Source organism: Oryctolagus cuniculus, chromosome 17 (assembly GCF_964237555.1).
Source record: "Oryctolagus cuniculus chromosome 17, mOryCun1.1, whole genome shotgun sequence".
NCBI lineage: Eukaryota > Metazoa > Chordata > Mammalia > Lagomorpha > Leporidae > Oryctolagus > Oryctolagus cuniculus.
This window is the reverse complement of record NC_091448.1, coordinates 64,380,078-64,523,770: the sequence shown is the minus strand read 5'-3', so window position 1 is coordinate 64,523,770 and position 143,693 is coordinate 64,380,078. Positions and strand designations below refer to the sequence as shown.

The 143,693-nt window shown below is 48.2% G+C and overlaps 3 long non-coding RNA genes and 1 pseudogene across 3 annotated transcripts in view; 1 reads left to right on the top strand and 3 right to left on the bottom strand.

Moving 5' to 3' along the window:
- LOC138846305 (uncharacterized) overlaps positions 1-39,516 on the top strand; it is a 561,128-nt gene extending 521,612 nt beyond the window's left edge. Inside the window, exon 3 of the long non-coding RNA XR_011383774.1 lies at positions 37,096-39,516. This is a non-coding gene — a long non-coding RNA (uncharacterized lncRNA). The remainder of the gene's footprint in view (positions 1-37,095) is intronic.
- LOC138846303 (uncharacterized) overlaps positions 1-54,675 on the bottom strand; it is a 143,740-nt gene extending 89,065 nt beyond the window's left edge. The window contains exons 1-3 of the long non-coding RNA XR_011383764.1: positions 54,383-54,675; positions 52,042-52,095; positions 50,620-50,681 (exon numbers count right to left, since the gene is read on the bottom strand). This is a non-coding gene — a long non-coding RNA (uncharacterized lncRNA). The remainder of the gene's footprint in view (positions 1-50,619; positions 50,682-52,041; positions 52,096-54,382) is intronic.
- Positions 54,676-65,272: 10,597 nt separating this feature from the next.
- LOC138846304 (uncharacterized) lies at positions 65,273-115,491 on the bottom strand. Its single transcript, XR_011383773.1, has 4 exons — positions 114,726-115,491; positions 69,856-69,939; positions 68,040-68,112; positions 65,273-65,783 (listed from the first exon to the last, which is right to left on the bottom strand). It is a non-coding gene; the product is annotated as an uncharacterized lncRNA (long non-coding RNA).
- An 18,870-nt stretch (positions 115,492-134,361) lies between these two features.
- LOC138845932 (adenomatous polyposis coli protein 2-like) lies at positions 134,362-137,215 on the bottom strand (annotated as a pseudogene).
- Between the last annotated feature and the right edge of the window lie 6,478 nt (positions 137,216-143,693).

Genomic DNA, 143,693 nt, shown 5'->3' with positions numbered 1-143,693 from the left:
GGGACCGCGGCTGGGGACGGCGGAGACCCGGGCGGGCAGACTGGACGCCCCGTCCGCCGCCGCGCTTTCCGTGCAAGATGGAGTTCCTCCTGGGGAATCCGTTCAGCACGCCGGTGGGACAGTGCCTCGGTAAGGCCCCGTGAGCGGGGAGCGGCGAGCGCCGGGGTGGGCGACGGCGGCGGCTGTCGAGGCTGGTGCGGACCGCGCCGGCCGCTACCGGCTGAGGGTCCCCCGCCTCCAGCCCCGCAGCATCTGTTGGCGTCGCGCCTGGGCCGGGCAGCGGGGCCAGCTCACGAGACGGGTCCGGCATCCTGGTCGCCAGGCCTCCGCTGGGCAGCGGGATGCCCTGCCAGGAGGCGCCCCTGGGGCCCAGCTCGTACTCTTGCGAGACTTCCAGCGTCCCTAGCCATCCGGGCCGGCCCTCCCTGTCCCCTCGAGGTGGTGCTACGCTGAGCGCCCGCTTCCACCCTGCCAGCCTCGCGGCCCTGCCCCCCACCCCGCCAGGACCCGCTCACCCGGCCGTCCCGGACGCCTGTCCCTCCCCGTCAGTTCCAGCAGCCCTCAGACTGGGCGTCTCCCCAGAAAATGCCCCGGGTTGCAAGACTCGCTCTTGGCGAGGCGACTCAGCCGAGCTGTAGAGGGGGTCGTGGTGGGGCGGGATGCCGGGGGGTGGCGGGGCGCTGTAGGGGTGGGGTGCCCTGTGCAGCCGGCTCATGTTCCCTGCAAGATAGGCACTGCTGAGGTCTCCCCGTTTTTTTTTTTTTTTTAAGATTTATTTATTTGACAGGCACAGTTACAGACAGAGAGAGAGAGGAGAGAGAGATCCTTCATCTACTGGTTCACTTCCCAAATGGCCACAACAGCCAGCGCTGGGCCAGGCCAAAGCCAGGAGTCTGGACTCCATCCGGGTCTCCCACGTGGGTGGCAGGGGCCCAAGCGTGGGCGTGGGATTCGGCAGCCCTTAGGACACCGCTGGGCACCCACAAAATCTCTCGTGCTGGGGTGCCGGGGTTCGAGTCCCGGGAGCTCCTGGCTCCCGCTTCCTGCTAACAATGCACACCTGGGAAGGGGCGGGTGCCGGCTCAAGTGCTCGCGGCCCCACCGCCCACGCGGGAGACCTGGGCTTTTGAGGTTATCTCGAGAGCACACCAGTGGACCGACCTCTCTCCCCACTGTCCGCCCCGGGTCTCCTCTCCTCTCGTCTCAGGCGCCAGCTTCCAGGCTGGGTCCGCGTAGCAACAGCGTCCCCCGGTTGCTAGGGAACCAAGCGCCGCCCGCTCGGTCGCTAAGGGGAAGTTAAGAGGTAGACATCCTGGGTGAAAGTGGACGCATCACGTGATCGGTTCTTGGGGCGGGGAAATCCTACCACACCAACCAGGCTTAGAGCAAACAACCGTTTACCCAATCAGCACTTTTTGTGGGCGGGGATATTCGTGGATGCACCGCCTCTCCTTGCCCCGGTTTGAGTGATTGACTCGTCCTTCATCCAATAATACTAAGGATTCTCTAGCTTGACGGACATATGGGCGAATCAACACGCAAAGCCTCTCTTTCGGAGGCGGGCCAGAGGAGGAGCCGCTACGCCTGACGGGGACTCCAGAGATCAAGCTCGCTCTCTGGCCAATCGGACGCCGCGGGGTGGGTGGGAGCTTCGCTGAGGTAGAGGCGAAGGCCAATCGGATGAGGGCTCTGTAGGCGTTGCCCAATTGAGACGTACCAAGGGGGCGTGGCCAAGGGCCCGGGGCTCGGCGTTCCTGAGGGTGGGGCGGGGGCGAGTGTCAGTCAGGTCGGGACCGCGGCTGGGGACGGCGGAGACCCGGGCGGGCAGACTGGACGCCCCGTCCGCCGCCGCGCTTTCCGTGCAAGATGGAGTTCCTCCTGGGGAATCCGTTCAGCACGCCGGTGGGACAGTGCCTCGGTAAGGCCCCGTGAGCGGGGAGCGGCGAGCGCCGGGGTGGGCGACGGCGGCGGCTGTCGAGGCTGGTGCGGACCGCGCCGGCCGCTACCGGCTGAGGGTCCCCCGCCTCCAGCCCCGCAGCATCTGTTGGCGTCGCGCCTGGGCCGGGCAGCGGGGCCAGCTCACGAGACGGGTCCGGCATCCTGGTCGCCAGGCCTCCGCTGGGCAGCGGGATGCCCTGCCAGGAGGCGCCCCTGGGGCCCAGCTCGTACTCTTGCGAGACTTCCAGCGTCCCTAGCCATCCGGGCCGGCCCTCCCTGTCCCCTCGAGGTGGTGCTACGCTGAGCGCCCGCTTCCACCCTGCCAGCCTCGCGGCCCTGCCCCCCACCCCGCCAGGACCCGCTCACCCGGCCGTCCCGGACGCCTGTCCCTCCCCGTCAGTTCCAGCAGCCCTCAGACTGGGCGTCTCCCCAGAAAATGCCCCGGGTTGCAAGACTCGCTCTTGGCGAGGCGACTCAGCCGAGCTGTAGAGGGGGTCGTGGTGGGGCGGGATGCCGGGGGGTGGCGGGGCGCTGTAGGGGTGGGGTGCCCTGTGCAGCCGGCTCATGTTCCCTGCAAGATAGGCACTGCTGAGGTCTCCCCGTTTTTTTTTTTTTTTTAAGATTTATTTATTTGACAGGCACAGTTACAGACAGAGAGAGAGAGGAGAGAGAGATCCTTCATCTACTGGTTCACTTCCCAAATGGCCACAACAGCCAGCGCTGGGCCAGGCCAAAGCCAGGAGTCTGGACTCCATCCGGGTCTCCCACGTGGGTGGCAGGGGCCCAAGCGTGGGCGTGGGATTCGGCAGCCCTTAGGACACCGCTGGGCACCCACAAAATCTCTCGTGCTGGGGTGCCGGGGTTCGAGTCCCGGGAGCTCCTGGCTCCCGCTTCCTGCTAACAATGCACACCTGGGAAGGGGCGGGTGCCGGCTCAAGTGCTCGCGGCCCCACCGCCCACGCGGGAGACCTGGGCTTTTGAGGTTATCTCGAGAGCACACCAGTGGACCGACCTCTCTCCCCACTGTCCGCCCCGGGTCTCCTCTCCTCTCGTCTCAGGCGCCAGCTTCCAGGCTGGGTCCGCGTAGCAACAGCGTCCCCCGGTTGCTAGGGAACCAAGCGCCGCCCGCTCGGTCGCTAAGGGGAAGTTAAGAGGTAGACATCCTGGGTGAAAGTGGACGCATCACGTGATCGGTTCTTGGGGCGGGGAAATCCTACCACACCAACCAGGCTTAGAGCAAACAACCGTTTACCCAATCAGCACTTTTTGTGGGCGGGGATATTCGTGGATGCACCGCCTCTCCTTGCCCCGGTTTGAGTGATTGACTCGTCCTTCATCCAATAATACTAAGGATTCTCTAGCTTGACGGACATATGGGCGAATCAACACGCAAAGCCTCTCTTTCGGAGGCGGGCCAGAGGAGGAGCCGCTACGCCTGACGGGGACTCCAGAGATCAAGCTCGCTCTCTGGCCAATCGGACGCCGCGGGGTGGGTGGGAGCTTCGCTGAGGTAGAGGCGAAGGCCAATCGGATGAGGGCTCTGTAGGCGTTGCCCAATTGAGACGTACCAAGGGGGCGTGGCCAAGGGCCCGGGGCTCGGCGTTCCTGAGGGTGGGGCGGGGGCGAGTGTCAGTCAGGTCGGGACCGCGGCTGGGGACGGCGGAGACCCGGGCGGGCAGACTGGACGCCCCGTCCGCCGCCGCGCTTTCCGTGCAAGATGGAGTTCCTCCTGGGGAATCCGTTCAGCACGCCGGTGGGACAGTGCCTCGGTAAGGCCCCGTGAGCGGGGAGCGGCGAGCGCCGGGGTGGGCGACGGCGGCGGCTGTCGAGGCTGGTGCGGACCGCGCCGGCCGCTACCGGCTGAGGGTCCCCCGCCTCCAGCCCCGCAGCATCTGTTGGCGTCGCGCCTGGGCCGGGCAGCGGGGCCAGCTCACGAGACGGGTCCGGCATCCTGGTCGCCAGGCCTCCGCTGGGCAGCGGGATGCCCTGCCAGGAGGCGCCCCTGGGGCCCAGCTCGTACTCTTGCGAGACTTCCAGCGTCCCTAGCCATCCGGGCCGGCCCTCCCTGTCCCCTCGAGGTGGTGCTACGCTGAGCGCCCGCTTCCACCCTGCCAGCCTCGCGGCCCTGCCCCCCACCCCGCCAGGACCCGCTCACCCGGCCGTCCCGGACGCCTGTCCCTCCCCGTCAGTTCCAGCAGCCCTCAGACTGGGCGTCTCCCCAGAAAATGCCCCGGGTTGCAAGACTCGCTCTTGGCGAGGCGACTCAGCCGAGCTGTAGAGGGGGTCGTGGTGGGGCGGGATGCCGGGGGGTGGCGGGGCGCTGTAGGGGTGGGGTGCCCTGTGCAGCCGGCTCATGTTCCCTGCAAGATAGGCACTGCTGAGGTCTCCCCGTTTGTTTTTTTTTTTTAAGATTTATTTATTTGACAGGCACAGTTACAGACAGAGAGAGAGAGGAGAGAGAGATCCTTCATCTACTGGTTCACTTCCCAAATGGCCACAACAGCCAGCGCTGGGCCAGGCCAAAGCCAGGAGTCTGGACTCCATCCGGGTCTCCCACGTGGGTGGCAGGGGCCCAAGCGTGGGCGTGGGATTCGGCAGCCCTTAGGACACCGCTGGGCACCCACAAAATCTCTCGTGCTGGGGTGCCGGGGTTCGAGTCCCGGGAGCTCCTGGCTCCCGCTTCCTGCTAACAATGCACACCTGGGAAGGGGCGGGTGCCGGCTCAAGTGCTCGCGGCCCCACCGCCCACGCGGGAGACCTGGGCTTTTGAGGTTATCTCGAGAGCACACCAGTGGACCGACCTCTCTCCCCACTGTCCGCCCCGGGTCTCCTCTCCTCTCGTCTCAGGCGCCAGCTTCCAGGCTGGGTCCGCGTAGCAACAGCGTCCCCCGGTTGCTAGGGAACCAAGCGCCGCCCGCTCGGTCGCTAAGGGGAAGTTAAGAGGTAGACATCCTGGGTGAAAGTGGACGCATCACGTGATCGGTTCTTGGGGCGGGGAAATCCTACCACACCAACCAGGCTTAGAGCAAACAACCGTTTACCCAATCAGCACTTTTTGTGGGCGGGGATATTCGTGGATGCACCGCCTCTCCTTGCCCCGGTTTGAGTGATTGACTCGTCCTTCATCCAATAATACTAAGGATTCTCTAGCTTGACGGACATATGGGCGAATCAACACGCAAAGCCTCTCTTTCGGAGGCGGGCCAGAGGAGGAGCCGCTACGCCTGACGGGGACTCCAGAGATCAAGCTCGCTCTCTGGCCAATCGGACGCCGCGGGGTGGGTGGGAGCTTCGCTGAGGTAGAGGCGAAGGCCAATCGGATGAGGGCTCTGTAGGCGTTGCCCAATTGAGACGTACCAAGGGGGCGTGGCCAAGGGCCCGGGGCTCGGCGTTCCTGAGGGTGGGGCGGGGGCGAGTGTCAGTCAGGTCGGGACCGCGGCTGGGGACGGCGGAGACCCGGGCGGGCAGACTGGACGCCCCGTCCGCCGCCGCGCTTTCCGTGCAAGATGGAGTTCCTCCTGGGGAATCCGTTCAGCACGCCGGTGGGACAGTGCCTCGGTAAGGCCCCGTGAGCGGGGAGCGGCGAGCGCCGGGGTGGGCGACGGCGGCGGCTGTCGAGGCTGGTGCGGACCGCGCCGGCCGCTACCGGCTGAGGGTCCCCCGCCTCCAGCCCCGCAGCATCTGTTGGCGTCGCGCCTGGGCCGGGCAGCGGGGCCAGCTCACGAGACGGGTCCGGCATCCTGGTCGCCAGGCCTCCGCTGGGCAGCGGGATGCCCTGCCAGGAGGCGCCCCTGGGGCCCAGCTCGTACTCTTGCGAGACTTCCAGCGTCCCTAGCCATCCGGGCCGGCCCTCCCTGTCCCCTCGAGGTGGTGCTACGCTGAGCGCCCGCTTCCACCCTGCCAGCCTCGCGGCCCTGCCCCCCACCCCGCCAGGACCCGCTCACCCGGCCGTCCCGGACGCCTGTCCCTCCCCGTCAGTTCCAGCAGCCCTCAGACTGGGCGTCTCCCCAGAAAATGCCCCGGGTTGCAAGACTCGCTCTTGGCGAGGCGACTCAGCCGAGCTGTAGAGGGGGTCGTGGTGGGGCGGGATGCCGGGGGGTGGCGGGGCGCTGTAGGGGTGGGGTGCCCTGTGCAGCCGGCTCATGTTCCCTGCAAGATAGGCACTGCTGAGGTCTCCCCGTTTTTTTTTTTTTTTTAAGATTTATTTATTTGACAGGCACAGTTACAGACAGAGAGAGAGAGGAGAGAGAGATCCTTCATCTACTGGTTCACTTCCCAAATGGCCACAACAGCCAGCGCTGGGCCAGGCCAAAGCCAGGAGTCTGGACTCCATCCGGGTCTCCCACGTGGGTGGCAGGGGCCCAAGCGTGGGCGTGGGATTCGGCAGCCCTTAGGACACCGCTGGGCACCCACAAAATCTCTCGTGCTGGGGTGCCGGGGTTCGAGTCCCGGGAGCTCCTGGCTCCCGCTTCCTGCTAACAATGCACACCTGGGAAGGGGCGGGTGCCGGCTCAAGTGCTCGCGGCCCCACCGCCCACGCGGGAGACCTGGGCTTTTGAGGTTATCTCGAGAGCACACCAGTGGACCGACCTCTCTCCCCACTGTCCGCCCCGGGTCTCCTCTCCTCTCGTCTCAGGCGCCAGCTTCCAGGCTGGGTCCGCGTAGCAACAGCGTCCCCCGGTTGCTAGGGAACCAAGCGCCGCCCGCTCGGTCGCTAAGGGGAAGTTAAGAGGTAGACATCCTGGGTGAAAGTGGACGCATCACGTGATCGGTTCTTGGGGCGGGGAAATCCTACCACACCAACCAGGCTTAGAGCAAACAACCGTTTACCCAATCAGCACTTTTTGTGGGCGGGGATATTCGTGGATGCACCGCCTCTCCTTGCCCCGGTTTGAGTGATTGACTCGTCCTTCATCCAATAATACTAAGGATTCTCTAGCTTGACGGACATATGGGCGAATCAACACGCAAAGCCTCTCTTTCGGAGGCGGGCCAGAGGAGGAGCCGCTACGCCTGACGGGGACTCCAGAGATCAAGCTCGCTCTCTGGCCAATCGGACGCCGCGGGGTGGGTGGGAGCTTCGCTGAGGTAGAGGCGAAGGCCAATCGGATGAGGGCTCTGTAGGCGTTGCCCAATTGAGACGTACCAAGGGGGCGTGGCCAAGGGCCCGGGGCTCGGCGTTCCTGAGGGTGGGGCGGGGGCGAGTGTCAGTCAGGTCGGGACCGCGGCTGGGGACGGCGGAGACCCGGGCGGGCAGACTGGACGCCCCGTCCGCCGCCGCGCTTTCCGTGCAAGATGGAGTTCCTCCTGGGGAATCCGTTCAGCACGCCGGTGGGACAGTGCCTCGGTAAGGCCCCGTGAGCGGGGAGCGGCGAGCGCCGGGGTGGGCGACGGCGGCGGCTGTCGAGGCTGGTGCGGACCGCGCCGGCCGCTACCGGCTGAGGGTCCCCCGCCTCCAGCCCCGCAGCATCTGTTGGCGTCGCGCCTGGGCCGGGCAGCGGGGCCAGCTCACGAGACGGGTCCGGCATCCTGGTCGCCAGGCCTCCGCTGGGCAGCGGGATGCCCTGCCAGGAGGCGCCCCTGGGGCCCAGCTCGTACTCTTGCGAGACTTCCAGCGTCCCTAGCCATCCGGGCCGGCCCTCCCTGTCCCCTCGAGGTGGTGCTACGCTGAGCGCCCGCTTCCACCCTGCCAGCCTCGCGGCCCTGCCCCCCACCCCGCCAGGACCCGCTCACCCGGCCGTCCCGGACGCCTGTCCCTCCCCGTCAGTTCCAGCAGCCCTCAGACTGGGCGTCTCCCCAGAAAATGCCCCGGGTTGCAAGACTCGCTCTTGGCGAGGCGACTCAGCCGAGCTGTAGAGGGGGTCGTGGTGGGGCGGGATGCCGGGGGGTGGCGGGGCGCTGTAGGGGTGGGGTGCCCTGTGCAGCCGGCTCATGTTCCCTGCAAGATAGGCACTGCTGAGGTCTCCCCGTTTTTTTTTTTTTTTTAAGATTTATTTATTTGACAGGCACAGTTACAGACAGAGAGAGAGAGGAGAGAGAGATCCTTCATCTACTGGTTCACTTCCCAAATGGCCACAACAGCCAGCGCTGGGCCAGGCCAAAGCCAGGAGTCTGGACTCCATCCGGGTCTCCCACGTGGGTGGCAGGGGCCCAAGCGTGGGCGTGGGATTCGGCAGCCCTTAGGACACCGCTGGGCACCCACAAAATCTCTCGTGCTGGGGTGCCGGGGTTCGAGTCCCGGGAGCTCCTGGCTCCCGCTTCCTGCTAACAATGCACACCTGGGAAGGGGCGGGTGCCGGCTCAAGTGCTCGCGGCCCCACCGCCCACGCGGGAGACCTGGGCTTTTGAGGTTATCTCGAGAGCACACCAGTGGACCGACCTCTCTCCCCACTGTCCGCCCCGGGTCTCCTCTCCTCTCGTCTCAGGCGCCAGCTTCCAGGCTGGGTCCGCGTAGCAACAGCGTCCCCCGGTTGCTAGGGAACCAAGCGCCGCCCGCTCGGTCGCTAAGGGGAAGTTAAGAGGTAGACATCCTGGGTGAAAGTGGACGCATCACGTGATCGGTTCTTGGGGCGGGGAAATCCTACCACACCAACCAGGCTTAGAGCAAACAACCGTTTACCCAATCAGCACTTTTTGTGGGCGGGGATATTCGTGGATGCACCGCCTCTCCTTGCCCCGGTTTGAGTGATTGACTCGTCCTTCATCCAATAATACTAAGGATTCTCTAGCTTGACGGACATATGGGCGAATCAACACGCAAAGCCTCTCTTTCGGAGGCGGGCCAGAGGAGGAGCCGCTACGCCTGACGGGGACTCCAGAGATCAAGCTCGCTCTCTGGCCAATCGGACGCCGCGGGGTGGGTGGGAGCTTCGCTGAGGTAGAGGCGAAGGCCAATCGGATGAGGGCTCTGTAGGCGTTGCCCAATTGAGACGTACCAAGGGGGCGTGGCCAAGGGCCCGGGGCTCGGCGTTCCTGAGGGTGGGGCGGGGGCGAGTGTCAGTCAGGTCGGGACCGCGGCTGGGGACGGCGGAGACCCGGGCGGGCAGACTGGACGCCCCGTCCGCCGCCGCGCTTTCCGTGCAAGATGGAGTTCCTCCTGGGGAATCCGTTCAGCACGCCGGTGGGACAGTGCCTCGGTAAGGCCCCGTGAGCGGGGAGCGGCGAGCGCCGGGGTGGGCGACGGCGGCGGCTGTCGAGGCTGGTGCGGACCGCGCCGGCCGCTACCGGCTGAGGGTCCCCCGCCTCCAGCCCCGCAGCATCTGTTGGCGTCGCGCCTGGGCCGGGCAGCGGGGCCAGCTCACGAGACGGGTCCGGCATCCTGGTCGCCAGGCCTCCGCTGGGCAGCGGGATGCCCTGCCAGGAGGCGCCCCTGGGGCCCAGCTCGTACTCTTGCGAGACTTCCAGCGTCCCTAGCCATCCGGGCCGGCCCTCCCTGTCCCCTCGAGGTGGTGCTACGCTGAGCGCCCGCTTCCACCCTGCCAGCCTCGCGGCCCTGCCCCCCACCCCGCCAGGACCCGCTCACCCGGCCGTCCCGGACGCCTGTCCCTCCCCGTCAGTTCCAGCAGCCCTCAGACTGGGCGTCTCCCCAGAAAATGCCCCGGGTTGCAAGACTCGCTCTTGGCGAGGCGACTCAGCCGAGCTGTAGAGGGGGTCGTGGTGGGGCGGGATGCCGGGGGGTGGCGGGGCGCTGTAGGGGTGGGGTGCCCTGTGCAGCCGGCTCATGTTCCCTGCAAGATAGGCACTGCTGAGGTCTCCCCGTTTGTTTTTTTTTTTTAAGATTTATTTATTTGACAGGCACAGTTACAGACAGAGAGAGAGAGGAGAGAGAGATCCTTCATCTACTGGTTCACTTCCCAAATGGCCACAACAGCCAGCGCTGGGCCAGGCCAAAGCCAGGAGTCTGGACTCCATCCGGGTCTCCCACGTGGGTGGCAGGGGCCCAAGCGTGGGCGTGGGATTCGGCAGCCCTTAGGACACCGCTGGGCACCCACAAAATCTCTCGTGCTGGGGTGCCGGGGTTCGAGTCCCGGGAGCTCCTGGCTCCCGCTTCCTGCTAACAATGCACACCTGGGAAGGGGCGGGTGCCGGCTCAAGTGCTCGCGGCCCCACCGCCCACGCGGGAGACCTGGGCTTTTGAGGTTATCTCGAGAGCACACCAGTGGACCGACCTCTCTCCCCACTGTCCGCCCCGGGTCTCCTCTCCTCTCGTCTCAGGCGCCAGCTTCCAGGCTGGGTCCGCGTAGCAACAGCGTCCCCCGGTTGCTAGGGAACCAAGCGCCGCCCGCTCGGTCGCTAAGGGGAAGTTAAGAGGTAGACATCCTGGGTGAAAGTGGACGCATCACGTGATCGGTTCTTGGGGCGGGGAAATCCTACCACACCAACCAGGCTTAGAGCAAACAACCGTTTACCCAATCAGCACTTTTTGTGGGCGGGGATATTCGTGGATGCACCGCCTCTCCTTGCCCCGGTTTGAGTGATTGACTCGTCCTTCATCCAATAATACTAAGGATTCTCTAGCTTGACGGACATATGGGCGAATCAACACGCAAAGCCTCTCTTTCGGAGGCGGGCCAGAGGAGGAGCCGCTACGCCTGACGGGGACTCCAGAGATCAAGCTCGCTCTCTGGCCAATCGGACGCCGCGGGGTGGGTGGGAGCTTCGCTGAGGTAGAGGCGAAGGCCAATCGGATGAGGGCTCTGTAGGCGTTGCCCAATTGAGACGTACCAAGGGGGCGTGGCCAAGGGCCCGGGGCTCGGCGTTCCTGAGGGTGGGGCGGGGGCGAGTGTCAGTCAGGTCGGGACCGCGGCTGGGGACGGCGGAGACCCGGGCGGGCAGACTGGACGCCCCGTCCGCCGCCGCGCTTTCCGTGCAAGATGGAGTTCCTCCTGGGGAATCCGTTCAGCACGCCGGTGGGACAGTGCCTCGGTAAGGCCCCGTGAGCGGGGAGCGGCGAGCGCCGGGGTGGGCGACGGCGGCGGCTGTCGAGGCTGGTGCGGACCGCGCCGGCCGCTACCGGCTGAGGGTCCCCCGCCTCCAGCCCCGCAGCATCTGTTGGCGTCGCGCCTGGGCCGGGCAGCGGGGCCAGCTCACGAGACGGGTCCGGCATCCTGGTCGCCAGGCCTCCGCTGGGCAGCGGGATGCCCTGCCAGGAGGCGCCCCTGGGGCCCAGCTCGTACTCTTGCGAGACTTCCAGCGTCCCTAGCCATCCGGGCCGGCCCTCCCTGTCCCCTCGAGGTGGTGCTACGCTGAGCGCCCGCTTCCACCCTGCCAGCCTCGCGGCCCTGCCCCCCACCCCGCCAGGACCCGCTCACCCGGCCGTCCCGGACGCCTGTCCCTCCCCGTCAGTTCCAGCAGCCCTCAGACTGGGCGTCTCCCCAGAAAATGCCCCGGGTTGCAAGACTCGCTCTTGGCGAGGCGACTCAGCCGAGCTGTAGAGGGGGTCGTGGTGGGGCGGGATGCCGGGGGGTGGCGGGGCGCTGTAGGGGTGGGGTGCCCTGTGCAGCCGGCTCATGTTCCCTGCAAGATAGGCACTGCTGAGGTCTCCCCGTTTTTTTTTTTTTTTTAAGATTTATTTATTTGACAGGCACAGTTACAGACAGAGAGAGAGAGGAGAGAGAGATCCTTCATCTACTGGTTCACTTCCCAAATGGCCACAACAGCCAGCGCTGGGCCAGGCCAAAGCCAGGAGTCTGGACTCCATCCGGGTCTCCCACGTGGGTGGCAGGGGCCCAAGCGTGGGCGTGGGATTCGGCAGCCCTTAGGACACCGCTGGGCACCCACAAAATCTCTCGTGCTGGGGTGCCGGGGTTCGAGTCCCGGGAGCTCCTGGCTCCCGCTTCCTGCTAACAATGCACACCTGGGAAGGGGCGGGTGCCGGCTCAAGTGCTCGCGGCCCCACCGCCCACGCGGGAGACCTGGGCTTTTGAGGTTATCTCGAGAGCACACCAGTGGACCGACCTCTCTCCCCACTGTCCGCCCCGGGTCTCCTCTCCTCTCGTCTCAGGCGCCAGCTTCCAGGCTGGGTCCGCGTAGCAACAGCGTCCCCCGGTTGCTAGGGAACCAAGCGCCGCCCGCTCGGTCGCTAAGGGGAAGTTAAGAGGTAGACATCCTGGGTGAAAGTGGACGCATCACGTGATCGGTTCTTGGGGCGGGGAAATCCTACCACACCAACCAGGCTTAGAGCAAACAACCGTTTACCCAATCAGCACTTTTTGTGGGCGGGGATATTCGTGGATGCACCGCCTCTCCTTGCCCCGGTTTGAGTGATTGACTCGTCCTTCATCCAATAATACTAAGGATTCTCTAGCTTGACGGACATATGGGCGAATCAACACGCAAAGCCTCTCTTTCGGAGGCGGGCCAGAGGAGGAGCCGCTACGCCTGACGGGGACTCCAGAGATCAAGCTCGCTCTCTGGCCAATCGGACGCCGCGGGGTGGGTGGGAGCTTCGCTGAGGTAGAGGCGAAGGCCAATCGGATGAGGGCTCTGTAGGCGTTGCCCAATTGAGACGTACCAAGGGGGCGTGGCCAAGGGCCCGGGGCTCGGCGTTCCTGAGGGTGGGGCGGGGGCGAGTGTCAGTCAGGTCGGGACCGCGGCTGGGGACGGCGGAGACCCGGGCGGGCAGACTGGACGCCCCGTCCGCCGCCGCGCTTTCCGTGCAAGATGGAGTTCCTCCTGGGGAATCCGTTCAGCACGCCGGTGGGACAGTGCCTCGGTAAGGCCCCGTGAGCGGGGAGCGGCGAGCGCCGGGGTGGGCGACGGCGGCGGCTGTCGAGGCTGGTGCGGACCGCGCCGGCCGCTACCGGCTGAGGGTCCCCCGCCTCCAGCCCCGCAGCATCTGTTGGCGTCGCGCCTGGGCCGGGCAGCGGGGCCAGCTCACGAGACGGGTCCGGCATCCTGGTCGCCAGGCCTCCGCTGGGCAGCGGGATGCCCTGCCAGGAGGCGCCCCTGGGGCCCAGCTCGTACTCTTGCGAGACTTCCAGCGTCCCTAGCCATCCGGGCCGGCCCTCCCTGTCCCCTCGAGGTGGTGCTACGCTGAGCGCCCGCTTCCACCCTGCCAGCCTCGCGGCCCTGCCCCCCACCCCGCCAGGACCCGCTCACCCGGCCGTCCCGGACGCCTGTCCCTCCCCGTCAGTTCCAGCAGCCCTCAGACTGGGCGTCTCCCCAGAAAATGCCCCGGGTTGCAAGACTCGCTCTTGGCGAGGCGACTCAGCCGAGCTGTAGAGGGGGTCGTGGTGGGGCGGGATGCCGGGGGGTGGCGGGGCGCTGTAGGGGTGGGGTGCCCTGTGCAGCCGGCTCATGTTCCCTGCAAGATAGGCACTGCTGAGGTCTCCCCGTTTTTTTTTTTTTTTTAAGATTTATTTATTTGACAGGCACAGTTACAGACAGAGAGAGAGAGGAGAGAGAGATCCTTCATCTACTGGTTCACTTCCCAAATGGCCACAACAGCCAGCGCTGGGCCAGGCCAAAGCCAGGAGTCTGGACTCCATCCGGGTCTCCCACGTGGGTGGCAGGGGCCCAAGCGTGGGCGTGGGATTCGGCAGCCCTTAGGACACCGCTGGGCACCCACAAAATCTCTCGTGCTGGGGTGCCGGGGTTCGAGTCCCGGGAGCTCCTGGCTCCCGCTTCCTGCTAACAATGCACACCTGGGAAGGGGCGGGTGCCGGCTCAAGTGCTCGCGGCCCCACCGCCCACGCGGGAGACCTGGGCTTTTGAGGTTATCTCGAGAGCACACCAGTGGACCGACCTCTCTCCCCACTGTCCGCCCCGGGTCTCCTCTCCTCTCGTCTCAGGCGCCAGCTTCCAGGCTGGGTCCGCGTAGCAACAGCGTCCCCCGGTTGCTAGGGAACCAAGCGCCGCCCGCTCGGTCGCTAAGGGGAAGTTAAGAGGTAGACATCCTGGGTGAAAGTGGACGCATCACGTGATCGGTTCTTGGGGCGGGGAAATCCTACCACACCAACCAGGCTTAGAGCAAACAACCGTTTACCCAATCAGCACTTTTTGTGGGCGGGGATATTCGTGGATGCACCGCCTCTCCTTGCCCCGGTTTGAGTGATTGACTCGTCCTTCATCCAATAATACTAAGGATTCTCTAGCTTGACGGACATATGGGCGAATCAACACGCAAAGCCTCTCTTTCGGAGGCGGGCCAGAGGAGGAGCCGCTACGCCTGACGGGGACTCCAGAGATCAAGCTCGCTCTCTGGCCAATCGGACGCCGCGGGGTGGGTGGGAGCTTCGCTGAGGTAGAGGCGAAGGCCAATCGGATGAGGGCTCTGTAGGCGTTGCCCAATTGAGACGTACCAAGGGGGCGTGGCCAAGGGCCCGGGGCTCGGCGTTCCTGAGGGTGGGGCGGGGGCGAGTGTCAGTCAGGTCGGGACCGCGGCTGGGGACGGCGGAGACCCGGGCGGGCAGACTGGACGCCCCGTCCGCCGCCGCGCTTTCCGTGCAAGATGGAGTTCCTCCTGGGGAATCCGTTCAGCACGCCGGTGGGACAGTGCCTCGGTAAGGCCCCGTGAGCGGGGAGCGGCGAGCGCCGGGGTGGGCGACGGCGGCGGCTGTCGAGGCTGGTGCGGACCGCGCCGGCCGCTACCGGCTGAGGGTCCCCCGCCTCCAGCCCCGCAGCATCTGTTGGCGTCGCGCCTGGGCCGGGCAGCGGGGCCAGCTCACGAGACGGGTCCGGCATCCTGGTCGCCAGGCCTCCGCTGGGCAGCGGGATGCCCTGCCAGGAGGCGCCCCTGGGGCCCAGCTCGTACTCTTGCGAGACTTCCAGCGTCCCTAGCCATCCGGGCCGGCCCTCCCTGTCCCCTCGAGGTGGTGCTACGCTGAGCGCCCGCTTCCACCCTGCCAGCCTCGCGGCCCTGCCCCCCACCCCGCCAGGACCCGCTCACCCGGCCGTCCCGGACGCCTGTCCCTCCCCGTCAGTTCCAGCAGCCCTCAGACTGGGCGTCTCCCCAGAAAATGCCCCGGGTTGCAAGACTCGCTCCATCTGTGGTAATGCAGGTTTTTGCACATCAGTATTTCCCATTTATGAATTCTAGAAAGCTAGGTGGAACAGTGCTATGTGTGATATAGTCTGAGTGTGTTGCAAAAATGCTTCTGTGTTGGAAGCTTGGTCCCCATTGCAGCTATTTTAGGAGGAACAGGAAATTTTAAGAGGCAGAGACCAGTGTGAAGTAATTAGGTCACTGTGGGCTGTCATTGAAGGGGATTAATGTAGCTCTCATGGGACCTAGGAAGTTTTCACAAGAAACCTGTCTTAAAGAGAATTGACCTTCATCCTCTCAGGGCTCCTGACTCTATGGTTGGCCACATCACATGTGCTCCCCAATCTGAACATGGCCTTTTAGGCTGTGGTGTGTGTGTGGGGGAGGGGAGAGAGAGAGAGAGGGAGGGAAAGAGAGAGAGACTGTATGTGTGTGTATGTACTAAGTAAGCATCTTAAAATTATTATAGAGGTAGAGTGACAGAGAGATGGAGAAGGGAGAAGGGGAGGGGGACAGATGCAGAGGGTGACAGAGAGGAAGTAGGGAGGAATGGACAGAGACAGCACTCCCACTGATTCACTACAAAATGCCCACAACAGCTTGCACACAGGCCAAAGCTGGGAGCCAGGAACACAATTCAGATCTCTCAGGAGGGTGGCAGTAATATTATTTTTGAGCCATCCCAGTGGACTCCCAAGGCCTGCTCTAGGAGGGTTCTTCAGTCGTGAGACACATGCAGGTAGCAAATGCAGGAACCTCCAATAAGGGACATGGGCATCTCAACCAGCCTCTGAATTCCTTGGCCAAACTTATGCCATGAGCCTCTTTTACATACACTTTTTGAAGTTGTAAAATAGTTGCCCTATTTGTTTGAATGGCCTAGAGACAAGGAGACACAGTCCATCAGACAAGATATAGACAACAATCAAATCATTAGATGTCAGTTTAGCTGGATATACACAGTGTTTTTTTTTTGTACTCTATATATTAACTACAACCAATCAGAGAAAGCACATGTCTTCAGGGGTCTGGCTTCTTTCATTAGCATAATGGTCTCCAGTTGCACCCATTTTGTTGCAAAAGATAGAATTTCATTCTTTTTTATAGATGAGTATGTATATATGTACCATATTTTCTTTAATGAGTCACCAGTTGATGGAAATTTGGGTTGATTCCCTACCTTGGCTATTGTGAATTGAGCTGTTATAAACAGGGGACTACAGATAATTCTTTCATATGCTTATTACATTTCCTTTGGGCATTTTCCCGGAAATGGGATGGGTGGATCATATGATAGATCTATTTTCTGAGGAATCTCTAGACTGGCTTCCACAATGGTTATACTAGCTTACATTCCCACCAGAAGTGTATTTAGGGTACCTTTTTCTCCACATTAGCAGGGTCTAGAGATGGATTTTTATTATCAGAAAATGAAAGTATGGACCTGGCACTGTGGTGTAGCAGATAAAGCTGTTGCCTGAAGTGCTGGCATTCTATATGGGTGCTGGTTGGAGTCCCTACTGCTCCACTTCTGATCTAGCTCTCTGCTATATCCTAGGAAAGCAGTGGAAGATGGCCCAAGTGCTCGGGACCTTGCACCCACATGGGAGAGCAGGAAGAAGCTCAAGTCTCCTGGCTTTGGTTCGGTTCAACTCAGGCTACTGTGGCCAGATGGGGAGTAAAGCAGCAAATGGAAGACCTCTCACTCTCTCTGTGTTTCTCCATCTCTGTCTCTGTCTCTCTCTCCCTGCCTCCTTTCTTCCCTCTCTGTAATTCTGACTTTCAAATAAGTAAATAAAACTTTTTTTTAAAAAAGCCATAAAAGTATAAGAGAAGCTGCTTCTGCATGTGGTAAGAAAATGATAATGGTATTGTAAAAAAAATGAGAGAAAACTCTGAAAATACAGAATAGCAAAGAAAAATAAGTATTTCAAAATGAAATTTAGACTAAATAATCTAAGATTTGAATTACTTGATAGAAAAAATGATAATCAGCTTTAACACTTTTTTAGAGGTTTATTTATTTAAAAGGCAGAGTTACAGAGAGAGAGACACAGAGAAAGAAATCTTCAGTCTGCTGGTTCACTCCCCAAATGGCTGCAACACCCAGGGCTGAGCTAGGCTGAAGCCAGGAGCTTCAACCAAGTCTCTCATGGTACTTGGATCCAGGGATCCTAGGTACTTGGGCCATCTTCCACTGCTTTCTCAGATGCATTGGCAGGCAGCTGGATTGGAAACAGTGCAGCCAGGATTAGAACTAGCAACCCTAGGGATTCTTGCATTGCAGGCCATGGCTCAACCCACTATACCATGTAGCCCCCAAAGGCAACTGATCAATACTTAAAATAACTAAGTTTCTCTCTCAAATATGTGAAGTAACTTGATTTAAACAAATTTACATAGTACTAAATACTAGAAAGTTAAAACGCCCAAACCAATAACATTTCTCTACACCAAATGATGAACTTTCTTAAACAAACAAAAGAATTTAGACCAACTGCACTTAGCAATTACCATAAGAAAATAAATAAATAAATAATAGGTAAGTAAATAATTAGGGATAAATTTAACCAAGGAAGTGAAAGACTTATACCCCCAAAATTATAAACATTAATAAAAGCAACTGAAGAGAGCACAGATAGATGAAAAGATATCCCATGTTCATGGATTACAAGAATATTGCTGAAGTAATATTACTTGAACTAATCTGTTAAACAATATCCATCAAATTTCCAACATCAACTTCCTTTTTGTAAATAATTTTTATTTATATAAGGTGAACAAATTTCATGTGTTGCCTACATATGGATTTAGGAGCACAGTGATATTTTTTACCCTCCCTCTGACCCACACTCCCACACTCATCATTTTTCATATATATAAAAAATCCTAAAATTAATATGGAACAATAAAAACAAATAGTCCAGTGAAATGAATCATAAGCAAAAAGAACAAAGCTAGGACATCGCATTACCTTATTTCAAACTATACTACATGCAATAGTAATTAAAATAACATGGTACTGGCATAAAATTAGACATACTGGTCAGTGCAATAGAACCGAAGGTCAAGAAAAGAACCCATGCAACTATACCAATGGAATTTCGATAAACGTGACAAGAATATACAATGTGAATGGACAGTCTCTTCAATATGTGATGCTAGGAAAACTGTATATTCAATTAAACAACAATGAACTGGGACATTATCTTGCACTAAATATAAAAATTGACTCAAAGTGGATTAAATTAAATGAAATGGTTCAACTACTAAAGCAAATACAGAGGAAAAGCTATGCAGTGTTGGTCTAGGCAGTATTTTTTTTTAGATTTGACAAAATGCAGACAATAGAAACGAAGACAATGAGATTACATCAAAACTAAAAGCTTCTGTATAGCAAAGAAAGCAATTAACAGAGCAAAGAGATAACCTACAGATTGGGACGAAATACTGACAATCCACATATGTGATAGGGTTTAATATATAAAATATATAAGTATTCAAACAACTCAAAAATGGGTCTGAATGAATGGTTCTCAAAAGAAGGATTTGAATAGATGCTTTTCAAAAGAAGACAAACTAAAGGCTAACCTTAAAAGGTTCAACATCACTAATCTTTAGGGATATGCAAATTAAAACATCACACCTGTTAGAGTGCCTCTTCTCAGACAGACAAAGGATAGTCCAGTGTTAGCAAGGATGTGGAGAAAAAGATAACCACCATACACCTTTGGTGGAAACATAAATTAGTACAGCCACCATAAAGTTGAGATAAAATACTAAAACTAAAACCACTATATGATTCATCAATACTGCTTCAAAGTGTCTTACTGGAAAGATTTTAACATAGTATATGGAATAAATGTCTGCCTGCCTATATTCATTTCAACATTTTTCATAATAGCTAAGATATGAAATCAGCCTAAGTGTCCATTAACAGATAAAAAAAAGTGTGTGAAGTGTGTGTGTGTGTGTGTGTGTGTATAAAGAAATAACATTTAGCCTTTTTGTTTTAACATTTAGCCTTTTAAAAAAGGAAGAGATTCTATCATTGAGGGCAACATGGATGAACTGGAAAACATTATACCAAAACAAACCATACACAAAAAGACCAATGATCAAGTTCTCACTAATATGTGGAAGCTAAAATAATGGAAGTCATAGAAGAAGATGGTAGAATGGTAGTTATCAGAGGTTGGGGAATAGGGGAAAGCAGGGAGATGATAATCTGTGGGTACAAAGCTCAGAAAGGCTATTTTAATTTTTGAGGTTTAATATACAGCATGGTGATAGAGGTAATCATTGAGTACTATTTATTTCAACTTCACTAAGAGAATAATTCTCAGATGTTCTCACCACAAGAAATGTCAAATATTTGAGATGATGAATAGGTTAATTAGTTTGATTTAATCTATCTATATGGTAGTCACAAACCACATAACTTTATAACCTATAAATATACATGATTACAATTTATAATTATAATAAAAAGTAGAAAAATACATGATTAAAATATATTGATCAAGTCACTGTTTCTCATAGTGTACAATGTAATACTTTATCCATTTTTGTATTTTTTTGTTCTAGTACTATTGGTTGAACTCTGTAACTAACACACAATTATTCTTAGGTGTTTAAATTTTAACTGAAAAGTGATCCCTGTTAGGAATTTGGAAAACATTATGCTGAGGGAAATAAGCCAGTCCCAAAGGGACAAATATCATATGTTCTCCCTGATTGGTGACAACTAACTGAGCACCAAAAAGGAAACCTGTTGAAGTGAAATGAACACTGTGAGAAATGGTGTCTTGATCAGCCCTTGCCCTGACTGTCGATGAACAACTTAATACGTTATCCCTCTTAGTATTTTTTGTTTGTTCTACTTAATACCTTTGGTTGAATACTGTAATCAATACACAGTTATTCTTAAGTGTTGAAACTTAACTGAAAAGTGATCGCTGTTGAATATAAGAGTGGGAATAAGAGAGGGAAGAGATGTGCAATTTGGGACATGCTCAAGCTGACTTGCCCCAAACGGTAGAGTTAGAAACATACCAGGGGATTCCAATTCAATCCCATCAAGGTGGCATGCACCAATGCTATCTCACTAGTCCAAGTGATCAATTTCTGCTCACAATTGATCATAATGATAGGACTAAGAGCCAAAGGGATCACATAAACAAGTCTAGTACCTGCTAACACTAACTGATAGAATAAAAAAGGGAGAGAACGATCCAACCTGGGAAGCAAGATACACAGCAGACTCATAGAATGGCAGATGTCCTAAACAGCACTCTGGACTCAGAATCAGCCCTTAAGGCATGTGGATCTGGCTGAAAAGCCCATGAGAGTATTTCAGGCATGGAAAGCCAAGACACTCTGGCAAAAAAAAAAAAAAATGACCTAAATGAAAGATCTCCATGAGTGAGATCCCAGTGGAAAGAACAGGTCATCAAAGAAGGAAGTACCTTTCTGTGAAGGGAGGAGAGAACTTCCACTCTGACTACGAGCTTGCCTAAATATGATCAGAGTCGGTGAACTCAAAAGGCTTCCATAGCCTTGGCAACTCATGACAAGAGCCTAGGGTGATTCCTGATGCCATAAACAAGAGTGTCAATTTGTTAAGTGAACAACAGGAGTCACTGTGCACTTACTCCTCATGTAGGATCTCTGTCCTTAATGTGCTGTACATTGTGATTTAATGCTTGAAAAGAAAAATCTGTTTTAATTTATTTAATAAAACATTAAAATAAATCTGGATTTGCATTTATTTTTTTGCAAATGAATATTAAAAGTTAAAGAACAGGGAACTGGGTGGTATACAAATATTTGTATACAAATAGTCTAGCAGCAGGTTTCCTGCCTTTACTGCCTGCATACAATAGAAGAAAAATGCATTTGAATTATTGAATCTAAATTACTAAATCTAAAACTGTCTCAGCATTTCATTCTGTCTTTACTTGCACAGACACAGTATGCTCAATTTATACAGATAATCCTAAAAACTTTCAGTAGAAGTCATTTTAGAAACCAGTCTAAATCCCAATTAATTCATTTTTGGAGAACAAAAGGGGGTACTATTTCAAAGCACTTAAAACATGGCTGCTGATTATCATTACCAGTTTTGATAACCAAAGCTTCTTCCCTTCCAAAGACACTAGCCCAATTTCCTTCTATTTCTCCTTGTTGTCTTGACTTTGTGATTTTAAGCAAAAGAACTGTAAAAAATTCTTCTGATCCTCTATTTATGAAAGGAAAAGAGAGGATGACTAGATGATGGCACTTGATGCAGTAAGAACCTGAAAGCTAATTGCCCCCTCCCTTTCCTGCCCAGCTCAAGAGTTTCTGCAAACATTTTTGGAGAACGTCAAAGTGTTGCTCTGATGTTTGCACCATCCAAAGAAGAAAAGATGGTTATTTTATCATCACCAGTTACTCAGGACTAAGGTGGTTCATCTCATTAGTAAATGTCCTGTGAAAGATAAACATGAATGGACAAATGACTAGGAGCGAAGTCTCTCGGAAAATTCAGTGATCCCCTTCATGGGTAATCTTCCAGGGCATCAGGTCATGTGTTGATCTATTGCAATCACAAACTGTAAATAAATATTTTCTTCTTACCTTCCAGCAAATGCTGCGGAACCTGCTGCTTCTCAGCTGCCCATGAATCCCCTTCTGCCCTTGTTGCCAAGTAATTGTTGTTTACAAGTTGTTCTTCCCATTCTTTCCTACAGGAAAGAAACCAAAGCATGGGAATCCCTTTGTTAGAATTCTTCTGCTTAGAAAGGAATGCTATAGGAAATTAATTTTAAACAAGCCTAAGAAACAAAACTTTTAAATCATGTATATTTAATTGTGTACTGTTTCTGAATGCATGGCTGTCTTTTGGGAGACAGTTCTTCTGTACATTTAATGAATATGTAGATAGCTATAATTATGCCAGTGACTGAAATTCATAAAGTTTAAGGAGGCTATTCTATCTCCACTAAAATGCTGGTAGTGCAGTTCAGTGAATAAACAAAAAAATGAATATTAATATAAACACTTGACTCCAATACATACTTGACTGTCAAAGACATATTTCAAAAAATACACACAGAAAGGTGAATTGTTGATTACACTGATTTATCACATGAGATATTCGTGTAGATAAACCTGTTTCTCTTTAATGTTAGGCTGGGCAGTTAAGTATAGTGAGACTACTTACTTTAGCTGTTATTGCTATTCACTATTGAAATCTGCAATTTCTCTCTACATGATCAGTTCTAAAATTTTAACAGGTATGGGTAAATTTGAAAAAAAAATTAAAAATTAAAAACCCTCACTGTAAAAACTGCTAAAGGCAAGCCTGAATACCTCGCAGTACCTATGGCTGAGTAGATAAACAACTGAAGTACGCCTCCCAGGCATGCAGGCACCAGGGGCCTAACACCTGTGCCTCATTAATATACAAATAAATCTGCTCTTGGGAAACAACTGGAAATTCATTGTCCCAACTCATTTACTGAGTTTGAATAAAGGAATTAGACCCATATTCCCTGCATTTTGTACCAAACCAAACACTAACAATCATTTTTCGGGGCCAGCGCTGTGGTTCAGCGGGTTAACGCCCTTGCCTGAAGTGCCAGCATCCCATATGGGAGCCAGTTCAAGACCCAGCTGCTCCACTTCTAATCCAGCCCTCTGCTATGGCCTGGGAAAACAGTAGAAGATGGCCCAAGTCTTTGGGCACCTGCACCCACATGGGAGACCAGGAAGAATCACCTGGCTCCTGGTTTCAGATCAGCACAGCTCCAGCCACTGGGGCCAATTAGGGAGTGAACCATTGGGTGGAAGACCTTTCTCTCTCTCTGCCTCTCCTCTCTCTCTTTGTAACTCTGACTTCCAAATAAATGAATAAATCTTAAAAAAAAAAAGAATCATTTGTCAACAGTGGAGGCAAGTAAGATTGGCTTTATGAATTTTTCTCAAATTTCGTAATGTCACAAATAAACCTATAATTTAAAATTTATCATCAATGCTGAAACCCTGGTAACAATATCTTGAGAGGCTTGCTGAAAAGAAAGCCACTGGAACCTCTAGTCATCCTATCCACATGTGCTTACAGTCATTACCCACCACACCCTATCATCTGAGGAGAAGACAATCTCACATACTAGGCTAACAGCCATGAATATGACCGACTGAACGCCTGAAGCTCAAAAATCTGACCACAGGAAAGACGCATCTTCCCCAAAGACCTCCAGAAGTGCAACTGAAGTAAAAAGAAATTGCTAAATTTTGTCTTATATAAAAACGTATATATAAGAGTACATCAAAAAGTTCATGGAAAAAAAGTTCAGTGCAAACATTTCAAAATTCATGTATGGTTCTATCTTGAGACACATTTTTTTTTCATGAATACTCACAATAGAGGTATGTGGAGAGAAGGAGTGTGTGGGTAGGAGGGAGGGAAGAAGAGAGAGAGAGAGCACAAATAAATAGCAAAACTCTAACAATGATGTCATCAAAATGTCAAAAATTCTATTTATGAACAAATATTTTACATAAATCTCCTCTAACCTCTGCAATAACCCTCTGGAGAGAGTGTTTTTTATCTTCCTTTCCAAATGAGGAAACTAAGGTTCAGAAAAAAACTAAATAATTGGTGGAGAGAAAAAAGGAATGAGAATTAGAAAACACACCTCCCTGGAATAAGATGGAAGACAAGAGACACTAGAAGGACACATGATACTCCAGATATTATGGGCAAAATTGCTTCTAGCAACAAGGCAAGGTTGAAATCCGTGATTTCTTCCCCAAATGTTTCATTTTTGAGTACCACAATTAAGGACATAGAGATGAGTTTTCACCAGTTTCACTCAGAAGGTAGGTTAACAACAGCTGTTGTGAGTGTTCATAACCTGGGTCATTTAGGTGTACAAAAGCCTTGAATGGAATAGTTTAGAGGCATGGGCATTGAAGGGTTCCTTTTAAAGGCTGGAGTGCCATCTAGTGGTGACTATTCTACCTTGCAGGCACTGGGTCCCTGAAAACAATCAGCACCAAGTTGGGAGAGGCACCCTATGTAGGTTTCATCTCTACACTGATGTTAATGGACCAGAGGCTGTCATGGAACTACTGTGTTGAGGACTCTGAACCTATCCCTCAGAAAGGAACACTGTGCCTGACTAAAAACAACGGCCATCAGTGTCATCATTTCTCAGGGAATCAAACTTTCACAGCAGCAACTGATGCCCTCCCCCTTAAGAATTCCTGCTTAGATAGCGCCTCATCCCGAAATAGTTTTCTCTGACATGGAAATGCACTAGACTATGCAATGAACCCTTATAAATAGTAAGTACATGTAGCTGATGATTACAGAGGAATATCTATTTCTAATTATATTAAGTAATATTTTCCAAAGATATGAACATAAATTTGTATGAGACTAGAATTTTTTTTTTCTGTCACAAAGGCGTTTAGTTTATTCTATCACGGATACTCCGGGGTTCACATTTCCAGACGCCGCTCCTCCTTTACAGAAGTTCAGGGAAGGGACAGCAGCTGGCCGCCTTGGGGGGGGTGGTGCTCCTGGGCTAAGGCACTGCCCTGTCTGGCTCTCCTGGTGGGAAGTTCCCTCCCCCTGCACCCCCCCAGCCTGCCCCCCCCCGCCCAGAAGCCAGGGGCCACCTCCTGGGGTCCCTGAAGACCACTGGGCTCTGCTACCTGGCCCTGGCACTGCAGAGTGCCACCACCGCAGGAAAAGGTGGGGAGGGAGGAGAACCCCAGTTCCAGGGAGCCGGTGTGCCTACTCAGGCCTTGGAGGCCTGGACACACCTGGGCACGCCCACTGTTCTCTGAGGGTCTGGCTGGAGTCCCCCGCCCACCCTCGGCCCCAGCTGCTTGCCAAGAGACCAGGATATTGTGCTTTGGGGTCAGCGCTGGGGCAGGGATGGGGTGGGGACTAAGGAGCTTGTGTTTTAGCAGGGGGTGCCGACCCCCCCATACACACTCGGGGTGGCTGGGGGCTAAGGCACGGGCCAGGCTGAGACTCCCCACCAAAGCAGGCTGGTGGTGATGCTGTTGGAAGGGTATAGTGTGGGGCGACCCCCTTTGGTCCTCCCCACCCCACACCGGAACCTCCCCTAAAATGCTCCACCTGGAAAGCGAGATCTTCGGGCACAAGGTGTACACAGAAGTCAGAGCCAGGGGGCAGAAAGGTTGGTAATGGGGGGGAGAAGGCGAGAGGTGTGGGGGTGGGGAAGAAGCCTCCGTGTGCACGTGTGCGCACACACTTATGCACACACACTCGTGTACACACACACTTGCCCTAGGCGAGAACGAGAGGAATGGTGAGAAGAAACTGCCAGCGGCCCAAGCAGACCCTGCTCTGCCCCTGGGGGAACCAGGCCCACCCAACCAGCCAAGGCCAGGGACCTCCCTTGAAATACAGCAGTGGGGGGGGGGGGCAGAGAAGTTGAGGGAGGGAGGGAAGCAGGTCAGACCCATGGGTCCCGTGTCAGGAACACGCAGCCACACTCCACACACACGCACGCGTGCTCCGCTTGCCTGCCCAGCACATGTCCCCCCCATATCCTGCCTTCTACAGTGCGCCCCCACCCCCACTGGGGACCTGCAGGTGGGCTGGTGGGGTCAGACCCAGTCCAGGTGGTTTGAAAAATAAAAGGAAATCTTATACTAAAATATTTCAGTAGCTAAAAAAATGTTCTGTACACGGGTAGGGGCTGGGTCCTGTCCCGGGTGGGTGGGGGTGGCAGGGCAGGGGCGGGAGTGGGAAGCGGAGGAGAGGACAGCAGCCCCACCCCTCCCAGCCTGCTCCCCGCCCCCCATTCCAACCCCGGTCCACTCTGCCTTTTACCTTCATTCAAGTTGCACGTGTGCATGCACACACACACACACACACACTCACACACAAGAGGCTCCTTGGCTGAGGATCTCCCTCCCTGGGACTCCAGGGAACACGGGAAGGATGGAGGGGTGAGAGCAGGTGCTGGGCCACCCCCAGCCACCTTAGGCTGCTTGTGGCATTGCTCTGAGCCTGTTGGCTCGGCTGTACCACGGGCAGTGCCCACGGCCTCGCCTGCCCCGGCCCCCAGGCGCAGGGACTGAGGAGGAGGCAGGAAGGCGCTTTGGAGGCCTGGAAGCACTGGGGGATGGGTGGGGGTGCGGAGGGGTCCTGAGCGCCCCCCTCCAGTCTTAGTGGAGGCTGAGGAAGGACTTCCACCAGGCAGGCCCCTGCCCGGTGCCCGGACTGGTGTGTGTGTGTGGGGGGGCACAAAGCTTGGGGTGAGGGAAGGGGGGAGCCATGTGTGGAAGAAGGAAACCCGGGCCTGCCCCCCGCCCCTGCCTGTCCGCCCTTGCCGGCCCTGCCCACCCCGGCCAGCAGCTCACACTGGGGAAGGGGCTGGGATGGGGGAGGGGGACCCAGGAACATGCAGCGACCCCCGCGGGGCCTGGGGAGGGACAGACAGTAGCTCCTGATCAAGGTGTGTGTGAGGACATGGGGGTGGGGGAGTGTGACGGTCCCCCCAGGTGGGGTAGGGGAGTGTGACGGACCCCCCCGCGTAGGGTGGGGGGAGTGTGATGGCCCCCCTGGGTGGGGTGGGGGAGTGTGACGCCCCCCCCCGTGGGGTGAGGGGAGTGTGATGGCCCTCCCGGGTGGGGTGAGGGGAGTGTGATGGCCCCCCTGGGTGGGGTGGGGGGGAGTGTGATGGCCCCCCCCTGGATGGGGTGGGGGAGTGTGATGGCCCCCCTGGGTGGGGTGGGGGAGTGTGACGCCCCCCCGGGGTGGGGTGAGGGGAGTGTGATGGCCCCCCTGGGTGGGGTGGGGGGGAGTGTGATGGCCCCCCCTGGATGGGGTGGGGGAGTGTGATGGCCCCCCTGGGTGGGGTGGGGGAGTGTGACGCCCCCCCCGGGTGGGGTGGGGAGTGTGACGGCCCCCCTGGGTGGGGTGAGGGGAGTGTGATGGCCCCCCTGGGTGGGGTGGGGGAGAATGACGTCCCTCCTGGGTGGGGTGGGGGAGTGTAACGGCCCCCCTGGGTAGGGTGGGGAGTGTGATGCCCCCCCCTGGGTGGGGTGCGGGAGTGTGACGGTCCTCCCGGGTGGAGTGGGGAAGTGTGACGGCCCCCCCGGGTGGAGTGGGGGAGTGTGACGGCCCTCCCGGGTGCGGTGTGGGGGCGCGGTTACTGCAGGGCCTCGGCCGAGGGGCCGCCTCGCCCCATAGCTGGCTCGCTGGAAGCTGTACTCCCCGCCCATCACCTCGGGCTCCATCTTGCCGGAGTCGCTGATGCAGGCGGTGTAGGGTCGCCCTCGGGTGAGCAGCTTCAGCTTGGGCATCCAGCTCTGGCGCAGGACCTGGCGCGCATTGGGGCACACGCCGGCCACGATGGCGTTCCTCTCACTCTCTTTCAAGTTCCTGCAGTGGTTCTTGAGGGCGTGGAGGGTGCGGCTGTCCAGTGGTTTGCGGGTGCCACAGCTGGGGGCCAGTGCGTTCTGGTCAAAGGAGGAGGCGAGGAGCGGCAGCGGCAAGACCTGGTGCCGGGTTCCTGAGCTGCGCCCTCGTGTTGCACACCTTGGCACCTGTCACCAGCTCCGGCTTCTCGGCTTCTCGGAGGGGCAGCCCTGGGCGCGCCCCCTGCGCCGGGGCCTCGGCCTCCACCTCCATGGCCTCCATGGCCTCCGCCTTAACAGCAGCGGCAGAGGCATGGCCACTCACTGTTAAATTTAATTGTTTTAAAAAATGATGTACAGCCGGCGCCATGGCTCAGTGGGCTAATCCTCCGCCTGCGGTGCCGGCATCCCAGGTTCTAGTCTGCTACACGGGTCTGGGCGCTGGATTCTGTCCTGGTTGCTCCTCTTCCAGTCCAGCTCTCTGCTGTGGCCTGGGAGTGCTTTTTTCCCTCCATAATGAAACATCAGGGCACATCACTGACACATTTTAAATACATATAAAAACAGAATGCACAATTATCATCAGCCTAACACGAATATCTTCATATGTCTAGATGAAACATGTTCCCATATGAGGAGGCCCCACTGAAACAAAAGCAAAGAACACCTCCCTGCATGAGGACTGACTGCTAGAGTTACGATGATTTTTAGGTTAAGGTTTGGACTGAGAAATCCTGAGATTCCACCTCAATATCCACAAGGACATAAAGAACTGAATTTAAAAAAACCTTATGGACTGTCAGATATAATACCTGATTTTGTACAAAAACATATATTTTTCCTTCAAAACTAAAATTTAGCAGTCTCTAAAGTCACATTAAAGTAGGGAAATTCAATTATTCTTTCATAAAAGCAATCAAGAAAATGTGCATAAGTTTAACTTTATGGAATGTTTTTACCTCATTTTTAATTTCATAAAACTATAATATATAATAGGTAATTCTGTTATTTTTTTAAAACAGGATCAACATTTAGGAATGAGGTGAGGAAGGACACTGTACCAGGAAATCTCTGTGAAATTATCTGAAGTGAATAAATTTTCTATTCTGTGGTCTACTGTGATTTCTTTTGATTTTTTTCTTGATTTACTTGAGAGACAGAGATATAGAGTGAAACAGAGATAGAAAAAGAGATGTCCCATCCACTGGTCCATTCCCCAAATGGCTGCACAGCCAGGCCTGGACCAGCCCAAAGCTGGTAGCCAGGAATTCAATCCACAGCTCCAATATGGGTGGTAGGGACTCAAGTACTTTGGGCATCACCACTGTCTTCCAGGGTCCACCTTGGCTAGAAGCTGAAATCGGGAACTGGAGCTAGGGATCAAATTTAGGTACTCCAATGTGAGATGTAGGCATCTTAACTGATAGGCCAAATACTTGCCCCTAAAGGCATTTCTGATATCATCAATACATAAGGAAAAATTCCCTTCTTTGAGACGTTTCTCTGCATATCTCCCCCACTCTCTTCTTACTGCCATCCTACCTCATTTATGTTGGTATGTAGGATAACTGACATAAGCTTGATGTCTAGCTTTCTATAACAAGGTAAAGAATTGGCCACACAGTTTGTAATGTAAGCAGTACTGAAAAGGAAATACTTATATAGTCAAGAACAAATTTTTTTCCAACAATTTAAAAATAGGCATTTATTTAGTAAAATCCCAAGTCCTAATTAAAAGGTCATTTTACCTCTTTTTTTAAAAAATGGATTTATTTATTTGAAAGGTAGAGTCACAGACAGAGAGGGAGATAGAGAGAGATCCTCTTTCCACCAGCTCACCTCCTAAATGGCCCCAATACCCAGGGCTGAGCAAGGCCAAAGCCAGGAGCTTGGAAATCCATCCATTCTCCCACATGAGTGGCAGGGGTCCAAGTGCTTGGGCCATCCTCCACTGCTTTTTCTTCAGGCATTAGCAGGGAGCTGGATCAGAAGCAGAGCGTCTGGGACTGAAACCTGCCCTTGTACAGGGTGCTGCTGTCAAAGGTGGTGGCTTAACCCATTGCACAATGATGTTGGTCTCCATCTTATCTCTTAAAGCATGTTTTCCAACACTAGATGGACTCATGGAATATTATAAAAATAGAAATAGATGTTTCTGTTAAATATTTTCTTTTTAAAGATGAAAATAAGTTACAATTTAAGTGAATCCATCATTCACTGTACAAGTTCTATACCACCACTATCCAACAAAATTTTCTGAGAACACAGAAATATTCCATAACTAACTGTCCAAAATGGTAACCACTCATCACACATAGTAACTGAGAAGTTGAAATATGGCTAATGCAGTTGAAGAATTACATATTTTATTTTAATTAATTTAAGTCAAAATTTATATGGCTAATGGTTCCCATATTGACAGTGAAGCTCAAAATATTTTAACAATGAAAACACACACACACACAGGTTTTAAAGCAAAACTGTAAAATTTCAAGGAATATAAAGATAAATCTACACATGATACATAATCATTTGTAGTACAACTGGAGAAAGAAAACAAATATTAAAAGTAAAAAGGTTCAGACATTTGACCTGGTGGTTAAAAAGCCAGTTAACATGCCCACATCCCATATCAGTGTCTGATCTGAATCTCAGTTCTACCCCCCATTTCTAGCTTCCTGCTAATGTACATTCTGGGAGGCAGCAGGTGATAGCTCAAGTACTTGGGTCTCTGCCACCCAGGAGGGGACCTGAATTGGTTCTCAGCTCCAGTGTTTGCATGGCCTAACTGCCATTGTGGCATTTGGAGAGCCAACTAGGGGATCTAAGCTTTCTCTCTCTCTCTCTCTCTCTAGCTCTCCAACTAGGGGATCTAAGCTTTCTCTCTCTCTTCTCTCTCTCTCTCTCTCTCTCTCTCTCTCTCTCTCTCCTCTTTCCTCTCACTGAGAGTGTGTGTATTTGTGCATTTCTGTGTAACTAAATACAATTCAATTTAAAAAAAAAACTTTAAGTTAACTAATACATGTGGTCAAATAAATGAAAATAATTCCTTAAAAGAGGCTTTTATACAGTATGTCATAATTCTAAATGCATAGTGGCACTAGTCAGAACTATCAGATAAGCATGTAAGAGTTTCTTTTTCTTTCCTATCCCTCTCATTGCCTTTTCCCATGGTATTTCTGTCACCACCACCACCCTCAGCCACTGTCTCCTCTCACCAAACTCTTGTCACATAAACATGTGAAAGTGAGGAAAGTCCATCTTCAGTGGCAACAGTGTTAGCTCTATTAGGTACCAATGGTGGTACCAGATATGGATATAACCAGACTCAGCAACAGATTGTCTAAAAGAACTAAGAAAGGACAGGTTAAAAAGAAAGTAAATGGGTCATGTGATCAACTTTAGTTGAAGGTCAAATATGAACTTCAAATTTGTTGGGATTAATGTACTTGAATAAACAATTCACAGAGGCTTATGGAGATGTACATCACCACCTAAGCCTCCTAAAAAAACTCACTAAAAATCATTACAAGGTGAACATCCTTATCCAAAATGGTTAGGATTCAGAAGTGCTTCAGATTTTTAAGATTTTGGAAGATCTGCATAGACTTTACTGGCTGCACATCCTTTATCCACCTGCAGCGCTAGGCAGAGTACCAATACATTCCAAAACTTTAAAGTTGTTTTCGCCCATATGTGGTGTACAGTTCAAAAATACATGGCTATGTGTCCCTACATTAAATAATGGCTTTGTCTGTAGACCTCTCCTTTCTATTTTAGAGGCATTTCTCATATGCCCATCAGGGCTATCTGTTACCAGTCCATTTAATGCTCATACAGTAGTCCTCGCTTATGTGCAGTTTCACTTTCTATGGCTTGTTATGCCTGGTCAATGAGGGTCCAAAAATATTAAATGGAAAATTCCAGAAGTAAACAATTTCAGAGTTGTAAACTATACGTGGTAATGAGTGGCGTGATGAAATCTCATGCCATTGTGCTCTGTCTTGCCCAGTGTATCCATGTTGTGCACACTACCACCCATTAGCCACTTGGGAGCCATTTCAAGTCATCAGAGTGGCTGTTAGGGAGTCACAATGCTTATGCTCAAGGAAGCTTTATTCTGTTTAATAATGATTCCAAAGCACAAGAATAGTGATGTGGTAATTCAGGTATCTCACAGAAAAGCAAATTAAAAAGGTAAAACAGTTGGACTTATTAAAGAAAAAATATATACCCTGACGTTGACCTACATTAGGGATGAAACTTTTATCAATGATCTTGTGAGGGGAGAAAAAGAATGTCAGGCTACTTTAGCCTTGTACCTAAAATTACAGAAGTTTCAGCCATAGTGTGTGATAGTAAGGACTTAGTTTGGAGGGCCAAGGCGTGAATTTTCTGTGGTTTCATGCATCTACGGATGTACACAACACTCCTGAGGTCTTAGAATGTACTAGGGAATAAGAGGAGACTACTAGACATTAGCTTTTAGAAATCTCAAATCTATACACCTTTGTCATTTGCTCAGACTTTACACTTATTGCATATTTCAGTCTATTTGACATCATAAACTATCATCTTCTTAAATTTTAAATAAAGGGAGAAATGAGAAATAAGACTAAATGGAAGAAAATAGGATTGATTGGTAAAGCCTTCCTGTGATGAAATATACTTTAATCAGCAGACCTTTCAGCCATTCAATTATTCTCCTCTAAGTTTCTGATTATATTCTGGTTGGTTAGAGTATGCTGGTTCACTCTCCAAGTGACTACATCGGCTGGGGCTGGTCACTGCTAAAGCCAGGATCCAGGAACTTCATCTGGGTCTCCAACATGGGTGCAAGGGCCTGAGCACTTGAGCCATCTTCTACTGCACCATCTTTCCCAGAAACATTAGCTGGAAGCTGGATCAGAGTTGGAGCAGCCAGGATTTGAACTGGTGCCAATATGGGATGCTGGCACTATAGGCAGCAGTTTAACCAGCTGCACCACAGTGCTGGCTCCAGGAGTAGTATTTTTCTTACTAATTTTTCAAAAACAGCTTTTCCAAATCACAATGAAAGATTAACCATTTTCTTTTTATTTCCTTTTCCAAATTAAATTTTCATCAAAACTCTGTTAGCTCTAAGTGACCCTATTACAAAAATTTTAAACTATTTTAAAGTTCAAATACTTTAACAGAACCTAAATCTGGTCCTGATTTTCCCTTTGGTATATTAAATTTGCTATTGTGTTATCTATATTCCTAATAATTTGAATATTCCCCCAACAAATGCCATAAAAATTTAATTATATGACCACAGATATCTTTACTTTTATTTTATTTTTTGACAGGCAGAGTGGACAGTGAGAGAGAGAGAGAAACAGAGAGAAAGGTCTTCCTTTTGCCATTGGTTCACCCTCCAGTGGCCGCTGCGGCCAGCACACTGCAGCTAGTGCACCGCGCTGATCCAAAGTCAGGAGCCAGGTGCTTCTCCTGGTGTCCCATGCGGGTGCAGGGCCCAAACACTTGGGCCATCCTTCACTGCACTCCCAGGCCAAAGAAGAGAGCTGGCCTGGAAGAAGGGCAACTGGGACAGAATCTGGTGCTCCAGCAGGGACTAGAACCTGGGGTAATGGCGCCACAGGTGGAGGATTAGCCAAGTGAGCTGCGGTGCTGGCCCCATAGATATCTTTTTATGAACCAAATAGATGTTTCCAGAAATATTACTGTAAAATTGAGGTTTAACACCCCCCAAAATCTCATTTTTCTATACAGCCTTTATAGTAGTGCCATTAGGTGGTGATGGCAAAGTGACTTGGTCCGTACACACATGCGAGAGACCTAAATTGAGTTAATAGCTCCTGGCTTTGGTTCCAGCCATGACAGTCATTTAGAGAGTGAACCAGTAGATGGGAATTCTCTTTCTGTGTTTGCCTCTGTTTCTTTCTATCTCTGCCTCTGAGTTGAATACATAAAATACTATGATTAGAAATGGCATCTAGTGATATAAAAGCAGGAAAATGGTTGTGACCATGAGAAGCCTTGCTCTTTGTAGCATCAGCTGTTCTCCCATGTTGCTCTGTATTTCTTTGCATCTTATCAGCAGAATAAAACATTTATTTTTCTTGATAATGGAACATGTCACTGTACTCTCTCACAGAGAACCACATTCCAAAGCGATGACCCCACCTCTTGGATGCTAGTTTTGTTTCTAAATCAAAGATGCCACCTAGGGTGATTACTGATGCCATAAACAAGAGTGTCAATTTGTTAAGTCAACAACAGGAGTCACTGTGCACTTACTCCTCATGTAGGATCTCTGTCCTTAATGTGTTGTCCAATGTGAATTAATGCTATAACTAGTACTCAAACAGTATTTTACACTTTGTGTTTCTGTGTGGGTGTAAGCTGTTGAAATCTTTACTTAATATATATTAAATTGATTTTCTGTATATAAAGATAATTGAAAATGAATCTTGATGTGAATGGAATGAGAGAGGGAGCAAGAGATGGGAGGGTTGCAGGCGGGAAGGAAGTAATGGCGGGAGGAGCCACTTAATCCATAAGCTGTACTTTGGAAATTTATATTTGTTAAATAAAAGTTCAAAAAATAAAATAAAATAAACAAGATGCCATTGTATTTTCATTTTTCTTCTATCCTTGAACCTGGTTATAACACTGGGAAAATAAAATATGTTCTGGGATCCATTTCCACCTTCCTCCATAAATTCAGCATCTGGATCCCATCATTCCTCACCATGCTCTTTGTGTTTACGACTGCTCCTAAATTTGTAGGACCAGCAATCTATATTTCTGTGAGAAATAATACCAGCTACAAAGAACAGAATGTATCAGTGCCAGAACCAAACAGACCAGAACATTCGTGAAATTTCCTATTGACAGCTTAGAGAAATCATTAACAACAGTGCTGAAGTCTTAATAGTTTGGAATAATTTGGATAGAAAGAACTTAATATTTGTTTAATGCTTTTGTATTTCAGGTAATAAGTAACAGGCTTTAGATAGCAGTGTTAAATGTTTGGACCTTAGATTAAGACTGCCTAAGCTCTGCCATTTACTACTTGTATGGACTCAAAAAAGCACCCAAATTTCAATCTCCATTTGTTATAAAAGACAACAGTACAATTTACCTTAAAATCATATTATGAGTATGAAATAAGGTAACACCCATGAATCACTACATGTGTTGTCTGGGACATAGCAGATGAGGACTAATTACTGTTATTTTTTCATTATTTGCTCTAAAAACCCAAGAAAAGAAAAATAATGCTCAGTAAAGTAATGGACCTTGCAGAAAGAGCTAGCTACAACTACTAGCCCAGAGACCAAGATCGTTAATTTGCCATCTGTTTTCAAAGACTGTTCTCTTCACTATAAACTATCTAACAAAAACATCACCTGTGCAATGACTCTTGCAGAATACAAGAGGTTTTTCAAAAGTTCGTGGAAAATGTGCGTTATCAAAAACACTGTGCATGGCTTCACACATTTTTGTACCAAGGTAAATCTAGCTTCTTATTCCATTCTTCATAAACTCTTTGCAGTTACTTTGTATCTTTTTTCCATAAACCCCATTCTTAAGTGAATGACCTTGAAAATATGTTCCTAATTCTACCAGCTCCATCAGCCAGAATCAGAAGTGCCAACCAATTCCTATTTTATTTCCCTTTCTGCTACAATCAATTCCTATTTCTCTACATGTGTCCTCCTGAACCTGTTTGTTCCAATGTTCCTTGAATACAGTCGTGATTATATTAAGCACCAGGCATAACCTTATTAAAGGAAAAAGAACCTAGACAGGCGAGGTCTATCTGAACTGTACAGGTTGTGCCTTTAATCACCTGTATTGTGAGAAACCCACAGTCAGGTTCTCAACCTAATTGCTTACCACTCACGTCTTTTGAGTGTGTATTCCTGCTTTTCTGTGTTGTGCTTCTTCTTTTCTCAAATGCAAAGAAAACAGATTCTCCACCATGGACCATTACAGTCATTTCAGAGATAAAATACCCACGTGGAATGTTCCACAGCTCATCACTGATCCTATGATAAATGCTGCGTTCCCTTATCACATTTTATTAGTAAATACCTGCTTATACATCCTATTCTCAACTCAAATCTGCACCAACTTTCTTACCTCAACCCAATTACCACCTTTTGCACATTACTAAAATTGGTGAACATCTATTATCATTGTACATGGAAAGCCTAGCTTTAAAGCTAGGAAGAACTGTCTTCGAACTCTGAAGTTTGAATTTGTAAACCATATGTTCTTAAATTGTGTAAAAATCAATGACTTGCTGTACTAAGCAAGTGAAAATTATATAATGTAAGATACATAAAGTATCTAGTAAGTGCCTCTCATGGAGTCTGTATTTTACAATGCCTTCCACTATTGAAGATAATGCACAACTGTTTTGCTTGGCACATACTCCCTTTTTGGGTCTTTAATTTGGTTAGATATTTTAATAGTGATAGTTACAATTTATTTTGCTTAGCATTATGTGGAAAATTTAGAATCTCTCATGTTGTTGTTGCCTAGAGTTCTGTTTTCTCCTTACTGTGGCATGCCCTCATCCTAACACTTCCTGAGCTAGTGTTAAACTATGACTCAGTAATCTCAAATTGCACTTCCAAACACAATGTATTGCTCACAATACATGATCCTCAGCATACTTTGTGTACGATCCCACAGCTAGATACTTGCCATCTAAGAAGAACACATGGGAACACAGCAGGCGTGTTACACACATAAATAGAGCGAGGCTCACCAGAAATCAGTATTTCCAGAACACTCAGTATTTTCTGATATTCATTTGGAGTTCTTAAAAAGATTTATTTATTTCAAATTCAGAGTTACAGAGAAAGGGAGAGATGTAAAGAGAGAGGTCTTGGGGCTGGAGCTGTGGCTCACTTGGTTGATCTTCCATTGGTAGCACCAGCATACCATGTGGGCACCGGTTCTAGTCCTGGTTGCTCCTCTTCCAGTCTAGCTCTCTGCTGTGGCCCGGGAAGGCAGTGGAGGATGGCCCAGGTGCTTGGGCCCTGCACCCACATGGGAGACCAGGAGGAGGCACCTGGCTCCTGTCTTCGGATTGGCGTAGCACGCTGGCTGTGGCAGCCATTTGGGGGGTGAACCAACAGAAGGAAGACCTCTCTCTCTGTCTCTCTCTCTCTCTCTCTCTCTCACTGTCTAACTCTGCCTGTCAAATTAAAAAAAAACTTGGAAAAAAACACATAAAGATCTTCCAGCTACTGGTTCACTCCTCAGATAGCTGCAACAGCCACAGCTGGGCCAGTCCAAAGGCAGGAGCCAGGAGCTTCTTCCAGGTCTCCCATGTGTTTAGAAGGGGCCCAAACACTTGGGCCATCTTCTGCTGCTTTTCCCACGCCATTAGTAGGGATTTGGATTAGAAGTGGAGCAGACAGGATACAAACTAGTGCCCATAGAGGATGCGAATATTGTAGGTGGCAGCTTTCCCTGTAGCCCCTCAGATACCCATTTCTATTTTTGTGTAATTAAAAACATTCCTCTCACAAAAGCATTCAAAAATATTTACTAAAACTCTTTAACTGTATTGACTAAAATTTCTGCACCAGATTTTCACGTAAAGAACACATTCTGAACATTTCCAGAGGACACTGAATTTTTTAAACCCCTGACCTAAAAGACCATGCTTCCATTGAAACAATAAAGAGATATTTCATATTCCCTCTAAGTGTCTCTACATATTTTGATGTTCTCTTTTAACAAATGTTCTACATTCTTTATATCTGTTACAGGGAGCTGAGTACATTAAAGGAGAACAAAGGCCAAAGGCTTCAGTCTGAAATAATAGATGTCCTATAGACAGACATCAGTATTGTGGACTAAGTTGAAATAACCAGCGGCATGAATAAGCAAACGGTAAAAGGACAAACATTTGAATTGTTCTCAGATTTATATACACTGATTCAAAAACCTCCATTGCAAACTATTTAGATCATCCGTGGATCCTGGTAGGTATAACCACCAATGGGCCACTGGCTCCTTACATCGGATCTTCAGCTATGGCTCAGTCACCTAACCCTTCAGTTCTTAAGAGTGCAATATTACTCTTTCCTCTAGAATCCCACTCCTGAAGTAGGCAAGTTCTATTTATATGAACTAAATCAATTTTCCAACAAAATCATATTTCTTCTCTGATTTTTGCTTAATAAATGAATCAAAATAGATATGCAGATAAAATTTTAAAAAATCTGATCCCACAAATGTATGCTCCCATAAGAATTTACCTATATCTCATGGTGACTATCCTTTCTTCATCTCTTTATTTATATATATGATTTATAGTTAATACTTAGTTCTTGAGAATTTCATCATACTTCATATGATTAAATTGGAATGTCCATAATATTTTGATTATATATGCATATATAATATTCTAAACATTTATTGCTATACAGATTTTTGTAATTACTTTACAGACATTAACTAGTCTATAAGTGATATGAAAAAAGCAGGTAACATTAATTTGTTCAGCAGTAGAGAACAAGTTAAGTGCAGAAGAGTATAGTCCAGTAAGGCAGTTGCCAAAGTAATGACTCAGAAAGCATCACAGGGGTTCAAAGAAGAAATCAGCACTCTACTAGGTTTCAAGGGGTGGGTGGGACTGAAATCTCAAAGAGATAAAACATAAGGGAAGAGTAGCTTTAGCAACCTGTGTAAGCACAGGGGAAATTCAGATTGTTTAGTACAGTTCGCTTTGTCCAAGAGTATCCCTATAACATATTTGAGACTGCTACGGTGGAAAAATCCATAGAGTACTTTGAACAACAGTGAATTTACTTTCTTATTGACAGGGAACATTTCTAAGCAAACTTTAGAAGTCATTATAGAATGTTTCCCATTATTATGTGTATAATGGGTGTGAGGTTGACTGACTATTGGCAGCCAGGATAAGGAAGTGTAAAGAAATGTGGTCTACACATCAGAGTCAGAAGATGACATAAAATATGATGATGAACTAGGTGAACTCTGCTGTCTTACTTCGCTCACATTTTGATCTGTTAATACTTTTAAAATGTAGGGAAAAACCATCTCTTTCACGTCAGTTTTTAAAAGCCAACTTCAGGTCCTGTCATCATCAAGGTTTTTTTTTTTTCTCCTTGCATTTAGCATAGAATGGTCCCTATGGATATCCTTCCTCTATATTCCTACAGAGTTCATTACAATTACACCGAATGTTAATAATCTATTTTATTGATTTGTAAATGTTTGATAAATGTCATTTTCTCATATGGATTTTAGGTTTGTGGGTAGGTGTTTGTGCCTACTAAATCAGATACTACAGCATTAAATGTTTAAACATGCAACAGATTATATCTCTCTGATGAATGCATTGAAGATGGTCGCCTAAGGTTTATGAGAAGTATTTGCAAAAAGGACTCGGTGTCGAAGTTAGTATATTCACCTTGACGTTTTCTTTAAAAATATTCATTTGTTTATTTGGCAAATTAGAGTTAAATAGAGAGAGGGAGACTTGGATAGGATCTTTCACCTGCTGATTCACTCCCCAGATGGCTGTAATAGCTAGGGCTGGCCCAGGAAGAAGCCAGGAGGTTTTTCTGAGTCTCCCTTGTGGGTACAGGGGCTCAAACATTGGCTTTTCCCCAGGCCATCAGCAAGGAGCTGGATTGTAAATGAAGAAGGCAGAACAAGAACCTGCACCCTTATGGGCTGCTGGCATCACAGACAGCGGCTCCACCTGCTACACCACAATGCCAGTCTCTCACCTTGCTTTTTAGGAGGATGAGCAATTAACATATGATTAAAATGCTTTATGTATAATTAGTATATTTAAAATACGTAACTTTAAAATGTCTGACCCCTTTAGTAAAAAATGCTATATTTAGAAACAATACAAAAACATTATCAAACTGAAAACTTGTTTAGTAGGAAACTGGTAAATCTAAAACATATTCTACTCTTAAGATCTTACGAGATGACATGTGAAATCACAGACATACTGATAACAAGTCAAAATCTATTCCTTACATGGATGAATCAATGTTAAACAAATCTTTCAGACAACCTTTCTCTTCTGAAGTTACTTACAGATACACAGTCTATCAAAGGTAAAGGTATTTTTAAATTATCAACTCAATAAAATGAGTAAAGAGGGTTACTACAGTCACTTGAAAAAAATCTAATTCTCTCCATGTCTCCACAACCTAATTGTATTATTTTATATAAACAATAAAAATGGCCAACTGAGATTCACCAACACATTTGTAGAAACAGTCTGTATTTATGAAGATTCAATATTTTGATGTTTTGAAACCAAATAACAATGTATCTGCAAAAATTGATTCCAGAAAGTGTAGCAATGACTTAATTTTCTTAAATGTCACTTTTCATAATTTAAGGATACTCAATGTCCCCTAATCCTATTTGATTAATAAAGGGTACTATTAAAAACATATATCACAGGTATAGTTTTGAGTTTTATAGCAGTTTAAAGCTGACTTTAACATTTGTCATAGATGAAAATGAAGTATTTCATCAGTTGTCAGTAAAAATCGTATTTCATGTATATTAAAATATGAATTGTTCCCTACTGTGAAAGTTTTACAGTTCTACAGTAATATTAACAAGAGTTTATGATCATATATAATGTGTTGATGTGAAGTATCACTTAGATCTGTCCTTTCCTGCTTCCCTGGGTTATCAAATTCCCTTTCCCATTTGAGTACTAAATGGGAAGTGCTGGACTTTTAGTTCACCCACTTGAGGAAAATGTGGGCTATTTTTTAAAATCTTAAATCAAAAACACCTATGCAAAGGGCAGTCTTTCTTAATCTTCACCCAGACTACTGAAGAGGACAAAAGGCTTCCTTCACAGAAAAGGAAAGAAAAGGAGGAAGAGAAAAGCAAAAGGCCAGGCAAATGGGGTGCCAAGGATAGACATCTAGGGAGCCTTAATTGGGGACTCTGAACTTGTTCTTGACAACTCCCCACAATATATAGGAATAACCCGAAGTAACAGAGACTGGTACCACGATCCCTACATGGAATCCTCCAACCAACAGAATCTCCAGACACATTCTAATGTCTTAGAACTGTTAGAAAATACCAGAGAGAGGGTAACAGAGATTGGCCTAGCAAGGGGTGGACATAGAGGATGCCTTATTCTTGTGGAACTGAGACTGCCTAGGAAGGAATTCCTTCTCTGAGCTTCTCAGAGACCCAGAAACCATGGAAAGATGCTAGGGCTTTCACTAGCTTGCCTCTCCATGCTGTCACTCCAGTCAGTTCTCCAGAAGAGGAAAAATCCTGGTCAAGTTTGGAGATGATCATGTATTGAAGATCTAGGGGAAAGTAGTCATTTCTCTGTAGAATTCCTGACTTCATGAGACTGGAGTCGATGACCAGTGTGACTTGGAATGAGCCATACAGCAGAGCATGAATAATTCTGCTTATTGTTTCAAAAACCCACCTTCTCATTTTATTGTTCTTTTGTGATTCTTTTAGCTTCAATTTATTTCTGCTCTGAGCCTTCTTATTTCTCGCCTCCTGCTAATTTGCAGTTTGGCTTGTTCTTCTAAATTTCTGAAATGCATCATTAGATCATTTATTTGAGAAACTTCTCTTTCATATAAGCATTTAATGCTATAAGTTTACCTCTTAATATCTGGCTGTATCCCACAGGTTTTGATATGATCCAGAAATCACACTACTAAGTGTACACCAACAGACATGAACACATCATATCAAAGAGATTTCTGCACCACCATGTTTATAGGCTAACTCTTCACAATACTCGAAATACTGAATCAAACAAGGTGTCCATCATAAGAGGAATGAATAAAGAAATGTGATACACACACACACAAAAGGGAATATTATTCAGCTATAAAACATGATGAAATTCTATAATTTGTGTCAAAATGGATGCGACCAAAGGTCATCGTATTGAATGAAATAAGCTGCACACAGAAAGACAAACACTGCATGTTCTCTCCTGTAATGGGAGCTAAAATTAAAACAAAGTATAAAAAAACAAAAACAGATAAATGCCAGTCTGTATTGTATTGTTGCAGATAAATATTATCAAATTATTTTATATCTTTGTCAAACCAATGGTAAAGAATGATGTAGTACTGTATATTTAATGATCTGTTTATGTAAAAAATTACTGTATATGAATGGAATGAATATCTTTTCATTTGATTATTGTTTATAGCCCTTGCCTACATTCCTGCTGAACTATGGTCCTTTCACTTCTAACTTATTGATCTGTGAATTTAGTGGATCATTAATCAGTAGATTACAGTTCTTCTTAGGAAGGAAGATGGAAGAATGGAGGGAAGGTGGGGAGGATGGAAGGAGGGAGGAGAAAGCAAGTATCTTTATATTTTTAGAATTGTATCTAAGAACTGCACTGAAACTGTTCTTTTCATATTACCATGAGAATTAAAAGGTCATGAAAAAGATGTTATCTGATCTGAGAATGGCATGCCTTTGAAAATGAGTAGCAGGATACAACCAGATTCAGAAAACAGATTGGGTGAAGATCCTGGTGGCCACAGCCAGGAGATAATTGGCTGCAAATAAAGACAGCCTCTGTTTGGTTTGTTTTCATTTTTCTTAGTCTTACACAGTGATTCTACTCAATCCCAGCCTTCCTAACTACACTCCTTTAGGAGACCTTGAACATTATTTTCGAAGTTTAGAGTCAGCAACCGTCATAAGGAGGAATAAAAACAGTTGAATTTTTCTAATCTCAGTTCTACATGAGCCTGTTTCAAACTGAAGCAATTGAAAACATTACCAGGGTTAACTGAATGTAGTGGATTGGGACAGAATCACTTGCAGATAACTTGCTACATGGGCAGAATGAAGCTTCAGACCCAGGAGTATTTCATGTAACTCATGTTTTACATTTATTTATATGACAGAAAATATTCAGTTATATTTGCTATTCAAATAAGTCACACTGCTTATAATCAGTTTATATACTGTTTATAATCAGCTGTTATTCCCTATTTCTATTGGAGGAAAAAACTTTTGGATCAGAAAATACTTTACAATTTAATGCATAATTCAGTTGGGGGATGAAAGATAATGGTTTCCTATCTATAGGTTCTAAAAATTGCAATAGAAAGAGAAAACTTATCTCAAGCACTAAATACTATTGCTTTCTTCTAGTCATTAGTTGAAGAGAAGTTCTCATGTATAAATGGATTGCTAACAGAACAGAGCATATAATCATTTTTTAAGTATATTAGTTTCATATGCATGACTATTTTAACCCTATATACTTGTGACTATTTGTCCATTCATGAAAGTTTGAATAGTTTGCCCTATCAACATCCTTAGTTTTACAGTTTTAAAATAGATGTCCCTTTATACTGGTGATTTATGCCTCTCCAACACAAAGAAAACAATTTATGCTATGTAAATTCCTGGAAACAATCATGCCATGTCTGCCATAGCAGTAGTGAAATTGTGAAGAGAAAGGACCATCCATCAACATTCAAAGTGCAACTGGAATAAGCCTTTTCTTCATCCTTCATGTTTCCTAAGTATATTAATAAGCAGGGTGTACCCATTTAAATTCTGAGATGAAATATATAAAATTTATATATATATATATATATATATATATATATATATATATCTTTCTTTTGGGATAATTTGTATCCTATTTAGGATCTTGCCTATTGAAGCTTACTGGCTGCTCCTAAACCCATGATTTTTTACTAGTGGTTATACTAAAAAAAAATACTGCTTGAATGAATGTAGGTTAAAGGAAAGACTCACATAAGAGATGTACTTTGGTAGTTAACTGTGATCTTTTGTTCACAATACCTCTATGCCATCAGAAACCTTTAATACCTTTTGGATAAGATCAAGTTTAATACCTCTGTGTTTCAAATTCCTTTGTCTTCCTAAGCTAATGATGGAGATAGTCAAAGTGTTGGAAACCAACCTATTGAGTAGGCTACTTGAACTCATGCTATCCTAATGTTGTTTGGTACAGGATAGCATTTCTGAACTTGGAATTTTGTGATGTTTGCAATTTTTATCAAAGTCCTACAATAGCTCTGAAAATTTAAAAAAGGACTCTAACAAATTTTTTTAACTTTTATTTAATGAATATAAATTTCCAAAGTACGACTTATGGATTACAATGGCTTCCCCCACATACCGTCCCTCCCACCCACAACCCTCCCCTTTCCCACTCCCTCTGTCCTTTCATTCACATCAAGATTCATTTTCGATTCTCTTAATATACAGAAGATCAGCTTAATATACATTAAGTAAACATTTCAACAGTTTTCTCCCACACAGAAACATAAAGTGAAAAATAATAGATGATTTTTTAAATGATGATGAAATCAGATCAGAACTATTGTCATGTTTAATCCCAGTGAGAGTCAAGTTGGGAATTGATAATTTCTTTCTTTCTTTTTTTTTTTTTTACAGAAGATCAGTTTAGTATATATTAAGTAAAGATTTCAAAAGTTTGCACCCCCATAGAAACACAAAATGAAATATACTGTTTGAGTACTCGTTATAGCAATAATCTCAATGTACAGCACATTAAGGACAGAGATCCTACATGAGGAGTAAGTGCACAGTGACTCCTGTTGTTGACTTTACAAATTGACACTCCTGTCTATGGCCTCAGTAATCTCCCTATGCTCCAGTCATGAGTTTCCAAGGCTATGGAAGCCCTCTGAGTTCTCCGACTCTTATCTTGTTTAGACAATGTCATAGTCAAAGTGGAGGTTCTCTCCTCCCTTCAGAGAAAGGTACCTCCTTCTTTGAAGACCTGTTCTTTCCACTGGGATCTCACTCACAGAGATCTTTCATTTAGGTTTTGTTTTTTGTTTTGATTTTTTCTTTCTTTTCTTTCTTTTTCTTTTTTTTTTTTTTTTTTGTCAGAGTGTCTTGGCTTTCCATGCCTGAAATACTCTCATGGGCTTTTCAGCCAGATTGGAATGCCTTTAGTGTTGATTCTGAGGCCAGAGTGCTGTTTAGCAGGACATCTACCATTCTATGAGTCTGCTGAGTATCTCGCTTCCCATGTTGGATCACTCTCCCCTTTATTCTGTTGGTTAGTATTAGCAGGCACTAGACTTGTTTATGTGCTCCCTTTGACTCTTAGTCCTTTCATTATGATCAATTGTGAACTGAAATTGATCACTTGGAATAGTGAGATGGCATTGGTACTTGCCACCTTGATGGGATTGAATTGGAGTCCCCTGGTATGTTTCTAACTCTACCATTTGGGGCAAGTCAGCTTGAGCATGTCCCAAATTGTACATCTCTTCCCTCTCTTATTCCCACTCTTATGTTTAACAGGGATCACATTTCAGTTTAATTTCAACACTTAAGAATAACTGTGTATTAATTACAGAATTAAACCAGTCATATTAAGTAGAACAGACAAAAAAAACTAAGAGGGATAATGTATTAAGTTGTTCATTAACAGTCAGGGCTATGCTGATCAAGTCACCATTTCTCATAGTGTCCATTTCACTTCAGGAGGTTTCCTTTTAGGTGCTCAGTCAGTTGTCACCAATCAGGGAGAACATATGGTATTTGTCCCTTTGGGACTGGCTTACTTCACTCAGCATGATGTGTTCCAGATTCCTCCATTTTGTTGCAAATGACTGGATTTCATTGTTTCTTACTGCGGTATAGTATTCTAAAGAGTACATATCCCATAATTTCTTTATCCAGTCTACCGTTGGTGGGCATTTGGGTTGGTTCCAGGTCTTGGCTATTGTGAATTGTGCTGCGATAAACATTAGGGTACAGACCGCTTTTTTGTTTATCAATTTAAACTCCTTTGGGTAAATTCCAAGGAGTGGGATGGCTGGGTCGAACGGTAGGGCTATATTCAGGTTTCTGAGGAATCTTCAGACTGACTTCCATAGTGGCTTGACCAGTTTGCATTCCCACCAACAGTGGGTTAGTGTCCCTTTTTCCCCACATCCTCGCCAGCATCTGTTGTTGGTAGATTTCTGCATGTGAGCCATTCTAACTGGGGTGAGGTGAAACCTCATTGTGGTTTTGATTTGCATTTCCCTGATTGCTAATGATCTTCAACATTTTTTCATGTGCCTGTTGGCCATTTGCATTTCCTCTTTTGAAAAATGTCTATTGAGGTCCTTGGCCCATCTCTTAAGTGGGTTGTTTGTTTTGTTTTTGTGGAGTTTCTTGATCTCTTTGTAGATTCTGGTTACTCACCCTTTATCTGTTGCATAGTTTGCAAATATTTTTTCCCATTTTGTCCATTGTCTCTTCACTCTCCTGACTGTTTCTTTTGCAGTACAGAAACTTTTCAATTTGATGCAATCCCAATAGTTGATTTGGGCTTTGACTGCCTGTGCCTCCCGGGTCTTTTCCAGAGATTCTTTGCCTGTGCCAATATCTTGAAGGGTTTCTCCAATGTTCTCTAATAACTTGATGGTGTCAGGTCGTAGATTTAGGTCCTTCAGTCTCCCACTGGGTTGCCTAAGTTATGGAATTGTAGTGTCTCTGGAGAGTACTCACATGAATTCTGTGAGTTCTCTCCCCCACCGTCTCTTTTTTCACAGTCTCAGTTCAGTAGCACCACAAATTTACTAGGTCCTAATCTCCTGTTAATTCGCCCCGCCCAGAGTCAGGTTTTTCTGCTAGGCTCAGGGCCGGTGCAGACCTGAGGTTGCTCTGCTTATGACGTATGTCCAAGATGGCGCCTGCTCTTTGTCTTGCTCGCCCTTGAGATGTGAGCAGAGAGAGAGAAACCCGTGTCCGTACCAGTCACCTTTTTTTTTTTCTCTCTCTCTCTCTTCCAGTTAGCCTGGTGAACTTTCCCCCCCAGGGGTCGTTCCCTCTAGTCTCCTCTCTCCGCTTGCCTGCTGGTGTCTTGGGCTATTGAGGTTCAGCTCACCTCGTGTTCCAGCGCTGGTGTGTTGAGTCTGCCGCTGGTGTCCCGAACTGTGGGCTCCCACGCTCTCCACGCAGGTCCACTGTGAATCACGCATTCGGGAAGAGTTTCTTCTGCTGTTTCCTCCCCTACTCTTCCTTGAACCTGCAGTATCTCCACTTTTATTAAACTGTCTCTCCCCGGACTATCAGTGTGCTCCCTTCCTATTCCGCCATCTTGCCTCCTCCCTATCCAACTGAATCTTTTTAAAACCCTTGGAATATGAAACTTGAGTTCTCATTTCTTACATGTAAAACACATCAGATATTCCATGAAGTACATGCCTTGACCAATCCCTGTAACTAATAGCTCAATGAAGATTCGATCTTCCTAAGTGTCTTCTAATAACATTCTTACGTATTCTGAGAGTCAAGATATGAATTTACACTCAGGCTATGTAAACTAAACAGGACTTCAGCAGGGAACAGAAATTACACATCAAGTATACACATACCGAAAAGTAAACAGTACAAAGAGATGAACTTTACTGTAATTATTTCTAGAAAGAGAAAATTATCAGCATGTCTATTTCTCAAGGGGGGAAGAGAGGGAAGGAGTAAGGAGAGGTCAGGGCAAAGGGGCCATGGAGAGAGGGGACAGTTAGTTCTCTGAAGGCACTTAGCTCACTGGCCAGGCACAGGATAAGGGGTCAGCAAATGACCATGTATGGTACATCCGTACGTTGGAGTGAGTCCTCTATAAGGACATAAACAGTATGGTCAGAACCAAGAAAAACACATCAGGTATCATTAAGGCCACGGTAGGTTTGTTTGGAAGATCTACTGGAATCAAATCATTTTACCAGTGGACCTCAGAATACCGGAGTCATGTAAAGTACAGAAAACTGATATCTAAACTATAAAGTGATTTGCCTGTCATTACAACATAAGGACTGCCATGACAGAGATGATCTCCTTAATAAAACTTAATAAAAAACTCACGATTCAACTGTGCTGCTCAGTAACTTGCAGCAAGTCCTTTTGAGCAGAAACACATAAAGTCATTTAAGAATAATTACTGCTAGCGATTTGGACTGTACATTAAGAGCTCTGTGTTGTGGAAAGAAGCAGCCATCAAAGAAGGATGTACTTTTCTCTGACGGGAGGAGAGAACTTCCACTTTGCTCATGGTCTTGTCTAGATACTAATGGGGACTGTGGATTCAAATGCCTTCCACAGCCTTGGCAGCTCATGGCAAGAGTCTTGGGTGGTCACTGACATCATACATAAGAATGTATGACAACAGGAGTCACTGTGCACTAACTTCCCATGCAGGACCTCTGTCCTCACTGAGTTGTATTAGGAGAGTTAACTGTAAAACTTGTTCTCCAATAGTTTTTTTAAAATATTGTGTGTATGTGAGTGTGCAAATTGTTACAATCTTTGCATAATATAGAGTTGGTCTTCTGTGTATAAAGTTAACCAAAAACAAATCTTAATGGAGAATAGGACTGGGAATGGGAGAGAGAGGAGGAGGTGCAGTGGAAGTGGGGGTGGGAAGGCAGGTATGGTGAGAACAATCACTATATTCCCAAAGTTGTACTTATGAAATTTGTACTTACTAAAAGTTTTTTTAAAAAAAGTTCTGTGTTTTAGTTATAAATACTATAAATAGTGGTAAATGATATATAAATGTAAAATTCTAATATATTTAAGGTATATACACATTTATTAAATATTCCACATAAAATACTGCATAATATATATATATCTTTTTCATTATCTTTCGCAGATAATTTGATTCTATAGAAATTAACTGAATTCCAGTTAGAATGATTATGTGGTGAAATTTAACCTAAATCTTAAGACTACATTTGCAAATCAAAGATAGGTTTCTGGGGCTTGGCATTGTGGCAGAGTGGGTTAAGCAGCCCTGTGCAATGCCAGCAAACCACCTGGGCATCGGTTCCAGTCCTGGTTGCTCCACCTCTGATTCAGCTCCCTTCTATTGTGCCTGGGAGAGCAGTGGAAGGTGGCTCAAGTCTATGTGCCCCTGCACCCTTGTGAGAGACCCAGAGTGCCGGGCTCCTGGCTATGACCTGGCCTAGCCCCCACCCATGTGGCCATTAGGAGAACAAACAAGCGAATATACAATCTCTTCATCTTTGTCTCTCTGAAACTCTGCCTTTCAATTAACCAAATTTTTTTAAAGATATATTTATTTATTTAAAAGTCAGAGTTACACAGAGAGAGGAGAAGAAAGAGAGAGAGAGGTCTTCCATCCAATGGTTCACTCCCCAATCGGCTCCAACAGCCAGAGCTGTGCCAATCTGAAGCCAGGAGCTTCTTCCGGGTCTCCCACAGGGGTGCAGGAGCTCAAAGACTTGGGCCATCTTCCACTGCATTCCCAGGCCACAGCAAAGAGCTGGATGGGAAGTGGAACAGCCGGGTCTTGAACTGGTGCCCATGTGGGATGCCAGTGCTTCAGGCCAGTGCATTAATCTGCTGCGCCACAGTGCCTGCCCCAAATAAATATTTTTTTAAATAGGTTCTTATAAAATTCTCAAAGTCAGATTTGAACAAAGGGTACTTCCTAAGCTGGGGCTCTGCTTACACACTGACTTGTAACAGAAAAGGTATTCGCATTCCCGCCAGCACAGGCAGCACTGGGAGGAAGAAGCGTGCAAGCCGAGAGCAGGAACCTCGAGGTCGACAGCAGTGGAGATGTAGGACGACAAGATTCGTTAAGGTCACCACCGTTCTTGCACTGCAGAAGCCCACATGCCCAGGTTAACACAAAGGATTTCCAAAAGAGGAACATGATCAACTCACAGTGATTTCAGGGGTAACGCAGTCAAGCGACTATTACTGATAGACTCAATAAACTACAACTCGATCCACACCACTGACCAAACGCATGGAAAATTTCTTAATAGACGCATGCCTCTCACATGCTCACAAGGGACAAGAAAGAACAAATTGTGAAGGGCGTTCTTAGCCTTTCAGACTTGGTTGCTCTGACATGCAAACCACAGCCTCATCATGGAGCCTCTCCCTTCAGCATACAAAGCATGTGCCTGGGGTTATCCATAGTCCTCCTTTCCTTTTCTTCAACTGTCTCCTACGGCTATTAAGCCTTTGACACAAGAAAAAAAAAGATCTATTTGTATAACAAAATCAACTCTTGATTTCCCCATCTTCTAAAGATTAAAAATTTGCAGATGCTGGAGGATGAAGGAGAGTTGGCAAACTCCTTTTTCTAGTTAGTACTTCTCTAACTTTATGGATGCCACCTGAGGCTTCAGAGTGGGGTTCAAGATACCCACACAGGAAGGGGTGTCCAAAAAGCTTATGAAGATGCATATTATGAACAAAACGGTGCATGGACTCCCAAGGCGTCTCGCACCCAAGTAAGCTTATCTTTTCCTTTCATTTGCCCACAAACCTGTCGAAAGCCCTCCCTTGCCCACGGACTTCCTGTTTAGGCTGGTACTGGTATTTGTTCCTTTGTTTTATCTCATTAGAGCTAGAGCGAGAAAGGCCAAGCTGTGTCCTCTGTGACACTGGCCTGGGTCTCCTGGCCCCTCCTTCCCGGTGCTCTCCTCAGCCTGATGGTGATGCCTCAGGGAGGTGGCCTGGGAAACCATCCGCTGAACTGTCATTCGGAAGTGGTTTACCTGGGTGATGCCTCCAACTATCACTCCCCATCAACTCCCCCCACACACTCCACCTTCCTCTCAATGTTTCTGTGTGTGGTAAATACAGGGGAAAGTGGACGTTTGATCCTGTGGAACAAGGAACCCTATTCTCCGTCTCCACCTGTGCTTGCTTAGGTTAACACAGGACCAACCAGATTAAAAACAGAAACAAAACTGGGAAGATCTCCCTGTTGGCCTGAGTGCAAGAATGCACAACGCATTACCGGCACAGGATAGGTCCTGGAAGGTGCTGAGAATGGCCACAGTGTCTGTTCCTGAAATGCATTCCTGCCCAGAAGCCTGGGGGACAGCAAGTGACCATTGCCCCCACTCCTGCAGGTCACCCTGTGATATGCTGCATTCCGTTCACATTCTACAGTCAGCACCCACATTCTATTAGGCCCTCCAGACTTCACCCCCTTTAAAGATAACACAAGGTTCTGCAGGTTGGGCAAATAAAAACACTCAAGAAAGTATACGTAACAGCTCCACCTACGACCATTAATGGTACAACGAAGTCCCTTCTCTTGGTTAGAGATGCAGCTTGTCCCACAAATGACAGCAGTGGGATGTACACAGTCTAAAACAGAAGAGCGAGAGGTGCAGCATTGCGAGCTCAGCTCAGTGGCTGGGCTCCGCGTGGGAGCACCTGCCACACACCGTCAGGAATGCCTAAGCAACGAACAATCTCACAGCATTACTTACCCTCCCTTGATGTAGTCAAGGAAAGAAACTTCTGTTTCTACCAAGAAGGAGCGTAACGTTACCTGGAAAAGAAAGCCAGAATTAGCTCTAGCAGAACTAACTGTAACCCCGAAGGACATTTTTCCCCTAAAGGACACAGAGAAAACCCTACTTCCTAGCGTTTGGAAAAAGCACTAAATATATGATAGTTTATTAAAATCTGCTAGGACTGACTGCTCTTACGTTGAAAATTAGCACAAGAGACTGGACCAGAAAAGAAGAAAAAATTAACTCCTTTCTATGACCAGTTTTCTCTCTTTGAAGAACAGCTTGAAAATTGTCTAAGAGGACACTGTGCTCCTTCTGATTTTAGATCAAAGGGGAGATGAAAGGGCGCTGGAAAATGGTTCAAACTGAAAACCCAGAGTCAGTGAGCCACCCTGCAGAGGGAGGGGCCCGGCGCTTCTGACTCGGCTCTGTGCACGATCATCTACCCTGTGGGTGTCCTGCCTCTCAGGAATCCTTACACAGGAACACAGAGAAAACTCAGATTTTGCCTCTCCAAAGGAAAGTTAATCTCAGGGGGAAAATTTCAGTATTTTTTTACTCAATAAGAAGATTTCTTTTTTTTTTAACACAATTTTCAGATACATTCATCTTTGCACCCTACTGCACTGATTTAGCACAGCGTCCATTCCCACAGTTGTAACGTTTAATGCATTATCAACGAGCACCTTCACACCCTGTAAAATAAATCTACTTAACAGTTAAGGGCGACATTAAGGGTATAGTCTTTCTACCGTTTTTTAAAAAATTTTATTTGACAGATAGAGTTAGACAGTTAGAGAGAGAGAGACAGAGAAAAAGGTCTTCCTTCCGTTGTTCACCCCCCACCACAATGGCAGCAACAGCCGGAGGTACGCTGATCTGAAGCCAGGAGTCAGGTGCTTCTTCCTGGTCTCCCATGTGGTGCAGGGCCCAAGTACTTGGGCCATCCTCCACTGCCCTCCCAGGCCACAGCAGAGAGCTGGACTGGAAGAGGAGCAACCAGAACTAGAACCTGGTGCCCATATGGGATGCCTGCACCACAGGCAGAGCATTATCCAAGTGAGCCATGGCGCCGGCCCCAGGTCTTTCTAAATATGACTTGAACTTTTCCATGTCTGCCTGATTCTCTGTACTCTGACTCCAATGAAGAACACACGAGCTTCCCTCCAGGAACTCAGCCCACAGGAGGACCTGCAGGAAGCCAGGCCACCAGCCCCAGCGGGTGTGCTCCCCTGTGATCACTCCCTAGGCAGGCGACTCCTGTGTCATGTTCACAGTGCAATCCTACGTGAAACAAAGCCCCAGTCTTACTTGTTTCCAGCCTGATTTAAAATGTCCACTTGGGCTTTATTCATTAATTTTAATGTTTAATGGGTAACACAAAAATTGACTTACTGTTCCAGAATTCGTATACTTTTTCTTTTTTCCTTTCTTTTTGGGATTCACCACCTAAAAAAACAGATGAAACAATTCAAACCCGTTAGGTAATTTTGAAGACGGTAGTTTAATCGGCTGCCTTGGCGTCTGGTGCAGGTATTGCTTTACAAATGCTTTGAGGACTCCTGGCCAGTTATCTGGGCACTGCTTCTCTGCACACTTGCTGGGGAGACTCGGGAAAGAGAGCTTCGTTTGTCAGAGGTACTCTCCTCACTCACCTGATGCACTGAGTATCTTTTACCATCTGCTTCTTGGGAACAGGTTGTTAACATCCAAGGCCCACAATAATTATTATTACTTTCTAGAAAATTTAAAGTGACGCATATCTAAGAAATGTAGCTTGTTAGAATTAAATACCCTAATACAACAGATCACCCAACATGTGAATATCTAAGAGGTTTACCAACCTATCAATTGCTTCATCATATTAGTAATTTCCATGGAATGCCCATACTACCTAGTAGGTAGTCTATTTTATTGACACAAGACTGATTTTTTTGACCATTGGTTTCGTGAAGAAGTATCAATGCAGTATCAATGCACTCCTACATTTGAACAAAACTGAAGGCACCAAAGAACAAGAAAGAAGAGCGCCACCTGTCAATCTCACAGGATTAATAAAATACAGTAGTGCCTTAAGAGGCTCTGCCAGCTCTTCTCAACCCACAGCATGGGGACAGCACTTGACCGGGAAAGAAAGATGAAAGACTTTATGAGTAAGTACTATTTGAGCCAGAATTTATTAACGTAAACCAGGGTTCCAATAAAAATGAAATGAACAAAGACAGCAGTCTAGAAAGGGTTTGACTGAAACAGAGGTCACAGACAAACAGATTCAAAATGAGTCTGAAATAGTGAGTGGGAGCCATGTTGAGGAGATCCTAAATATCAGTGCGCAGGGTTGGGACGCTCTTCAACTGAGGTTTCAACCAGAGCACAGTCTACTCAGTCGACAGCACAGAGATCCACGCAGAGAAACTGGAGACAACAGTCAGGATTCTATTTCTAACTACCTATGAAGAGGTAACGAGGCACTGGATAAAGCAGTGCCAGGAAGCCTGGCTCCCAAGGAGAAGTCAGAAAACAGATTAAACTGGATTAGGACCACCACTACAGAGGGCCTATGTCAGCTGTACTTCATATGTCTGCCTCTCCCATTACACACTGACATTTTCTAGTCATCTTTGTATCCCCAGAGGGATACACAAAATATGGACTATGGAAGACATTTAGTAATTTTTACAAGTGTACAAATTAGTGTGTGGAATACTTAGTGCAGTAAGAAGGTGGTAGGTGAAGGAGACTCCTTCACTTTTAACTTAAAAGAGGCCAATTTTAATGTCCACTCAGCAGAGAAAGGTTATTATTCTTGACGAAACACTAATAATAATATTTTCCTTTGACCCCCACAAGTATTAAATTATAGGAACACAGCAATACCACAGCTCAAGGATGAACAGTGCTAAACTACGCCAGGTGTCCCAACACATGCTTGCTGATCAACTAGTGGAGTGCTTTAAGGCAGAAGTAACTACTGTGGACTTGCTTTAATAAATGGATTTTTTTAAGATTTATTTATTTCAAAGGCAGAGACATACAAAGTGAGGAAGAGACGGAAAAAGAGATCTCTTCACTAGTTCGTCCCCTAAGCCAGGAGCCAGGAACTCCATCCTGGTCTCCCATATGGGAAGTGGGCCCAAGTACTTGAGCCATCCTCTACTGCATTCCAGGCCCATTAGCAGGGAAGTGGATCAGAAGATCAGCAGGGACTTCACTGGCATTCCAAATAAGGGCACCAGAGGTGTCACAAGCAGCAGCTCAATCCAGGGCCACACTGCAGGCCCCAGCATGATTTCTTATTGACTGTGCATGGCCTTGTCACTCCCTCTAGTTTGCACGTGAAAGAGAGCGAAGGCACTCTGCAGATCACAGGCCACTGTGCAGTGCCACTGATCACAACTGAAGCACATTCTCTTTTCTTATTAGGGAAGTTTTGGTGGGCAAGTTGGTAGGAAGACAAAATATAAAAGATGAAGCTTAAAAAATTAACATATCCATACTTAATTTTTAAAGTTTCACATGCAAAAATTCAAGATCACTCCAGATTTAAAAGGCCTTGGGACTTGAAGAGAAATAATATCATTTAGTCTAAGAAACAAGTTGGCTAAAGGAATTTAAATATTCTTAAAATCATATATTGTTGCTAAGTTAACCTGTGGCACTTATCCTTATCCTTTGCAAAATCCATATTTTTAAGACATAGAGTTACTGAAAGTGATTAAAATAAAATGCTTCTCACCTCGTATACATTGAATTAGGACTGCCCTCTAGAATGTTCCCGGTAGTTTGTTGTAAATTCTCCAATGATATCGTGACTAAAAAGGAAAAAAGTATACATTAAGTCTAGTGATCGTGGAAAAAGCTTGCTATTATTATGCATGTAATAATTAGTAACTCTAAGAGATGGATATATCATTTTCCTCTAATTGAAAATCATGTATATACAAGTCTTATTTTTATTAATATTCAGATGTGTAGTCCACCAAAATTCATTTTTACATAGGTATATTAGTATTAAGATCTGCAATCTCAAAAATATTATTTGTTATTAAAATAATTATTTAATAGGATGAAAATTGGAGACACTCCAATTCATTCATCAATGAAGTAATCAAAAATATACAGAAATCTTCAAACTTTCCTGTGGCTGGGGGTAATAAGACACCACTACAGAAAGAAATGACATGCTAGCATGTCTAACAGTCACCAATCTGCTCTTTAATGACAGCAATTAACAAGTGTTTTGCTAGCACCAACCTGGTAATTCTAAATGTCATCACTACTTCTCGGGGGCCTTCTCAGTTTAGTGAGGAGGGGAAACAAGTGAGTAAGCAGGGGTGAGTTCTCACTGAGGCTGACCCACGCTTGCACAAAATAAACGTTCAGCACTCAGTCGCAGGGAGAGGACTTCTATTCTACTCCTCTGGAGTCAACGTAATGCCCAATACTATGCTGAACACACAATGCTCTCTCCCTTTCTCTCTCTCTCTCTCTCCGCGAGGCTGGCAGGGTGGAAGAGGGCGCACCGCCACCCCCCGGCATCCCGCCCCACCACGACCCCCTCTACAGCTCGGCTGAGTCGCCTCGCCAAGAGCGAGTCTTGCAACCCGGGGCATTTTCTGGGGAGACGCCCAGTCTGAGGGCTGCTGGAACTGACGGGGAGGGACAGGCGTCCGGGACGGCCGGGTGAGCGGGTCCTGGCGGGGTGGGGGGCAGGGCCGCGAGGCTGGCAGGGTGGAAGCGGGCGCTCAGCGTAGCACCACCTCGAGGGGACAGGGAGGGCCGGCCCGGATGGCTAGGGACGCTGGAAGTCTCGCAAGAGTACGAGCTGGGCCCCAGGGGCGCCTCCTGGCAGGGCATCCCGCTGCCCAGCGGAGGCCTGGCGACCAGGATGCCGGACCCGTCTCGTGAGCTGGCCCCGCTGCCCGGCCCAGGCGCGACGCCAACAGATGCTGCGGGGCTGGAGGCGGGGGACACTTAGCCCATGTCGTTCAGGAGCCCAATGACTCGGGTCATCTTCCACTGCTTTCCCAGGCCATTAGCAGGAAGCTGAATTGGAAATGGAACAGCCAGGAATCTAACCAAAATCTGAATGGGACCTTTATATCTTTTTGTCATAGCTCTTTTAACCATCCAAATCACAACATAATGCCAAGATTAGATCAATCACTGGCTTGTGCCAGTTGACTTAGTATATGTCTTTACCAGGGGTTCCCAGGGGGAAGTGTGTCCTTTGTTTTATGTACAAAGATTACAGAATGATTGGAATACACATCAAAATATTGAATCTTCATAAATACAGGCTGTTTCTACAAATGTGTTGGTGAATCTCAGTTGGCCATTTTTATTGTTTATATAAAGTAATACAATTGGATTGTGGAGACATGGAGAGAATTATATTCTTTTTCAAGTGACTGTAGTAATCCTCTTTACTCATTTTATTGAGTTGATAATTTAAAAATACCTTTACCTTTCATAGACTGTGTATCTGTAAGTAACTTCAGAAGAGAAAGGTTGTCTAAAGTTTTGTTTAACATTGATTCATCCATGTAAGGAATAGATTTTGACTTGTTATCAGTATGTCTGTGATTTTACATGTCATCTCTGTAAGATCTCATAAGAGTAGAATATGCTTTAGATTTACCAGTTTCCTACTAAACAAGTTTTCAGTTTGATAATGTTTTTGTATTGTTTCTAAATATAGCATTTTTTACTAAAGGGGTCAGACATTTTAAAGTTATGTATTTTAAATATACTAATTATACATAAAGCATTTTAATCATATGTCAATTGCTCATCCTCCTAAAAAGCAAGGTGAGAGACTGGCATTGTGGTGTAGCAGGTGGAGCCGCTGTCTGTGATGCCAGCATCCAATAAGGGTGCCGGTTCTTGTTCTGCCTTCTTCATTTACAATCCAGCTCCTTGCTGATGGCCTGGGGAAAAGCCAATGTTTGAGCCCCTGTACCCACAAGGGAGACTCAGAAAAAGCTCCTGGCTTCTTCCTGGGCCAGCCCTGGCTATTACAGCCACCTGGGGAGTGAATTAGCAGGTGAAAGATCCTATCCATGTCTCCCTCTCTCTATTTAACTCTAATTTGACAAATAAACAAATGAATATTCTTAAAGAAAAAGTCAAGGTGAATATACTAATTTCGACACCGAGTCCTTTTTTTATTTATTTTTTTAACTTTTATTTAATGAATATAAATTTCCAGAGTACGACTTATGGATTACAATGGCTTCCCCCCCATTCCGTCCCTCCCACCCACAACCCTCCCCTTTCCCACTCCCTCTCCCCTTCCATTCACATCAAGATTCATTTTCAATTATCTTAATATACAGAAGATCAGCTTAGTATACCTTAAGTAAGGATTTCAACAGTTTGCTCCCACACAGAAACATAAAGTGAAAAATAATAGATGATTTTTTTAAATGATGATGAAATCAGATCAGACCTATTGTCATGTTTAATCCCAGTGAGAGTCAAGTTGGGAATTGATAATTTCTTTTTTTTTTACAGAAGAACAGTTTAGTATGCATTAAGTAAAGATTTCAACAGTTTGCACCCCCATAGAAACACAAAGTTAAATATATTGTTTGAGTACTCATTATAGCATTAAAGCTCAATGCACAGCACATTAAGGACAGAGATCCTACCTGAGGAGTAAGTGCACAGTGACTCCTGTTGTTGACTTTACCAATTGACACTCCTGTCTATGGCATCAGTAATCTCCCTATGCTCCAGTCATGAGTTTCCAAGGCTATGGAAGCCCTCTGAGTTCTCCGACTCTTATCTTGTTTAGACAAGGTCATAGTCAAAGTGGAGGTTCTCTCCTCCCTTCAGAGAAAGGTACCTCCTTCTTTGAAGACCTGTTCTTTCCACTGGGATCTCACTCACAGAGATCTTTTGCCAGAGTGTCTTGGCTTTCCATGCCTGAAATACTCTCATGGGCTTTTCAGCCAGATCCAAATGCCTTTAGGACTGATTCTGAGGCCAGAGTGCTATTTAGGACATCTGCCATTCTATGAGTCTGCTGAGTATCTCACTTGCCATGTTGGATCACTCTCCCCTTTATTTATTCTATCGGTTAGTGTTAGCAGGCACTAGACTTGTTTATGTGCTCCCTTTGACTCTTAGTCCTTTCATTATGATCAATTGTGAACTGAAATTGATCACTTGGAATAGTGAGATGGCATTGGTACATGCCACCTTGATGGGATTGAATTGGAATCCCCTGGTATGTTTCTAACTCTACCATTTGGGGCAAGTCAGCTTGAGCATGTCCCAAATTGTACATCTCTTCCCTCTCTTATTCCCACTCTTATGTTTAACAGGGATCACATTTCAGTTAATTTTCAACACTTAAGAATAACTGTGTGATAATTACAGAATTAAACCAGTCATATTAAGTAGAACAGACAAAAAGACTACTAAGAGGGATAATGTATTAAGTTGTTCATTAACAGTCAGGGCTATGCTGATCAAGTCACCATTTCTCATAGTGTCCATTTCACTTCAGGAGGTTTCCTTTTAGGTGCTCAGTCAGTTGTCACCAATCAGGGAGAACATATGGTATTTGTCCCTTTGGGACTGGCTTACTTCACTCAGCATGATGTGTTCCAGATTCCTCCATTTTGTTGCAAATGACTGGATTTCATTGTTTCTTACTGCGGTATAGTATTCTAAAGAGTACATATCCCATAATTTCTTTATCCAGTCTACCGTTGGTGGGCATTTGGGTTGGTTCCAGGTCTTGCCTATTGTGAATTGTGCTGCGATAAACATTAGGGTGCAGACCGCTTTTTTGTTTGCCAATTTAAATTCCTTTGGGTAAATTCCAAGGAGTGGGATGGCTGGGTCGAACGGTAGGGTTATCTTCAGGTTTCTGAGGAATCTTCAGACTGACTTCCATAGTGGCTTGACCAGTTTGCATTCCTACCAACAGTGGGTTAGTGTCCCTTTTCCCCCACATCCTCGCCAGCATCTGTTGTTGGTAGATTTCTGCATGTGAGCCATTCTAACTGGGGTGAGGTGAAACCTCATTTGGGTTTGATTTGCATTTCCCTGATTGCTAGTGACCTTGAACATTTTTTCATGTGCCTGTTGGCCATTTGGATTTCCTCTTTTGAAAAATGTCTATTGAGGTCCTTGGCCCATCTCTTAAGTGGGTTGTTGGTTTTGTTTTTGTGGAGTTTTTTGATCTCTTTGTAGATTCTGGTTATTAACCCTTTATCTGTTGCATAGTTTGCAAATATTTTTTCCCATTATGTTGGTTGTCTCTTCACTCTCCTGACTGTTTCTTTTGCAGTACAGAAACTTCTCAATTTGATGCAATCCCAATAGTTGATTTTGGCTTTGACTGCCTGTGCCTCCCGGGTCTTTTCCAGGAACTCTTTGCCTGTGCCAATATCTTGAAGGGTTTCTCCAATGTTCTCTAGTAACTTGATGGTGTCAGGTCATAGATTTAGGTCTTTAATCCATGTTGAGTGGATTTTTGTGTAAGGTGTAATGTAGGAGTCTTGCTTCATGATTCTGCATGTGGAAATCCAATTTTCCCAGCACCATTTATTGAATAGACTGTCCTTGCTCCAGGAATTAGTTTTAGATCCTTGATCAAATATAAGTTGGCTGTAGATGCTTGGGTTGATTTCTGGTGTTTCAATTCTGTTCCATTGGTCTATCCATCTGTTTCTGTACCAGTACCATGCTATTTTGATTACAACTGCCCTGTAGTATGTCCTGAAGTCTGGTATTGTGATGCCTCCGGCTTTGTTTTTGTTGTACAAGATTGCCTTAGCTATTCGAGGTCTCTCGTGCCTCCATATGAATTTCAGCACCATTTTTTCCAGATCTGAGAAAAGGTCTTCGGTATCTTGATTGGTATTGCATTGAATCTATAAATTGCTTTTGGGAGAATGGACATTTTGATGATATTGATTCTACCAATTCATGAGCATGGAAGATTTTTCCATTTTTTGGTATCCTCTTCTATTTCTTTCTTTAAGGTTTTGTAATTTTCATCGTAGAGATCTTTAACGTCCTTGGTTATGTTTATTCCAAGGTATTTGATTGTTTTTGTAGCTATTGTGAATGGGATTGATCTTAGAAGTTCTTCCTCAGCCATGGCATTGCTTGTGTATACAAAGGCTGTTGATTTTTGTGCATTGATTTTATACCCTGCTACTTTGCCAAACTCTTCTATGAGTTCCAATAGTCTCTTAGTAGAGTTCTTTGGGTCCCCTAAATAAAGAATCATGTCATCTGCAAAGAGGGATAGTTTGAGTCCTTCCTTCCAAATTTGTATCCCTTTAATTTCTTTTTCTTGCCTAAAAGCTCTGGCTAGAACCTCCAGAACTATATTGAATAGCAGTGGTGAGAATGGGCATCCCTGTCTGGTACCAGATCTCAGTGGAAATGCTTCCAACTTTTCCCCATTCAATAGGATGTTGGCTGTGGGTTTTTCATAGATTGCTTTGATTGTATTGAGGAATGTTCCTTCCAAACCCAGTTTGCTTAGAGTTTTCATCATGAACGGGTGTTGTATTTTATCAAATGCTTTCTCGGCATCTATTGAGGTAATCATATGGTTTTTCTTCTGCAGTCTGTTAATGTGGTGTATCACATTGATTGTTTTGTGCACATTAAACCATCCCTGCATACCAGGGATAAATACCACTTGGTCTGGGTGGATGATCTTTCTGATGTGTTGCTGCATTCTATTGGCAAGAATTTTATTGAGGATTTTTGCATCTATGTTCATCAGGGATATTGGTCTGTAATTCTCTTTCAGTGCTGCATCTTTTTCCAGCTTAGGAATTAAGGTGATGCTGGCTTCATAGAAAGAATTTGGGAGGATTCCCTCTTCTTCGATTGTTCTGAATAGTTTGAGAAGAATTGGAGTTAGTTCTTCTTTAAATGTCTGGTAGAATTCAGCAGTGAATCCATCTGGTCCTGGGCTTTTCTTTGTTGGGAGGGCCTTTATTACTGTTTCAATTTCTGTCTCAGTTATGGGTCTGTTTAGGTTTTCGATGTCTTCCTGGTTCAATTTAGGTAGGTTGCATGTGTCCAGGAATCTATCCATTTCTGATAGGTTTCCCTGTTTGCTGGCATACAAGTCCTTGTAGTAATTTCTGATGATTCTTTTTATTTCTGTGGTGTCTGTTGTTACATTTCCTTTTTCATCTCTGATTTTATTGATTTGGGTCTTTTCTCTTCTTTTATTAGTTAGTTGGGCCAATGGGGTGTCAATTTTGTTTATTTTTTCAAAAAACCAGCTCCTCCTTTGGCTGATTTTTTGGAATGTTTTTCTTGATTCAATCCTGTTGATTTCTTCTCTGATTTTAATTATTTCTCTTCTCCTACTAGATTTGGGTCTGGTTTGCTGTAGGTTTTCTAGATCCTTGAGGTGAATTGAAAGTTCATCTGTTTGGTGCCTTTCCAATTTCTTGATGTAGGCACCTATTGATATAAACTTCCTCTTAACACTGCTTTTGCTGCGTCCCACAAGTTTTGGTATGTTGTGCTGTTATCCTCATTTACTTCCAGAAAATTTTTGATTTCTCTTCTAATTTCTTCTATGACCCATTGTTCATTCAGGAGCATGTTGTTCGATCTCCATGTGTTTGCGTATGCTCTAGGGATTCCTGAGTTGCTAATTTCCAACTTCATTCCTTTATGGTCTGAGAAGCTGCATGGTATGATTCTAATTCTTTTGAATTTGCTGAGACTTGCTTTATGGCCTAGTATGTGGTCAATCCTAGAGAAGGTTCCATGTACTGCTGAGAAGAATGTAAAATCTTTAGCTGTAGGATTGAAAGTTCTGTATATATCTGTTAGATCCATTTGGGCTATAGTGTCATTTAAATCTACTGTATCCTTGTTGATCTTCTGTCCTATTGATCTGTCTATTTCTGAGAGTGGAGTATTGAAGTCCCCCAGTACTATTGTATTGGGGTCTAAGTCTCCCTTTAAGTCCGTTAATAAATCTTTTAGATAAACCGGTGCCCTGTAGTTAGGTGCATATACATTGATAATTGTTATATCTTCCTGTTGAATTGATCCCTTAATCATTATATAGTGCCCCTCTTTGTCTCTCTTAACAGTTTTTGTGGTAAAGTTTATGTTGTCCGATATTAAGATGGCTACGCCCGCTCTTTTTTCATTTCTGTTGGCATGGTATATCTTTTTCCAGCCTTTCACTTTCAGTCTGTATGGATCTTTGTTGGAAAGATGTGTTTCTTGTAAGCAGCAAATAGATGGGTTTTGTTCCTTAGCCCAATCAGCCAATTGGTGTCTTTTAACTGGACAGTTTAGGCCATTAACGTTCAATGTGACTAATGATAAGTGGTAACTTTGCCCTGCTATTTGACAAAGATAAGTTCTAATATATGCTTTGAATTCCCTGTGATCTTTAGCTGTGTGGTTTCATTCCTTGGTTTCCTTCCTTTACCTTCTTTCATATTGATGACCGTGTTTCTGTGTTTCTGTGTGTAACACATCTTTAAGCATCTTTTGCAGGGCTGGACGAGTGGCAACAAATTCTTTCAATTTCTGTTTGTTGTGAAAGGTCTTTATTTCACCTTCATTCACAAATGATAGCTTTGCAGGATATAATATTCTGGGATGGCAGTTTTTCTCTCTTAGTACCTGGGCTATATCTCGCCATTCCCTCCTAGCTTGTAGAGTTTCTGATGAGAAGTCAGCTGTGAGTCTGATTGGAGATCCTCTGAGAGTAATCTGACGTTTCTCTCTTGCACATTTTAGGATCTTTTCTTTATGTTTCACTGTGGAGAGTTTAATTACAACGTGTCGTGGTGAGGATCTCTTTTGGTCGTGTTTATTAGGGGTTCTGTGAGCTTCCTGTACTAGGATTTCTCTGTCCTTCTCCAAACCTGGGAAATTTTCTGCTAATATCTCACTAAAAAGGCCTTCCAATCCTTTCTCCCTCTCCATGCCTTCAGGAACTCCTAGAACCCGAATGTTGGGTTTTTTAATAGTATCCTGAAGATTCCCGACAATATGTTTTAGATTTCTAATTTCCTCTTCTTTTCTTTGGTCTGACTGTATCTTTTCCTGTTCTCTGTCTTCAAAGTCCGATATTCTCTCTTCTGCTTCACCCATTCTGTTTGTAAGGCTCTCTATTGTGTTTTTCATTTGATCTATTGAATTCTTCACTTCAGTCACTATCACAGTTTCCTGTTGTACTAGTTGTTTCATTTCATTTTGATTCCTCCTTAATATTTCATTTTCACGAGAGAGATTTTCTATCTTGTCCATTAAGGATTTGTGTAGTTCCAGAATTTGTTTTTGAGAACTTCTTAATGTTCTTATCAATTTTTTGAGATCTGCTTCTTGCATTTCTTCTATGTCATCATCTTCATAATCTTGAATTGGGGTGTCTTTTTCATTTGAGGGCGTCATGGTGACTTCCTTGTTTTTATTACCTTGGTTTTTGCGTTTGTTATTTGGCATATTGGAGATATTTGGTTTCTTCACTGTGGTGCTTTTTCTTTTTATACTATGACTCTAGATTAAGTGGACTATCTGTTTTTGATGGAGCCTTAGGGCTTGAGATGGGTGTGGCCTGAGAGCTCTGTTTGGTTTGCCAAAGGTGACACTCCCAGGTTAGGTGTGGTAAATCTCTCTCTCTCTCTCTGTTTCTTTTTTTGATTCAAAAGGGAAGTAATTCCACACATCTGAACGAAGTTGGAGGTAGTTAGCAGGCAAATGATATACCCACAGGAGCCAGAGATCGGAAGCTCTTTCCCAAGGACCACACAGGGAATCTGTTCGGCCCTCAGAGTGGGCTCAAATTCTCCTTCAGTCTCCCACTGGGTTGCCAAAGTTACGGAATTGTAGCATCTCTGGAGAGTGCTCACGTGAATTCCGTGAGTTCTCTCCCCCACCGTCTCTTTTTTCACAGTCTCAGTTCAGTAGCACCACAAATTTACTAGGTCCTAATCTCCTGTTAATTCGCCCCGCCCAGAGTCAGGTTTTTCTGCTAGGCTCAGGGCCGGTGCAGACCTGAGGTCGCTCTGCTTATGACGTATGTCCAAGATGGCGCCTGCTCTTTGTCTTGCTCGCCCTTGAGAGGTGAGCGGAGAGAGAGAAACCCGTGTCCGTACCAGTCACCTTTTTTTTTTTCTCTCTCTCTCTCTTCCAGTTAGCCTGGTGAACTCCCCCCCCCGGGGGTCGTTCCCTCTAGTCTCCTGTCTCCGCTTGCCTGCCGGTGTCTCGGGCTATTGAGGTTCGGCTCACCTCGCGTTCCAGCACTGGTGTGTTGAGTCTGCCGCTGGTGTCCCGAACTGTGGGCTCCCACGCTCTCCACGCAGGTCCGCTGTGAATCACGCGTTCTGGAAGAGTTTCTTCTGCTGTTTCCTCCCCTATTCTTCCTTGAACCTGCAGTATCTCCACTTTTATTAAACTATCTCTCCCCGGACTACCAGTGTGCTCCCTTCCTATTCTGCCATCTTGCCTCAGAATCGACACCGAGTCCTTTTTGCAAATACTTCTCATAAACCTTAGGCGACCTTCTTCAATGCATTCATCAGAGAGATAGAATCTGTTGCATGTTTAAACATTTAATGCTGTAGTATCTGATTTAGTAGGCACAAACACCTACCCACAAACCTAAAATTGTATGAGAAAGTGACATTTATCAAATATTTACAAATCAATAAAATAGATTATTAACATTCGATGTAATTGTAATGAACTCTGTAGGAATATAGAGGAAGGATATCCATAGGACCATTCTATGCTAAATGCAAGGAGAAAAAAAAAAAAAAAAAACCTTGATGATGACAGGACCTGAAGTTGGCTTTTAAAAACTGATGTGAAAGAGATGGTTTCCCTACATTGTAAAAGTATTAACAGATCAAAATGTGAGCGAAGTAAGACAGCAGAGTTCACCTAGTTCATCTTCACGTTTAATGTCATCTTCTGACTCTGATGTGTAGACCACATTTCTTTACACTTCCTTATCCTGGCTGCCAATAGTCAGTCAACCTCATGCCCATTGTACACATAATAATGGGAAACATTCTATAATGACTTCTAAAGTTTGCTTAGAAATGTTCCCTGTCAGTAAGAAAGTAAATTCACTGTTGTTCAAAGTACTCTATGGATATTTCCACCATAGCAGTCTCAAATATGTTATAGGGATACTCTTGGACAAAGCAAACTGTACTAAACAATCTGAATTTCTCCTGTGCTTACACAAGTTGCTAAAGCTACTCTTCCCTTACGTTTCATCTCTTTGAGATTTCAGTCCCACCCACCCCCTTGAAACCTAGTAGAGTGCTGATTTCTTCTTTGAACCCCTGTGATGCTTTCTGAGTCATTACTTTGGCAACTGCCTTACTGGACTATACTCTTCTGCACTTAACTTGTTCTCTACTGCTGAACAAATTAATGTTACCTGCTTTTTTCATATCACTTATAGACTAGTTAATGTCTGTAAAGTAATTACAAAAATCTGTATAGCAATAAATGTTTTGAATATTATATATGCATATATAATTAAAATATTATGGACATTCCAATTTAATCATATGAAGTATGATGAAATGATCAAGAACTAAGTATTAACTATAAATCATATATATAAATAAAGAGATGAAGAAAGGATAGTCGCCATGAGATATAGGTAAATTCTTATGGAAGCATACATTTGTGGGATCAGATTTTTTAAAATTTTATCTGCATATCTATTTTGATTCATTTATTAAGTAAAAATCAGAGAAGAAATATGATTTTGTTGGAAAATTGATTTAGTTCATATAAATAGAACTTGCCTACTTCAGGAGTGGGATTCTAGAGGAAAGAGTAATATTTGCACTCTTAAGAACTGAAGGGTTAGGTGACTGAGCCGTAGCTGAAGATCCGATGTAAGGAGCCAGTGGCCCATTGGTGGTTATACCTACCAGGATCCACAGATGAACTAAATAGTTTGCAATGGAGGTTTTTGAATCAGTGTATATAAATCTGAGAACAATTCAAATGTTTGTCCTTTTACCGTTTGCTTATTCATGCCGCTGGTTATTTCAACTTAGTCCACAATACTGATGTCTGTCTATAGGACATCTATTATTTCAGACTGAAGCCATTGGCCTTTGTTCTCCTTGAATGTACTCAGCTCCCTGTAACAGATATAAAGTATGTAGAACATTTGTTAAAAGAGAACATCAAAATATGTAGAGACACTTAGAGGGAATATGAAATAGCTCTTTATTGTTTCAATGGAAGCATGGTCTTTTAGATCAGGGGTTTAAAAAATTCAGTGTCCTCTGGAAATGTTCAGAATGTGTTCTTTACGTGAAAAGCTGGGAAAGAGTTTTAGTAAATATTTTTGAATGATTTTGTGAGAGGAATGTTTTTAATTACACAAAAATAGAAATGGGTATCTGAGGGGCTACAGGAAAGCTGCCACCTGCAATGTTCACATCCCCTATGGGCACTAGTTTGTATCCTGTCTGCTCCACTTCTAATCCAACTCCCTACTAATGGCATGGGAAAAGCAGCAGAAGATGGCCCAAGTGTTTGGGCCCCTTCTAAACACATGGGAGACCTGGAAGAAGCTCCTGGCTCCTGCCTTTGGACTGGCCCAGCTGTGGCTGTTGCAGCTATCTGAGGAGTGAACCAGTAGCTGGAAGATCTTTATGGTTTTTTTTCCAAGTTTTTTTTTAATTTGACAGGCAGAGTTAGACAGTGAGAGAGAGAGAGAGAGAGAGAGAGAGAGAGAGAGAAAGGTGTTCCTTCTGTTGGTTCACCCCCAAATGGCTGCCACAGCCAGCGTGCTGCGCTGATCCGAAGATAGGAGCCAGGTGCCTCCTCCTGGTCTCCCATGCGGGTGCAGGGGCCCAAGCACCTGGGCCATCCTCCACTGCCTTCCCAGGCCACAGCAGAGAGCTAGACTGGAAGAGGAGCAACCAGGACTAGAACCAGCGCCCATATGGTATGCTGGTGCTACCGACAGAGGATCAACCAAGTGAGCCACAGCACCAGCCCCAAGACCTCTCTCTTTACATCTCTGAGCCCTTTCTCTGTAACTCTGAATTTTTTTTAAGAACTCCAAATGAGTATCCAAAAATACTGAGTGTTCTGGAAATACTGATTTCTGGTGAGCCTCGCTCTATTTATGTGTGTAACACGCCTGCTGTGTTCCCATGTGTTCTCCTTAGATGGCAAGTATCTAGCTGTGGGATGTACACAAAGTATGCTGAGGATCATGTATTGTGAGCAATACATTGTGTTTGGAAGTGGTTACCTTGCAATTTCAGATTACTGAGTCATAGTTTAACACTAGCTCAGGAAGTGTTAGGATGTGGGCATGCCACAGAAAGGAGAAAACAGAACTCTAGGCAACAACAACACGAGAGATTCTAAATTTTCCACATAATGTTAAGCAAAATAAATTGTAACTATCACTATTAAAATATCTAACCAAATTAAAGACCCAAAAAGGGAGTGTGTGCCAAGCAAAACAGTTGTGCATTATCTTCAATAGTGGAAGGCATTGTATAATATAGACTCCATGAGAGGCACTTACTAGATACTTTATGTATCTTACATTATATAATTTTCACTTGCTTAGTACAGCAAGTCATTGATTTTTACACAATTTAAGAACATATGGTTTACAAATTCAAACTTTAGAGTTCGAAGACTGTTCTTCCTAGCTTTAAAGCTAGGCTTTCCATGTACAGTGATAATAGATGCTCACCAATTTTAGTAATGTGCAAAAGGTGGTAATTGGGTTGAGGTAAGAAAGTTGGTGCAGATTTGAGTTGAGAATAGGATGTATAAGCAGGGATTTACTAATAAAATGTGATAAGGGAACGCAGCATTTATCATAGGATCAGTGATGAGCTGTGGAACATTCCATGTGGGTATTTTATCTCTGAAATGACTGTAATGGTCCATGGTGGAGAATCTGTTTTCTTTGCATTTGAGAAAAGAAGAAGCACAATACAGAAAAGCAGGAATACACACGCAAAAGACGCGAGTGGTAAGCAATTAGGTTGAGAACCTGACTGTGGGTTTCTCATAATACAGGTGATTAAAGGCACGACCTGTACAGTTCAGATAGACCTCACCTGTATAGGTTCTTTTTCCTTTAATAAGGTTATGCCTGGTGCTTAATATAATCATTACTGTATTCAAGGAACATTGGAACACACAGGTTCAGGAGGACACATGTAGAGAAATAGGAATTGATTGTTAGCAGAAAGGGAAATAAAATAGGAATTGGTTGGCACTTCTGATTCTGGCTGATGGAGCTGGTAGAATTAGGAACATATTTTCAAGGTCATTCACTTAAGAATGGGGTTTATGGAAAAAAGATACAAAGTAACTGCAAAGAGTTTATGAAGAATGGAATAAGAAGCTAGATTTACCTTGGTACAAAAATGTGTGAAGCCATTTTGATAACGCACATTTTCCACGAACTTTTGAAAAACCTCTCGTATTCTGCAAGAGTCATTGCACAGGTGATGTTTTTGTTAGATAGTTTATAGTGAAGAGAACAGTCTTTGAAAACAGATGACAAGTTAACGATCTTGGTCTCTGAGTTAGTAGTTGTAGCTAGCTCTTTCTGCAAGGCCCATTACTTTACTGAGCATTATTTTTATTTTCTTGGGTTTTTAGAGCAAATAATGAAAAAAATAACAGTAATTAGTCCTCATCTGCTATGTCCCAGACAATACATGTAGTGATTCATGGGTGTTACCTTATTTCATACTCATAATATGATTTTAAGGTAAATTGTACTGTTGTCTTTTATAACAAATGAAGATTGAAATTTGGGTGCTTTTTTGAGTCCATACAAGTAGTAAATGGCAGAGCTTAGGCAGTCTTAATCTAAGGCCCAAACATTTAACACTGCTATCTAAAGCCTATTACTTATTACCTGAAATACAAAAGCATTAAACAAATATTAAGTTCTTTCTATCCAAATTATTCCAAACTATTAAGACTTCAGCACTGTTGTTAATGATTTCTCTAAGCTGTCAATAGGAAATTTCACTAATGTTCTGGTCTGTTTGGTTCTAGCACTGATACATTCTGTTCTTTGTAGCTGGTATTATTTCTCATGGAAATATAGATTGCCGGTCCCACAAATTTAGGAGCAGTCGTAGACACAAAGAGCATGGTGAGGAATGATGGGATCCAGATGCTGAATTTATGGAGAAAGGTGGAAATGGATCCCAGAACATATTTTATTTTCCCAGTGTTATAACCAGATTCAAGGATAGAAGAAAAATGAAAATAAAATGGCATCTTTTTATTTTATTTTATTTTATTTTGTTTTTTGAACTTTTATTTAACAAATATAAATTTCCAAAGTACAGCTTATGGATTACAGTGGCTCCTCCCCCCCGTAACTTCCTTCCCGCCTGCAACCCTCCCATTTCCCGCTCCCTCTCCCATTCCATTCACATCAAGATTCATTTTCAATTATCTTTATATACAGAAGATCAATTTAATATATATTAAGTAAAGATTTCAACAGCTTGCACCCACACAGAAACACAAAGTGTAAAATACTGTTTGAGTACTAGTTATAGCATTAATTCACATTGGACAACACATTAAGGACAGAGATCCTACATGAGGAGTAAGTGCACAGTGACTCCTGTTGTGGACTTAACAAATTGACACTCTTGTTTATGGCGTCAGTAATCGCCCTAGGTGGCATCTTTGATTTAGAAACAAAACTAGCATCCAAGAGGTGGGGTCATTGCTTTGGAATGTGTTTCTCTGTGAGAGAGTACAGTGACATGTTCCATTATCAAGAAAAATAAATGTTTTATTCTGATGATAAGATGCAAATAAATACAGAGCAACATGGGAGAACAGCTGATGCTACAAAGAGCAAGGCTTCTCACGGTCATATTTTAGGGACAGTAGAAGATGGGTAAGGAACTATATGCAAGGCAGTAAACCTAAGATACTGATTTTCATGAAATATTTCAGTTAATAGGAGCAAGTATGGACGATTTTTGCAAGATAAGCACTTAGCAGGGATGGAGGAAGCATTGGTTTCAGAAATAAAGCAGTAATGATAAAAAAGATCCCTCACCATATTTTTAAGGTTATGCAAAATAATTCAAATGTTGAGTTTCAAGATGCCTGGGAAAATAATGCAAATTGTCATTTTCCTATTGATGCTGCTATGCCTTCATGTATCAGAAGTTCTATTTAAATATTTACCTCTCATCAGCATTATGAAACATAGCATCCACCTCTTCATATTCACAAGAGAACTTATTGTAGGAGTTCTCTAATCCAAAATGACTATATAAAAAGAAATCTGAGTTATAATATATTGCATTTCAATAATGTAGTCAGTAACAGATACATTCCAAAAGCTGTTGAAACCCACCAATATTTAGAGATCCCCAAAACAGATATAATTAATCTGAATAATATACACAGCTGTAATTTATCAGGTTGACTCAAAGGAGATAAATCTTACTAAAGACATGGAATTAATCACAGTGACTCCAGATAGGATCCCATAAATCTTCAATACTGTTTTTAATTTTTCTAATATCTTCCTTTTTTGTTTTTGGTCTGATTGAAAAATTTCCTAAGATTTGTCTTCTAGGTTAGACATTCTTTCTTTTGCCTTATCAATTCTGTTTCCCAATTTTCTTATTTCACAATTAGTTCTTTATTTCTAATAATTTATTTTGATTTCTCTTTAAAATCCTCATTTCATGAGAAAATTTTCATTCTTCTTGTATGGGTTTCTTAAATCATGGATTTCCTCCCTATCATTTATGAGTAATCCTATTAATCTTGTGAATTGCATTTGAGAAATTCTATCAGTCTCTTCATCTTCATAATCTAATATTGAAGTGTTTATGGGCTCCTTAGAGGGTGTCATGTTGTCTTTCTTAATCTTGTTTCTTGAATTTTTGCATTTATTTTTAGGCATTTGTGGACATATTTGTTTTTTTTTCCTCTGATTGCTTTTCTCTGAACAATGCCTCTGTGGCTCAGTGGAGTATCTGCTCTTGCAATGTTAATGAGAAGCTTGTGCTGGGTGTGGCCAGAGAGCTCTGGTCAATGCTGCACGGTGGGATGAGTATCCTGGGTGATACACAGGTTGGGTGTGTTTGATCTCTTGTTAACATAAGGGAGGTATGGTCACTGTTGACATAATCTTCAGCTTTTCCCTTACAAGGTGAGCAATGCCTGAGTGTTAACCCTCAGTGAATGCAGCACTCATCTACACTTTTGCATTAACTGCACAAGAGATCTGTGTAGTCTTCACTGTGAACATGGATCCTGCTGCAGTGGCATACCCCAGGCAGTCAGGGAACTCTGAGCATGTGGATCTGCACAATGTGATTGCTCAGAGACCCAGCTACACCCTGAGCCTTCTCATGCAGTCAGAATTCTCACAGTCTCAGCAGTCAGGACTCCCACAGTCATAGAGTGCCAAGGAAGCACTCCACCCCCTAGCTTGTCATGTCCACAGGGAGGCTGAGATGTTCCCAGAGCCCGCTGCCACCTAGGCAGTTTGAGCCCCTGAGGCCCAGAGCCTGTTATGTTGAGAGGTTGGGGGCACCTCACAGTTGTATGTGGTTGTCCAGTGCCTTTTTAATCCCCTCAGCCAGAATCAAAGTCTGTGGAGAACGTGGGTTTTCCCCCTAGTAAAATCCCTGAATCATATGTGTGCACAATACCTGCTGTCTGCAGCTATACTCATTTTGCAATCATGCTGGTCACATACAAGTGTCTGCAGCCAGTATTAATGTCAGAATGGCTCCTCCCCACCCATTTCTGGGTTCATGCACAGAAGCTGTTGTGTTTGTCTCTACTGACAAGATGGCAATGTTCCCCACCAGTTGCACCTGAGACACTGCAGTTGCCTCTGCTGACAAGATGGTAACCGTCCTCGGTGCACACGCAAAACCTACAGCAACTACCACATACTTACATCAAAATGGTGCCCAAACTCTCTCATCAGTGGCCAAATGCCATTGTTGGGGGGGTATGGTGAGAGAGAGGCCCCTTTTCTTTTTTGTCTCAGTGAGCAGGCGCCCTGTTCCCTTCAGGGCTCTAGTCTGGACTCAAAGACAGTGCCGTCCTCTAAGCTCTCATTGTGGCTATATCACCAGTGTCACAGGCCACTTCAGTCTGAATTCACATTATTCTGCAAAGCTGATACTTTCTCCAGCTCATGGCTTCTGGGATCATTTTTTGTGTCTGTGCTGTTTGATGTGCCTCTGCACCTTCCACACAGATCTACAACACCTCTCCTCCTTCAACAGAATCTCCATTGTGGTTTTCCAACTCTCCCCTGAGAATGCCTTTCTCCACTTTTAAAATACTATTTCCCCTTGCCTACAGCAGACAGCCCTGCTGCTGTTCTTCCATCATACAATCTTCCTCTCTGCATTTCCTGGGAGCTGTGTGGTCTGCTAGTGCCCCATAGTACTCCAAGATGTCGAAGCCCTTCTCCTTCCCCTTCCCCTTCTTCTTCCTTCCCCCCTTCATCTTCTTAGTCTGTCTTCTTATCCTTTTCTAGTTTTTAAAAATTTTATTACAGTTATACACTTTTCATGTATTTTATATTATATACAGTGTAGGAACATAGTGATAGTTTCCACTCAACCCTCCCTCTTGCCCATTCTGCACACCTTCTTCCACCTGCCTCTCCCATTCCTGCTCTTAATTATGACAAAGACTGATTTTCAGCCTGCTGAATGATCATGAAGTTAACACTAGACTATAAGAGATCAACAAATAATATGAAGAAAAAAGTCACTGTTCCTCAACAGAAGAGACAAGGGCTGTAAACAATCATTGAAACTCAAAATGTCCATTTCACTCCAACACATTTCATTTTAGGTACTATATTAATTACCTCAGATCAGGGAAAACCTTTGGTATCTGTCTTTTTGGGACTGGCTTATTTATGTAAGTATAATGGTTTCCAGTGGTGTCCATTTTGTTGCAAAAGATTTTGCTATTTTATGGATTTCTCTTTTCTGGAGCTGAGTAGTACTCAAAAGTATATCTATAATTTATTTATTCAGGCATCCATTGATGGACACCTGGGTGGATTCCATATCTTAGCCATTGTGAATTGTGCTGCAACAAATATGGGGTACAGATAACTCATATGCTGAATTATTTTCAGTTGGGTAAATTCCCAAGTGGGGTGGCTAGAACATATGGTAGGTTTATATTCAGATTTCTGAGGTATCTCCACATTGTCTTCTACAGTGGCTGCACATTCCCATTAACAGTGGAACAAGGTAACTTTTCCCCCACATTCTCACCATCATTTGTTGTTTGTTGACTTCTGTATGAGAGCAATTCTCACTGGAGTGAAGTAGACTTCACTTGTGGTTTTGTTTGAGATTTTTCTGATTACTAGTGATCTGACCATTTTTTTCAAGTGTCTGTTGCCATCCTAATTTCCTCTCTTGAAAAATGGCTGTTCAAGTCCTCTGTAGATGTCTTAACTGGATTGTTTGTTTTGCTATTGTTGAATTTTTTAAGTTCTGTATACATTCCAGGTATTAACCCTTTATCAGCTGCATAGTTTGCAAATATTTTCTCCCACTCTGTCAGTTGCCTGTTCACTTTGCTGAGTATTTCTTTGGCAGTGAAGAAACTCCTTAGCTGGATGTAATCCCATTTTATAATTTTGGCTTTGATGGCCTGTGCTTCTGACTTTTCCAAGAAGTTTTTGCCTATTACAACCTCTCATAGAATTCCAGAATGTTCTGTAGTAAGTTGATGCTATCAGGTCATAGATTGAGGTGTATGGTCAATTTTGAGTGGATTTTTGGGTAAAGGGTAAGATAGGAGTCTAATTTCATACTTCTGAAAGCAGAGATCCAGTTTTCCAACACCATTTATTGAACAGACTGTCCTCATTTCAGGGATTGATTTTAGTTTCTTTGTGAAAGATAAGATGGTTGTAGATTTTGGATTGATTTCTTGAGTTTCTATTCTGTTCCACTGGTCTATCCATCTATTTTTGTACCAGTACCAGGCTGTTTTGATTATAATTGTCTTGTAGTATGTCTTTTTGTTTGTTTGTTTGACAGGCAGAGTTAGACAGTGAGAGAGAGAGAGAGAGAGAGAGAGAGAGGTCTTCCTTCCATTGGTTCACCCCCCAAATGGCCATTACGGCTGGTGCGCTGTGCTGATTTGAAGCCAGGAGCCAGGTGCTTCCTCCTGGTCCCCCATGCTGGTGCAGGGCCCAAGCACTTGAGCCATCCTCCACTGCTTTCCTGGGCCACAGCATAGAGCTGGACTGGAAGAGGAGCAACCGGGGCAGAACTGGTACCCACAGGCAGAGGATTAGCCTAGTGAGCCGCGGTGCCAGCCCCTGTAGTATGTCTTGAAATTTGGTATTGTGTTGCCCTGGCTTTGTTTTTGCTGTATAAGATTGCTTTAGCTATTTGAGATCTCTTGTGTTTCCATATGAATTTTAGCAGGCTTTTTTTGGATCTGAGAAAAATGTCATTGGCATTTTTATTGGGATAGCATTTTTATTGGGATAGCATTGAATCTATACATTTCTTTTAGTAGTATGCATATTTTAATGATATTGATCCTTCCAATCCATGAACATGGGAGATTTCCCATTTTTAATGTCTTCTCTCCCTTTTATGTTTTGAAATTTTCTTTCTCAGCTGGGCTGCAGGCCATATTATGGGGAAAATGGGGTGAGATAAATGTGCCCCCTTTACTTCCACTGAGTCTGTGAGTAGCCACTAGTAACTGCTTGCCTCTAGGGCTACAGTCCCAACTCACACCGTTTTCTCCCTCTGTCGACCAACAAGGGTTTCTGCAGTCTGGTCTCACCTCTGCCTCCTAGCTTCCACCTGCTCCTGCTCTCAGCTGCTGCCATCCTGTGTTGTGTCCATGTTTGTGCTGTGTCCACACCTTCCATATAGGTCCATGGCATTATACTTCCTTTGTAGAATTCCTAGTGTGGATTTTCTAATTCTCCCCTGAGAGTGCACTCCCTGTGCTTTTTTTCTTGAGATTTTTCCATAGCCTAGTACAGTATTCGTTCCCTATTATGTCATCTTGGAATCTTCCCAAGATGTAATTCTTCTTAATTGTCCCTATTATGTGGTGAATTTCTACAGAAATCATGCTTTTCTAGTACACAAAACACGGGTCAACAGGTTCCTCCCCACTGGCTTTTTGCTGCCTCCACAACTCAGTGCTAACACTGTAAGTGCACCAAAGGGTGTCCCCTCAAAATGAGAATAGGAAAGCTCCCCAAGTTCCAAATTCTATGTTAAGAACAACAATAGCATAGCAACACTTCTAAACACAAATGCATGGTGTGCCTCCAGCTGACTGTTTTATGACATCATAATTTATTATACAATCATGTATTTACAATATCACAGTGATGTTTTATGACACCATAATTGATTATGTAAACACAATGTTTTAAAACATCACAATAGTTGGTTTATGGCATGACAATACTGGTTTATGATAGCAACTGTTTTCATGACAACACACTTATGACCTGATAATACTGTTTTATGGTATCACAATTGATTATGGGGTCATAATGGTAGGTTTAAGATATCACAGTGATTTTTATGGCTTCATAATTGATTATGATATCACAATACAGATTTATAGTATCACAATGGTTTTAAACGACATTATAATTGATGTTAACATCACAATGTCTTAATGATGATGACATCACTATGCTGTTTTTGGCATAATGTTAGTTTTAAATATGTCACAATTAGGCCATCACAATGATTTTTAGGACCTCACAATTTATTATGACATCACAGTTTTGGCTTATCACATCACAATCACGATTTATGAAAACATAATTATGACAAAACAATAGTTGATTTACAACATCACAATGGTAGATTTATGACATAACAGTGGTGGTTTATGATATGACAACTAATTTGGTATCACAGTTGATGTCACAATTGGTCATCTTGGAACAATGACAGGTTAATGAAAGAATTGATTATGACATCACTGTTGTAGGTTTATAATTTCACAATGGTGGGTTTATCATGAACCAATTGATTGTAACATCATAATGGTTTTAATAAAAAAATGGTTTATATCACAATTTATTATGACATCACAGTTCTGACCTCACAATTGATTATGGAAAACAATGGTGTATGACATGACGGTTATGATATGACAGGTGATTATAACATCACATGGTAGCCTTATTAAATATTTATTAATTTACTTGAAAGACATTTACAAAGAGAGAAGGGGGAAGCAGAGAGACAGAGCTTCCATCTGCTGGTGCAGTCCCCAAACTGCTGCAAGAGCTATTGCTGGCCAGTCCAAATACAGAGGAGTCAAGAGCTTTAAGTGAGTCTCCCACATGAGCACAGGGGCCCAATTACTTGGGCCATTTTCTGCTTTCCCAGGTTCATTAGCAATGAGCTAGAACAGAAAAGAGCAGCTGATACTTGGACTGGCATCCACATGGGATATTGTCACAGGCAGCTATTTAACCCTCTATGGCATAATACTAGACCAACAGCAGTATACTTTTTACCAAGGAGGCAAGTACCAATGCCAGTACACTTGGTAAAGTGATAAGTATAAATACACAACTGATCAAAAAGATAGGGTAAGTGTCGAAGAGATTACACAAATAAGACCAGTATAAGCAAATAATGAAAGATAGAATCAAAAGGGAGAGAATGATCCTGTGGGGGAAGCAGGACACACAGCAGACTCCAAACGAACACAAGAGTTTTCCAGAATTAGATTCTCATCTAAGGAAAATCAATGAAATGCCAGAACTAGAACTCAAAGTAGGGATTGTAAGGAAGCTCCATGTGATGCAAGAGAAATGAACAGAGCAATGCATGACATGAATGAAAATTTCATGAAAGAGGTAGAAATCATTAAGAACAACAAAATAGAGATACTGGAAATGAAAACTTCAATCGGTGAAATAAAAATATGATTGAGAGTTTACAAAGCAGAATACATCAAGGAAGAAAGGATTTCTTAGCTGGCCAAGACTTTGGAAGTAGCCCAGTCACACAAAAATAGAGAGAAAATAATTTAAGAGAATGAACAAAGTTTATGTGAAACACAGGTTTAACGGTTTAAATGGCCAAATATTCATATGATAATGATTCCTGAATGAGGAGCAAAAGACAATGAGAAAGTATAAAATGAAATAGTAGTTGCAAATTTCCCAGGTCTTGAAATAGACATGGATAGCAGGATACAGGAAGAAGAAAAGTCCCTAAGAAGACTAAACCAAAACGATCTTCTCCAAGGAATATTGTAGTCACATTGTAAAAGATAAAGACAAGTAGAGAATCCTTAAGACAGTAAAGTGTCAAATTACGAAAAAAGAAAAACCAGTTAGACTAACATAAAACTTAGCCAAAACCCTACAGGCCAGAAGAGAGTGGGAGGATGTATTCAATGTCTGAAAAAAATCTTCCAGCTGAGAATATAACCAGCAAAGCTATCCTTAAGAAGTAAATAAGAAATAAGGGATCTCCCAGATAAGCAAAAAAAATAATTCACCAGCACCAGATCAACCTTCCAAGAAATTCTGGGTTCCCAGGGGGGTAGAATAGGGGAAGGGCAAGCTACTCTAGGCTATGGGAAAATAGTAAAAATAGGGGCTGGTTTTGGGGTGCCAGATTCTGTCCCGGTTGCTCCTCTTCCAGTCCAGCTCTCTGCTGTGGCCCAGGAGTGCAGTGGAGGATGGCCCAGGTCGTTGGGCCCTGCACCCACATGGGAGACCAGGAGGAAGTGCTTGGCTCCTGGATTTGGATCAGCACAGCGTGTCAGCTGTAGCAGCCACTTGGAGGGTGAACCAACAGAAAAAAGACCTTTCTCTTTCTCTCTCTGTCTAATTCTGCCTGTAAAAAAAAGAAAAATAAAAAAATATATAGGGGCTGGCACTGTGGCTCACTTGGTTAATCCTCTGCCTGTGGCACCAGCATCCCATATGGGTGCCGGGTTCTAGTCCTGGTTGCTTCTCTTCCAGTCCAGCTCTCTGCTGTGGCCCAGAAGAGCAGTGGAGGATGGCCCAAGTGCTTGGGTGCCTGCACCTGTGTGGGAGACCGGGAAGAAGCACCTGGCTCCTGGCTTCAGATCAGTGCAGTGCCAGCAATAGCAGCCATTTGGGGAGTGAATTAACTGAGGGAAGACCTTTCTCTCTGTCTCTCTCTCACTGTCTATAACTCTACCTGTCAAATAAACAAAAAAGAAAAGAAAATAGTAAAAAGAGAGACAGTATATACCCAAGGAAAAGTTGGAGGAAAAACTGCATTGAAGATTCTGCAGAAGAGACTTTTTGGATCTGTGTGGAAGGTGCAGATATGCAGCAATGAGCATGGACACAACACATGACCCCAGCAGCAGAGAAAAATGCCAGAGAAAGTGCCAGCTTGGAGAGCAAGAGAAAGTGCCAGCTTGGAGAGCAAGAGAAAGTGCCAGCTTGGAGAACAAGAGAAAGTGCCAGCTTGGAGAGCAAGGTGAGATCAGACTGCAGCAGACTGTGACACTGGTGGTTTAGAATGAGGGACAGCCTAGAGGGCTATACTGTCATTGAGTTCAGTCTAGAGCCCAGAGGGGAATAGGAAGCCTGCTCACTGAATTGAAGAAAAGGGACACTTCTCTCCCCCATTCCCCACCATGGTGCCTGGCAACCAGATGAGAAAGGGAGGGCATACTTTTGGACAAAAGCAGGTAGCAGCTGTGTTGGCTCTTGTGCTCACACCTCATGACTGTGTGAGTCTTGTGTGCTGAGAGGGTGCAGGGGGTACCTGGTTCTCAGGGCCATCACGTGCTCAGAGCTCCCTGCCTGCCTGGGGTGGGTCACTGCAGTGGTATATGTGCTCACATTGAGGACTGCACAGTTTGTTTTTGCAGTTCATGTGAAAGTGCAGATGAGCACTGCACACACTGAGGGCTAACACCTGGGCATTGGTCACATTGGAAAGGAGGAAATGAGGGTGTGATTACAGAGATAAGAATACTCCCCTTTCTGTTAACAAGAGATCTACAATGCCCAAATTGAAAGTCACCCTGGATACTCCACCCACCCTTTAACACTGACTCCCTGGACACACCCAGCACACATTCCCTGGGTACTCACTGAAACAGCAGAAACCCAACTAAACAGAGAGGCAGAGTTCAAAGCTAAAAACAATCAGAGGTAAAAACCAACAATTATCTTCAAAAATGCCTAAAAATAAGTGCAGAAATTAAAGAAACAAGAATAAGGAAGTTGGCACCAATGCTGTAGCATAGTAGGCTAATCCTTCGCCAGCGGCCGATAAGGGCACCAGTTTATGCCCCAGCTACTCTTCTGATCCAGGTTGCTGCTTGTAGCCTAGAAAAACAGTGTGAGATGGCCCGAGTTTGGACCCATGCACCTGTATAGGAGATGTGGAAGAGGTTCCTGGTTCCTGGTTTTGGATTGGTTCAGTATTGACCATAGTAGCCATTCACATAGTGAACCAACAGATGAAAGACCTTTCTATCTGTGTTGCCCTCTTTCTGTCTGTAGTTATACCTCTCAAATAAATAAAATCTTTAAAAAAGAATAAGGAAGACAACATGACTCCCCAAAGGATCCCAACACTTTTATATTAGAATGTGAAGATGAAGAGATTGATAAAATGCCTGAACCAGAATATAAAAGGTTAATCACAGGAATACTCCGAAGTATTCAGAAGGAAATTCACAAAGTAAAGAAATATATACATGACAGGAATAAAAAGTTTTCCCATGAAATTGAGATTTAGAAGGGAAATCAAAATGAAATCTCACAAATTAAGAATTAAATATATAAATAAAAGGTACAGTGGAAAGCATTAACAGACATGGTGAGGCAGAATAAAGAATATCCAATCTAGAATAAAAACCTTTGGAAATTTTTCAGTAAAGTAACATTAAAAAAAAGAAAGAGGAAGTTAGAAAAAGTATAAAAGTGTAGGAGATTTATGGAATGCTATCAAATCACCCAACATACAGGTCTTAGGACTTCCTGAAGGTGAGTACAAAGAAAAGATTAGAAAGACTATTTCCTGAAATAATTAAAGAAAATTTCATAATTTGGATAAAGAAAGGGATGTCCAAAGCACATAGAACACCTAATAGACGTGACCAGGAAGATTTTCACAATGACACATTGCAGTCAAACTTTCCATAGTAAAACATAAAAGATTCAAAAATGTGAATGAGAGAAACACCAGATTACTTTCAGAGGATCTCCTACTAGAATTAGCTGAATTTTCATCAGACTCCACAGGATATGAGAGAACAGACATAGTACAAGTAATAAGAAAAGAAACACTTAGAAAAAAATACCAGAGTACTGTACACTGCAAAGCTCTCATATATGAATGAAGGTGAATAAAAGACCTTCTATAACAAACAGAAATTGAAAGAATTTGTCACCACTCATCCAGCTTTACAAAACATGCTAAGGGTGCGCTACACACAAAAACACAGAAAGATAGTCATCATTATGAAAGAATATGAAGGCAGAAATTCCCCCAGTAAAAGTACAAAGGAAATAGAAAGCAAACAACAGGAATATTTATGGAAAAATAGCAGGGCCAAGTTGTTCTTTAGCATTAGGAACCTTAAATGTAAGTAGCCTAAATTCTCAAATTAAAACATATAAACTGGTTCAATGTATTTAAAAAAGGCCTGCCTATTTGCTGCCTATTGGAAACACACCTCACCAACAAATATACACACCGACTGAAAGTGAAAAGAAGGAAAATATATTCCAAATTAAAATAATGCAAAAAAGAGCAGGTATAGCTATCCTAATGTCAGACAAAATAGATCTTAACACAAAAATTGTTAAAAGAGACAAAGAAGGGCACAAAGTAATGAATAAAGATCAATTCAACAGTGACTATAATAAATCTTCAACATTTTAGTAAAATTTCAGATAATCAAAGATTTCTATGCAAATATGTCACATAACAAGTCAAGCATAAATCAAGATGGGAAGTCTGGAGAATTTCTCATTTCCTAGATTTTCCAGAAAGCTATCATTACAACATACAGGGCTCTCTCCTCTATTTTATTCCTACCAGTTCCAAAGACAAGAAGGAGTAAAATACATACACACAGCACATGCACACACATGCACACATAGGGTGGTAAGCAGAGAATCTAATTCCTTTTTCCAATCACCTAAGTTTTCCTTTAATTCACTAAAAGAAAACTGCAGATATCTTCATTGGTTTCCCTTTTTCTAAAGATTTCTGTAACCTTCATTGCTGCCATAATTATTTTTATTTTTGCATTTTAACATAATGAAATTCAAAAGCAGCTTCATAGTCAGAACACCTGAATACCTGTGTAACTGCAGGGGCACCTAGGTAAGAGTAGCTGCCAAATTCAGTGATCAAACTTTTTGAGTTCCATGACAAGCTATGGCTCACATGACATTCAGGATTATTTTTCAGAACATTGAAATTAGCCGTTACAATACAGAGAAGTGAAGACATGATGTAAAAGATAAAGTACTTGGTTTCATTAACATGTTTACCAATTCAACTCGCAAAATATTCCTCATTATTATTCATGCAGGTAATTGTGAAAGATAGTGCATAAATTAAATAAAAAATTATTCCTTCCCTTCCTCTCATTCTCTTATATTCTACAAAATGTTTTCCCTGGGACTAGGCCTTGAAAAGGCCACTAGATGTTAGTATGGCATGCATTACTGCCTACAATTTAAAAAGCTCAATTTGTCATGGTTGTAATTACATTATAAAAATGTCCACATGAGTAAGTCTAAAAAAGGTTGAAAACTACAGTAAATCTACTCTTGACCACTGTTTTGTGTTATGTAGAAGTCATAGATTTGGTAAAGCATTGTAACAATTTAGGAAAGCATCGGAATCTTTAAATTCTGGATGAAATTTATGTTTTAATCTACAAAATTGCATGAAGGCTTACTTCAGAGACCTCCTAGCATTCTAAAATTCCTCAAGCTGGACAAATCACTTTTAATATAGTTCATTATGAACATCATCCTTCAAAAGCACATCTTATTGTTTGCTCCGCATTTTATAATGTTAACCTACATAGGGCTGATCTTAATTATTCATGAAAATCAAACACGATAGGAAGACAAACCTGAGAGAAACATTTACAATGCAATAGCATAATTTGCTAAATTCATCAGTAACAGTATTCTCTTTTTTTAAAATATTTATTAATTTATGTGAAAGTCAGAGTCACAGAGAGAGGAAAGGCAGAAAGAGAGAGAGAGAGAGAGAGAGAGAGAGAGAGAGAGAGAGAGAGATCTTCCATCCAATGTTTAACTCAATTGACCGCAATGGGCACAGCTGTGCCGATCCAAAGCCAGGAACCAGATGCTTCTTCCAGTTCTCCCACATGGATGCAGGGGCCCAAGGACTTGGGCCATCTTCTACTGCTTTCCTAGGATACCTCAGAGAGCGGGATCAGAAGTGGAGTAGCCAGGTCTGGAGCCATAACACATATGGGATGCCAGTGCTTCAGGCCAGGGCATTAACCTGCTGTGCCACAACACCGGCCCCAACATTATTCTCTTTAAAAAAAAAACTTTCTTAAGTCTTTCTTCTCTTTATTTACCAATGGATTGTGGGAAATGTGCAATTTTATCTTCACATGAAAATATTTCAATGCACGATGATCTTACTTGGTGGAGGTCTTATCCAACTCTTTTCCATCCTATTGTAAAGGTTAAAAAAAAGCAGCAAACTAGGATGGAACTAGCTTGTTACCAGTCATACTGTCTGAAGGCTTTCAGAATATGTTGGTTTTTCCCTCCTTCTGTCTCTACTTTGTTCTTTCAGCTCACAATATGTAGGCTGGTGTGTTGTTAACATTTGTTCGTAGGAATAGTTTTTCTCCTGACTAAAGTCCTATCTCTCCATAGGTTGTTTCTCTATATAGTATTTGCTTGCTCAGTTCCTGCCTGATTATATCAATAAGTTCTTCTTTTAGCTTTGCTAACTCTTTTCTCATTTCATCTAAAATATCCTGCTTCAGTCTGTTATAGTAAAGTCCTTTTGTCCGGACTCTATTGGCACTGGGCTGTGATGAGGGTGTGGATGTTGGTCTTGAAATGACAGGTGACTTGCTGCCATTCATGGTATTTGTTCTTTCCCGAGGTTTTCTTGTTGGTTCGGGTGTGCTTGTTGATGAGGCCTTAGAGGTTACAGCCTTTCCCATTCCAGCTCCTTTTGTCTTTGCTGTTCTTGTAGTTACCTTCTTTGAATTTCCATTTCTTCTTGGGATGTGCCATTCTGAACTTGGGCAGGTTGTTGTGAATTTTGTCTAGGCAATGTTGGCTCTGTTTCTTGTTAATTTAATGATTCTAAGCCATGTGTCATGGCACTTGTGCAGCCACTGGCATCCTCTTTGCTGCCAAAGTTGAGATCATACACCTGTCTAGCATCTCACCACTGGTGGAAGGTCTGTGTAGCTTGACTGTATTTCAATCCTTTAGGAATGGCACAATTTATCACAACTTGATGGTTCTGAATGTGCTATTGTCTGCATGGTGATAGATGTGAAATCTGCTAAACCCAGCAAAGCCACCAGCTTCTTACTGGAATAATCATAAACCATCACAGCAGATTGAGAGATTGCTTGAGAGATGCTCTAGTAACTCATGGTGCCAGCAGTGCCAAGGCTTCCCCAGCAGCTGGGAGATGCAGGAGGCATGAGCTGAGGGAGTTTCTGCTCCAGGGGTAGGGGATGCAGCTAGGAGCCATGAAACAAGTGCCCAGCTCCTCCTTCAGTGGGCTTGGGGCTACACCATCTCCTCACACAAAGCTGAGGCACCGGCCATAATGTGAGAAGGTGGCAAGAGAAAGGCTGGGGGAGGGGTGAGAGGCTGAGGCATGGAGCGGGTCCCCAGCTTTTGCTGTCTCCCACCTTCTCCTCCTTGTCTTCATCCTCTTCCTCCCCTGTTCTCAGAGGTTCCTCATCTGCCCGTGGAGGGGTGCCCACCAGGGCTGTACACTAAGGCCGTGTGCAACCCCAAATCATTTCTTATAGTCACCTTGCATGTAAATGGACTCAACCTTCCAGTTAAAAGACACAGACTAGCTGGATGGTTTAAAAAGCAAAATCCATCTATTTATGGCCAACAAGAAACACATCTCACCAATAAAGATACACATAGACTGAAAATGAAAAGATGGAAAAAGATACTGCATCCTAGCAGAAACCAAAAATAGCTGGTGTAACCACCCTAATATCAGAGAAAATAGACTTTAACACAAAAACTATTAAAAGAGGCAAAGAAGGTCACTATGTAATGATCAAGGATCAATTCAACAGGAAGACATGACTATTATAAATGTATACACACCTAGTTACAGGACACCTGGCTATTTAAAAGAAACATTGAAAGACCTAAAAGGATGCATAGACTGCAATACCATAGTAATGGAGGACTTCAATAACCCTTTCAGCAATGGACAGATCAATGAGATAGAAAATCAACAAGGAGGCCAGCACCGCGGCACACTAGGCTAATCCTCCGCCTGGAGCACTGATGCACCAGGTTCTAGTCCCAGTCAGGGTGCTGGATTCTGTCCTGGTTTCTCCTCTTCCAGTCCAGCATCTCTGCTGTGGCGCGGGAGTGCAGTGGAGGATGGCCCAAGTGCTTGAGCCCTGCACCCACATGGGAGACCAGGAGAAGCACCTGGCCCTGGCTTCAGATCAGTGCGGTGTGCCGGCCGCAGCACACCAGCCGCCGTGGCCATGGGGGGAGGGTGAACCAATGGAAAAAGGAAGACCTTTCTCTCTGTCTCTCTCTCTCACTGTCTACCTATCAAAAAAAGAATCATTTAAAAAAGAAAATCAACAAGGAAATAGCAGATTTAATTGACACAATAGACCAAATGGATCTAACAGATATCTACAGAACTTTTCACCCCACAGTTGCAGAATAAACATTTTTCTCACCAGTGCATGAACTTTCTCTAGGACTGACCACATGCTAGGCCATAAAGCAAGTCCCAGCAAAATAAAGAAAATCAAAATCATACCATGCCTCTTCTCTGACCACAATAGAATGAAGTTGGAAATCAGCAACTCAGGAATGTCTACAATATATGGAAACACACAGAGACTGAAAAAAAATGCTCCTGCATGAACAGTAGGTCATTGAGGAAATCAAGAGAGATAAAATCTTTGGAAATTAATGAAAATGATGATATAACATATCAAAATTATGGGATACAGCAAAAGCAGTGTTAAAAGGAAAATTTACAGCAGTTGAAGCTTACATCAAGAAATTATAAAGGCACCAAATAAAATAGCTATTAATGCATCTCAAAGACCTAGAAAAACAAAAGCAAACCAAACCCAATTCTAGTAAAAGTAAAGAAATCATTAAAATTAAAGAAATAAACAAAATTGAAAAAGTATACAAAGGATCATCAAAATGAAGAGCTGGTTTTTTGAAAACAAACAAACAAACAAACAAAATTTGCACATCACTGGTCCAAACTAACCAAAAAGAACACAGGAGACTCATATCAATAAAATTAGAGGTGAAAAGGAAATGTAACAAAAGACACCACAAAAATAAAAAAGAATTCAGAAATTACTACAAAGAGCTGTATGTCAAAAAACAGGGAAACACAAAACAAATGGACAGATATCTCCACACATACAACCTACCTAAATTGAACCATGAAGACATAGAAAACCTAAACAGACCAATTACCAAGACAGAAATTGAATCAATAATAAAGATGCTCCAAAGAAAAGGCCACCATCACCTTACTTCCTAAACCTGAAAAAGATACAACAGAGAAAGAGAACTATAGACCAATTTCCCTGATGAACATAGATACAAAAATCCTCAACAAAATACTAGACAACCAAATCCAGCAACATATCAGAAAGATCATTCTCCTGGACAAAGTGGGATTTACCACTGATATGCAGTGATGAATCACCATTCATAAATCAATCAATGTGATACATCATGTTAAGTTGACGAACAAAAACCATATAATTAATCAACAGATTCATAGAAAGCGTTTGATAAAATACAATGCCCTGGCTGGTGCCGCGGCTCACTAGGCTAATCCTCCACCTTGCGGCGCCGGCACACCGGGTTCTAGTCCCGGTCGGGGCACCGGATTCTGTCCCGGTTGCCCCTCTTCCAGGCCAGCTCTCTGCTGTGGCCAAGGAGTGCAGTGGAGGATGGCCCAAGTACTTGGGCCCTGCACCCCATGGGAGACCAGGATAAGTACCTGGCTCCTGCCATTGGATCAGCATGGTGCGCTGGCCACAGTGTGCCGGCCATGGTGGCCATTGGAGGGTGAACCAACGGCAAAGGAAGACCTTTCTCTATGTCTCTCTCCCTCACTGTCCACTCTGCCTGTCAAAAAATATAAATAAATAAATAAAAAATACAATGCCCTTTCATGATGAAAACTCTAAGCAAATTGGGTATAAAAGGAACATCCCTCAACAACCATGGCAATTTATAACAAACCCATGGCCAGCATCATATTGAATGGGGAAAAGTTGAAAGCATCTCCACCATTATCCAGAACCAGACAAGGAGTCCCGCTCTCACCATGCCTGCTCAATATAGTCCTTGAAGTTCTAGCCAGAGCCATTAGGCAGGAAAAATAAATCAAAGAGATACATTGGGAAAAAGGAAGTCAAACTATCCCTATTTTCAGATGACATGATTCTGTATATAGTAGATCCAAAAGACTCCACTAAGAGACTATTGGAACTCATAGAAGAATTTGGCAAAGTAGCTGGATATAGAATTAATACACAAAAATCAACAGTCTTTGTATACACAGACAATGCCATGGCTAAGAAAGAACTTCCAAGATTAATCCCATTCACAATAGCCTTAAAAAATCTGATAGCTTGGAATAAATTTAACCAAGGATGTCAAAGATCTCTACAATGAGAATTATAAAACATCAAACAAAGAAATTGAAGAGGATACAAAAAAATGGAAAAAATCTTCCTTGTTTATGGATTGGAAGAATCAATATCATGAAAATGCCCATACTACTGAAAGCAATTTACAGAATCATTGCAGTACCACTCAAGACATCAAGGACATTCTTCTCAGATGTAGAAACAGTGATACTGAAATTCCTATGGAAACATAGGAGACCCTGGATAGCTAAAGCAATCTTATACAACAAAAACAAAGGGGGAGGCATCACAATACCAGATTTTAAGACATACTACAGTGAAGTAATAATCAAAATAGCCTGGTACTGATAAAAAACAGATGAATAGAACAATGGAACAGCATAGAAACACCAGAAATCAATCCAAGAATCTAAACCAACTTATCTTTGACAACAGAGCTAAAATCAATCCATGGAGCAAGGACAGTCTCTTAAACAAATGGTACTGGGGAAATCTGGATTTCAAAATGCAGAAGTAGGAAGCAGGACTTCTACCTTACACCTTACACAAAAATCCATTCAAAAATGGACTAAATATCTACATCTATGACCTGATACCATCAAATTCTTAGAGAACATTGGGGAAACCCTGCAAGACATTGGCATAGGCAAAGAGTTCTTGAAAAAGACCCCAGAGGCACAGGCAATCAAAGCCAAAATTCACAAATGGGATCATATCAAATTGAGAAGTTTCTATACTGCAAAATACTCAGCATAGTGAAGAGGCAAGCAACAGAATGGGAGAAACAATTTGCATACTCTACAACTGATAAAATATCAATAACCAGAATATATAGAGATCAAGAAGCTCAACAACAACAAAAAAAACTACACAATTAAAGGATGTGTAAAGGTCTAAACACATTTTTCAAAATGGAAATCCAAATGGCCAACAGACACATGAAAAAATGTTCAGGATCACTAGCCATCAGGGAAATGCAAATCAAAACCACAATGAGGTTTCACCTCACCCTCTTCAGAATGGCTTTCATACAGAAATCAAGAAACAGAAAATGTTGGTGAGGATGTGGGAGAAAAGGCATCCTTTTTTTTTTATCTTTTATTTAATGAATATAAATTTCCAAAGTACGACTCATGGGTTACAATGGCTTCCCCCCCCATACCGTCCCTCCCACCCACAACCCTCCCCTTTTCCACTCCCTCTCCCCTTCCATTCACATCAAGATTCATTTTCGATTATCTTAATATACAGAAGGTCAGCTTAGTATACCTTCAGTAAGGATTTCAACAGTTTGCTCCCACACAGAAACATAAAGTGAAAAATAATAGATGATTTTTTTAAATGATGATGAAATCAGATCAGACCTATTGTCATGTTTAATCCCAGTGAGAGTCAAGTTGGGAATTGATAATTTCTTTTTTTTTTTTTTACAGAAGATCAGTTTAGTGTACATTAAGTAAAGATTTCAATCGTTTGCACCCCCATAGAAACACAAAGTGAAATATACTGTTTGAGTACTCATTATAGCATTAAGCCTCAGAGTACAGCACATTAAGGACAGAGATCCTACATGAGGAGTAAGTGCACAGTGACTCCTGTTGTTGACTTTACAAATTGACACTCCTGTCTATGGCATCAGTAATCTCCCTATGCACCAGTCATGAGTTTCCAAGGCTATGGAAGCCCCTTGAGTTCTCCGACTCTTATCTTGTTTAGACACGGTCATAGTCAAAGTGGAGGTTCTCTCCTCCCTTCAGAGAAAGGCACCTCCCTCTTTGAAGACCTGTTCTTTCCACTGGGATCTCACTCACAGAGATCTTTTTGCCAGAGTGTCTTGGCTTTCCATGCCTGAAATACTCTCATGGGCTTTTCAGCCAGATCCGAGTGCCTTTAGGGCTGATTCTGAGGCCAGAGTGCTATTTAGGACATCTGCCATTCTATGAGTCTGCTGAGTATCTCACTTCCCATGTTGGATCACTCTCCCCTTTATTTATTCTATCGGTTAGTGTTAGCAGATACTAGACTTGTTTATGTGCTCCCTTTGACTCTTAGTCCTTTCATTATGATCAATTGTGAACTGAAATTGATCACTTGGAATAGTGAGATGGCATTGGCACATGCCACCTTGATGGGATTGAATTGGAATCCCCTGGTATGTTTCCAATTCTACCAATTGGGGCAAGTCAGCCCGAGCATGCCCCAAATTATACATCTCTTCCCTCTCTTATTCCCACTCTTATGTTTAACAGGGATCACATTTCAGTTAATTTTCAACACTTAAGAATAACTGTGTGATAATTACAGAATTAAACCAGTCATATTAAGTAGAACAGACAAAAAAAAAATACTATGAGGGATAATGTATTAAGTTGTCCATTAGCAGTCAGGGCTATGCTGATCAAGTCACCATTTCTCATAGTGTCCATTTCACTTCAGGAGGTTTCCTTTTTGGTGTTCAGTCAGTTGTCACCGATCAGGGAGAACATATGGTATTTGTCCCTTTGGGACTGGCTTACTTCACTCAGCATGATGTGTTCCAGATTCCTCCATTTTGTTGCAAATGACTGGATTTCGTTGTTTCTTACTGCGGTATAGTATTCTAAAGAATACATATCCCATAATTTCTTTATCCAGTCTACCATTGATGGGCATTTAGGTTGGTTCCAGGTCTTGGCTATTGTGAATTGTGCTGCAATAAACATTAGGGTGCAGACCGCTTTTTTGTTTATCAGTTTAAACTCCTTTGGGTAAATTCCAAGGAGTGGGATGGCTGGGTCGAACGGTAGGGTTATCTTCAGCTTTGTGAGGAATCTCCAGACTGATTTCCATAGTGGCTTCACCAGTTTGCATTCCCACCAACAGTGGGTTAGTGTCCCTTTTTCCCCACATCCTCGCCAGCATCTGTTGTTGGTAGATTTCTGTATGTGAGCCATTCTAACCGGGGTGAGGTGAAACCTCATTGTGCTTTTGATTTGCATTTCCCTGATTGCTAGTGATCTTGAACATTTTTTCATGTGCCTGTTGGCCATTTGGATTTCCTCTTTTGAAAAATGTCTATTGAAGTCCTTGGCCCATCTCTTAAGTGGGTTGTTGGTTTTGTTTTTGTGGAGTTTCTTGATCTCTTTGTAGATTCTGGTTATTAACCCTTTATCTGTTGCATAGTTTGCAAATATTTTTTCCCATTCTGTCGGTTGTCTCTTCACTCTCCTGACTGTTTCTTTTGCAGTACAGAAACTTCTCAATTTGATGCAATCCCAATAGTTGATTTTGGCTTTGACTGTCTGTGCCTCCCGGGTCTTTTCCAGAAATTCTTTGCCTGTGCCAATATCTTGAAGGGTTTCTCCAATGTTCTCTAATAACTTAATGGTGTCAGGACGTAGATTTAGGTCTTTAATCCACGTTGAGTGGATTTTTGTGTAAGGTGTAAGGTAGGGGTCTTGCTTCATGCTTCTGCACGTGGAAATCCAGTTTTCCCAGCACCATTTATTGAATAGACTGTCCTTGCTCCAGGAATTAGTTTTAGATCCTTGATCACATATAAGTTGGCTATGGATGTTTGGATTGATTTCTGGTGTTTCAATTCTGTTCCATTGGTCTATCCATCTGTTTCTGTACCAGTACCATGCTGTTTTGATTACAACTGCCCTGTAGTATGTCCTGAAGTCTGGTATTGTGATGCCTCCGGCTTTGTTTTTGTTGTACAAGATTGCTTTAGCTATTCGAGGTCTCTTGTGCCTCCATATGAATTTCAGCATCATTTTTTCTAGATCTGCGAAGAATGTCTTTGGTATCTTGATTGGGATTGCATTGAATCTATAAATTGCTTTTGGGAGAATGGACATTTTGATGATGTTGATTCTTCCAATCCATGAGCATGGAAGATTTTTCCATTTTTTGGTATCCTCTTCTATTTCTTTCTTTAAGGTTTTGTAATTTTCATCGTAGAGATCTTGAACGTCCTTGGTTAAGTTTATTCCAAGGTATTTGATTGTTTTTGTAGCTATTGTGAATGGGATTGATCTTAGCAGTTCTTTCTCAGTCATGGCATTGCTTGTGTATACAAAGGCTGTTGATTTTTCTGCATTGATTTTATATCCTGCCACTTTGCCAAACTCCTCTATGAGTTCCAATAGTCTCTTAGTAGAGTTCTTTGGATCCTCTAAGTACAGAATCATATCGTCTGCAAAGAGGGATAGTTTGACTTCTTCCTTCTTGATTTGTATTCCTTTGATTTCTTTTTCTTGTCTGATGGCTCTGGCTAAAACTTCCAGAACTATGTTAAATAGCAGTGGTGAGAGTGGGCATCCCTGCCTGGTGCCAGATTTCAGTGGAAATGCTTCCAACTTTTCCCCATTCAATAGGATGCTGGCTGTGGGTTTTTTATAAATTGCTTTGATTATATTGAGGAATGTTCCTTCTATACCCAATTTGCTTAGAGTTTTCATCATGAAAGGGTGTTGAATTTTATCAAATGCTTTCTCTGCATCAATTGAGATAACCATATGGTTTTTCTTCTGCAGTCTGTTAATGTGGTGAATCACATTGATTGATTTGCGAATGTTGAACCATCCCTGCATACCAGGGATGAATCCCACTTGGTCTGGGTGGATGATTTTCCTGATGTGTTGTTGTATTCTATTGGCCAGAATTTTATTGAGGATTTTTGCATCTATGTTCATCAGGGATATTGGTCTGTAATTTTCTTTCAGTGCTGCATCTTTCTCTGGCTTAGGGATTAAGGTGATGCTGGCTTCCTAGAAAGAATTTGGGAGGATTCCCTCTTTTTCGATTGTTCTGAATAGTTTGAGAAGAAATGGGATTAGTTCTTCTTTAAATGTCTGGTAGAATTCAGCAGTGAATCCATCTGGTCCTGGGCTTTTCTTTGTTGGGAGGGCCTTTATTACTGTTTCAATTTCTGTCTCAGTTATGGGTCTGTTTAGGTTTTCGATGTCTTCATGGTTCAATTTTGGTAGATTGCATATGTCCAGGAATCTATCCATTTCTGATAGGTTTTCCTGTTTGCTGGCATACAGGTCCTTGTAGTAATTTCTGATGATTCTTTTTATTTCTGTGGTGTCTGTTGTTACGTTTCCTTTTGCATCTCTGATTTTATTGATTTGGGTCTTTTCTCTTCTTTTTTTAGTTAGTTGGGCCAATGGGGTGTCAATTTTGTTTATTTTTTCAAAAAACCAGCTTCTCGCTTGGCTGATTTTTTGTAATGTTTTTTTTTTGGATTCAATCCTGTTAATTTCTTCTCTGGTTTTAATTATTTCTCTTCTCCTACTAGATTTGGGTTTGGTTTGCTGCAGTTTTTCTAGGTCCTTGAGGTGCGCTGAAAGCTCATTTATTTGGTACCTTTCCAATTTCTTGATATAGGCACCTATTGCTATAAATTTGCCTCTCAATACTGCTTTTGCTGTATCCCATAAGTTTTGATATGTTGTGTTGTTGTCTTCATTTACTTCCAGAAAGTTTTTGATTTCTCTTTTGATTTCTTGAATGACCCAGTGTTCATTCAGGAGCATGTTGTTCAGTCTCCATGTGTTTGCATACTTTCTGGGGTTTCCTGAGTTGCTAATTTCCAGCTTCATCCCGCTGTGGTCTGTGAAGCTGCATGGTATGATTCTAATTCTTTTAAATTTGCTGAGACTTGCTTTATGGCCTAGTATGTGATCAATCCTAGAGAAGGTTCCATGCGCTGCTGAGAAGAATGTGAAGTCTGTAGATGTAGGGTTGAAAGTTCTGAAAAGGCATCCTAATCCACTGTTGGTGGGAGAGTAAACTGGCAAAGCCACTATGGAAGACACTGTGCAGATACCTCAGAAATCTGAATATATACCCACCCTATGACACAGCCAGCCCACTCCTGGGAATTTACCCAAAGGAAAGGAAATCAGCATATGAAAGAGTTATTTGCACCCCTATGTTTATTGCAGTTCAATTACAACAGCTAAGACACTGAATCAATAAAAATGCCCATCAACCGCAGACTGGATAAAGAAATTATGTGATATGTACACCATGGAATACTTCACGGTGGTAAAAAATCTAATCATTTGCAACAAAATGGATGACACTAGAAATCATCACACTTAGTGAAATAATTCAGTCCCACAGGGAGAAATACCATATGTTCTCCCTGACCTGTGGTAACTAATAGAGCACCTAACAGGCAATCTATAGATGTTAAATTGACACTTTGAGAAGCAATGACTTTGTACAGCCCTTGTCTCGACTATAGAGGAACAGTTTTTTTTCCATGCTAGTTGTTGAACTTTTTGCTTAATATAGATATAATCATATGTGTAGGAAGTTAATTGAAAATAAATGTTAGTAAAAAATAAGAGTGGGAATAAGAGAGGGAGGAGGAAGGGGGTGGGAGTGTGGATGGGAGGGCAGGCACAGTGGGAAGAATCACCAGGTTCCTAATGTTTTAATTGTGAAATTATGAAGTTTATAACTATAAAACTGTATAGTTCTCCATACATTATTACAGACCTACTTTTCAGGGTACAGTTTAAAAACTTGCCATGGGACCCCAAGTCCCCTTGAGCTAGGTGGGAAAAAACAGCACTTTAAGTGTTAAATTGAACATATGGGTAGGATTAAGTGTTAAAGTGATCATATAGAGAGGATTAAGTGTTAAAATGATTATATAAATAGGATTAAGTGTTTGGTAATAATAATAGAATTAAAAAGGAGTAAATGCTCCAAGATGGGAAGCAGTCCACACAGCAGACTCATAGAATGACAATCACTTCAAGTAGCACTGTGGGCTCAGAATCAGCCCTTAACGCATTTTGGTCTGGCTGAAAATCCCATGAGAGTATTTCAGACATAGAATGCCAAGACACTGTGGCAAAAAGTGTCCTACATGAAGGACCTACCTGGGTGAGACTCCAGTGGAAAGAAGTGGTCATCAAAGAAGGAAGTACTTTACTCTGAGAGGAGGGGAGAACTTCCACTTTGCTCATGGCCTTGTCTAAATACGGAAGGAGTCAGTGGACTCAAAAGGCTTCCACTTGGGGCCGGTAAAGTGGTGCAGTGGGTTAAAGCCCTGGCCGGAAATGCCAGCATCCCATATGGGTGCCGGTTCTAGTCCCAGCTGCTTCTCTTGCAATCCAGTTCTCTGCTTATGGCCTGGGATATCAGTGGAGGATGGCCCAAGTCCTTGGGCCCCTGTACCCATGTGGGAGGCCCAGAAGAAGCTCCTGGCTCCTGCCTTCAGCTTGGCACAGCTCTGGCCGTTGTGGCCATCTGAGGAGTGAACAGCCAGATGGAAGACCTCTCTCTCTGTCTCTACCTCTCTCTGTAACTCTGTCTTTCAAATAAATAAAATAAATCTTTTTTAAAAAATGCTTTCACAGCGTAGGCAGAGCATGTCAAGTGCCTCGGGTGATCACTGACCACATACATAAGAGCATTAATTGTTAAATTAACAACAGGAGTTGCTGTGCACTAATTTCCCATGCAGGACCCCTGTCCTCAAAGAGTTGGATTATGAGAGTTAATAGTAAAACTTGTTCTCAAAGATTTACTTTGTTTTAGTGTATTAACAGATGTATCATTTTTAGTTTCTTCAAGGTTAATTAGGTTTCTCAAAAAATGCTTAAAATAAAAAAAATTAAAATTGAATTAATTAAAGCTCAGAAAGGTTTACTTTTATTGAAAAAGTATTTTCCTTATTGTAAAAATAATCCTTCTTGTGTTCTTTTTTTTAAAAAAAAAAGATTTATTTTATTTATTTGAAAGAGTTATAGAGAGGTAGAGCCAGAGAGAAAGGACTTCCATCCGCTGGTTCACTCCCCAGATGGCTGCAATGGATGGACCTGTGCTGATCTGAAGCCAGGAGGCAGGAGCTTCTTCCAGGACTCCCATGTGGGTGCAGGGGCCCAAGGACTTGGGCCATCCTCCACTGCTTTCCCAGGCCATAGCCTAGAGCTGGATTGGAAATGGAGCAGCTGGGACTCAAACTGGCTCCCATATGGGATGCTGGCACTGCAGGCTGGAGCTTTAACCCACTTTGCCACACCACCAGCCCCCCTTCCTGTGTTCTATTACACAGTAGAGTATCAATTGTCAACTGTAATATATTGTATATTTCTAAATAGCTAGAAGAAAGACTTTTGAATGTTCACACTGCAAATAAATCTTGAATATATGAAGTGATGGATTCCAATTATCCTTATTTGATCATTAAAATATGTGCATGTCTCAGAATCAGCCCTTAAGGCATTCGGATATGGCTGAAGAGCCCATGAGAGTATTTTAGGCATGGAAAGCCAAGACACCCTGGAAAAAAAAAGAAGACCTAAATGGAAGATCTCTGCAGGTGAGATCCCAGTGGAAAGAAGAGGTCATCAAAGAAGGAGGTACCTTTCTCTGAAGGGAGGAGAGAACTTCCACTTTGACTATGACCCTGTCAGAATAAGATCGAAGTCGGCAAACTCAAAAGGTTTCCATAGCCTTGGCAACTCATGACTAGAGCCTAGGGAGATTACTGATGTCATAAACAAGAGTGTCAAATTGTTAAGTCAACAACAGGAGTCACTGTGTACTTACTTCTCATGTGGGATCTGTCCTTAGTGTGTTGTCCAATGTGAAGTAATGCTATAACTAGTACTGAAACAGTATTTTACACTTTGTGTTTCTGTGTGGGTGCAAACTGATGAAATCTTTACTTAATATATACTGAACTGATCTTCTGTATATAAAGATAATTGAAAATGAATCTTAGGCCGGCGCCGCGGCTCACTAGGCTAATCCTCCGCCTAGCGGCGCCGGCACACCGGGTTCTAGTCCCGGTTGGGGCGCCGGATTCTGTCCCGGTTGCCCCTCTTCCAGGCCAGCCCTCTGCTGTGGCCAGGGAGTGCAGTGGAGGATGGCCCAGGTGCTTGGGCCCTGCACCCCATGGGAGACCAGGAAAAGCACCTGGCTCCTGGCTCCTGCCATCGGATCAGCGCGGTGTGCCGGCCGCAGCGCGCCGGCCGCGGCGGCCATTGGAGGGTGAACCAACGGCAAGGGAAGACCTTTCTCTCTCTGTCTCTCTCTCTCACTGTCCACTCTGCCTGTCAAAAAATAAAAAAAAAAAAGAAAGAAAATGAATCTTGATGTGAATGGAATGGGAGAGGGAGCGGGAGATGGGAGGAGTATGAGTGGGAGGGAAATTATGGGGGGGAAGCCATTGTAATCCATTAACTGTACTTTGAAAATTTATATTTACTAAATAAAAAATAAATACAAAAAAGTGAGCATGTATCAAATATTACATTTCACCCCATAAATATGTACTAGTATTGAGTGTTGATAAAAACAAATACTCTCATAAAATAGGAAATTCTGCATGTTGTCAAAACATGGATCCAAAAACATGAATGTGGACATGAGGCTATTTGAAACAAGGCACAGAAAGATAAATGCCCCACAACCTCACTTATGTGGAATTTAAGAAAATCACACTTAATCACAGAACAGGGTGGTGGCTGTCAGGGCTAAGAGTGAAGGAAATGGGAAAATGTTAGCTGAGCACACATTTGCAGTTAGGAGATAACCACTCCAGATCTTAATACTCAACACTGTTACTATATGAACATGCTATTACATACTCACAACTTGGTAATATCTTATGTATTCTCTTAAAAAGTTAGCAATGAAAGGAGATGCATATGTTAGATTATCCTAATCATTTCATAATGTACAAGTAAAAGAGGACTCCAAAAAGGTTATGAAAAAAAGGCTGGGTTTATTCCAGTACAAAAAGGGATTAAAAGATAATGTAAATTCTCCATAACTTTTCAAAAGGCCCCCACATATCAGAATATCAGGTTGCATACCTTGAATATGCACAAATTTTGTCAACCATACTCCAAGAATATTTGAAAATTTTAAAACAAGCAAAAGTAAACAAGCTCCTATATTAAAATATAATCTCCAAATAACTTAGTAAACTAGATATATCTTTGGGATTGGGAAGGCTTTCATGGAACAGAAATAATTTTTAAAACACTCATGAATTTGAATAGCCAAACTTTGTATTTTGAAAGTGCAAAGACAGATGGCAGCCAGTTGAGGGAACAGTAAGTGTTAAGGTGATACCCAAGTGCCAAAGTACAGGAACCTCCTGCCCGTGTAAACCCTGGACAAAAACCCCGAGTCAGATAAAAGTTTTGCTTTTCTCTCACCCAATCTATGTTACTGTGTTACTGGAAACAGAAAACAGAGCGAGACATTCCAGAAACATCTGTGCTAAGAGCTCAGCGTCCTGGAGGAGACCCTGCTGCCCACATATTTAGAACCTCAGGGAAATCAGGTCCCGGTGTAGAAGGAAGGAGGAGTCAAGGAAGGAGGACACGGGGCTGCCTCCACACAGCTGCCCAGGGATGGCTCCAGGGCCACGAAGTCACTGCAAGCAGGTAAGGGGCCAGGTGTGGGGGGTCCCAGGTACCAGGGAGGGGGCTGGGCGGTGGGGGTCCTGGTGCCAGGGTTGGAGCCGGGCGTCGGGGGTCATGGGTGCCAGGGAGGGGACTAAACGATGGGGGTCCCAGGTGTCAAGGATGGGGCCAGGAGTCAGGGATCCCGGGGCCCAGAAAGGAGCTGGGCGATGGGGGTCCCAGGTACCAGGGATGGGGCTAGGTGCAGGGGGTTCAGGGTGCCAGGGAGGGGGCCAGATGTTGGGGTACTAGGTGCCAGGGAGGGGGCTGGGCATCTGAGGTCCCAAGTGACAGGGAGGGGCCGGACCTTTGGGGGTCCCGGGTGCCAAGGATGGGGCCAGGCGTCAGGGATCCTGGTGCCCAAAAGGGAGCCGGGCAATGGGGGTCCCAGGTCCCAGAGAAGCGGCTGGGTATCTGGGGTCCGGAGTGCCAGGGAGGGGGCCAGTTGTCGGGGGTCCCGGGTGCCAAGGAGGAGGCCAGATGTTGGGGTCCCAGGTGCCAGGGAAGGGGTCAGGGGTCCTGGGTAGCAGGGAGGGGGCATGGCGTCAGAGGTCTTGAATGACAGGAAGGGGCCAGGCATCGGGGGTCATGGGTGCCAGGGAGGGGGTCGAGGGTCTTGGGTGCCAGGGAGGGGTCAGGCATTGTGGACCGGTTGACAGGGAGGGTCCAGGTGTCAGGGATCCCAGGTGCCAGGGAAGAGGCTGGAATTTGGGGTCCCAGGTGTCAGGGAAGGGGCCTGTGGTCACGAGTCCCGGGTGCCAGTAAGGGGGCTGGGCGTCTGGGGTCCCGCGTGACAGGGAGGGGCCGGGCATTGGGAGTCCTGGGTACCCAGGAAGGGGCCGGGCGGTGGGGGTCCTGGGTACCAGGGAAGGGGCTGGGCATCAGGGAAGGAGCTGGGCATCAGGGGCCCAGGGTGCCAGGGAGGGAGCCGGACTTCGGGGGTCATGGGAGCCAGGGTGTAGACCAGACATCAGGGCCACAGGTGCTAGGGAGGGGGTTGGGGGTCCCTGGTGCTAGGGAGGGGCTGGCCATCGAGGTTCCGGGTGCAGGGAGGGGACGGGCATCAAGGGTCCTGGGTACCAGCGAAGGGGCTGGGCAGTGGGAGTCCTGGGTGCCAGGGAGGCGGCCGGGCCTTGGATGTCCTGGGTGCCATGGAAGGGGCCGGGAGGCAGGGTTCCTTGGTGCCAGGGTGGGGGCCTGGAAGCAGGTGTCCTGGGCATCAGGAAGGGGACCGGAAATCGGGGGTCATGGGTGCCAGGGAGGTGGCCGGGCATCTGCAGTCCCAAGTGACAGGGAGGGGCTGGGTGTTTGGGGTCCCAGGTGCCAGGGAGAGGCTGGGTGACAGGGGTCATAGGTTCCAGGGAGGAGCCGGGCATTGAGGGTCCTGGGTTTGGAGGGGTCCGGGCATCAGGGGTTACAGATGTCAAGGAGGGGGCCAGGTGTCGGGGATCCCAGGGCCCAGTAGGGAGCTGGCATTGGGGTTCCCGGGTATCAGGGAAGGGGCTCGGCATTGGGGGTCATGGGTGCCAGGGAGGCGGCTGGGCGTCAGGGGTCCTGGGTGTTAAAAAGAGGCTAGGTGCTCGGGATCCTGGGGCCCAGGAGGGAGCCAGACAATGGGGGTCCTGGGTACCAGGGAAGGGGCCTGGCATCATGGGTCCAGGATGCCAGGGATTGGGCCGTTCTTCAGGGGTCCTGGGTATCAGGGAGGGGACCGGTGTCTGCAGTCCCAAGTGACAGGGAGGGACCGGGTGTCGGGGGTCCTGGGTGCCAGGGAGGGGCCAGGCTTTGAGGGTCCTGGGTGCCAGGGAGGGGTCCAGGCATAGGGGGTCCCAGGTGTCTGGGAAGGGGTCAGGGGTCCCAAGTGCCATGGGAGCCAAGCATCAGGGGTCCCGGGAGCCAGGGAGGGGCCGGGCATTGAGGGTCCTGGGTGCTAGGGAGGGGCCAGGCATCAGGAGTCACAGGTGTCAGGGTAGAGGTCAGGGGTCCTGTGTGCCAGGGAAGAGGCCGGGTGTCGACATCCCATGTGCCAGGGAGGGGTTGGGTTTCAGGGGTCACAGGTGCCAGGGTGGGGGTCAGGGGTCCAGGGTTCCAGGGAGGGGTCGGGTGTCAGGGGTCATAGGTGTCAAAGAAGGGATCAGGGGTCACAGGTGCCAGGGAAGAGGCTGGGCATAGACGTCCTGGTTACCAGGCAGGGGTCAGGCATCCTGGAAGGGGCTGGGCATCTGGGGTCCCAAGAGACAGGGAGGGGCCAGGCATTGGGGGTCACAGGTGCCAGGGAGGGGTGGGAGGCCCTGGGTGCCAGAAAGGGGTTGGGCGTCAGGGGTCCCGGGTGCCAGGGAGGGCCAGGCATCCGGGGTCACGGGTGCCAGGGAGGCGGCCAGACGTCGGGTGTCATGGGTTTCAAGGAGGGGTCCAGGCGTCAGGGATTCCTGAACCCAGGAGGGAGCCAGGCGATTTGAATCCCAGGTACCAGGGAAGGGGCTGGGCGTCAGGGGTCCAGGGTGCAAGGGAGGAGGCCAAGCATCAGGAGTCCCATGTGTCAAGGAGGGGCCCAGGCATCAGGAGTCACCAGGCCCAGGAGTGAGCCGGGTGATAGGGGTCCCAGGTACCAGGGAAGGGGCTGGGCATTGGGGGTCTGGTATGCCACAGAGGGGGCCAGGCTTCAGGGGTCCTGGATGCCAGGGAGGGGGCCGGATGTCAGGGGTCACTGGTGCCAGGGAGGGGGCCAGACGTCAGGGGTCACTGGTGCCAGGGAGGCGGTCGACAGACCCGGGTGCCAGTGAGGGGCGGGGCATTGGGGGGCCGAGATGCCACGGAGGGGGCCAGGCTTCGGGGGTCCTGGGTGTCAGGGAAAGTGCTGGGCAGCAGGGTTCCTTGGTGTCAGGGAAGGGGCCAGACATCAGGGGTCACGGGTGTCAAGGGAGTCGGGTGTCAGGGGTCACAGGTACCAGGGAGGTGGTCGGGGGTCCTGGGTGCCAGGGATGGGCTGGGCGTTGGGGTCCAGGTGCCAGGGAGGGTCCATCCAGGCGTGAAGGGTCCCAGGTGCCAGGGAGGAGGTCAGGCATCAGGGGTCCTGGGTGCCAAGGAGGGGGCCAGATGTTGGGGATCCTGGTGCCCAAAAGGGAGCTGGGCGATGGGGGTCCCAGGTACCAGGGAAGGGGCTGGGAGTCTGGGGTCTGGGGCGCCAGGGAGGGGGCCAGTTGTCAGGGATCCCGGGTGCCAGGGAAGGGGTCAGGTGTCAGGGGTCCCAGGAAACAGGGAGGGGGCCAGGCGTCTGGGGACTTGAGTGCCAGGGAGGGGCCGGGTGTCGGAGGTGATGGGTGTCAAGGAGGGGGCCAGACATCAGGGATCCCAGGGCCCATTAGGGAGCCAGGAGATGGGGATTCCAGGAAAGAAGGCTGGGTGTCAGGGGTCCCGGGTGCCAGGGAAGGAGCCTGGCATCAGGGGTCCCTGGTACCAGTGAGGGGGCCAGGCCTCCAGGGTCCTGAGAGACAGGAAGGGGCCGGGAGTCGGAGGTCACAGGTGCCAGGGATGGGGTTGGGGGTCCTGGGTGCCAGGGAGGGGCCAGGCGTCAGGGGTTCTGGGTGCCAGGGAAGGCCAGGTGTCGGGGGTCACGGGTGCCTTGGTGGAGGCCAGACATCAGGGGTCACGGGATTCAAGGTGGGGTCCAGGCCTCAGGGATCCCTGGGCCCATGAGGGAGCCAGGCGATTTGAGTCCTGGGTACCAGGGAGGGGCTGGGTGTCGGGGTCCAGGGTGCCAGGGAGGAGTCTGGGCATCTGGGGCCCCGAGTGACAGGGAGGTGCTGGGTGTCAGGGGTCATGGGTGCCAGGGAGGGGTTCGGGGGTCTCGGGTGCCAGGGAGGGGCCGGGCATCAAGGGTCCTGGGTGCCAGGGAAGGGGCCATGCATCAGGGATCACAGGTACCAGGGAGGGGGCTGGGCATCATGGGCCCCAAGTGACAGGGAGGGGCTGGGCTTCGGGGGTCATGAGTGCCAGGGAGCGTTTCGGGATCCCGAGTGCCAGGGAGGGGCCGGGCACTGAGTGTGCTGGATGCCAGTGAAGGGGCTGGGTGTCAGGGGTCCCATGTACCAGGGAGAGAGCTGGGCATCTGGGGTCCCGAGTGACAGGGAGGGACCGGGCGTTGTGGGTCACAGGTGCCAGGGAGGTGGTCGGGGATCCCAGGTGCCAGGGAGGGGTTGGGCGTCAGAGGTCCTGGGTGCCAGGGAAGGGATGGGCATCAGTGGTTCTGGGTGCCAGGGAGGGGACGGGCATCAAGGTTCCTGGGTGCCAGGAAGGGGCCAGGTGTCAGGGGTGCCGGTGCAAGGGAATAGGCCAGGCATCAGGTGTCCCGAGTGACAGGGTGGGGCTGGACTTCGGGGGTCCTGGGTGCCCAGGATTGGCCCGGGCTTCTGGGGTCCCAAGAGACTGGGAGGGGTCTGGGCGATGGGGGTACTGGGTACCAGGGCAAAGGCTGGGCATTGGGAAGGGGCTGGGTGTCTGGGATCAGGGGTGCCAGGTAGGGGCCGGATGGGTGTGTCAAGTGACAGGAAGGGCCAACATCCAGGGTCAAGGGTGCCAGGGAAGAGGCCGGGTGGCAATGTCCTTGGTGCCAGGGAGGGGGCCATACATCTGGGGCATGGGTGCCATGGAGGGGGTCGGGCATCGGGGGTCCTGGGTGCCAGGGAAGTATCTGGGCCCAGAGTTTCTGAGGGCCAGGGATAGAGCCAGGCAACGAGGGTCCCAGGTATCAGGGAAGAGGTCAGGGGTCCTGGGTACCAGGGAGGGGGCTGGGCGTCTGGGGTCCCGAGTGACGGGGAGGGGCTGAGTGTCAGGGGTCACAGGTGCCAGGGAAGAGTTGGGGATCCCGGGTGCCAGGGCGGGGTCATGTATCGAGGGTCCTGGATGCCAGGGAGGGGATGGGCATCAGGGGTCCCGGGTGCCAGGGAGGAGACGGGCATCGAGGGTCCTGGGTGCCAGGGAAGGGGCTGGGCATCAGGCGTTCCAGTGCAAGGAAATAGGCCAGGCATCAGGTGCCCTGAGTGACAGGGCGGAGCTGGACTTCGGGGGTCCTGGGTGCCCAGGATTGGCCTGGGCTTCCTGGGTCCCGAGAGACAGGGAGGGGGCTGGGCAAGGCGGGTACTGGGTACCAGGGAAAGGGCTGGGCGTCAGGAAGGGGCCAAGCATCCAGGATCAGGTGTGCCAGGTAGGGGCCGGATGTCGGGTGTCTCAAGAGACAGGGAGGGCCAACGTCCAGGGTCAAGGGTGCCGGGGAGGAGGCTGGGCATCAGGGGTCTTGGGTGTCAAGGAGGGGCCAGGCATCAGGGATCCTGGGGCCCAGCTGGGAGCCGGGCAGTGGGGGTCCCAGGTACCAGGAAAGGGGCTGGGCATTGGGGGTCCAGGGTGCAGGGGGAGGCCGAGTGTCAGGGTTCTGGGGTGACAAGGAGGGGGCCAGGCACCAGGGTTCATGGGTGCCATGGAGGGGGCTGGACATTGGGGATCACAGGTGTCAGGGAGGAGGCCAGGCATCAGGGGTCTTGGGCGTCAAGGAGGGTCCAAGCTTTGGGAATTCCGGGGCCCAGGAGGGAGCCGGGTGATGGGGGTCCCGGGTACCAGGGAAGGGGCTGGGTGTTGGGGGTCCAGGGTGCAGGGGGAGGCCAAGTGTCAGGGTTTTGGGGTGACAAGGAGGGGGCCAGGTGTCAGGGTTCATGGGTGCAATGGAGAGGGCCAGACGTCAGGGGTCCCAGGTACCAAGGAAGGGGCATCAGGGATCCCGGGTACCAGGGAGGGATGGGTATCAGGGGTCCCGGGTGCCGGGTTGGGGGTCTGGGTGTCAAGGGTCCTGGGTGCCAGGAAAGGGGCTGGGCGTTGGGAGTCCCAGATACCAGGGAAGGGGTTGGAGGTTCCAGGTGCCAGGGAAGGGGCTGAGCGTCTGGGGTCCCAAGTGACAGAGAGGAGCCGGAAGTCAGGGGTCCCAGGTGCCAGGGAGGTTGTTGAGGGTCCTGGGTGCCAGGGAGGTGTTGGGAATTGAGGTCCAGGTGCCAGAGAGGGGCCAGCGTCAGGGGTCCCAGTGACAGGGAAGTGGTCAGGCATCTCAGTTGCCAGGGAGGGGGCTGGGCGTCTGGGGTCCTGAGAGACAGGGAGGGGCCTGGCATTGGGGCCATGGGTGCCAGGGAGGGGGTTGGGGTCCCGGGTGCCAGGGAGGGGTTGGGAATCGGGTCTGGGTGCCAGGGAAGGCCGGGCATCGGGGGTCACAGGTTTCAAGGAGGGATCCAGGCATCAGAGATCCCTGGGCCCAGGAGGGAGCCGGGCGATTTGGGTCCCGGGTACCAGGGAAGGGGCTGGGCATCGGGGGTCCAGGATGCCAGAAGAAGATGCTGGGCATCTGGGGTCCTGAGTGACAGGGACGGGACAGGCGTCAGGGGTCACGGTGCCAGGGAGGTGGTCGGGGGTCTTGGGTGACAGGGAGTGTTTGGGCATCAGGAGTCCTGGGTTCCAGGGAGGGGCCTGGCATCAGGGGTCCCTGGTGCCAGGTAGGGATCGGGCATTGAGGGTACCAGGTGCCAGGGAAGAGATCAGGCGTCAGGGTTCCGGGTGCCAGGGAAGCGCCTGGCGTCGAGGGTCCTAGTTGCAAGGGAAGAGGCCAGGCTTCAGATTCTTGGGTTCCAGGGATATGCTGGGCATCGGGGAAGGGGCCAGGTGTCTAGGGTCATGGGTGCCAGGAAGGGGATCGGGTGTCCCAGGTAATAGGGAGGGGGCCGGGTGTCTGGGGTCCTGAGTGACAGGGAGGGGCTGGATGTCGGGTGCCCCGGATGCCCAGGAGGGGCCCAGGCTTCTGGGTTCCTCAGAGCAGGGAGAGTGCCAGACAATGGGGGTCCAGGGTACCAGGGAAGGGCTGGGCTTCAGGGAAGGGGCCGGGTGTCAGGGATCCCGGATGCCTGGGAGGGGGCCGGAAGTTGGGGGTCCCAAGTGACATGGATGTCAGGTGTTGGGAGTCACAGGTGCCAGGGAGGGCCAGGTGTCAAGGGTCCTGGGTGCCAGGGAAGGGGCCAGGCGTCACGGGTCCCCGGTGCCAGTAAGGGGGCCTGGCGTCTGGGGTCCCCAGTGACAGTAAGGGGTTGGGCGTCGGGAGTCCCAGGTGCCCGGTACGGGGCCAGATGGTGTGGGTCCTGGGTACCAGGGGAGGGGTTGGGCGTCAGGGAAGTGGCCAGGTGTTGGGGGTCTGGGGTACCAGGGAGGGGGCCAGACTTTGGGGGTCACGGGAGCCAGGGTGGAGGCCAGACTTCGAGGTCATGGTTGCCAGGGAGGGGTTCGGTGGTCCCAGGTGCCAGGGAGGGGCCCGGCATTGGGTCCCGGGTGCAGGGAAGGGGCCAGCAGGTGGGAGTCCTGGGTTTCAGGGAGTTGGCCGAGCCTCATGGGTCCTGGGTGCCACAGAAGGGGCCAGGCAGCAGGGTTCCTGGGTGCCAGGGAGGGTTCCAGATGTCGAGGGTCCTGGGTGCCAAGGAGGTGGCCACACATCAGGTGCCCCAGGTGTCAGGGAATGGGTTTGGGATCCCAGGTGCCAGGGAGGGGTCGGGCGTCAGCGGTCCCGGGTGCCAGGGAGGGACCATGTGTGGAAGGTCCTGGGTGCCAGGGAGGGGGCCTGGCATCAGAGATCTTGGGTGTCAGGGAAGGGGTCAGATTTCCCGGGTACCAGGGAAGAGGCTGGGAGTTGGCGTTCCAGGTGCCAGGGAGGGCCCGGGCATCGAAGGTCCTGGGTGCCAGGGAGTGGGCTGGGGGACACAGGTCACAGGTGTCAAGGAGGGGGCCATGCATCGAGGATCCCAGGATATGGGTGATGGGGGTCCTGGGTACCAGGGAAGGGGCTCAGCTTCAGGGGTTCTGTGTGCTGGGAAGGGTGAGTGTCAGCATTCCCGGGTGACTATAAGGGGGACAGGTGTCGGGGGTCATGGGTGCCAGGGAGCAGGCCGGGCGTCAGGGGTCCTTGGTGTAAAGGAGGGGCCAGGCGTTGGGGATCCTGGAGCCCAGGAGGGAGCCAGGCGGTAGGGGTCCTGGGTACCAGGAAAGGAGCCTGACGTCAGGGTCCCAGATGCCAGGGAAGGGACCAGGCATCGGGGGTACCGGTGTCAGGGAAGGGGTCATAGTCCCGGGTGCCATGGAGGAGGGAAAACGTCGGGGGTCATGGGTACCAGGGAACGGGTTGGGGTTCTCAGGTGCCAGGGAGGGACCGGGCGTCGACGGTGCCGGGTGCCAGGGAAGAGGCTGGGCGTTGTGGGTCCCAGGTGTCCTGGTATGGCCGGGCGTCAAGGGTCCCGGGTGCCAAGGAGATTGTTAGGTGTCCCTGGTGCCAGGGAGTGTTGGGCGTCATTGAGGTCTGGGTACCAGAGAGGGGCTGGGCGTCAGGGGTCCCGGAGACAGGGAAGTGGTCAAGCATCTCGGTTGCCAGGGAGGGGGCTGGGCGTCTGGGGTCCTGAGAGACAGGGAGGGGACTGGCATCGCGGCCACAGGTGCCAGCCAGGGAGGGGGTTGGGGGTCCTGGGTGCCAGGGAGGGGTCGGGCATCAGGGGTCTGGGTGCCAGAGATGGCCGGGCTTCAGGGGTCACCAGTTTCAAGGAGGGGTCCACGTGTCAGGGATCCCGGGGCCCAATAGGGAGCCAGGCGATTTGGGTCCCTGGTACCAGGGAAGGGGCTGGGCATCAGGGGTCCAGGGTGTCAAGGAGGGGGGCAGGTGTCAGGGGTCACGGGTGCCAGGGAGGGGGCTGGGCATTGGGGGTCACGGGTGCCAGGGAGGGGGTTGGGGGTCTTGGGTGCCAGGGAGGGTTTGGTCATCAGGGGTCCCAGGTGCCAGGGATGGGCCGGGCATCTAGGGTCCTGAGAGACAGGGAGGGGCCTGACGTCAGGAGTCACAGGTGCCAGGGAGCGCTGGGCATCAGGTGTCACGGGTTCCAGGGAGGCAGCTGGATGTTGGTGTTCATGGGTTTCAAGGTGAGGTCCAGGCGTCAGGGATCCCTGGGCCAGGAGTTAGCCGGGCTTTTGGGTCCCAGGTACCAGGGAAGGGGCTGGGCGTCAGGGGTCCAGGGTGCCAGGGAGGAGGCTGGGCTTCTGGGTTCCTGGGTGTCAAGGAGGGGGGCAGGTGTCAGGGGTCACGGGTGCCAGAGAGGGGGTCTGGGTCTCAGGTGCCAGGGAGTGTTTGGGCATCAGGGGTCCCGGGTGCCAGGGAGGGGCCAGGTGTCGAGGGTCCTGGGTGCCAGGGAAAGGGCCGGGCGTCAGGGTTCCTGGATACAAGGCTGGAGGCCAGGCGTCATGGGTCCTGAGTGAATGGGAGGGGCTGACATTGGGTGTCCCGGGTGCAAGGGAGGGGCTGGGCATCAGGGTCCCGGGTGCCAGGGAAGAGGCCGGGCATCGGGGTCTTGGGAGCGAGGGAGATCTTGGACCTCGGGGGAAGAGGCCGGGTGTCTGGGGTCATGGGTGCTAGGGAAGGGGTTGGAGGTCCCAGGTAACAGGGAGGGGGCCGGGGTCTGGGATCCCGAATGACAGGGAGGGGCTGGGCATCTGGGGACACGGGTGCCAGGGAGGGGGTCAGGAGTCTCGGGTGCCAGGGAGGGGTCAGGCATTGAGGGTCCTGGGTGCTAGGGAGGGGACGGGCATTAGGGGTCCTGGGTGCCAGGGAGGAGATGGGTGTCCTGAGTCCTGGGTGCCAGGGAAGGGGCTGGGCGTCAGGGGTCCCAGGTGCAAGGGAGGAGACTGGGCGTCAGAGGTCCCAAGTGACAGGGAGGGGGCCGGGCGATGTGGGTCCCAGGTGCCCAGGAGGGGCCTGGGCTCTGGAGTCCTGAGAGACAGTGAGGGGCCAGATGATGGGGGTCCCGGGTACCAGGGAAGGGGCTGGGTGTCGGGGAAGGGGCCAGGCATTGGGGATCAGGGGTGCCAGATGTCGGGGATCTTGAATGACAGGGAGAGCATGGTGACAGGGTCACGAGTGCCAGGGAGGGTGTCGAGGGTCCCTAGTGCCCAGGAAGAGGCTGGGTGTCAATGTCCATGGTGCCAGGGATGGGGCTGGATGTTGGGGTGCCAGGGAGGAGGCCGTTCGTCAGGGGTCCTTGGTGTCAAGAGGGGCCAGGCGTTGGGGATCCTCGAGCCCAGGAGGGAGCCAGGAGATGGGGGACCCGCGTGCCAGGGAGGGGCCTGGCATCAGTGGTCCAGGGTATCAGAAAGGGGCCGGGTGTCTGCAGTCCCACTGACAGGGAGGGGCCGGGCATCGGGGTTCACGGGTGCCAGGGAGGGCATCAGGATTCCCGGGTGCCAGGGAGGGGCTGGGCATCTAAGGTTCTGAGAGACGGGAGGGGTCTGGCGTCAGGAGTCACGGGTGCCAGGGAGGGAGTTGGGGGTCCAAGGTCCCAGCGAGGGTTTGGGCTTCAGGGGTCTGGGTGCCAGGGAGGGCCGGGCGACGGGTGTCATGGGTGCCAGGGAGGCGGCTGGCCATCGGGGTTCATGGGTTTCAAGGAGAGTTCCAGGCATCAGGGATCCCTGGGTCCAGGTGGGAGCCGGGCGATTTGGGTCTTGGGTACCAGGGAAGGGGCTGGGCATCAGGGTCCCGGGTGCCAGGGAAGGGGTCGGGCATCAGGGGTCCCTGGGTGCCTGGGAGGGGCCGGGCATCGGGGGTACCACGTGTCAGGGAAGGGGTCATTTGTCACGGGTACCAAGGAAGAGGCCAGGAGTCAGTGTTCCAGGTGCCAGGGAGGGGCTGGGCATCTGGGATCCTGAGAAACAGGGAGGGGCTGGGCATCATGGTTCATGGGTGCCAGGGAGGGGGTGGGGGGTATCGGGTGCCAGGAAGGGGTCGGGCGTCAGGGGTCTGGGTACCAGGGACCGCGGGGCTTTGGGGGTCACAGGTTCAAGGATTGGTGCACGCGTTAGGGATCCTGGGGCTCAATAGGGAGCTGGGCGATGGGGGTCCTGGGTCCCAGGGAAGGGGCTGGGCGTTGGGGCTCCAGTGTGCCTGGGGGGAGGCCGGGCGTCAGGGTTCCCGGGTGTCAAGGAGGGGGGCAGGTGTCAGGGGTCATGGGTGCCAGGAATGGGGCTGGGTGTCAACGTCCAGGTTGCCAGGGATAGGGCTGGAATTCAGGGTCCCGGGTGCAGGGAGGGGGCTGGGTGTTGGGGGTCATGGGTTCCAGGGAGGGGGAGGGGGTTATGGGTGCCAGGGAGGTTTTGGGCGTCGGGGTCCCGGGTGCAGAAAGGGGGCCGGGCACTGGGGGTCCTGGGTACCAGGGAAGGGGCCAGTCAGTTGGAATCCTGGGTGCCAAGAAAGCGACTGGGCCTCGGGGGTCCTGGGTGCCGTGGAAGGGGCCGGGCGGCAGGGTCGCTGGGTGCCAGGAAGGGGGCCGGACATTGGGAGTCACGGGTGCCAGGGAGGGTGCCGAGCATCTGCAGTCCCAAGTGACAAGGAGGGGCAAGGCGTCGGGGGTCCAAGGTGCCAGGGAGGGGCCGGGTGTCCGGGGTCCCGGGTGCCAGGGAAGGGCCGGTCGCCGAGTGTCCTGGGTGCCAGGGAGGGGGCCAGCCTCAGCGCAGTCATGGGTGTCAAGGAGGGGGCCAGGCATCAGGGATCCTGTGGCCCAGTTGGGAGCCAGGCGATGGGGGTCCTGGGTACCAGGGAAGGGGCTGGGTGTTGGGGGTCCAGGGTGCTGGGGGAGGCTGAGTGTCAGGGTTCCTGGGTGAGAAGGAGGGGGCCAGGTGCCAGGGTTCACGGGTGCCATGGAGGTGACCGGACGTCGGGGAGGAGGACAGGCATCAGGGGCCCTGCGTGAAAGGAGAGGCCAGGCATTGTGGATTCTGGGTCCCAGGAGGGAGCCAGGCGATGGGGGTCCAAGGTGCCAAGAAAGGGACCGGGCATCAGGGGTCCCGGGTACCAGGGAGGGTTGGGTGTCAGGGGTCCCTGGTGCCAGGGAAGGGGTCAGAGGTTCCAGGTGCCAGAAAGGGGTCGGGCATTGAGGGTTCTGGGTGCCAGGGAGGGGGCCAGGCGTTGGGGGTCCCGTGTACCAGGGATGGTGTCGGAGGTTCTGAGTGTCAGTGAGGGGGCTGAGCGTCTGGGGTCCCAAGTGACAGGGAGGGGCTGGGAGTTGGGGGTCCTGGGAGCCAGGGAGGTTGTTGGGGGTCCTGGGTGCCAGGAAGGTGTTGGGAATTGAGGTCCGGGTGCCAGAGAGTGGCTAGGCGTCAGGGGTCCCAGTGACAGGGAGGGGTCGGGCATCAGGGGTCTGGGTGCCAGGGCTGGCTGGGCATCGGGGGTCACATGTTTCAAGGAGGGGTCCAGGCATCAGGGATCCCTGGTCCCAGGAGGGAGCCAGGCGACTTGGGTCCTGGGTACCAGGGAAGGGGCTGGGCATCGGAGGTCATGGATGCCAGGGAGGGGGTCAGGGGTCTCGGGTGACAGGGAGGATTTGGGCATCAGGGGTCCCAGGTGCCAGGGAGGGGCCAAGCATCAGGGGTCCTGGGTGCCAGGTAGGGTGGGTGTCGAGGGTCCCAGGTGCCAGGGAAGAGGCCGGGTGTCAGGGTCCTGGGTGTCAGGGAGGGGCCTCGTGTCGAGGGTCCCAGTTGCCAGGGAAGAGGCCTGGCATCAGATTCTTGGGTTCCAGGGAGATGCTGGGTGTCAGGGAAGGGGCTGGGCGTCCGGGGTCATGGGTGCCAGGAGGGGGTCGGGCATCCCGGGAAACAGGGACAGGGTCGGGTGTCCCGGGTAACAGGGAGGGGGCCTGGCGTGTGGGGTCCCAAGCGACAGGGAAGGGCTGGATGTCGGGTGTCCCGGATGCCCAGGAGGGGCCTGGGCTTCCGGGGTCCCCTGAGACAGGGAGAGGGCCAGGCGATGGGGGTCCCGGTACCAGGGAAGGGCTGGGGGTCAGGGAAGGGGCCGGGTGTCAGGGATCCCAGGTGCCAGGGAAGGGGCCGGAAGTCGGGGGTCTCACGTGACATGGAGGGTCAGGCCTCAGGAGTCACAGGTGCTAGGGAGGGCCGGGTGTCAAGGGTCCTGGGTGCCAGGGAAGGGGCTGGGCGTCAGGGTCCCCAGTGCCAGTAAGGGGGCCTGGTGTCTGGGGTCCCCAGTGACAGTGAGGGGTCGGGCGTCAGGAGTCCCGGGTGCCCGGTAAGGGGCCGGATGGTGTGGGTCCCGGGTACCAGGGAATGGGTTGGGTGTCGGGGAATGGGCTGGGCGTTGGGTGTCTGTAGTTCCAGGGAGGGGGCCAGACTTCGGGGGTCACAGGAGACATGGTGGAGGCCAGACTTCGAGGTCATGGGTGCCAGGGAGGGGGTCACTGGTCCCCGGTGCCAGGGAGGCGCCCGGCGTCAAGGTCCTGGTTGCATGGAAGGGGCCGGGTGGTGGGAATCCTGGGTGCCAGGGAGGTGGCCGAGCCTCGTGGGTCCTGGGTGCCACAGAAGGGGCCCAGCCACAGTGTTCCTGGGTGTCAGGGAGGGGGCCGGGTGTTGAGGGTCCTGTGTGCCAGGGAGGGGGCCGGACATCAGGTGTCTCGGGTGTCAGGGTGTCAGGGAAGGGGTTGGGTGTCCCGGGTGCCAGCGAGGGGCCAGGTGTCAGGGTCCCGGATGCCAGGGAAGGATCTGGGCCCAGTGAGGGGCTGGGTGACGTGGGTCCCAGGTGCCAGGAAGGGGTCGGGGGTCCCGGGTGTCAGGGAGTGGACAGGCATCAGTGGTCCCTGGTGCCAGGGAGGGGATGGGTGTTGAGGTTCTTTGGTGCCAGGGAAGGTGCCGGGCATCAGGGGTCCAGGGTGCAAGGGAGGAGGCCAGGCATCAGGGGTTTGGAGACAGGGAGGGGGCTGGGCGATGGGGGTCCTGGGTACCAGGGAAGGAGCTAGGCGTCGGGGAAGGAGCTGGGCACCAGGGATCGGGGTGCCAGAGAGGGGGCTGTACGTCAGGTGTCCTGGATTCCAGGAGGCATTCGGGCATCAGGGGTCCCGTGTGCCAGGGAGGGGCTGGGCATCGAGGGTCCCGGGTGCCAGGGAAGAGGTGCAGTGTCAAAGTCTAGGGTGTCGAGCCGGCGCCGTGGCTCAATAGGCTAATCCTCCACCTTGCGGCGCCGGCACACCGGGTTCTAGTCCCGGTTGGGGCGCCGGATTCTGTCCCGGTTGCCCCTCTTCCAGGCCAGCTCTCTGCTATGGCCAGGGAGTGCAGTGGAGGATGGCCCAGGTGCTTGGGCCCTGCACCCCATGGGAGACCAGGAAAAAGCACCTGGCTCCTGGCTCCTGCCAGGATCAGCGCGGTGCGCCGGCTGCAGCGGCGGCCATTGGAGGGTGAACCAACGGCAAAAGGAAGACCTTTCTCTCTGTCTCTCTCTCTCACTGTCCACTCTGACTGTCAAAAAAAAAAAAAAAAAAAAAAAAAAAAAAAAAAAAAAAAAAGTCTAGGGTGTCAGGGAATGGGCCCGATGTCGGGCCACAGGTGTCAAGGAGGGGTTCGAGGGTCCCGGGTGCCTGGGAGGGGCTGTGTCAGGGTCTAGGTGCCAGGGAGGGGCCAGACCTCGGGGGTCCTGAGTGACAGGGAAGGGGTTGAGGGTCCCAGGTGCTAGGGAGGTGCTGGGCATCGGGGTCCCGGGTGCAGGGAGGGGGCCAGACCTCGGGGGTCCTGAGTGACAGGGAAGGGGTCGAGGGTCCCTTGTGCCAGGGAAGGGGCCAGGCAGCGGGAGTCCTGGGTGCTAGGAAGGGGGCCGGACATAGGGGGTCACGGGTGTCAGGGAGGGGGCCGGGTGTCTGTGGTCCCAAGTAACAGGGAGGGGCCAGGCTTCAGGGGTCAGGCCATGCGTCAGGGGTCCTTGGTGTCAAGGAGGGCCAGGTGTTGGGGATCCTGGAGCCCAGGAGGGAGCCAGGCAATAGGGGTCCTGGGTGCCAGGGAGGGGCTGGGCGTCAGGGTCCTGGGTGCCAGGGAGGGGCTGGGCGTCAGGGGTCCTGGGTGCCAGGGAGGGAGCCAGGCGATAGGGGTCCCAGGTGCCAGGGAGGGGCCGGGCGTCAGGGGTCCCTGGTGCCAGGGAGGGGCCGGGCGTCAGGGGTCCCTGGTGCCAGGGAGGGGCCGGGCATCAGGGGTCCCTGGTGCCAGGGAGGGGCCAGGCGTTGAGGGTGCTGTGTGCCAGGGAGGGGGCTGGGCGTTGGGGGTACTGCGTGTTAGGGAAGGGGTCATGGGTCCCGGGTACCAGGGAAGAGGCCGGGAGTCAATGTTCCGGGTCCAGGGAGAGGGCTGGGCGTCTGCTGTCCTGAGAGACAGGGAGGGGCCGGGCATCATGGGTCACTGGTGCCAGGGAGGGGGTTGGGTGTCCCGGGTGCCAGGGAGGGGTCGGGCGTCAGGGGTCTGGGTGCCAGGGACAGCTGGGCTTCATGGGTCACGGGTTTCAAGGAGGGGTCCATGCATCAGGGATCCTGGGGCCCAACAGGGAGCTGGGCGATGGGGGTCCCAGGTACTAGGGAAGGGGCTGGGAGTTGGGGTTCCAGCGTGCCTGGGGGGAGGCCAGACGTCAGGGTTCCCGGGTGTCAAGGAGGGGAGCAGGTGTCAGGGGTCACGGGTGCCAGGGAGGGGGCCGGACGTTACGGGTAAAGGGTGTCAGGGAAGTTTTCAGGTGTCACGGGGCCCAGAGGGAGCTGGGCGATGGGAGTCCCAGGTACCTGGAAAGGGGACTGGAGTCAGGGGTCCCGGGTACCAGGGAAGGGGCCAGGCATCAGGGGTTCCAGGTACCAGAAAGGGGCTGGGCTTCTGTGGTCCCATTGACAGGGAGTGGGCGGGCATTGGGGTTCCCAGGTGCCAGGGAGGGGTCGGGCATTAGGTGTCCCAGGTGCCAGGCAGGGGCCGGGTGTCTAGGGTCCCGAGAGACAGGGAGGGGCCTGGCGTTGGGAGTCACGAGTGCCTGGGAGGGGGTTGGGGGTTCCAGGTGCCAGGGAGGGGTCGGGCTTCAGGGGTCCAGGTGCCAGGGAGGGCCGGATGTCGGGTGTTACAGGTGCCATGGAGGCGGCTGGACGTTGGGGTTCAAGAGTTTCAAGGAGAGGTCCACGTGTCAGGGATCCCTGGGTCCAGGTGGGAGCCAGGCAATTTGGGTCTTGGGTACCAGGGAAGGGGCTGGGTGCCAGGGGTCCAGGGTGCCAGGGAGGGGCCGGGCATTGAGGGTCACGGGTGCCAGGGAGGGGGTTGGGGGTCCCGGGTGCCAGGGAGGGGCAGGGCATCAGGGAAGGGACCAGGCTCTGGGGATCCAAGGTGCCAGGGAGGGCCCGGACATCGGGGTCACGGGTACCAGGGAACGGGTCGGGGCTCTCGAGTGCCAGGGAGGGACTGGGCGTCGACAGTCCCAGGTGCCAGGGAAAGGCTGGGTGTCATGGGTCCTGGGTGTCCTGGTATGGCCGGGCGTCGAGGGTCCCAGGTTGTTGGGTGTCCTGGGTGCCAGGGAGGTGTCGGGCATTGAGGTTTGGGTGCCAGAGAGGGGCCGGGCGTCAGGGGTCCCAGTGACAGGGAAATGGTCAGGCATCTCAGTTGCCAGGGAGGGGCTGGGCGTCTGGGGTCCTGAGAGACAGGGAGGGGCCTGGCGTCGTGGCCACGGGTGCCAGGGAGGGGGTTGGGGGTCCCGGGTGCCAGGGAGGGGTCGGGCATCAGGGGTCTGGGTGCCAGAGACGGCCGAGCTTTAGGGGTCACGGGTTTCAAGGAGGCGTCCACGTGTCAGGGATCCCGGGGCCCAATAGGGAGCCGGGCGATTTGGGTCCCGGGTACCAGGGAAAGGGCTGGTCATCTGGGGTCCAGGGTGCCCGAAAAGAGGCTGGGCATCGTGGGTCATGGGTGCCAGGGAAGGGTCGGGCATCAGGGGTCACAGGTACCAGGGAGGGGCTGGGCGTCAGGGTCCTGGGTGCAAGGATGGAGGTCGGGCATCATGGGATCCGGGTGCAAGGGAGGGGCTGGGCATCAGGGTTCCTGGTGCCAGGGAGGGTCGTGCGTGGAGGGTCCCTGGTGCTAGGGAGGGTCAGGCGTCGAGGGTCCTGGGTGCCAGAGAAAGGGCCAGGCATCAAGGTCCTGGGTGCAAGGATGGAGGCCAAGCGTCATGGGTCCCAAGTGAAAGGGAGGGGCGGGACATCGGGTGTCCCGGGTGCAAGGGAGGGGCCGGGCGTCAGGGTTCCTGGTGCCAGGGAGGGTCGGGCGTCGAGGGTCCCGTTTGCCAGGGAAGAGGCCGGGCGTCGGGGCAGTGGGAGCCAGGGAGATCTTGGACGTCGAAAAGAGGTGGGGTGTCTGGGGTCATGGGTGCCAGGGAGGGGGTAGGAGGTCCCAGGTAACAGGGAGGGGGACGGGTGTCTGGGATCCCGAGTGACAGGGAGGGGCTGGGCGTCGGGGGTCACGGGTGCCAGGGAAGGGGTCGGAGGTCTCAGGTGCCAGGGAGGTGCTGGGCATCAGGGGCCCCGGGTGCCAGGGAGGGGCTGGGCGTCTGGGGATCGGGGAAGGGGCCGGGCTCTGGGGATCCATGGTGCCAGGGAGGGGGCCGGATGTCGGGGGTCATGGGTACCAGGGAACGGGTCGGGGTTCTTGGGTGCCAGGGAAGGACAGGGTGTCAACGGTCCCAGGAACCAGGGAAGAGGTTGGGTGTCGTGGATCCCGGGTGTCCTGGTATGGCCGGGCGTCGGGGGTCCCGGGTGCCAGGGAAGGGGTCCGGGATCCCAGGCAGCTTCCACTGGTTCCGCTTCCTCCCTGTGGGGACCCCCGGGCCCACACACTCACCATGTCGGGGTCCTCAGCTCCTAGGTACCCAGTGACTCCCAGCTTGTGAAGGTGGAGAGCACAGACCCCGACTTGGCTCTTTAGCTTCGCAACAGCGCAGCCCTCTCCTAGGACCTCGCTCTGCCTAGGAACTCTAAGACCACTGTGACGTCAAGATCCCGCGTGATGACATCACCGTGCCTGATTGGACGGGCGCGCCCACAGCGACACAAAAGACTCAGCCAATCAGCATCCTCCAAGGCGTGGCTCCCTAACCGGTCTGTGCTTGGCGTGAATCAGGAGAGGTGGGAAGCGGCCTCCTGCCCTCCTCCTGGGCTCCTCTTCGCGTGGTGCACCTGCCACCCGCTGGGATCACCCCGGGGTCGCCCCATGCTTCTCGCAGGCGGATCCTGGCTGCAGCTGGCGGTCACCTGCTTCAGGTGAGTTAAAATTCTGCTGGCTTAGGGGCTTTCGCTTTGTATTTCTGCTCATTTTTCTGTTGGGCCATTTGTATCATGTTTTAATATTGATTTGAAGAATGCTTAAAGGCATCACATAATTGAATCCTTTTTTTCCCTCCTGTCAATATATGTTTTCCACTCTGCCTACTGACTTTTAATATCTTCTATTTGTTTCTTGCCAGTGCTTGGTAATCTAGTGGATTTTAAAAATATTGATCTTTCCTGAAAGCTCGTTCAATTCATTTATCAGTTTTTGTTTTTAGATGTTATGGATTCTCTCTAAATAAAGATCTCCAATATACTGAGATTTTATTGCTTAGAAATTGATCTTTACACCTTATTTTTTCCTTTGGTTCTTATTCCCCCTCCCCTTACTACTCCTCCAGTAAGAAGCTGGAGACAAAAAAAAAAAAAAAAAAGAAAGAAAGAAAGAAAGAAAGAAAGAAAGAAAGAAAGAAAGAAAGAAAGAAAGAAAGAAAGAAAGAAAGAAATGTACCACAGCCTGGAATTGAGGATTATTAGGTTCACTAACTGTATGCTAATGCAGACAAGTGCATATGTGAATTTCATATGCCCGAATTTCCAGTATAAACACATTAATTCTATTTGGAATAAATGAGGATGGAATAAAAAAAGATGAATTTGGAGACAGTGGAGTCAGCTGGTTTAGGTTTCTAAAGGGAGAAATCTGTCAATGATCCCGTATTAATTGTGTTGTCTGTTGTAGGATCCTTTTAAACAACCTTGATCAGAGTAAGGAAGCCACAGTTTATTTTTACCAAAAAAATAGTAAGTTTTTTTTTTTTAAATTACATGCTGATTTTTTAAATGCTTTTCAACATTCAATCTAATTGGTCATGTGATTTTCTTGAATTTTTCAACTACCTGGACAATCTACATGGCTTGTTCAAAATGTTACCCCTCTTGCATTTTTCTTCTATCTCACTTGTTATTGAATTTATTTTCATATGTATTTCATTTATTATAAAACTACTAAGGAGATATGCATGTGTTTTTAAAAGACAGGCTTATACATAATTCATATTTCAAGTTCTGATCAATTTGCATTATAATCAATGTAATTCTGGCTTTCTAAAATTGTGAAAATATTCTGTGCTTATTTCTACCTTGGCATGTCTGGGAAATATAAGTGTGTCTGTTTTTTTTTTCTTAAATATTTGGAATATTTTGTATTTCTATAACTTAAATTTTGTTTCTGTAACTTTTTATTGGTTGGTAGTCTTTAAATTGTGATTCAACTTGCTTAGTTTAATGTAGAGGTTTTCTATTTTATATTTGTTATATTGGATTTGGGAAATTTATATTTGTGCTGTGGGAATTTGATTTCTGAAATGTAGTAGATTATTATCTCTGGTCAAATTTTACTCCTGAGTTATACAAAAAATTTTTTCTAGCATCTTGACTAGGCTATATTCTCTGTAAAGACTTGTTTTAATATCTGAAACTGGACATCAGTGTTACTTTTCCCTGTGTTTCCTGTCGCTCCCCCTCTTCGTGGAGGAGTGACACAGGACCCTGCGCTGTTCTTTCGTCTGCTCGGCCCTCCCGGGGTTTGCTGCTGGTTCTTCCCGGGTTGGCTACCGACCCTTCCACCTCCGTGGAAGGGCGGTTCCCCCTGCCACATTCCCCACTTCCGCGGGGGAGCAGCACACCGCCGGCCGGCTCTCTCGGGGGCTGCACAGGTGTTCCTTCAGATAGATGTTCCTCTTAGATGTTCCTGGTGCATGTTGTCTCTCTCCTCCTTTATAGTCCTCTTCCACCAATCCCAACTCTGCTACCCACACGCTGCTCTCCTCCAATCAGGAGCAGGTCCTGCTGCTTATTGGTTGAACTGGAGGCAGCTGTGTAGAAGCTGTTTCCTCCTCTCCCAGCGCCATATTGTGGGAGAGCAGATGTATAGAATAAGTCTTAATTCCAGTAACTTAGTCTAGTCCGAGATGCTCCCCACAGTTTCCTTAATTACTTTTACTCATGGTTTATTAATTTTGTTAACATTAAAAAGTATATCCGTGTTTGTGGTACTTTTTAATAAGCATTTCACATTATGGAATTTATACACTATGGAATACTACTCAGTGGTAAAAAAAAAATGAAATCCTGTCTTTTGCAACAACATGGATGCAACTAGAGACCATTATCCCTAGTGAAATAAGCCAGTCCCAAAAAGACAAATACTGTGTTTTCCCTAATCTGTCATAACTAACAGAGCATCTAAATGTAATCTGTAGGAGTGAAATTGACATCTTGAGCTTTGATGACTGTTTACAGCCCTTGTCTCTGTAGTTGAGGAATTTTTTTCTCCTCATACTATTTGTTGAACTCTTACTCACTGTAGGGTTAATCTTCTGAGTATAAAGAAAACCGAAAAAAAGCATTTCATATCTCCTGTTATCTTTTTGCTTGTCTTTATTTCATGTAATTTCATGATTTTTTTCTTTTCAATTGTTAAAAGGGAATTGTGATGATTGATTTTTAGTATTTTATTCTAATATACTCACTTAAGGCTATAATTTCTGTATCTATCCCAGCCCATGGATTTCCTCTTCTCTTTCCAAACCCTGTGTGTGCAGACCCTGCAGGCCTCCCAGTGTTTCCACTTGCATGTGCATATTGGCTACATGTGTTTCCATTCCTGTGCCTGATACACAGAACAGATTTTATACATATTCAATGGAAGCCATATTCACAGTTTTAATTGTGATTTTTCCATTGCTCATAATCTATGTTATGATACTCTCTTGCAATTCTGGGTGGTGGGAGCAAGTCACAGCTCCCCATCATCAGCCAAAAAATCGTGAGGTCAAGCAAGTGATTCTTTACAATGTGCTGTGTTGTTGAGCTCTAATGTTCAGTTAGACAAATGTATTGAAGGCTTTTTTTCTTTTAATGATTTTTCCAATTTCTTAAAAAAAAAAACCACAATGGTAAAACTGAAACCAAGGAGAAATCCTGAGGACCTGTCAGAGACAAAGTAAAACAGGGTAATGGGAAGTCCTGAGGTCTTTGGGCACGTTGGCTTTGACAACAACAGACACACACACACACACCCACTGAGCACATCTGTACAAAACATTCTGTGTTAGGAGAAGTAGGGTAAGGTCAAGGGATCAGGAAACACTTTCATATTGGACCAGCCTCCCTTAAGGCTCACTAGCTTGTCCAGCATCCAGCCCCTGAGGCTGGCCAGACTTTGCTATGAGAGACTGGAGTTAAAAATGCAGTTCCAGCCTGTAGACATGAGGATGCTCCCCACTTGGTTATGCACCTGTGCCACAGACCCCTCACAACTCCTACTTGTCTGCCATCTCCTTATTCTCCTGGATGATGTCTTGGGGATGTTGGATGAAGGTTTTCTTTTTTGCTTTCTTCTTTTCCATTTTGTGCTGTCCTTTGTCTTTCCTTCTTAGATTGCTTCTCCTTGTTTTCAGGTTGCTTTGACCTCCACCCTTAATCTTCACCATTCCCAAATCCCCTTATGGCTTGTCCCTGGATCCGTGGGTGTCAGACACTCCCAGGCACTCTGGAGTTTCATTTTTTCTTTGCAATTACCACTTGCACTGCTTTTTTGTTTCCCCTTGGAAGTCCTAGAGGCATTTTCTTGGGAACCAGCACCATCTCCACCTTCCTCAGCCTTCAGCTTCTCCTTCTGCTTGCTCCTGGGGGCCTTCGTTGCCAACAGGACCCAGGAAGCTCCTGCTTTGCAGCTCCTGCGATCATTCTTGCTGATCTTGGTGATGTCCATGGCCGTTTCTTTCCTGCTTCAGCAACTCCATCAGGACCTTGCCCACCAAGGCCTGCATCTGGTTTTACTCATGGACTAGGTTTTCCCAGGAGGTGGTGGGAACTATTGATTAGAAGGATTGTGCTTCGGAGGCCCATGACCCACTTCTTGGGCTTCTGAGCTGTGGTGCTTCATGCGGCCTCTTTTCTTCTTGCATTGGGAAACATGATCCCTGTTGCCTGTTGGGACTGAGTCTGCTGCTTGACATCTAGGGAATCTGATGTCCAGAGTAGAGGGAACTGGAAGGTTGATGTCTGACCTGGGAGGAGCCTTTGACACCTGAGAACAGGGCAGGATAAGCCTAGGGTTACTCTCTGTAATTCACTCCCTCCCAGTAGGGTTTGAACCCAAGCTGGGGGCTGAGTTGGCCATCTTGGGCCCTTCCCTCCCTGAAGAACTGCTTCTGCTCTTCTCACTATTGTCAGAGCTCCAGGTCTTTGGTTTTGGGGTTCCCTGAGGGAGGGACTCTGGTCCGCTGGTCCTTGGTTTTACCAAGCTTTTGGTCACTGTTGCCTGGACAGGGGCACTCTGGAGTTCCATCACAGGGAATTTTCCCACAGCACCATCACCCCCCATGAAGACTGGCAGTAGGTGGCTGGGGCTCACTTCATTTCTGGACAAGGATATTCAGGGTAGCTTGGTCAGAAGGAAGGAAAATGGACTCTTGTTTGCCTATTTGTCATCTGCATGGCTGTTGCCTCCTATTTCTTGCCTCTGATACTCAGCGAGACTCCTTGTTGGTGCTGGCCCCAGGGACTGTCTTGGTGGGCAGTGGACACTGCATTGGTTTTGATGGCAGGAGCCAAGGTCTGCACTGTCAGGATCATGCCTCCATTCACACGCTTTGGGAAGCTCCTGGCCATGTTCTCTGAGGCCCAGGCATTCCTCAGGAAGCTCCCAGCTTAGGCTTGCACAGGGGGTAGCATCTAGACCAGTTGGATTATGATTAGGGCCAGCAAAATCAGAGGGGTTTAATCACCTGGCTCAAAGACAACTAACTGCTCCCTGAAGCTGCTTTGCCTCTTCTGTCAGGGTTCTGGGATCAGGGTCTTTCTTCTGGAAGTGTGGAAGTTGCTGTCCTTGTCACAGAAGACATGATCCAGCTTCATGGCTGCAGGTGTTTCCCCTTCAATGTCTGCCTCCTCTACACTGCTCCTCTGAGTTCTTCCAAATCAGAATTCGGGTTGTAGGAACTTGGCCACATGGTTACAGAGTTCAATAAATAGGCCCCTTCAGAGCCAATGTGGAGTAGCAGCATGGAACCTGGACTCAACCACCTGGGTTTTCATTCTGCCTCTGTCATTTACTTGTTCCTTAGGTTACTTAATGAATCTCAGTTTTCTTGTGTGTAAAATGGAGGTATTAAAAGCTGCAATTCCTAGGATAAATGTGAGAAATAAAGCAGCTAATCTTTCTAAAGTGCTTAAAATAAAGCATACAGGAAAATCTCAATAAGTTTTTGGATCACATTTACTTTACTTGCTATGGAATGTATTAGTGACCAGATATATTGAAATACCACCATTGGTGTTGGGATGGAGTGAGGGATGATGTAAGGTATGATAGGGAGAAATGGCTTCTGATCTTATATGACTTGCAGTTATTTGGGGGAAGTTAGGGCTGAAAAAATAACCAACATTGCCATTAGGTAAGTGACATTTGAAGGAGTGATAGTTTTAACATTTAAGAAACTCAGTACTTTGGGTTTTTAAAATAATTTTTAAACTTATAAAAGTTGAGTAAATTTCATGTATTTCACATATGCAGATTTAGGTGCATTGTGATACTTCCTACTCTACCCTCCCTTATCATTCCTTTCTTACTCTTTCTTTTAATTTTTACAATGACTTACTTTCAGTTTATTTTATAATCATAAGCTTAACCCCCCTCTAACACAAGTAGTAACAAGTCACATGTAACAAGCAGTAAGACGGAGAAACAAACAAAACACTGTTCTTCAAAGGTAGAGACAAGAGCTGTAAACAATAATCAAACCACAAAATGTCCATTTCGCTCATATACATTCAATTTTTGTACTCTGTTAGTTACCACAGATCATGGAAAACATTTTTCTCATTGGGACTGGTTTATTTCACTAGGTATAATGGATTCCAGTTGCAACCATTTTGTTGCAACCAACAAAATTTCATTGTTTTTTATGGCTAAGTAGCATTCCATAGTTTATATGTACCACATTTTCTTTATATAAACATTGGTTGATGAGCATCTGGGTTGATTCTGTATCTTAGCTACTGCAAATTGAGCTGCATTAAACATAGGGGTACAGATAAACTCTCTCATATGCTGCTTTCATTTTTTGGGTAAATTCCCAGAAGTGTGATGGCTGGGTCATATGGTAGATTTGTTTTCAGATTTCTGAGGTATCTTCATACTGTCTTCTACAATGGCGGTACCAGTTTACATTCCCAGCTTTTCCCTGACATCCTCACTCACATTTATGGTTTATTGATTTTAATATAGTAGCTGTTCTAATTGTGATGAGGGAAAACTTCATTGTGGTTTTTGTTCTCATTTCCTTGATGGCTATTATCCTGGGTATTGTTCAGGTGTCTGTTGGCCATTTGAATTTCATCCTTTGAAAAATGCCTGATCGTGTCCTTTACCCATTTCTTAACTGGATTGTTTGTTTTCTTTTGATGAGTTTCTTGAGCTCTTTATGGATTCCGGATATTAATCTCTTATCAGTTGCATAGTTTGCAATATTTTCTCCTGTTCTATCGGTTGCTTCTTCACTTTGCTGTTTCCTTTGCAGTACAGAAGATTCTTAGCCTGATGTAGTCCTATTTGTTTATTTTTGCTTTTATTGCCTGTGCTTCTGGGTCTTCTCTAAGAAGTCTTTGCCTATGCCAAAATTTCTGCAATGTTCCCTAGTAATTTGCTGGTATCAGGTCATACATAGATTTAGATCCCTGATCCATTTGAGTTGATTTTTGTATAACGTATAAGATAGAGGTCTTGTTTCACATTTCTTCATGTGGAGATTCAATATCATCTTGCAACACTTTGTTGAAGAGACTGGCCTGGGGGCTGGCACTGTGGCATAGCAGGTAAAGCCAATGCCTATGTAGCAGGTAAAGCTAACACCTGCAGTGCCAGCATCCCATATGGGCACCAGTTCGTATCCCAGCTGTTCCATTTCTCATCCAGCTCTCTGCTATGGCCTGGGAGAGCAGTGGAGGATGGCCCAAGCCTTTGGGGCCCTGCACCCTTGTGGGAGTCCCAGAGGAAACTCCTGGCTCCTACCTTCAGATCAGAGCAGCTCTGGCCATTGCAGCCAATTGGGGAGTAAACCAGTAGATGGAAGACCTACCTCTCTCTCTCTCTCTCTCTCTCTCTCTCTCTCTCTCCCTCCTTCCCTCCCTCCCTCCCTCCCTCCCTCTCCCTCTCCTCTTATATGCAATGCTAAATTTCAAATAAATAAATCTTTTTTAAAAAAGAAAGAGAGAGACGGGCCTTTCTTCAAGGATCAATTTTAGTTCCTTTGTCAAAGATTAGTTAGCTATAGAGGTGTGGATTGATTTCTGGGGTTTCTATTCTGTTCCCTTGGTTATATGTCTATTTTTATGCCTGTACCAGGCTTGTTTTGAACATAAGTGCCTTGCAAGATAACTTGAAGTTTGTTATTGTGATACCTGTGGCTTTTTTTTTCTTGTTTACAATTGCTCTAGCTATCTGGGGTCTCTTGTACTTCCATACAAATTTTAGCGTTGTTTCCTGTAGATCAGAGAAGAATGTCATTGGTACTTTCATTTGGACCACTTTGAGGTTTTTTTTTTTTTGCTTATCTGTTTTTAGGATAACTTTGAATATGTAAATTGCTATGGATAGTATGGGCATTTTGATTATGTCAATTCTTCCAATCTACAAGCGTGGAAGGTTCTTCCATTTTTTTGTGTCTTCTTTGATTTCTTGCTTTAATATATTGTAATTTTCATTGTAGAGAACTTTGACATCCTTGGTTGAATTTATTTTAAGGTATTGAAATATTTTGTAGCTTTGTGAATGATACTGATCTTACATGTTCTTTCTCTGCCATGGCATTTTTCTGTGTATACAAAGGGTATTGATATTTGTGTGTTGATTTCATATCTTGCAACTTTACCAAACTCTCTTAAAAGTTTCAGCAGTCTCTTTTTTTAAGATTTATTTATTTACTTTAAAGTCAGAGTACACAGACAGAGAAGGAGAGGCAGAAAGAGAAAGAGAGAGAGAGAGAGAGAGAGAGAGAGAAGGAGAGGAAGAGTGAGAGAGTGAGAGGTCTTCCATCTGATAGTTCACTCCCCAGATGGCTGCAACAGCTGGAGCTGCACCAATCTGAAGCCAGGAGCCAGGAGTTTCTTCCGGGACTCCCACATAGGTGTAGGGGCATCTCCTGCTGCTTTCCCAGAACATAGCAGAGACCTGGATTAGAAGTGGAGCAGCTGGGACTAGAACCAGCACCCATATTGGATGCCAGCATGGCAGGCAACGGCTTTACCTGCTATGCCACAGCACCAGCCCTGAGTTTCAGCAGTCTCTTAGTGGCATTTATTTTCAGCTACTTCCCACAGTGTCTCTCACAGTGGAGTTTATTTTCAGCTACTTGAAAAGTTAGATAGAGAAAGAGAAGAGAGAAGGGGAAACAGATCTTTTATTCTCTGGTTCACTTCCTAAATGTCTGCTACAGCCAGGGCTGGTCCTAGCCAAGGCTAGGAGCCAGGATGATGATCTTGTCTCCCAAATGAGTGAAAGATGCACAAGTATTTGGCATCATCTGCTGTCTCCCAGGATTCATTAACAAGGAGCTGAATCAGAAATAGAGTAGCCAGGGGCCGGGGCTGTGGCATAGCAGGTAAAACCACTGCCTGCACTGCTGGAATCCCATATGGGTGCCAGTTTGAGACCTGGCTGCTTTACTTCTGATCCAGTTCTCTGCTGTAGCCTGGGAAAGCAGTGGAAGATGGCCCAAGAGCTTGGGCTCCTGCACCTGTGTGGGAAGACCTGGAGGGAGCTTCTGGCTCCTGGCTTCAGACTGGCCAGGCTCATCCATTGCAGCCATCTGGGGAGTGAACCATTGGATGGAAGACCTCTCTCTCTCTCTCTCTCTCTCTCTCTCTCTGCCTCTCTGTAGCTCTGCCTTTCAAACAATAAATAAATCTTAAAAAAAAAGAAAGAAAAAGTAGCCAGGACTTCAGTCAGCACTCCAGTATTGGATACAGGTGTCTCTAGTAGTGTCCAGCTTGCTGTGCCACAAGGCCTGCGCCAGAATTCTTTTAACTCTATTTTCTCTCAATTTTTTGAAGTATCCTCAGATATATGTGTGTGTGTAATGTATGTATATATGTGATAGCAAAAGCATATATATATATAAACATGTATATTAAGACACTAATACAAAGAACAAGTCATTTCAATATACATCTTTCAAATTAAGAGTCAGAAAACAATTTATCCTCTAATCTAGACAGGTTGGGGTAAATAATAGTAAACCAAATCCTTCTATTCATCGGAAAACATATGCCTCTCTGAAGACTTACATATTTTTAAAAAAATCATGAGGAATTAACATTTAATTTTACAATCTAAATCCTTTGATGGTATTCACAGGGACTGAAAAGACAGCCCTTGGATGAATGCTATAATTGCATAGGGACCTTTTGAGAGGTGCAGTTAATTTTGAAAATGGCAGTCATGAGCCCCTGGGGTGGGGTGGGGTATAGGTTTCTCTGATGAACTGATAGGTGTATAGTTCCTTGCCTTCATCCCTCTCCATCTTTATATTTGTGAAACCAACATCAAATTTACTGCTCCCACCACACCCACATAAAATGGCAGCAAATGCTTGGCAAACTCTTACAGAAATTCTGTTTCAAAAAGAGGGGAATGGAGAGCATAAAGAAGTGACTAGAAATTCAGACCTCAGCAAATGCTGGATCTTTATTTTTTAAGACTTATTTGAAAAGCAGAGTTACAAAGGGAAGAAGAAGAAGAAGAGAGAGAGAGAGAGAGAGAGAGAGAGAGAGAGAGAGGTCTTCCATCTGCTAGTTCACTCCCAGAATTGCCGAAATGCCCAAGGCCCAGACCAGCCAGAGCCAGGAGCCAGGAGTTTCTTTCCAGTCTCGCACGTGGGTGCAGGGGTCAAAGAACTTGGGCCATCCTCAGCACCTTTCACAGATGCAATGGCAGGGAGCAGGATCAGAAGTGGAGCAGCTGGGACATGAACCAGCACCCATAAGGGATGCCAGCACATCAGGCCATGGCCTAACCCACTGAGGCACAGTGCCAGGCCATGTTGGGCCTTTCTTGATGAAGATTCAGTAGGAGAGAAAAGCAATGTAGAATCCAGGAGTATCAAAATATCAAAATCACTAAAACTAGAGTCCTGATTAGATTAATGTGAGGGTCATCTCTCCAAAGGCTGCCTCAAAGAAAAAGATAAAAACTATGTTTAGCTATTGAAAATAAGACAAAATTAAGTGAAGCTTTATGGATGTACTGGACAGAAGGAAAGATTAATATAAATTTGACTAGGAGCTGGCCCTGTGGTGTAGCAGGTTAAGCTGCCACCTTCAGTGTCGGCATCCCATATTCGCACTGGTTCTAGTCTGGACTGCTCTGCTTCTGATCCAGCTCTCTGCTATGGCCTGGGAAAGCAGTGGAAGATGGCCCAAGTGTTTGAGTCCCTGCACCCATGTGGGAAGACCTGGAGGAAGCTTCTGGCTACTGGCTTTGGATTGGTGCAGCTCCAGCCGTTGCAGCCAGTTGGGGAGTGAACCAGTGGATGAAAGACCTCTCTCTCTGCCTCTCCTTCTCTCTCTGTGTAACTCTGACTTTCAAATAAATAAATAAATCTTAAAAAAGTAATAAATAAAATATAAATTAGACTACATCAAAAAATGAAAATATTATACCAGTATCAAGTCTAGACAGATATGTACTTTATTTTTCCATAATGTTTTTGACTCTGTGACACCTCACAATTTAACAGGCACTTGAGACTGAGCAGCTGTGTCACCATGTAACAAGTAACCACCAGTTACAGTCACTCCTCAATTCCATGGTCACATTCCAGGCTGCACAGGTGCATGCCACCCTGCTTCTCCACCTTCACCCAAGTAATGTGTAGTTCTGAGTACAATAAACCAATAAATGTAAAATAAAGCTTTAAGGAAACAGCATAATTTAGTGCCAAAATTCTGTGCAGCAAGTAGGGTCAGTCAAGGAAGCCCTTGCCTGGCCACAGGGTTCTCAGACAGACTTCCTCTACCAAGCCTGGCAGCCAGTCCCATGGGGAGGTCAGGCGCAGAAGCCACCAATGAATCAAAGAGCTCAGCACACAGCATGGCAGGTGCTACTTTCTCTGTCCAGTTTGGCTCCGTTGTGTCTCCCGGTGGCATGCTCGCAGCTCCACAGGCCTCTGATCTACCTGGCAGGGCAGTTTCACAGGGGCCAAGTGCTCCTGCCCGCCCCTGTGTAAGAGTGAGTGTGAGGTGAAGCAGTGTTGGCCTACTTGCCACCCTCAGAATCGGGCCCTGTATCTCTGCAGGATGCCTGGGCATAGTGGTCGTCTCACTTCCCACCAAGGCCCCCATGGCCACCCTGTCCCTAACCGGCTGTCACAGCAGCACAGTGACCACCATATCTGCATGGCAGAGAGGCAGGAGCTAAGAGTTCGGGGTTCCCTTCTCTGTGAGTATCCTCCGTGCCCATGTCTCTGCCCTGTAATTTTGCTTCATACTCCCTAAATGGTTTAATAGTGACTGGGGCAGGACAGAGGAGCAGGGAGCCTGTGGCTTGCAGAGACCCAACCTTGGCATGCACTGATGTTCTAAACGGTCTGTTCATGTCCTCCAGGGGGCACTTCTGGGACCCTTGCTGATCTTCCATCTGATGGTCCACTCTCCAAACGGCCACGATGGCCAGGACTGGGCCATACTGAAGCCAGGAGCCAGAACTGTAATCACTCTAATATATTAGGATATTTTAACATGAGAAGATAGGATTGCTTTCTGATCTCCTAGATAAGAATGATAATCAAAATAAAAGTATCTACAATGTCTCATTTTGTTTTAAATATTTGTCAAATTCCATATTTAAATATTTGTCAAATTGGTAGTTGTTTTTTTCTTTTTGACAGGCAGAGTTAGACAGTGTGAGAGAGAGACAGAGAGAAAGATCTTCCTCCCATTGGTTTACCCCCGAAATGGCCCGTACATCTGGCACGCTGTGCTGATCCGAAGCCAGGAGCCAGGTGCTTCCTCCTGCTCTCCCATGTGAGTGCATGCCCAAGCACTTGGGCCATCCTCCACTGCACTCCCGGGTCACAGCAGAGAGCTGGACTGGAAGAGGAGCAACTGGGATAGAATCTGGTGCCCCAACTGGGACTAGAACCCGGGGTGCCGGCGCCGTAGACAGAGGATTAGCCTAGTGAGCTGTGGCACCAGCCAAATTGGTAGTTTTTTAAACAGATGCAATATTGTTTGTATACACAATTCTAAAAGCATAATGATATATCCTTCTTCTCACTCTCCCACTCTTCTTCCTTGTATTTTTTCTTTAGTTTTTGAGATAGCATTTTAAATACACTTTACAGTAAAAAAAAAAAAAGTCTTAATACTTCACCAAAGAAAATTTTAACAAGTAAAATTCCAAAAGACCCTAGTTTAGTGGGAATATAGTGAATGGTTATAAATAATATTTAAAAATGAAGACATTAAATGAGAAACTAATATGTGTCCTAATTCCTTTACAAAAAGTCTCATGGGAAATCTGTCATTACTTACCAAATATCAGTACAAAAACATCTATTTATATGATCTCTTTAAAAATGGATTGTGTGTAATAAAGTAGACGTTTTCTCAAGTTTTCTTGACAGTCTCACATAAAAACTGTTTAATAAATTTAAACAGTTTCAACCTTCTTGTAAATTTTAGAAATCGTTAGGCATTCTACACTGTTTCTAGTTAATAATTGCACATACTAAAACTACTGGGGTATTTCCTAGAAAGCTACGCAGAAAGGCCAGGTCCTGGAATTGACACCCTGTTTCCCGCATGGGAAGAAAGAACTGAGGACCCCACAGATGACAGTTCCTCACGTGCATGAACCCCATACACACAGCACTGCTGCTCCCTAGTGACCACTCTGTCCCCACTGCACAATCGGGGAGATGTGGGGCTGCTGCCACTCAGCTCCCCACAGACTTCTCTGCTAACAGGGAAGGGGCAGGGTTCCTGGGTCCTGGGTGCCAGTCCAGGCCCCACCCGCTAGACCACAAGGAACCCAGGGAAGTGCTGTGCTGACAGCAAGATGGGGCCCAAGGTTCCAGAGATGCCCTCTGGGAGCCTGTGTCCTGCCAACAGGTACCACCAGCTTCCCCTTCCTCCACTCTGGACACGTGGCCACACACACTCACCATTCCCGGGCATCCAAGATGGGCTGTGTTGTGGGGGACAAGGTCAGAGAACAGCAGATGCCACACTACCTCCGGAGTCTCCCAGCGGCAGAGGCCCCTCCTTGGACCTCTCTCCTCCAGGAATTTGGAACTCTGTGATGTCACAATCCAGTGTGATTATGTGGCAGTGACGTCACCGTGCCTGATTGGACAGCTCACATAGCCATCAGCACACAGGACCCAGAAGACACAACAAATCAGCATCGTTTACAGCAGGGACAGGAACTCCAGGCCACTCCAGATAGGTAGAGAGGTGAGGTCTGGGTTCAGGAGCCAAGGGCCTCCTCCAGGGCTGCACCCTTTCACCAGCAGGGTCCTGCCACCTGCTGGGACCCTCCTGCCTCCCCATGGGTCTTCCTGGGAGAATCCCACCTGGAGGCTGCAGTAACCTACTTAGGTGAGTTAGAGATTATTGGCTTTGGTCTTTTTTGTTTTCTTCATATTGCTGACTCATTTCTCTGTGGGGTTTTAATATTAAGAATGTTTACAGATATTACAAACTCAATCCTTTTTTTCATCTCTCCTAGATATTTGTTTTCTAGTCTGCCTCTTGCCCTTTAATATTATTTTCTGTTTGTTTCTTGCTGGTACTTAGTAATTAGTGGATTTTATGCATTAATCTTTTCAGTAATATTGTTAAATTTATGTATCAGTTGTATTTATTATTAGATTTTATGAATTATTTCGGTGCTTAAGTGTCATCCTATATAATTCTTTGTGTATAATTCTTACAATAGAAAGTTGAAAAGAAACAGTGGTGGCATCTGGGTGTAGGCTTACGTCCAGGGAAAAGTATTAGTTGTGTTGGTTTTTGTAGGTTTCTTTTAATCTTGATCAGATTGAAGAAGTTACTTTCTGCTTGTTTTCACTGATATAAGGTTTTTTTATTAGAAGCTGAGTTTTATTAAATATTTTCAACATGTAATCTAAACACTCAGTGATTGTCTTTATCATTTTTCACCTATTTGGATGGCTGTTTTGGGAATCTTGACAACTCTTGTATTTTTTATTATCTCTTCCTTTTAATTGATCTATTATGTTTTCCTATATCATTTCATTTATTATAATAATACTTTGCCACCCGGTGAGTCATGGGCTGGCTGTTGTGGTTCACCGGGACCAGGAGGCCGGGGCGGGGTCCCAGCCTGGCTCCCTGCCACCCCTTGTGGCCAGGGCAGGGCAGGCTCCCCAGGTGTGCATGGCCTCACCAGGCAGTGGCCAAGATGGGGACGCGCCTTGTGATGGCCTCGTCTGCCACCTGCAGGCATGGGCTCCAAGGCCAAGAAGTGCGTGGTGCTGCCCACAGTGGAGCAGATCCTGGAGGACGTGCACAGGGCACCAGCCCAAGACCCTGTCTTCACCGCGCTGGCCCTGGAAGGTAGGGGGCTCGGGCCAGGGCAGGGCAGGGGTTGGACCCGAGGCCTCAGGAGCGGGAGCTGGGCAGGACCTTGGGTCCCGTGCGTGGCCCTGGGGCCGAGGAAGGCGTTGGTGCCATTAATGGAGGGGGAGAGCGCCATGGGACAGGGGCCGTGGTGGGGGTCGCAGGGGTTTCCGACCCAGCCTGGGGTGGAGCTGAGAAGTGGGGTGTGCGAAGACAGGGTTCCGCATGCAGGATCGGGGTGGACTCTGTGGTCTCCACAAGGTGCTCAGCTGTACTGAGCCCTGGGCCCAGACGGACCCAGAGTGCCACCCCCGCCCTCCCCAGACACGCCCGGTGGACCGAAGCCTGAGGATTCTATGGGAACCTATTGTTTTTTCTCTTTCTTTCTTTTTTGAGAAAGACATTAGAGACAGAGGGAGATCCATCCACTGGTTCACTCCCCAAATGGTTGCAGCGGCTGGAGCTGGGCTGATCAGGAGTCAGGAGCTCCAGCTCCATCCAGGTCTCCCACGTGGGTGCAGGGGCCCAAGCACTTGGGGCATCCTCCACTACTCTCCCAGCGCACAGCAAAGAGCTGGATCAGAAGTGGAGCAGCTGGGACTTGAACTGGCACCCCTATGGGATGCCAGAGTCCCAGGCAGCAGCTTTACTGCTACACCACAGCACTGGCCCCGGGAGCCAACTTTTTATAATTAAGTTATACTGGGGCCCTGTGCCTTCGTGGGATCAGGAGGGAGCACCTGGCTCCGGCCTGGCCCAGCCCCGGCTGTTGTGGCCATTTGGGGAGTTAACCACAGATAGAGGATCTCTCTCTCCCTCTCTCCCTCTTTCTCTCTCTCCCTCTCTCCCTCTCCCCCCCCCTTCCTTGTTCCCTCCATCTCTCTCTCTCTCTCCCCTCCCGTCAGATGAATTAAACAACCCCAGCTGTACTACCACATTCTGTGCCGTGCTGTGTGTGACCCGGGGTTGCTCGGCATCACCATGGGCTGCTGCCGTCTGCCGGAGGTTCTGTGGGACAGGGCACCTGGCAGAACCCGGGCTGAGCTGTGTTTCAGTCACCGGCTGCCTTTTGTCTGTCGCGAGTCTCCTGTAGCGAGCAGGTGTCTGGCCGAGGTTCGAGGCCAGGTTCCTGGCCATGGCCAGGAAGGAGCTGGTGGCTGTAGTGCCACAGGAGTGGACCCACTCCCTCCTTTCAGCAAAACGTGTTTGCTGACCAGGTGGGGCCAGGCTGCCTGTCTTCCTGCTGCTGCTCCAGCCCTGGACCACATGGGAGGTCATGGACCATATGTGTGTGGGGGGTTCGTGGACCATGTGTGTGTTTGTATGGGGTTGTGGGCCATGTGTGTGTGTGGATCATGGACCACGTGTGTGGGGTCGTGGACCACATGTGTGGGGTCCTGGACCAGGTGTGTGGGGGGGTCGTGGACCGCATGGGGGGATTGTGGACCATGTGTGTGTTGGGGGGTCATGGACCACGTGTGTCGGCACACTGCTGTCCCATTGCTGCCTCTGAGGGTCACGGCCACGCTCCCCCACAACCCCCCATGCAGTCTCGCTTCGCTTGGGGTGCATCTTCCTAGGAATTGCCACAGCCCATTTGGCAAAAAAACAAATTGCATTCTGCCTTGGGCTGACCTGGGCCCTTCTTCCCTGGCCTGGGCGCCAGCTGGGCTGTGTGGGTGCCCAGGACCGGCTCCCCCCACAATGGGCCCTGTCCATCTCTTGGGGCCACCCTTAGCCCTGGCCCTCCTCAGGGACAGGGCCCTGAGAGGGGCCGGGTCTGTGGCATGGAGGGCGAAGCCGCCGCCTGTGATCTGGGCTGCTCGGCATCTGATCCGGTTCCCTGCTGGCGGCAGCCGGCAGCCCTGGTGTGGGCCCTGCTGTTTCCATCATTGCTGAGGAGAGCATTTCTAGAACAATCTGATAGACGAGCACAGCAGGTACGTGGGAACCCAGAGCTCCGTGTGGGTGGCAGGGACCCCGCTATTGAGATTGGTGTGCTTCGGCTGGCATGTGAGGTGCCAGGTCATGTATGGGCCCCCAAGAGTGACTGTGGGGCGCCCAGGCCGCCAGGGTGGGCTTGTGCTGTGTAGGGCTCTACAGGCACCTGCGTCCCCAGGCTGGGCTCCCTCCTGCTGGGTGGCTCTGGTCTCGGGGGTTCCCTCACGACTGACTCTTCCTCATGCTGTCCCAGACCTCCCAGGAGACCCCAGGAAGAGTGAGGACCCTGAGGCTCAGCAGGAGTGGCAGTACCAGCAGTGCCGGGCCTAGATGGCTGCCAAAGCACAGCTGCAGCGGGCAGGCAAGGGGCTGAGGCAGCAATACCAGGGCCTGCGGTGAGCCGGTGCTGAGCTGGAGCTGGACATTTGCCACGTGATGTGCACGGTGCTGCCTGGTGCCTCCTCCAGCTGACCTGAGCCCTTCCCCACCCTGGGCCCAGGCTGGACCCTGTATGGGTGCCTGAGACCACCTCCCACCAGCGGACCCTGTGTGGGCACCCGGGACCAGCTCCCCCCAGTGGACTCTGCCCATCTCACGGGGCCACTCTGTGCTCCGTTGCCTGGCGGTAGCCCGGCGCACCACTCCCTGGCCGAGAGGGGGAGCCAGCTGTCCTGGCGGGGGCTGGCAGGCCTCATGTTGCCACTCCTGGGCAGGAGCCACCCCTTCGTCACCGTGGGAGAGGCTGATGCAGCGGACAGCAGAGTGGCCACAGGCCAGGAGCTGGACGCCCTCCCTGGGACAGAGGCCACGCCGGCCCCCGGTTCTCTGCGTCCCGAGGGGCAGGGCCAAGCCCCAGGGCCACAGGAGTTTCTCTTCTGCTGCCTGAGCCTCAGAGACCCCAGCCACAGCCGTTCAGCCAGGGCAGAGACCCCCCCCCAGCCCACTGGGCACTGTCGGGCCTGACAGAGCCTGGGCCACAGCCAAGGAAGGAGCCGGACAGAGACGCCCCAGTGGGACAGTCTTCCCGGGCCAGCGGGGACCCCTGGCCTCCCTGCTCGTGGCCAGCGTGGGAGGCCCGCCCCGCCCCACTTATGCAGCAAGAGGCGACTGGACAGCTCCATTTATTAAAGCTGTGGGACATGGGTGCGGGGGGTCGTGGTCCTTCCGCGAACCCGCAGCTTTACATGGGGTGCTGGCGGGGGGGGGCTGTGCTAAGTACACGTGGGAGCTGCAGGGCATGAGGAACAGGTGGGTGGGCGGAGGGAAGGCCGCCAAGTGGCCGCCCATTCTGAGTGGCCCTGGGAATGGCTGGGGGGGGGTACTGGTGTCCAGGGTCAGGGGCTGGGCAAGACCCGGTCCCCAGGACAGGGCCTGCAGCCCCGCCTCAGCTCCATTGCCCAAAGGTCACTCTGTGATCTCCCCACGCTGGGCAGGGTGAGCTGTGCCTGCGTCTCCCCCTCACTGCTCTGGGAGCAGCCCTGAGCCCCAGGCCTGGGGACACCCAGCAGTCCGTGTGTGCAGAGGCCTCAGGCACTGCCTCACCCCTGCTGCTGGTCATCTCCTGGCCGGCTGCCCCAGGCTCCCCAGGACCCCTGCTTGGCAGCCGTGGCCTAGAAGGAAGTGCGTGGCACCTGGGGTGCACCCTGGAGCTTGGGGACCACCCCTGCTCCTCCTGGGCTGTGTCCTGTGGGGCACGGGTGGGGCCTGAAGGGGTGCCCGCTCGGGCGGCTGCCTGCGGCTGTCTGGCCAAGGCCCAAGGGTGTGGAGCACAGGATACAGCAGGTGAAGCCCCCTCCTGGGGGATGGGGTGAGGGGGTAGCCCTGCTGGGCAGCCACCTGTAGGTTCCCTTCCCCCAGCCAAATTCTGCAGGAAAGAGGTCGCCGGCTCTCTCTGCAGCGCGCTCCTCTGTGGAGGTGGGCAGGGCCGCGGGGCCCCCTCTCCTGCTGCATTCAGGCTCCTGGGGTGTGATGAGGCTCCGGTCCCTGGGCTGTGATGGCCCTGGGGTCCCGTGGTCCTTGTGCTGTCCACGTGGTCCATGCAGAGGAAGCTGGGAGGGAGGCATAGAGCGAGGCGCCCTTCTGCCCCATGCCTGCCTTGCCCACTGTGCCTTGGCCGGGCAGTGGCATCCCAGGGCAGCAGGGTTAGCCCAACCCCAGCATCCCCGGAGGAACCCCGTCCCTCTCACAAGCTTGCTGTCCTCCAGCCTCCCCCTGTGGGTGGGTGGGGGTCCAGGGTAGCCTGACAGCCCCCTCCCCTCCCTGCCACCTTTCCCTCGGGCCCCCCGGGGCGCTGTCTGGGCTCCAGCCCACACCCCTGCTCCCCCAGCTGAGGCTGGGAGGGGAAACCAACTGGTGGAGCCCTCATTAAGGAATTAGCAGGAGCAGTAATTACAGGCTCCTGTCCTGCTCAGCGCTGACAGCCCCAGCCCGCCTCCTGAGCCTGCTCCCTCCCCTCGGCCGGGTGAGCCTTGGGGTTGCAGCAGTGGCTCCCCCGGGGTCGCCTCTAGGGCGGGCACTTGCACCCCATTCCCTTCTGAGAGGAGGCCTTGGCGAGGTGAGGCCGCAGTGAGCTGGCCTGCTAGGCGCATCTGCACAGCATCCGCCAGGCTGGCGGGGGCCTACTCCAGGAGGCCGGCGGGGGCAGGGGCTGGGGCCTTCTCCCAGGCAGAGTCCATGGTGGCCATGGCCGCCGCCATGGGGCTGGGGACATAGTTGACGGGCGGGACACGTGCTGCGTGGCTCGGGGAGCCATGCCAGCTGGCAGGGAAGCCCCCCCACAGCGATACCCAAGCCCTCGTGGGCGAAGGGTGAAGGGCGCGGAGGCAGGGCCCTTGTCCGGCACCGGCCCATCCATGTCGCTGCCCAGGAGGGCGGCCGGGGCGCCGGTTGGGGCGGGGGGCTGCTCCCTGCTCTCCAGGCTGGGAAGCGCTGGCGGTGGTCTTTGACTGGGCCACCTCTTCTGTCTGCACCAAGGCTTCATGGGTCTTCCGCGGCGGGGCCCTCCTCGGGCGAGGCGACCCAGAGCAACAAGGCCGAGGCGGGCAGGGTGCTGCGCAGGATGTGCGCGACGTCCTGGTCCCAGATGCGCCGCCACGTCCTGCCTGGCGCTACCACCCTGGGCAGTGGCCGCACCTAGCCATCGCTCCCGCGGCACTGGGGTCCTGCGCTGGGGGGGCTCCTGGGGCCCCGCCATTGGGCCTGCGGACCAAGCTGAGGTGGGGCAGGTAGGAGCAGCGCTTGACCACCTCCGGCCGCACGGGGGCGCGCACGGGCAGGCGCGAAGGGCTTTTGGAGCTGGTGCGCCAGGGCGCGCGCGGGCGTGGGCCGGGGCCGGGACCGGACCCTGGCCGGGTCGCCTGCTGCCCGGGGGCCGCCCTCAGCTCGCCGCAGCGCGAAGAGCAGAGTAAGACGGCGGGGAGCGCGGGCCGGCCGCGGCGGGGCGACGCGTCCTGGGAGGTGGAGGCGGAGTCGGACAGCAGCTCCGTGCGCCAGCGACGCAGCAAGCCGGGTGACTCCTTGATGAAGGTCAGTTGGCGCCGGAAGCCCGAGCGGTCCGAGGACTGGCTGCCGCTGGAGCGGGCGGAGGCCACACGCACCAGGCCCAGTCGGCCCCCACGCGCCCCCGCTGCCCCCTCGCGGTCTCTGGGGCTCGGCTCTGGGGCGGGTCTGTCCGGCGGCGGCGGCCCGCGCCTGGCCGGCCTCTTTATGAACTGGCGACTTCTGGGTCTTGTGGTGCTTGGCCAGCAGGGCCCGCGCCGGCGTCTTGGGCACGCGGGGGGCTGCCGGGCCGTGCAGAGACCCTGCAGCTGGGGTGGCGGGGGGCGACTTCCTGGGCAGAGGCTGAGAGGCGGGCGAGGTCTGGGAAGAGCTTGAAGAAGGGGTCTTGGCCAGAGGAGCAGGGTGGGTGGCGCTCCTGGGGGGATGGCTCAGCGCCGCCAGTTCCGAGATCTTGCCCTGCCGATGCAGGCTCCGAGAGCGCTGCTGCCCGGGCGCTGGCGCCTTGCCTGCGGCTGCTGGCTGTGCCGGGCTGGGGGGCTCCGTCGCCTTCCTCAGTGTGGCCCGGGGCCAGGGACAGCTTTGGGCTGGGGCCGGGTGGCCGGGCTGGGCACGTAGATCACTGTCCGCCCCTGGAGAATGGCCGGTACCCCCGCCGCTACCTACTGAGTGTGCGGCTTCTCCGGGCCGCCAGGGACCCGGGGGCTCGAGCGCTCTTGGCTGAGGCCAGGCTCCGTTTCTCCGGCCGCCGGGCACTGCCCTCCCCGCCCCGGCCCCGGCCCCGAGCTGACGCCCGCTCCTGCGCTTGGATAGCTGCAGGGAGGGGCCCGTGGACAGAGCAGACCCCAGGGACAGGAGCGAGTGGGACTCGGAGGAGGCCTCGCGGGGGCCGCTGCGGCCGCCTGGTGCAGCCACGTGACGATGGAGTTGGCGCCACTCGACGCTGTCCAGGTCGGAGCCCGGTCTGAGCCGGCCGCCTCCTCGCCGCAGTCCCGGGGCGCTTCTGCCGGCCACTCATCCTGCCCGACAGCCCGGGGCCTTGCGGCGCGGGGGACCAGAGGCCGGGGGCCGGCGCCTGGGCATGACTGAGCCAATGCAGCAGCGCGGGAGCGCCTCCTCCAAGCGCGGGCTGGGGGAGCTGTCACACCGGCTCCCTGGCGGGGGGCCTGGGGGACCGTGGGCTCCGGGCCTCCCAGGTGGCTGGCCGGCCGCTCACAGGGCTCGGGCTCGCTGAGGGAGCTGCTCGAGGAGCTCAGAGAATAGCAAGGTGGGGTCTCATCGGCGATCAGACGGGGCTGGGCCAGGGGGCGGCTGGGCCGGAGCAGCCGCCTTGGCTGGGGCCAGGGCCTCCTTCCCGCCCCGCTCAGGGCCCGCGGGATGGCGGACGGTCGCCGCCAGGCAGCCCGGCTGAGGAGGGCGCCTCATCATAGCCGTAGAAGCAGTACATGGCCTCCTCGGTGGGCGTCGTGAGGCACAGGGACTGCCTCCCCCCTCCCCCCCGACCCCTGGCCGAGTGGGCACTTGGGGGCCGGCCCGGCTCCCGCCTGTGCCCCGGGTCTGCTCTGGGCTCCGGCCAGCGCCCCCGGGCCTTGACCTGGCTGGCGGGGGCCGCGAGATAGCTATGGTAAATGAGACTGATCTTACAAATTCTTTCTCAGCTATGACATTGTTTGTGTATATAAAAGCTTTTGAAATTTGTGTGTTGATTTCATATTCTGTAACTTTGCAAATTTCTCTTATGAATTCCAATAATCTAGTGGATTCTTTTGGTTCCCCTATGTATCAGATCATATAATCTACAAACAAGGATCATTTGATGTCTTCCTTTTCCAATTTTACACCTTTTCTTTCTTTTTGTCTAATGGCTCTTGCTGAAACTTCCAGAATTGTATTGAATAGCAGTGATGAAAGAGGGCATCCTTGTCTGGTTCTGAATCTCAGTGAAAATACTTCCAGCTTTTTACCCAAAAGTATCATGGTGACTGTTGGTTTGTCATATATTATCTTGATTGTGTTGAGAAATGCTCCCTCTATACACAGTTTGCTTAAAATTTTATCATGAAAGGATTTTGTGTTTCATCAAATGCTTTCTCTGCATCTATTGAGATAATCATACATATGGTCTTCATTCTTCAATTAGCTAATATGATGTATCACATTTATTAATTTGCACATATTAAACAATCCCTGCATATGATGGATAAATCACACTTGGTCTGGGTGAGTGATCTTTCTGACGTGGTGATGGATTCTATTGGATAGTAATTTGTTGAGGATGTATGCATCTATGCTCATCAGAGATATTGGTCTACAGTTCATTTTCTTTGTATCTTTTTCTGATTTTATAATTAAGATCATGCTAACTGCTTAACAGGAGTTTGGGAGGAATCCAGTTTTTTCAGTTGGTTTAAATAGTTAACATGAATTGGAATTAGTTTATTTATTTATATGAGAGGCCAAGTTACAGAGAGGGAGATACAGAGACAGTATTCCATCCACTGGTTCATTCCCCAAATCCAATCCAGCTGATGCTAATGCACCCAGGAAAGCATCAGAGGATGACACAAGTGTTTGAGACCCTTCACTTATACGGGAGACCATGATGAAACCCTTAGCTCCTGGCTTCTGGCTGGCCCAGTCTCGTCCCAGATACTGCAGCCATTTGGGGGTGAACCAGAGAATGTAAGATCTCTCTCTCTCTCTCTCTCTCTCTCTCTCGCTCCATCTCTAAAATAAATAGGGGGAAGTGCTTGATACAGCGGGCTCTGCCACCATCTGCAGTGCCCACATCCCACATGGGTGCCTGTTTAAGTCCCATCCAGCTCCCTGGCGATGTACCTGGGAAAGTAGGGGAGAATGGTCTGAGTCCTTGAGCCCCTACCTCCATGTGGGAGACCTGAAAGAAACTCCTGGTTCCTGGCTTCAGCCTGGCCCACACTCAGCTGTTATAGCCATTTGGGGAGTGAACTAGTGCAGAGAAGACCTTTGTGTTTCTCCCTCCCTCTCTCCCCCCTTCCCTCCCTCCACCCCCCCCATAACTCTGACTTACAAATAAATATTTTTGAAAGGTCACAAATGATTTTCACAATTTTTGATGTTGCTTTTCCTTTGTTTGTTACCAATATATTTTATTTGAAAAGCAGAGTGAGAGAGAGATTGACAGATCTTCCAATTTCTGGTTTATTGCCCCAAATGACCACAATGGCTTTGGTTGGCCCAGGCTGAGTCCAGGAGCCTGGAACCCAATCTGAGTCTCCCATTGGGGTGGTAGGAGCCCAAGTACTTAGGCCATCCTCTGCTGCTGGAAGCATTAGAATTAACATTAGCAGGGAGCTGGATTAGGAGTGAGGCTTTAGGCACCCAAACCAGCTCCAATAGAGGATGCCAGCATCACAGGTGGTAGCTTAACCAGCAGTGCCACAATGCCTATGCTTGATGTTGCGTATTCTTAACTGGAATCACTTTGTATCATTTTCTGTATGGACCTCCATAATTTTTCTATGTTTCTGTTTTAGTGAATAGAAAAATACATTGTATTAATTCACAAATTATTATTTTAAAGTCTTAAAAACCAGTTTTTATATTGTCCATTATAATCATTATTATAATCCTTAAAATGAACTTCAGAGACAAATCTAACCTTTACAAACAATATTTTGCAGTTATTTACATTTGAAGCATCCTGTTAGTAAAACTTCCCATTATCCTATGATTAACAGTTTTCTCAGAATACAAATTCATTATCCTATCATGTTTAGAGCTTTTGTGTTATAAGCCACTTTCCCTAATTGTTTATATTATTAAGGAGTATTCATGCATCCTACTGTTTTTGCCATTTATTTTAAAATGAGAAGTATGGAGAGCAGTTACTGAAAAGGTTGTGAATGGGAGAGAGGTGGCTTGTGCTTGGAGATTTAAGCCACGGAAATGGCCTCATGAATAACTGACAGCCTTACTGTATTAATTGACTTAAAATGTGTTCCAAAATCTGTATATATGAAATACATGAAGCTTGCATACCTTAAATATAATTAAAAAAAAAGATTTTGGGTCTTGTGTGTGGCTCACTTGGTTAATCCTCCACCTGTGGTGCCGGCATCCCATATGGGTGCTGGGTTCTAGTCCCGGTTGTTTCTCTTCCAGTCCAGCTCTCTGTTGTGGCCCTGGAGGGTAGTGGAGGATGGCCCAAGTGCTTGGGCCCTGCACCCGCATGGAAGACCAGGAGGAAGCACCTGGCTCCTGGCTTTGAATAGGTGTAGCTCTGGCCGTAGTGGCCATTTGGGGGGTGAACTAGTGGAAGAAAGACCTTTTCTCTCTCGCTCACTGTCTTTTTCAAATAAATAAATAAATAAAATTAAACAAAACCCACAGATTTTTCCAGAAGAATTAAAATTATATAGCCTAGGTTCTTGCTTCAGCAATAGGGATCTTTTAAATTGAAAGTAGTTTAATAAAAATTACACGTAAATTACCAGAATGTGACCTTGTACCTAAATACCATTATTATTAGGGTGGCTTTCAGGGCACTGACATTTTAAGAATTATGACACCCATTTCTCTAATAATATGCTATGAATGTTTGGATCTGGATAATCTGAAAGATAAATATTTTTCTATTGTAGAATTTCATAGGTAGAAGATCATTGAATGATCCAGATGTAAAATTAAAATAATCTGGAGCTGGTGTTGTGTTCTACTGGCTTAAGCCACTGCAGCAATGCAGGCATTGCATGTCTAAGTGCCCGATTGAATCCTAGATTCTCTGCTTCCATTACAACTCCCTATCAATGTGTCTGGGATGGTAGCAGATGGTCCATGTGGTTGGGCTTCTGCCAGCCATGTGGGAATTCTGGGTGGGGTTGCACATTCCTGGTTTTGACCTGGAGCAGTGCTCGCCATTGTGGCCATTTGGGTAGTCAACTAGCAGATGCGAGATAAATCTTTCTGTCTTCTCTGTCTCCTCTCTCTCTTTCAATAAATAAAAAAATTAATTCTAATCCTTAAGAACTTTGTGTCCTTGATACCATGTTAAAGACATGGCTTTTAGCTTACAGAAAAAATTAATAACATTTGTAAATGCCTTTGTCAAGTGGAAGTTTTAAGAAGATTCTCATTAGGCACATCTGTGTAAGAGGAGTTTTATGGTTTCACATTTTTCTCTGTAGTTTCAGGACTAGAACCCAGGGTGCTGGTGCCACAGGTGGAGGATTAGCCTATTGAGCCGCGGCGCCGGCCATCAGCATGTGTTCTGGTCCATTGCTTCAGCTTGCTTCTGTGTTGTCACTGTTACTGAATTATCTTCTCTGTGTACAACCTTTGTATCCTCTCAAATTTAAGTATTTATTTATTTATTGGTAATTTTCTCTGTTAATAATATGTCTTTTTGTTTTATTCTGATCAACCTAACTAGATAGGACAGATATTAATTATCTTTATTAGTTTCCACACAGGGTTTGTTACATTGATTTTTTCCTACTTTTTTCAAATTCTATTGACTTTTTCACATCTCACAATGAAATTGGCTATGCACTGGCTCATGTGTGGATGTGGGACAGACAGGCATGTTTGCATGGGTTGTGTGGCTGAGCGGCACTGGTGCAGATTCTTCATGGGGATGCCATGCTCGCTGACAAACTGTGTGCTGCACGGTGCAGTGCTGAGGGGCATCCTTGCCTGTGTCTGAGGTGAATTCTCAGCAGCCAGGGGATGACCCTGGGGCAGAGGCCTCAAAGCCAGCACTGTACAGGTCGTAAGGAGTAGCTGTGTGGGCATCTCAAGCGGTTCATTCTCCTGCCATAGGACAAGTGATGCATAGGCTCAAGGGCACCCCCAATTTCCTGTCTCCGTTTTATACTCTGCAGCGCACAAGCCCATGAGACACGACCACTAGGGGGCACCTTCACCCACAGGCGCGGGAGCCACCCAGGGCCAGGCTGCAGTCCCCGCAGGGCTGATCTTGTTGTCTGTGCTGGGGGCGCTACTTGCAGGACCACATCCTTGAATTTATCATTGAGACTGCAGTTTATTTGGACGGCTCTGGAGAGCTATCATAGCCCTGGTAGTTTATAAACCACAGAAATGGGCTCACAGCGGATGCGGAAGTGGGTTCTCAGATGATGGGCCTGGCAAGTTGGGGTGCATCAGGGGTCTGGTGTCTGACATTCCCAGAATCTTCAAGTGGATAAATGAAAAGACGCACAATGGATCTGTTTTGTGAGGTTGCTGAACACACCTGGCCACCTCACAGCCTCACCCCGTGATAACCCCCATTCCCTCTTGACCACCGTAAGCATTTAGTGCTCTGATCAGACCACAGCAGATGTTCATCTTCGTGTTCTACCTGTTGTTTGGGGTTTAATTTGCTCTTATTCTAGTTTCCTTAGGTGGGAATCAAGGTAAGTGATTTGAGACAATTCTTATATGAGGGGGCTTCAAAAATTTCAGAGAAAATTCAATTCTCTCTTCAGTGTGTTTTTTTAAAGATTTATTTACTTATGTGAAAGAGTTACATAGAGAGAGAAGGAGAGGCAGAGAGAGAGAGAGAGAGAGGTGTCTTCTATTCGCTGGTTCACTCCCCAATTGGCTGCAACAGCCGGAGCTGTGCCGATCAGAATCAAGAAGCCAGGAGCTTCTTTGGAGTCTCCCACATTGGTGCAGGGACCCAAGCACCTGGGCACAGCAGAGAGCTGGATCAGAAGTGGAGCAGCTGGGACTCAAACTGACACCCATATGGGATGCTGGCACTGCAGGCTGCGGCTTTACCCGCTATGCCACAGCACCAGCCCCAAGGTGTGTTTTTATAACAAACTTCTGAAAATCCCTTACAGACATTACACAGATGCTCTAATGTTGTATTTTCATTCAGCATTTATACCTTCTAATGTCTTCATTAAGTCTTGGACTCAGTTTTACAGAAATGTGTCCTGTGTTGCTACGAACTTCAGTGTTTTCCTGATACTTGAGTGTGACAGTTCTTTTGGATTTGGTTTGTAGTTATAGAATGTAATTTGTATACTATCATTTTGATATTATCCTGTAATTAATATTTGTTTTATGGCCTACATCTATTTTGGTAAATTGAGAGTGATGGTTTCACCTGCGTATTCTTGGAGATTTTCTTCTGACTCATTCTGTTATTTGCTGAATAAAATGTACTGGGATAACAGATGATACTTGCAATTTTTTTTCTTTTTAAATACTCTATCTTATTTTACAAGATGCATTTTGAAACTCTATTTGATGTAAAAATTTTAGGATTATTGCATTGTCTTGATTAATTGAACTGCTTGTAAATATGAAATGACATTTTTATTCCTCATGGTAGTTTTGGTTATTAAATACACCTTGCAAAAGCTCATATTCCTCAGTTTTGATTTGTCAAATGTTAGTGTGGCAAATATTTTCCATTTTAAATGAATTTGTGTTTTTACATTTAATGAATATATCTGATAGAGACTATATAATTCATCTTATTTTCTCTGTACTGTCTAATCATTTGACTTTTTATTGAGATTTTAGACCACTTCCTTTTAAAATGATTGTTTATGTAATTCAACTTATCTGTCATAATATTGCTTTCTTTTAATTCCATATTTTGTTACACCATTCTGCTTTATTTTAGATTACTATTTTATTTATTTTTATTTATGTGAAAGACAGTTACAGAGTCAGGTAGGTACAGAGAGAGGGCTTCCACCTGCTGGTTCACTCCCCAAATGCTCACAACAGCCAGAACTCAGCTGATCTGAGACCAGGAGCCAGGAACTTCTTCTGGGTCTCCCACACAGGTGCAAGAGTCCAAGCACTTGGGCCATCTTCTACTGATTTCCCAGGCCATCAGCAGGGAGCTGGATCAGAAGTAAGCAGCTGGGACTTGAACTGATGACCAAATGGGATGCCAGTGCTGCAGATTAGGGCTTTAACCCCCTTAGCCACACTGCCAACCCCAATTACTACTTTATTATTGAGTTATATTTCTATTTTAGGAGGAATTATTAATTAAAATCTTTTATTTTGATACCTTAGTAGCTGCTTTACCAATATTAACAAATTTCAACTTATAGTATTCTACCTGGAAGTAACACCATAGCACATTATATATAATAAAAATACAATATTTTCTCCTTGTCCTGTTACACCCTTCCTGCCAGTGTAAGATTATAATTCATTAAATTTATAAAAAAAAATTGCTGTTTTCCTTCAGATATTTTCCCTCTCCATTTTGGGGGCTTGTATTAATCACTTGAAGTTTTATCATAGATCAGCACTGTCTCCAAGATGAACACATTTTTTATGATGTGTAATTTATGTTAATTTCCATCTAGTGTAGTGACAACCACTGGCACTGTGATTTATATATTTGCAACTGTAGGTTATTAAAAATGTATATATTTACAACTGTAGGTTATTAAAAAATTTTTCATGCTTCCACTTACCTGTTTCCAGACTGATTTTT